Source organism: Lepeophtheirus salmonis, chromosome 7, assembly GCF_016086655.4.
Source record: "Lepeophtheirus salmonis chromosome 7, UVic_Lsal_1.4, whole genome shotgun sequence".
Taxonomy (NCBI): Eukaryota; Metazoa; Arthropoda; class Copepoda; order Siphonostomatoida; family Caligidae; genus Lepeophtheirus; species Lepeophtheirus salmonis.
In genome coordinates this window covers 19,661,519-19,805,697 of record NC_052137.2, presented here as the reverse complement: position 1 = coordinate 19,805,697, position 144,179 = coordinate 19,661,519, and the positions used below count along the sequence as shown (strand labels likewise).

General features: G+C 31.1%; 8 protein-coding genes and 10 long non-coding RNA genes across 42 annotated transcripts; 6 read left to right on the top strand and 12 right to left on the bottom strand.

The window, feature by feature from the left end:
• Positions 1-35,835: 35,835 nt before the first annotated feature.
• On the bottom strand, positions 35,836-36,686 carry LOC121121291 (uncharacterized). Its single transcript, XR_005865395.2, has 2 exons — positions 36,341-36,686; positions 35,836-36,278 (listed from the first exon to the last, which is right to left on the bottom strand). It is a non-coding gene; the product is annotated as an uncharacterized lncRNA (long non-coding RNA).
• An 814-nt stretch (positions 36,687-37,500) lies between these two features.
• LOC139905914 (uncharacterized) lies at positions 37,501-37,657 on the bottom strand. Its single transcript, XR_011781042.1, has 2 exons — positions 37,616-37,657; positions 37,501-37,549 (listed from the first exon to the last, which is right to left on the bottom strand). It is a non-coding gene; the product is annotated as an uncharacterized lncRNA (long non-coding RNA).
• A 3,198-nt stretch (positions 37,658-40,855) lies between these two features.
• On the bottom strand, positions 40,856-42,056 carry LOC121121290 (uncharacterized). The gene is made up of 2 exons (XR_011781041.1): positions 42,016-42,056; positions 40,856-41,951 (listed from the first exon to the last, which is right to left on the bottom strand). It is a non-coding gene; the product is annotated as an uncharacterized lncRNA (long non-coding RNA).
• Positions 42,057-42,618: 562 nt separating this feature from the next.
• On the bottom strand, positions 42,619-43,975 carry LOC121121289 (uncharacterized). The gene is made up of 3 exons (XR_005865385.2): positions 43,699-43,975; positions 43,124-43,620; positions 42,619-43,061 (listed from the first exon to the last, which is right to left on the bottom strand). It is a non-coding gene; the product is annotated as an uncharacterized lncRNA (long non-coding RNA).
• Positions 43,976-47,442: 3,467 nt separating this feature from the next.
• On the bottom strand, positions 47,443-47,722 carry LOC121121288 (uncharacterized). The gene is made up of 2 exons (XR_005865384.2): positions 47,558-47,722; positions 47,443-47,491 (listed from the first exon to the last, which is right to left on the bottom strand). It is a non-coding gene; the product is annotated as an uncharacterized lncRNA (long non-coding RNA).
• Positions 47,723-54,413: 6,691 nt separating this feature from the next.
• Positions 54,414-55,329, bottom strand: LOC139906051 (uncharacterized). Its single transcript, XR_011781251.1, has 3 exons — positions 55,215-55,329; positions 55,020-55,160; positions 54,414-54,958 (listed from the first exon to the last, which is right to left on the bottom strand). It is a non-coding gene; the product is annotated as an uncharacterized lncRNA (long non-coding RNA).
• A 638-nt stretch (positions 55,330-55,967) lies between these two features.
• LOC139905925 (uncharacterized) lies at positions 55,968-56,616 on the top strand. The gene is made up of 2 exons (XR_011781075.1): positions 55,968-56,207; positions 56,263-56,616. It is a non-coding gene; the product is annotated as an uncharacterized lncRNA (long non-coding RNA).
• Positions 56,617-57,039: 423 nt separating this feature from the next.
• pnut (septin 7-like protein pnut) lies at positions 57,040-75,963 on the bottom strand. Of its 23 annotated transcripts, XM_071889890.1 has the most exons (13): positions 75,473-75,766; positions 75,321-75,352; positions 72,051-72,175; positions 71,829-71,989; positions 71,013-71,082; positions 63,946-64,144; positions 62,264-62,305; positions 60,332-60,490; positions 60,122-60,272; positions 59,698-60,051; positions 59,374-59,568; positions 59,154-59,318; positions 57,040-59,082 (listed from the first exon to the last, which is right to left on the bottom strand). In XM_071889890.1, the coding sequence occupies exons 5-13, from the start codon at positions 71,068-71,070 to the stop codon at positions 58,735-58,737; spliced, it is 1,671 nt and encodes a 556-aa protein (XP_071745991.1). In that variant the 5' UTR covers positions 71,071-71,082; positions 71,829-71,989; positions 72,051-72,175; positions 75,321-75,352; positions 75,473-75,766; the 3' UTR covers positions 57,040-58,734. The 23 variants fall into 23 exon arrangements, with proteins under 23 accessions (XP_071745991.1, XP_071745981.1, XP_071745993.1 ...); XM_071889880.1 differs by lacking the exons at positions 71,013-71,082; positions 71,829-71,989 and adding an exon at positions 73,927-74,017; XM_071889892.1 differs by lacking the exon at positions 71,013-71,082.
• Positions 75,964-78,955: 2,992 nt separating this feature from the next.
• LOC121121369 (ectonucleoside triphosphate diphosphohydrolase 7) lies at positions 78,956-82,493 on the top strand. Its single transcript, XM_040716260.2, has 5 exons — positions 78,956-79,694; positions 79,771-80,542; positions 80,597-80,990; positions 81,050-81,288; positions 81,820-82,493. The coding sequence occupies exons 1-5, from the start codon at positions 79,556-79,558 to the stop codon at positions 82,091-82,093; spliced, it is 1,818 nt and encodes a 605-aa protein (XP_040572194.1). The 5' UTR covers positions 78,956-79,555; the 3' UTR covers positions 82,094-82,493.
• LOC121121370 (E3 ubiquitin-protein ligase TM129) lies at positions 82,154-83,972 on the bottom strand. Its single transcript, XM_040716261.2, has 4 exons — positions 83,750-83,972; positions 83,436-83,682; positions 82,975-83,371; positions 82,154-82,907 (listed from the first exon to the last, which is right to left on the bottom strand). The coding sequence occupies exons 1-4, from the start codon at positions 83,970-83,972 to the stop codon at positions 82,644-82,646; spliced, it is 1,131 nt and encodes a 376-aa protein (XP_040572195.1). The 3' UTR covers positions 82,154-82,643.
• Positions 82,797-84,639, top strand: LOC139905924 (uncharacterized). Its single transcript, XR_011781074.1, has 3 exons — positions 82,797-82,918; positions 83,729-84,021; positions 84,154-84,639. It is a non-coding gene; the product is annotated as an uncharacterized lncRNA (long non-coding RNA).
• Positions 84,640-90,496: 5,857 nt separating this feature from the next.
• On the bottom strand, positions 90,497-93,328 carry STUB1 (STIP1 homology and U-box containing protein 1). The gene is made up of 3 exons (XM_040716448.2): positions 92,875-93,328; positions 92,541-92,812; positions 90,497-92,292 (listed from the first exon to the last, which is right to left on the bottom strand). The coding sequence occupies exons 1-3, from the start codon at positions 93,125-93,127 to the stop codon at positions 91,969-91,971; spliced, it is 849 nt and encodes a 282-aa protein (XP_040572382.1). The 5' UTR covers positions 93,128-93,328; the 3' UTR covers positions 90,497-91,968.
• LOC139905923 (uncharacterized) lies at positions 93,078-93,777 on the top strand. The gene is made up of 2 exons (XR_011781073.1): positions 93,078-93,218; positions 93,323-93,777. It is a non-coding gene; the product is annotated as an uncharacterized lncRNA (long non-coding RNA).
• A 2,351-nt stretch (positions 93,778-96,128) lies between these two features.
• On the bottom strand, positions 96,129-96,509 carry LOC121122095 (uncharacterized). The gene is made up of 2 exons (XR_005865694.2): positions 96,367-96,509; positions 96,129-96,311 (listed from the first exon to the last, which is right to left on the bottom strand). It is a non-coding gene; the product is annotated as an uncharacterized lncRNA (long non-coding RNA).
• A 2,571-nt stretch (positions 96,510-99,080) lies between these two features.
• On the top strand, positions 99,081-104,620 carry Pak (serine/threonine-protein kinase PAK 3-like protein). 2 transcript variants are annotated; one of them, XM_040717127.2, is made up of 6 exons: positions 99,081-99,448; positions 101,239-103,763; positions 103,838-104,063; positions 104,126-104,254; positions 104,321-104,429; positions 104,488-104,620. In XM_040717127.2, exons 1-2 carry the CDS (start codon positions 99,372-99,374, stop codon positions 102,821-102,823), a joined length of 1,662 nt encoding a protein of 553 aa, XP_040573061.1. In that variant the 5' UTR covers positions 99,081-99,371; the 3' UTR covers positions 102,824-103,763; positions 103,838-104,063; positions 104,126-104,254; positions 104,321-104,429; positions 104,488-104,620. The 2 variants fall into 2 exon arrangements, with proteins under 2 accessions (XP_040573061.1, XP_071746251.1); XM_071890150.1 differs by lacking the exons at positions 103,838-104,063; positions 104,126-104,254; positions 104,321-104,429; positions 104,488-104,620 and having other exon boundaries at positions 99,152-99,336; positions 101,239-103,515.
• Positions 103,646-104,559, top strand: LOC121122122 (proteasome assembly chaperone 2). Its single transcript, XM_040717129.2, has 5 exons — positions 103,646-103,763; positions 103,838-104,063; positions 104,126-104,254; positions 104,321-104,429; positions 104,488-104,559. The coding sequence occupies exons 1-5, from the start codon at positions 103,646-103,648 to the stop codon at positions 104,557-104,559; spliced, it is 654 nt and encodes a 217-aa protein (XP_040573063.2).
• On the bottom strand, positions 104,617-106,483 carry LOC121122123 (Golgi apparatus membrane protein TVP23 homolog A). 2 transcript variants are annotated; one of them, XM_040717131.2, is made up of 3 exons: positions 106,350-106,483; positions 106,039-106,282; positions 104,617-105,331 (listed from the first exon to the last, which is right to left on the bottom strand). In XM_040717131.2, the coding sequence occupies exons 2-3, from the start codon at positions 106,264-106,266 to the stop codon at positions 104,939-104,941; spliced, it is 621 nt and encodes a 206-aa protein (XP_040573065.1). In that variant the 5' UTR covers positions 106,267-106,282; positions 106,350-106,483; the 3' UTR covers positions 104,617-104,938. The 2 variants fall into 2 exon arrangements, with proteins under 2 accessions (XP_040573065.1, XP_040573064.1); XM_040717130.2 differs by having other exon boundaries at positions 106,039-106,400.
• Positions 106,484-108,458: 1,975 nt separating this feature from the next.
• On the bottom strand, positions 108,459-112,878 carry LOC139906038 (zinc finger MYM-type protein 1-like). Its single transcript, XM_071890144.1, has 2 exons — positions 109,243-112,878; positions 108,459-109,186 (listed from the first exon to the last, which is right to left on the bottom strand). The coding sequence occupies exon 1, from the start codon at positions 110,826-110,828 to the stop codon at positions 109,482-109,484; it is 1,347 nt and encodes a 448-aa protein (XP_071746245.1). The 5' UTR covers positions 110,829-112,878; the 3' UTR covers positions 108,459-109,186; positions 109,243-109,481.
• Positions 112,879-144,179: the final 31,301 nt, after the last annotated feature.

The following is a 144,179-nucleotide window of genomic DNA, read 5'->3' as shown; positions in this document are numbered from 1 at the left end:
ATAAAGTTAATGCTGTCCAACACTCTATATTTTGTACACACTGGAAGAATTTTAAGCATTATAAAGCTGTATGCAAGTGTTTCAATACATTTATTAGAGCACTTTTTATATCATCTTCATTATAACTTAAATATTTCAATTTTGAATAGTACACATCATAAACAAGGAGTGATTCCACTTTTTCAAAATTGGAATATGACTTATAATTGATTCAAATTCATGATTTTGGAATTTTATAGTAGAAATTAATGTATTTTTTGGTCACGCAACCTATAGATATTAATTCGATAGAGCGGATTGATTTTATAGTAAATAAAATTTGTCGGTCCCTCGAGGTCTGGCTTGAAACAATTGTACCATTGTGATACCATTTTGCTTTAAATATGTCAATATTTTTTTTTTTTTTTGCTTGGAATGACCGGTATCAAATATTTACATTCACAAACGTGAAAAAAGTATTAATCTTCGTCTGTTAAGTAGAAGTTGTTTTTAGTTGCAACCAGAAGAGTGTTTTATATTTTCCAATGCTGTTCAATGAGCGACGTAGCTCAGTGAGTGGACAATCCACTCGGGATACATTATTCTTTTGACCTCGACCTCAATGTGCGTAGCTTCGATACTCCCTCGAACTATACATTATTATATACATCTGACCAATTAAAGGAACATTAAAAAATAAAAAAAAGACTGTTATAAACTTTTGGCTTTTGGATTACCATTCTCATTTACGGTTTATTTTTTTACATTCACACCGACAAGACGATATGAGAGTTAATGATGGAACACAAGAGCCCGACAAGCATATTTTTTAAGTGGTTTTTATGGGATAAATTGCTTTGACATACGAGCTCCGGCGAGGAACGAATCAAACGAATTTTGTCAAAGTATTACGGTATATTATTTTATCTCAGTACATAAGAGTGCATTATGGCGTAATTTCAACGTCAGCTACAGGAAAGAAATTGATTGATAAACTTTTTATGACACCATCAGAGATATAAGTTCTTAACTTGTGAATGTAAGAAAAACCAACTTAGGCAATCATTCATAAATTTTGTGGTCTTTGTATTTATTTGTCTATACGTGTTATCATATAATGATGTCACAAGGGCATGAAGTTGAAAATGTATATTAAGTGAAATCGTACTTAATATTGATAAAAAATGTATTAAAGTAAATATTATATTTTCGAAATTATTAATTAACAATATTAAAATCAAGTTTTTATCCGAATACAACAATAAATTTTGACAATTTCATATCCCAGTGATGTCATTATATAGTATTACAGTTAGGAATTTCTGTTTTATTTTCTACTTTTCTATTTTTTAAATTAAATAAAAATTTATGGAATTTAATCAAATATATATATAACATCGCTTTGATACTCCTTGTGTGTGTTGTAATTCAAATTATATGTGCCTCAATAAGCAGCAAGGAGGCTGGTGGATGTATTATTTAACTTCTTTTTTAAAACTTTTTTGGGTTCTTTCAAAAATCCATTTTTTTTAAATAAATGTAAATACTACATGTCCCAGGGAACTGTCAATGAAACTTTGGAAAGGTTTCATTGACTTAAAAAATAATTCAACATTTTTTTTTCCGAAAATAAACTGCTAGAGTAATAAAAACAAACAATTTTTGTAATTTCTTCATTAGACCAGGGACAACTGAGATAAAGACCAAAAAAATTGTATGTAAACAATTCTTTTTCTCTTGCATAATTTCCTTCTGAAAGGGACTAAGATTAAAAACTGATGGACATTACAAGAACCCTGAGAGGAAGCTACAGGGGGGGGGGGAATCATATGTTTAGTGAATAAAACTTGGCGAATTTCTGGTCCCCCGCCTTACCAAACTACAACCCTATTGACTATGTGATCTTTGTTGCATTCGGGAAAAAGGCATGTGACACCTCCTAAATATATATGTATGCCCCAAACACTGGCGTAGAGAAGGAGTGAGCAAAAATGTCGAAGTATTACGTGAAGAAGACATGCTATGTTTTAGGTCTATGATTGGGGCCAATTTGAAGCGTAGGGGTAGTCAGTTTGAGATTGAATTGTTCATATAAAGTATAATGTAAATGTCTTAATAACTTTTTGAGAAAATCTTCGCATTGTCTTAATATTTTTACTTTTTTGAAAATCTTAATATAAAATAAAGGTGTTACTAATACCCCACACATAAGTTAAAGATGGGGACCAGACATATTGTGTACTAAAATATGTTTATATTCAGCCTTTATCTTTCTCCAGGTAATTTTAAGTTAATATTATAAGTCCATAAAAGACATAAAAATCTAAAAATATCGTTTGAATATAAAAAGGGAAAATATTTATAATATAAACGTATAGTTATATAATACAAAATATAAAACACTTTTTATATATTATAAACTTGAAGAAATAAATTTTTATCTCTCAAAGTTTGTTTGATTTCCGCCTTTCTTATGAAATAGGGATGGCCCTTCAATACAAAAGCAAGTAAAACATATTTTTGTGTAAAATAATACAATAGACAATACTTTCAGAGACTGTAGCTTCCTGAAGTATATAATACAAAAAGTCAGCCAGGATATGAAATCTAACTTAGGTAAGAATGCCATCAAACCATAAACTCGGATGTTTAATATCAAGTAGACAATACAATTTTGTGCATTGTGGAAAATAATTTTTATCTGTCTGTATGCTAAAATAAAAGAAAGGGAAACTTATCGGGGTCACCCTTACAATTAGAGTAATGTTGTGGAGGAGATCAGCTTATTTATCATGACGTTTTATTTGATTAGCTAGATTATCACCGGTTTTATCGGTCCCGGTTCTTTTATTTAAACGGGCACGGTCTCGGTTCAGCTTAATTAGTCTCGTCTTTAGATCTTTTTTATACAGGCTCAGTTTGGTACCAGGCACTTAAAACAAGGGGCGTCACTAATAAAATTCGGCCCAAGAAATGATATAAGATACAAACAGGGCTGCAGGTACCTTATACGCAGAGTGTGTAATGCCCCAAGTTCCAACTGGGGACCTGAAAACTAAGGTTGCTTAGGACAATGATTTAAAAACAGGAGAGTGGGGAGGCAGGGGCGCAGGAAGGTGGAGAATTGAGGATTGCTTTCAGTCTACACACACATAGTACACATGTTTCGTATAAAGGGGTCCTATGAGAAATCCTATATTATTGATATTATTTAGACTGATTTTTTTTTACTTTTCCTAAATGAATTTCAACAGTAGAAATCGTAAAAAGTTTTGTATCATTCAAAATTATCTTAAGGGTCATTTTGACCCAATTATAATAAACGATATTTTATGTCATAAAAATTCAAGATACACTTAAAAATCTTTTGAAATGTATATAGATATTATTTTGTAGACTAAATATGACCATTTTATGTAAACATAGATCAAAAATAAGGGCACTGTAATTGAATAAACAATAGATTTAGAGCAACAAAGATATATCAAACGCAAAATTTGATTACTTAAAAGTTACCCAAACGTTAACAAAGACATCATAAGGATTAGTCCAAAGTTACATAATTGCAAAATAAGTAAATTTTTGAACAAAGAAATGATGACATATTTTGGTCTTAAATAAATAAGATTTTGTTATTGAGGTTACAAATTAAATTCAAAAGTAACTTTCAAAAATATTCCTGAATTATGGAATAATTCATCATCAAAAATTCGACAAAGATCTGTCTGAAGAAGATAATATCAAAAAATACTACTTTATTAGTTTTTCTTTTTATCTTGAAAGTTACTCTTTTTTTTGTCAAAAACTGTAAAAAGAATGGTCCTCTTTGACACAAAATTAAAACAAAATTAAGTGCCAATATTAAAAATACAATTATTCCTTGTCTCACATAGTCCCCCATAGCTTAATCCGACATCCATTCAACCTTTTTTTATTCACCAGTCGAAAGCATGAAAGTGACAAATTCAGAAGGTTTTCACGGATATGGTAAGATTTTGAAAACTTGTTATATGACTGACCGGCAAGCTACATTGAGCTATTAATAGTTGAAGAGAGACTTTGCGATGAAGCAACATCTAACCTACAGAAACATGGAGAGTTGATTTTATTCTTTATACTATTCATCGAATAAGTTATTTCTGTAACAAAAGTTTATAGCATTTCTTTCATTTGACTTCATTTAAATAATTATCAAAGCTTTATTCCTCCAGAATTTATTAATAATAGTTTTCTATATATTTAAGGCTCAGTAGAAAAGTAAAGGGGCCAATAACTATGATTACAACAAAAATTCCCTTTATATGATAAATATTAATTATCAAAAAGTCAAGGGGTCATGGCTCCCTACAACGCGGCTCACCTATATAATAATAATACATGTATTAAGCTTGTTGTTGTTTTGGACCGCTTTTCCTACATTTATTCTTGTGCTTTTCCCTGAAATTCCAACAACCTTTTTGTTTTAAGCACTGCATATACGTATACAAATCTAATAAAGTACATAAAATATCAATTGATTAATAGATGGATATATTATGTATAATTTATAATCAAGGCTTACTCAGAATACTTCTTATACGGTTTAATATCTAATTTATTACCAACCATTCTTTTTTTCTTTCGTTTTTGGAAGAGATTATAATCACGTTTGAAAAAAGAGATTGAATACTAAGTTGAAAAAAGAGCTTTATGTATAAATCATCCAAAATGTAAAAAAAAAAAAAAAAAAAAACCCTGCTTAAATATTTAAGATTATCTGTTACTTTCTATTTATGTTATACTATAATAAAAAAAGTGGATAAAATCTTTTGTCTTAATATTTTATCAAGATATTTTGTTAATGAATATTTGAATAAAAAATAAAAAAACTTTTTTCTTTTTAAATATTTTTTTTTTTGCTTCTTAACATAAAAAGAATTTATTAAATATTTTCAATAATTAAAAACATAAAATATTACAATTTTTCTTTTTGTACGAAGCTATATTTAACCTTCCCTTAGTTAACATCCTTTACGTACTTAATTTATTGGGTTTAAACGTTAACACAATTTTGAAGCGAATTTTATAACTTGATTCACTGTCAACATAGACTCAAAGTTACAATATTTAAGTTTTTAATATTATCCTTGGTATTTCATCCATTTTGTAGTTGTAGATATCAATTAAAAATTTTTAACTACTTGCTTGAGTTCCAGACAAAAAATAACAATAATACTAACAACCTTAGTTTGGAGCATCAACAAGATATAATTTGTGATTCTTTTAGTTTAAACATTATAACTTTATTTTTGAAAAAAAAAAAAAATCGAGGAAATATTAATTACTTTTAAAGAATTCTACAAACTAAAAATGTACTCATTATTTTTGATAATATTGGGTGATATATATAGAATAACAGCTGATATGAATTTTGGAACTACACTTATACATTAAATTAAAAAAGAAATATACCAAAGTCTGATAAAAAAGCAAAATTTACGAAAATTTCTAAGAAGATCATTTTCAAAACAATAAAAAGTTTTATTCAGGAGCATACCTAAATTTTTGGCGATAAAATCTATTTTGAACAGATTTGAAGCAATTTTATGAAATTTGGTGTTCAGAAAATCCCAGATCACTAACGATGGGTTAAACTCGTATTTGCCTATTGGGGCAATCCATATCAAGTGTGCTTTGAATTTGCTACTCATGTCTCAGTATGGGATAATTTTGTGTGTGCATCTTAAGTTAACTATAAAAATAAGTGTTCATCCACAAGGGAACGTGTTCTCTAGAAAATATTAAATATTTATCCGTTTTGGGCTTACATCCTATCACCAAAAACGTTATTGTTTGAAAACGACATCTAGAGTGGAGGAATCTGATCTTCCATTTACACATAAACTGACTTGCACCTTGTAAAGCGTAATGAACGTATAATGTACAATCTTTGTATTTGTACAAGTTCTAACTTGTATAAGCAAATTGCACATTCCTACCTCTAAGTATGAAATATAGGGACTTAAGATGTGAAAAGGGAAATTTCCCGACGAGTTCAAACCCACCTTGAATAAAATGTCATAAGAAATACTTTTACCCTTTTTGCTAATATATATTATAAAAGAATGGAATGTCATTCTGCAAAAAATAGACTATTTATATAATGATTGGGAAATAATTTAAATGTTGTTTATAAGAAAATGATATTTGATTCATAAAAAATGGTTTTTAAAATGTTGACCCAATTTGTTAAAAAGGACGAAAGAAGGTATTTTCTTTTTCTTCTAAAAATAAAATATATATCAATTTTCCTAAGATGATAGTTACAGAAATATTAATAAAAATTGTAATTAAAAAACTAAAATATTTTTTGGTAACAAAAAAAAAAATATTAATATAAATTTATTTGATATAAAAGAAAATACCGTATTAAAAAAAATTATAAATGGACAGGACGTTGAAAAACGATCTACATTTTAACATAAATTACTATTAAGTCCTTGTCACTAATACGCTTAAATGTTCATAATAAGAAGCAAAAATTAATAAAAACATAAATATATTGCGGGTTATCAAAATTTACTTTCTTTTTTTTATGAAAGCTTTTTTATATCTCTAATTAGCATCTTCTACGTCCTAAACTCATGGGTAGTTTATAATTTTAAGTTTTACAAATGTATCTTCATTTTTTATTTCATAAAGTTTATTAAACGTTGAAGTCAATAATTAATTCTGCTCTGAGTCAAACAAGAACTTGTAACCACCCAACAAATTTATCCGTTTTACTCTTCATTTTTTATGAGCACACTCATGGGTAGTTTATACTTAAATTTTATCTTTTCTAAAATTAAACGTTGAAAGGTCCGAATGGATAATTTGTAGAACCTGGAATAATTGTTTTTAAATCTGGCAGTCACTCTATTTCTTTTTCATTTAGTATCTTAAAGTTTTTGACAAATATTTTTCCAATAGAAGATAAAGTTGCAACTTTCTAAATAATTTTTGTCGAATTCTGGATCTGAAAATATTCCTTATTAAGGATATTTTAGTAGGTAATTTTTAAATTCAATTTTAACCTCAATCACTTTTTATTAATGTAATTTCTCTTAAAAATTTTTTAGTGTTTTGTTTTTCTTCTAAAATTTTAGTTAGTTTGAAATAATACAGCTTTAGATTAATCCTTATGCATTTTGTTTTTGTTTAAAAGTAATTTTGTGTAACGTGCATGTACATAAATATTGTGTTTAAAAATATATTTGTAGCTCTAAGTCTACATACAGTTTTTTTTTCTTTCATAAAGAATGAAGCACTTAATTTACATCTACATAATTGAAGATTCTTTAATGACCTTGATGTATCCTATTTATCTTTTTTTTGCAGTTTCGATTATTAATTAAATGAAGTGAGGATTTTTCGATTTTCAAAGAAAAAATTACTATAATTAGGATATTTAATCAAAATCTCGGAAAGTTTTATTAATATAGTGTATACGTCTATTAATGAATAGTAATCATTCAATGTTTGATAATGCAGTTCTCTTCCCTGGAGTTGAAGCTAGAACATACCTGATTTTTTTTTTTTTTTTTTGATTGATTAAATCCTACTCATGCTACATGAGGGCCTTGAATACGTCAATACATACCTTGCAGACTTAATAAACCTTCCAGTCCATTACGTCCCAAAAATAAGAAGTCAGACTGTAGATGAAGGAAAGGGAACTATCCTATTACCAAACATACCATCCATTTGGATAATTGTATAATATTTAGGATAAGAATAATTTCGTGAAGGACCCATTTGTTGAAATTGGAGTTCATTTTTGGGCCCATCCACCGTTTCAGCGTTTATCTAATCCAAATCATCCCTTCCGAGAGATCCCAAATTTTCTTTTCAACAAACGTTCTCCGTTATATCATTTTCCATCTCCTTGAGTAGATCATCAATGGCTTGAATTATTTTGAGCAAAGAATACTAAAAGCCTGTATGCAAACGCTCAAGCACTCGCGCTACGAAGGGGGTAGAAAAACTGACATTGATACAACATAAGTTCACAAGGTCCACATTTGTCAAATTTTTTTAACAAAAAAACAGCCATTTATTATATTTAAATAGTGGAACCTATACTTACGAGGCCTGTGATTGGCTTGACATCAGAATTAAATAATTTCATAAAAACTGTGATTTATGACTTTCCAGGCCTGATTCTATATACATATATAGCTAGAAATTTTAATATTCAATTCCGTCGATCTTCTCCAAAGATTTTAATGAAAAAACACTATCAAAGGCTCAATCTACCACTCAACGAAGACGTGATAAATATTCCCAATGTTATTATGGGAAACTTCTTCACTAATCTAAAGGATACGAAGTTTTTTAAATGAATGGTGGCTACGTTGACCCTATTTGTGAATTAATCAAAAAACAAAAAAGACGCCGGAAGAAAGACCAATTTACCAATATCCTTTTTTTAGAACTGCCTCGATCCTCTTTGGATCTACATGTACCTTCCCGTGTTTTTGTCTATTATCATATTTTTAGATGAGTTATGGTAATGATTAGTTATAGTTTATACTAAATTTATAGTATTTTAATGAAATTTTTACCTACTTAATAATTAAATATATATATATATATACTTAGATAGTGATTGTAATTAAATAAATAATAACATTGTTATTAGCCCTCAAAATTTAACTTCATTTTTAAAGTAATTAGCAAACTGGGTTTAAATTTTGTAATTGTAAATTGAAAATGCTAAAAAAAAAAAAAAAAAATCTCTAATTTTCATATCAAGATTAAATTAGTGATTATTATAGTTTAAAAAGGGTTGTATCTTTATGAAAACTTCAATATAATATAAAGTATTTTTAAACGAATCAAAGTACTTAAAATGTACTTATTAATTTTGATAAAGTTGAATTTTACATATAGAATAACAGCTGCGATTAAACTAATAAAAACGCATATACTTTAAAAATAGAAAATAGGATAAGCGATTAAAAAGCAAAGAAATCAAGTAAATCCACTTAAACTTTATTGAAACTTGCAAAACTTACAAATTCTTCCAAGAAATACATTTTTAAAACAATGAAAGGTTGAATTTATTTTTAAGGACGTTTCAGGAGCACGCTAAAAATTTTCAGCGACAATATCTATTTTAAAGAGATATAAAGCAATTTTTAATTGTATTTGTGGTACAGAAAGTCTCAGTTCACTAAGGAATGGTAACAAAAAAACTATCAAATAACATATGTGTGATAGTTATAAATGGTTCCAAAATATGGAAACTACAAAAAGAAAATTGTACAGGGCTTCAACTTGTACATATATCATGTCACAAAAAAAGGGATTGTGGCTTCCTTCCTTGATCTCTATCATTTTGTAACAAATTTTAAAAATATATATCCCCCTCTATTTTTATCATCAAAAGACCAGATTTAAGAATAAACCATATGATATCATATCCTGAACCCATTTGTCAAAAGACATATTTTGACAAATACAAATGTATATCTGTATTTTTTAAGGAAACGAAGCATATTTATTTTGAATCTATCCCATCTAATATATACTCGTATATTATATAGATGATCTATTTATAGAAAATATTCAATAAAAAATATTTTTCTTTGATCAAAATTTCAAAATGTTAGCGATTCTTGCGTAAAATGTATATTAGGGTGTTCCAAAAGAGTTATTTAGTTTAAATGCATACCTCCTGTTTGATCTCAACAACACAAACATGAAAAAAAGTTCTTCTATAACAAGGATAAGCAGGGTTGTCGGAATTGAGTTTGAACCGTAAATACAACATGAGTTTGAGGAGAACTGGGACATTTTCAACACAGATATAAACTGCAGAAAAAGTATCATAATTGTTTATAGAGTAAGATAGGTCAGTGAACAATTCATTCGGGATACATTGAACTTATTATGTGTAGACTCGATTCGTCCACATGGGGAAGGAAATATACATTATGTACCTATATTCACTAATTGTTATCACCTAGGTCAACTAAATTAAACTATAATGTTTTCGTTTATTCAAGGGTAGTATTTTTGTAGGGAAAATAAATATACAGGGTTGACCCTAAATACTTTTTATTTTTATTAGCAGATACCTAAAATTTTACATGAATACTATTGACTATCTGACTGACTTGGATGAGATTTCTATAATGTCAAAATGGACCAAATTCCAAAATCCATGGGGTTCAAAGCCTTACTGGATAGAAGCAAGTCAGGGGTCCAAAAAGCTGTTAATTTTGACTCCAGAGGTTTAAAAAACTTGGGGTTCCTTACTGGATCTGCTGACGGCTCCCAAGAGCATCACTGTCAGCTGTTTTTGAGTCCAATATATTCTAAGTGGCGTATAAGATCCTCTTATAGCCAAAACCTGGTCATTTTGTGAGTTCCATTTAGCAACAACAGAAAACACTTTTTCATCTCAAAAGATAACATTGAGGGGCATGCCTGACTTTAACAGACTGTAGGGTTTCTTGCTTCTGGTACTCTCTTTTCTTTGGTTTTGACCTAAAATAGCTATCTCTTCAGATGTCATGAAGGGAACATCTTCAGGTCCTATTTCACAAGTTTGTTAATTTTTGTGTGGTCCATGTCTTTTATGAAGGTTCCTCTTTGGATGTCACTGAATCGTCTACAACATGTTGTATATGTTCTTCGTTGTTCGTGATGCTCGTGGTCAATCTCTTCCAGGACGAATTTGACACTATTTTTCTTCTTGTATCCGTCTACAGTCGTTTTATGAAGGTTCTGTTAATCTTCATAACCTCTAAGGCCTTCTAAATTGCTGGGTTGCTCTTCCCCAAGAAGATAAGCTTGATGATAGCATCATGTTTGCCTTCCATCTATTTAAATGTAGGCTCACATAACAAATTTGTAATTACAACCTTTGTTAACAAAGTACCTAGAAATTTTTTATAATATTTCCTCTAAACTTGTATGAGATTACAATACAAGCTGTTGTGTCATTTAATAAACGTAACGCCTTTAAAATAACGAAAATATATTGAATTTATAATAAAATATAAATAATTATTATAATTATAAAATTGTTATAATATTTTAATAACATTAAATAAAAATAAAAAAATATTAAATATGTTTCTTTTCTAGTGAATTCATCATTTTTTTAAATGATAAAATTATATCTTTCAAAGGTAAATCAGGGAGTACTAAAGAAATGGAGAGCACAATGGTTTTTGTTTTGAATTATTTATATAAGTAGTTTGTATTCAAATAAATTTGTTTTTTTAGTCTTATAATGGTTGTTGTACTAAACTTGAAATCAAATTGAAATAATCTAACAAAAAAAAAATGATATAAATTAAACTTTAAAACTTTTACATAAATAAGATACCCAGACATGATACAATAATCAGAAATTAAAATGTCTATAATTTGTTTGATGTTACAGAAATAAATGACACGGAGTCCAGTTAAACTCTTCAATAATTGAAGAATGATTTGAAGAATAACGCATGCCTGCACACTGCTATGTTAATTCTGTCACAAATATTGACAAGTCTTTTTTATTATTAATCACTTGTGTTTTTTTCTTTTGTATAATAATTAAAATGGAATCGTGTTTTGCGCAAGCGTGCCCGTAAATACAAATTAATTATCTGGTTCCTCTGTTTTTTTTGGACATAAACAAACCTTTATTCATAAATAATACTTGATGTCCGATGGCGACGGGTAATTTCGAAAATACTTATAGGATACCTTAATTATAATTTTTTTTAAATTGCAACTAATCTGAAAATTTACTACATGTAACTAAGTTCTATTCAATAATAAAATAAAGAAAATGTCTCAATGTTAGTTATAACTTATTGTATGCTATAAATAAATTGTCAAAATATAAAAGTTAGGTTACGAATATCATTATACAAGGTGGATATAATTATTCTTATTGAAGGAATGATTCCATGATCATCATGGTGTCCCCGGACTGACGCCCCTTGAGTAACCTGGGATGCTTTCTTTTCTCTTCAAGACTTGATCAATCTTCATCCGTCATTACTTTGCCCAAATCGTTCACCAAAGGACGGACCTACTCAGTAGTTTGGACATGAAGTAACAAAATCGACTGATTAAACCAAAAACGTCTTCGTTAAAGACCTTTAAACTATCCTACTTAAAATTCTTGAAGACTCTTCCTTCCAATGTCTTCTCTATTTCGTCTCCTATTCTAAGAAAACATTGAAAAGCCTGAATTATTGCTGTGTTTCTAGTCAATTCAAGCCTTTCTTCCGACTACTTTATTTCTTGTGAGTCTCTTCTGTCATTTGAAAAAAAAAAAAAAAAAAAAATACAAAGACAATTCTAGACTATAAAAAATAATATGATAATCATTTCTAGATATCTTTATCAGTAAAAACCCCATATTCATCGCTCCTATTATATGCATAAATAGCTCATAGGAGCTCTTACGTGATGAAGTGAAATTAAATTATGATGATCTCATATCTTCAATATTGGAAAACGTGAATTTCGTTGTACATATTTTAAAAGTTATTGAGGCGGGATCAATTTACTGAATGGCTAAATTACTTGCAACCATATTTGAATATCACTCTCGTGAGGATTTTGGATCTCCACATCAATATTAAATTAAAAAAATTACCAATAAACCCTAAATAATTACCATAGCAATTTTTTATAGTTTACTATTTCTTATTTTATTGAAGAAAATAAATAAAATATTAGTAAACTGTATATTAAAACCAATTATTTTTAGTGTTCATTGGCACTAAGAATATACAATTTTCTGGGAAACCTTAGTCAGATCCCTCAAGAAGGATATATATATATATATATATGCTTTTGTGTTGACGGACTACATTTATACTAGTTTAAACCTGTAATTTCTCCATGAATGTTTAATTTATTTGAACTTTTGTTTTTGCTAAGGACGCCTATGATGATCGTCATAATTCCTTTTTATACATATTTTAGATATGAAGTACTTTCAATACAAATAATTGTAGCTATATTCATTAATAGTTAATGAAACGACAAAGTAGAGTATTTCGAAATATATTTTAAGTGAAAAAAGAAGGCTTTAATTAAATATAATCTACATACTAAAAAATATACCATCATACATTTATGTTAAATATACAAAATTAAACAATTGGAATCATATAACTAATAACAATAAATTATATATACAGAATATTGAAATAATAAATTGATCCAAATAATATTTTCTTGTTCTGACATCGGAACCCAGTTAAATATGTCATAACTTTAGGTTGCAAGACACAAGCGAGACGTGGAGTTTAATCAAAAGATAATCACTCCTCTTCTTCATGTGGAAGTTGCTATATTCAATTGTGCACAAGATAGAAATATCTCTACCGATGAGATCTAACTAATTATTAATAATAAAGTAAATGTCAAAATCATAAAATTAGACAATAAATATACTAATAAAAAAAAATGGTAGAAATAAATCCATCTTAAAGATTTAGTGCAAAAGCTAATTATGTAGTAATGTCCGGCGATATTACTCCTTATTAAGAGCATCAAAAAGATTTTCCCCCGTTATTTATGCTTATATAAAAACATACGATTATCATGAATTGCTAATTATAATGCTACACCCAATGTAACTACCCCCGTTGTTGTGATCATTTAAACAGTTGTTTTGCCTTTTATGAGTTTTCTGAACACCATTTCTTGGAGCCTATCAACCATAGCTAAGCCTTAAGTGATAAAAAAGTAATATTTATTGACTATGTAATATTGGAAAACCTAATGATTATACCCAAGTCTTTAAGCGAAGTATCATAATTTTTGATATGTTTAGCTAAAATAGAATCATATTTTATGGTTAGATTTAAAAAAAATTGAATACTTGCTGTGAGATAGTACAAAATTCAGAGTTCAATTTCGATATTAGTAAATACTTTTTACTGATAACTTGATCATCATTTGGTGTGGATGACTCAAAACATTTTTATATGTATTTCTTTCTATAAATGACATCAGTACCAACATCCTCCATTAATTTAATGATGGTTTCTCGGGAAGGGATAGGTTTACCCGTGTATTTTTCCATAAATTTTTTGAACGTAGATGATTAGCAATGGATAAGGTTATATTACATGTAATAAGCATTTTTGTGAGATCAGAGTTAAAGCCTGACTTGATGTATTCATCATTATTTTGATTTTTTAGATGAATATCCATGCTCTTGATATGAGATGAGGATAATGAGTGGCGTGTAATTCTAGACAGGGGACTAAAGGCACATTTATATCCACAAGTCCAACAAACCATCTGTTTCTCTTCCGGTAAGTATTTTCCAAATTCTTGGGCCTCCATTTTCATAAATCCAGACAGAAGGCAACGTTATTTTAGGCATTTTATTCAGTTCTCTATCGACTATCACCATCTAATACTATATTAATATTGAATAATAAAGGCAGGAATGATAACGTTCTTGATTGATAAAAGAAGATGTGTATTATTTAATCAATGATGCCATAAGTATTTCTTCTCTTCTCCTCGCACGCTTTTCTATTCTTACCAAAATTATCAGCCTTGTTTAATAAGTATTCATAAGAGTAAGTTCAGAAATGGAGCGCCTAACATTTTTGAACGACATTTTTTACTTTTTTTTTAGGCAAACTTTTTTTATACAATATATTAGAACAAGGGTATTCAATTAAAATTCGAAAGAAGTAGAGTTACAGACAATTTCCTAAACTAAAAATAAAATATATAAAAAGAGCTTTTGAAAAGTATTTTATTTGAAAAAAATATATATAATGAATTGCTATCTAAAGACATCTAGACCCACCATTTTGAGATCAGCACAGATAACTTATCATACTGAATTACTCCAAGAACATACTTTTAGAAAGACACATTTTAGACTATTCTTTGAGTAATCTATATATAACCTTAATTCATCGGGTAGATAAGCTGGAAGTCCTAATTCCTTAAACAAACCAGGAATGTTGTGGCAATAAACTTACTCCTCCTTACTTTGAAAGTATTCCAGAAAATTATTTTTAAGTATTGATTGTGATTTTAAATTATCTGTACTTTCAATATTTAAAATATTAGGATATAAAAGCTAGTATTAATATTTTTTCCCATGGAAAAAATAGTACATTTTATGACAAAATATTATTAGTTATTCAGTTTTTGATTTTACAATTGGTTATTATTTTTAAGATTTCTTATATATACTGCTTTTAATTAATCTATAGTCATTAAGAGTACTTTTGGCAGTTATATAGACAACAAATCAGCTATTGGTTCAGTGGAAATAATGCCTTTTTTGTTAAAAAAGAAAACTGTTGTTAGTAAGTGATAAAATATGTATGCTGAATTGGTTAATGCAGCATCATACATCCTTTTCCAGAAACTACAATTATAATTGAATAAAATACGACTGTATGTGACATAAATAAATTAAAATATTAGTTATTATCAAAACATGAATATTATTTATAAGCTGCAATTATAAAATTTAAATGTATTGAAAATGACGTGCAAAAATATTTGAGTAAATGGAGAGACAAATTATAAATCATCTAAAAGTGTTTTTTATTGCTTAGATTGATCTTTATTAATTAAAGACGGAAATTTCTTATGAATTAGGACAAAAGAATGGACCCGATATACTTTATCCTCAATAAGAGATGCTCTAATTCCAATATCTACGGGAGTGATAACAGGCTGCAAATTTCACCGAAGAAGAAAACCGAACACTGCCAAGCATCATAAAAGAGTAGAGTCGACTCTCCTTAGTGGGAATCTATCCCTCCATATCTACAATAATATATTCAACGGTTGAAACTATGACGGGATCCTTTTACATTCAGATGAAATGATCTACATGTCAAATATAATAATTTGTTAATTAGGTGCTACATCAATGAGAAGTTATAATAATATAAGTAAAATATACAACAATTTGAAATTTAACCTTTTAGTATCGGCTGATAGAAATAATGGATGTTTTTCGTTCAAACTTTGGAAATTAGTTTATCTATAAAGAAGGATCAAATATTTGTTGGAAAATATTTCCCAATATTGGAATTTTGTATGTTCCTAAAGTGGGAACGTCGGATTCTCCCAGGGACAGAGTATAGGACAAAAATTTAAAAACTGTATTTCCTTTGATATTCTTATATAGGGTATGGCAGCATAACATGGACTGTTAAATAATGTTTATTTTCTCATTATTATGAAATGGATTAGTGATTATTTTTTGATGTTCTGTTTCCGCCGCCCTCTTTACAAAAACAAACTATACTAATCATTTAACCATTTCATCATCATGAGCGAGCAACAAGCAAAAATAAAACGCTGGAGTTGATGTGATGAAGATTAGAGACATTGTTAAGTGTTCTAGGAACCTGGTTTTTAAGTGGGAAAGATGAAAAAAAAAAAAATGGAGAAGACTTCATCTTTTTTTTCTAAGACTGTAGAGTTTTTAATTAAAAATTCCAGTGTGACCATCGGACTTGATTCCACAACTCAAAAAGAGGTTCATATTAACTCCATTCACCTTTAAAAAATTGCAAAATGCATTTCCGCAGCGGTGGACGAGTTACCTGGTGACAAGGCTGAAGATTATGGAAATCATATTTTTGGAACTGTAAATGATAACTTTATTGTCAGTTTCATGAAAATACATCATATGTTGAAGTGCGGAAGATAATGATTAACAATATAAAGAATGTATTAACCCAATGACGCATTAATTCGAGAAATTAACTCAGACTGTGGGAAAATGTGGACCCCAAAAGATGGTTGCTTATAATTTGAGCAAAAGTTATGCCTTAAGGCATATAGATGGGTAATTTTATCTCCTCTAGAGACCCTTCTCCTAACTCGAACCTCCCATCCGAAAAAAGATGACAGATCCAGACGTTGAAACATCAGTATTAATTTCAAAATATGGATTGAATTCCCGGAGCATAGGAGAGCACGAGTCTCTTAAATTGATATTAATGAAAGTCCCTTTTATTAATATCAAATTGTAAGGCACACATTGTTCACAACGTAACTAAAATATTATCTGGCTTGGTAACAAAGAGCTCTTATACAGATTTAGATTAAAACCTAGAATGGTGTATAGTAATGCAATTACACATGAACAGAGGCCCGTAATATTAGGCCATCATTATGGATGCTGCCACTTCTATGAACTTCCCATTTAATGAAATTAACAACCCGCCTCCTTATTATTTTTATATAAGCATTTCAACATTAGGAATAACTTGATTTAACTGAACATAATAAAAACTGATTTCGTCTATCAATTTTTATATTTTTTTTCACTAATGAATAGAAAAATGTAACTGGCTCCTTAGGTTTAAAATCTGTATTAATTAGAAGGGTCATTTTTAGCCCCAAACGTCGAAGTTAATTTGAAGATAAAAAAATAATCCTATTGACCACTCATATCTGTCACACACACAACTATCAACCACATACATATATTCACACTCTCACACAGGGATTTTATTATTTGGTGATTCTTATTACTTTTTTTACTATCTTAAAAGCTAGCCCTAAAGCATATTGAATGCATACCATAGACATATTGAAAATATACAACATATATATGAACTTCAAAATTTATGGAACAAACAACAAACATGCGAATATTTGTAATGATAGTCAATTCACTCTCCCTTGAATGGTTCGGAGAAATGATATCTCCCTCTGTTGTTCCTGTGAGGACTTATATGTTTAACGATTTGATTAAAATTAATCCAGGACTTGTCCTCTATTGCAAGGAGCAAGAAAACTAAACTATAAATCTCATTTTTTGGTAGTATCTTAATTTCGGCCCCTTTGTGCAACCAATCCTACAAACTGCCAGTTTGTTTTGAAATTGACGAGTAGACAATTCCCTGCCTCATTCATCAGTACACATTTAAGTTTAATATTTTTCTTGACTTCTACAAGACTAAAGGTAGATCTGGACATAACTTGTTTTCCCATTTATACAGAGCATGATAATTTGGACTCGGAAGCAGGAGCATAAGGACTCGGAATTTACCTGAACACTGAAAAAGTGGACTCAAATACAGCTCTTATTCAAGTATCTATATATTAGAAAGTAGGTGTAAATATTATACCTAGTTCCTAAACTTCAATTACTTCTAGAAATTACTATTTTTTTTTAAAGTAAAATTGTAGAAGTATTTGAGAAAATGGAAGGAATGGAACCAGCTTTGAGACAACGCCGAGTAAGTGGAGATTTCATTTTTCTATTGGGGTTGGAATCGACACTCTCGAGTTTGTAATTTTGTTTCGTAATACCCTGAATAATCATTGGCTTCTAATTTTTCCCCGAAAATAGGTATACATAAATTTGGATCTTAAGTTATTTATCGTGGACTAACATTTTAAAATGTCGTTATTAATATGTATATACATGATTGTAGAACTGAAAATTTTGTACCTTCGTACCAGTATAGAAACATTACAGAAATAATTGGGATTCTGGAATGGTTATGGAAAATAAAAAATTTAAGAGGTGGAACTTAGTTAGTCTATTTCTGTGTTTCCTAATATATGAATTTTCATTCTTTATGCATAGAAAAGTTAAATTATGAGGAAAATACCAACATCAGTCATAGAAGGACCAATTCCTCACTATTGAAGGATATAAAAGGATGAAATGTTTTGGTTTAGTAATTTATATTTCAAAATAAAATATTAAAAATAAAGTGAATTTTTAAACTTGAAAAATATCACCCTTATTTTGAAAAAAAAGGTGTCTCCTCAACGTCAATATTTATAGATAAATAAATATTAATTAATTTAATAGCTCAGCATTTTTGCATATAAGTAAATAATGATAACTACAAGTAGCAATCCCAAGGTTTAATATCACATTGCCTGAAGATCCAGAATGATACTAATAAACGGAGAAGAAGATCGATCATATTACATTTAACCCGAAGAAGTTTTGGACTAGAGGGAAAACTCCGATTGATAATCAAGAATAGCCTGAGAGTGCTGTTAATGAGATACAATTCACTTTAAAAAATCAACTGATGATGAAATGTACACTCAAGAATAATAAATCCTCATTTGTGATAGTTATTTTAGTGTTTGGCTAAAGTGGATATGAATTACCTCACATCTTCATGGATACAATTAGTGACAACTGTTAATAACTATGGATTTTTTAATTGTTCCCCAAAAAATTTAATATTTGAAATTTAATTCTTTCAAATTATTTTCCCAAAAATTTATTGTTTTTCTGAACTGAAGAATTTTGAATTTGAGCGACTCATGAGTATACTTATATGGAATTGGTGGTCCTTAAAAGGACCTGGTATTTCATTTTAACTTAGGATATGAATCTCCAAGAATGGTGAATTTATTTGGAGGAGATGTATTTTGTCAGAGCCTTGGTGCCTTCAGAGACAGCGTGTTTGGCAACCCTCCAGGAAGGAGAAGACGGACAGCGGTTTAGATTTATCTGGACGTGATGGTGGATCTCATATTGCTTAGAGTGAGACGTGTGGACCCGGCGGCAATTCTCTACTTTTCTTTCCAGTAGGCTTGATGATGTCTTTTTGGGGTTTCCTTCCTTCTTTTCCGGTAGACTTGGGTGGCATTGTTGTAAAAAATTTGAAGAAATTCTTCATAACAGTTTGGTTTTTGCGGATCGCACATCGGCAAATAATCAGACATATGAATATGATAAGTTCATAAAGATGCAAATTATAGGTTATATATATTTTTTTAAATATATTTGAACGCACTCATCGAAATGATTTTCTAAGATGTAATCGTCCTATAATTGAAAAATGTTGAATATCATTTTCCTAATGACCTCATTGATTATAACTCATCAATAGTTAATATTCTACAAAATAAATTCGATAATTGCATTCACTTTTTTATAATGACCACATATTCTGATAGTATTTTGAAGAGAAAGAAACTGGCCACCAACCACCTTTTTAAACCAAAAATTACATTTTAAACCCGTAGTCAACGAGTAGTCGTTACATTCAATAAAAATTTCAATGATATTTTGTCCAAAAATAGCTTGATATTGGAATTTTTTTTAACCTTTTCTAAATAATTTATCAACTTTTTTTCATTAAACGTCAATATCCATCTTTATGAAGAAATGCTACAAAACTATGCTTTTTGAACTTCCTTTTCACTCATTTCCCATTCTCCTTGAGCACCCTGATGTTCCGGACTGTCCTCACGGTCACCCGACAATGTCTGAAATTCTTTTCGGATCAACATCTGCATTGATAAGGTCAGAAATCCTTTGCCCTTTTGATTCCTGTTCACTGACTTTTTGTCCGATTTTGATAAAATCAAACGATGCGCAAGAAAAACAACACTTGTATCAGAACATTGCTTGAACAGATGTCAATTGAAACCTTAATTAGCACAAAGAAAATTAATTTTAACGACGTGGAAAATTTTCTGGTACTACTCTGTATATTTCCTTCATCTCACAGAAGAATTAAGGAAGCTTCATCACAGTTAAGTTCACCCCTCCCCTCCAACATTCCTGAAATTGTCAAGATTAACATTCTATTTTTGGGTTTCCTTTTTTAACATACCGAAAATACTTACGATTTACAACCATTGTGATTATAATGTTATTTATTAATACATACTATTTTTGTTTGCTATCCATAAAAAGTCTCCCAAATGTTCAAGAATAAGTTGATGGTGCGTTAAAATGAACAATGTAATCATTGATTTATATAGAAGAGGTGACAATCCAAGACTACATACTTGAAGTTAAAACTCGATACTTATTCTGTAATATTTTGCTAGGACATTACTCTTCCTCAGGAAAATTTATATCGCAGTTCCACTTGATATGAAGATTTCCAATCATTTCATCCCCATGGAGCCCCGATTTGTATTTTTTTTTTTTTTTCAGAAGTTTTGGCTGAATATTTGGGTTAAGGATGAATTTATTTAAAAAACCTTTTTTAAAAGAAAAGAAAATTCTTGGTAATTTTTGATGCCTTTTAAAGAAATAAATCGTGATGACCTTTTTTTCAATACGGACATGTCCTCTTTTTAAACCTTGTCCGGGACTTTTTTATATATTGATGAAATATCCCGTTATATTTGTTTCATCAAGACCCAAGATATATTCTCTTTGAAAGAAAGAGGAATTAATATCGGTAAAGTCTTGAACTTGAACTCAAAAAAATTAATTTTTATAGGATATATATGCTTAAAATTATGGATTTAATATATATTTTAATTTATTTTTTACCAGTATCAAGACCCATACCACCAGATTGTAAGTTTTATTAATATATATTTTTAATGATTTTATTGGGAGGCTGAAAGTAACAAAGATTAACGTATATCTCCCGTGAATACAGCGTAAATCTCACATTAATGCAACGTAAATCTTACGTAAATTAAAACGTAAATCCAACGTTTAAATATCTTTCCTAGATAACGAATTATTAACCACGTATCAACGAAACTCAATGTAAATTAGACGTCAATACAACAAGACACATACTTAAATTCAACGTTAATAAGTTAAGACATTGCCTTGGTCACAGATAATGCCTCAAATATGGTTGCTGTTATAAGTCAGACGGGAGTACTTCCATATTGGATGCTTCGTGCATTCATTGAATATTTCCCCAAAATGTAATCAAACTGGGAGAAGTGGAGGAATTAATAGGCAAGCTTCGAAAAAGTTCTGTTTTTTTGCCTTTGAGTTGTCAAGCCTTATACATATTCGAAGAAAAGCAAAAACTGTTCATTCTTCCTAACCACAAATTAAAAACAGATGTTTCAACACGTTGGAAGCAGTTTAAAAGCTCAAAAAGAGAGCCAATAAGTACCTGTGAAAGATTTGCTGTTCACACAAAAATATCTTGCTAATCGTTCATTTCAGATTTTTATGAAATTATGATTAATGAATTATACATATAAATATTATTATATTTTAACCATAGGTTCATAATCGTGGATATACGGATTTTGGTCGTCATTGTAATGGAGGAGTTTTGAGGAACTCAGCATTGAGAAATGCCCCGCTCAATGAAACTTCCGCTTCTAAGGTTTTTACCAAATACTAATAGTTATGCCAAGGCATTAGTATTTGCAGGTGAATTTCCATTAGATATCTAGATAATAAAATTTACATAATACAAAAAATAAAATGCCTAAGCAAGCCTCATACAAGCAAAAGTTTAGGGGGACATCAAACTCATGGGTGAGCAATAAAGAAATGTGTGAAAAGTGCCTTGTGAGGTTGAAAAGTCTTCTTTTAACACCAGTGAGGATGTATCAAGGACTGCATTGTACAAATTCCTACTTATGAAAGAAATGCCAATTGCATATATTGCAAAGCAACACTATTTAGAAATGATTGAAGAAAACTTACACAAAAATTGGACTGTATTTTCGAAATTGTTGAAACTTTTTGCAAAAGGAAGGCTGTAAACTCGGAATTGATTTGGGAGATATCAGTGCATCAAATACCATTAACCCATAGAAAAAAAAGATGTTCAACAAAAGTAAAAAACTAAAATTTTGGGATGGTACGTTAATTATCTTTATTATCATGCCAGATAGAAAATTTGGAATATTAAAAATAAGAGAAGGAATTGATTTGGGAGATATCAGTGTTCACCTAAACTCCATTGGGATGGTACATCAATTACTAATATCCAGTTTTATCACGGCAGTCATTCCTCAAAGTCAACTAATTAGTTTTGTCTCTTCACCACTTCGATTTCCTAAAATACCATGCCACACACAAAGTTGTGAACGTGCAATAAAAGAAGTAACTAACGCCTCAGCTCCAGTTTATGGACAAGAGAGACGGAACAGATATATCAGAGCAAAATTAAAATCGCATTTGATTTTCCCAATTAATGAAACAAAAAAACAATTAGAAGCTATAATTCATTCATAGTGAATAATGAAAAATGTGAAACTTTTAGAATATAAAAATATGCCTAAATTAAACTAATCATCCCTAGATATTAAGGGAGGATAAATAAAATGTTCTATTTTTAAGAGTTTAATAGACCATTCTCGTAGTTCAAAATTATAAATTGGTACAATAAGGTGTTTTATTTGGCATAAATGAAGACTGAAAGTATATTTTGATAATAATATATTTGACATTTGGTATCAAAAAACGAGATTTGAGTTGTAAAAATGAAGAAAGACATCAAAATAAATGCGCGTAATACGCGATACCAAAAGACAATATTGCTAATAATCAGTATGTTTGGAACTAAAATACTCATATAATGAGGCAAATTAGAGAAAAATTCTTAAATTGATGTTCAAAAATACATGTTTTATATATTATACTAAACAAAATTAAAATCCTGTAACTTGATTCAAATCGATAATTTTAAAGAAACAACATCAAAATTTCCTTTTTTTCGACATCTTACAGATTAACAAATCAGAAGGACCATTTTTTCGGACGTTAGATGGTTATTTTCTTGTTTAGAGGGAAAAAATGCAAAATTAAAAATATCAGGTGATACCAAATTACCAACTTTTGTCATTTCGGTACAGTCTAATATACATACAGGGGCGTAATTTGGTGAGGGGGAATATGTCCGTTCCGGATATGTTGTTACCCTTTGGTGGTAATCCCTCACCGCTATAAAAAATAATTATTGCAGCCTTGATATATTTTTATATACATATATTCATGCATATGCAGAGGCAATAAATATTTTTTTAACATTTTACCCAATAAGTTGGAGTACCACTTGATGATTGTCAGGCAAAGTGGAAAAGCATAAGCGATAAAATTGTCAGATAATTAAAAAAATGTACGGGAGGATGGAGCAGGGATGCTGGGCCATTTTATAGTCTTGCATACCCCTGTTTCCGGTTATGAAGTTCTTGGGAGATTCTATTATCTATATACAGTAATTAATCATTACTTTTTTCCTTTATAAACTATCAAACGAAAAATTATATTTTGAATTTTTAGTAATTTCCCGGAAGAAAATACTCCTGCATTGAGAAACGAATCGTATATTGAAGAAAGTGAACACTTGGATTAAGTTAAAGAACACGAAATGGTAGAAGAATTCGTTTTGCCAGTGTAATAATTCATTCAAGTAGAAGATTCAGTTCCGGATTGGTACCTTGGGTCCCTTGTATTAAATCAGTGTGGAAGTCCTTGAACTTCTCCTGGATTAAAAGGATATTTACAAATGAAGATTTTTGGGAGATGGACATTAAAAACAGGGTTTTGAAAGATAAGGGCCGTTGTTTTTCTGAGCGGATTGCCAGGGGTCCGTTGGAACTATAAAAAACAATTTAAAAAATGTGGACATTATTTGAAAGAAATGGTATAATCTTGGAATTCGATATTGAATGTAGTCCTTCCTCTACTGGAAAATAATGAGCCCGTCAACTTAAATGCCATGATCAGTAGTAGGAACATGTTCCTCAATAAATATAATATTACCTCAGGTGGTCAGTTTCGGGTCCAGGGGGAAGTCAAAATTAAAAACTATATATTGTGTATGAGAGCCAGTAAGATACTCCTTGCAATAAAATGCGATGTGACTAAAAAGGGGCATTCTGTCCCTATTTAAATAGATTTAGAGAGTCTACAAAATAAGGATATCCGCAAAGGCTTGTGGAAGGTCCAGGAACACAAGCGGCCAACACGAATCGTAGAGAGAAAATTGATGAGACTTGGACTCAATATGAATCTGGCAAGGCTGGACCCTTTAGTCATTATTAGGAACCCGTTGACGGACTCACACCAAATCTCGAGGACACATCCATGTTATTTATTGACATGTAGTCGTGGGAATATTCAATTTTACCGATCCCACAAGAAGTTTATTCGATCATATTTGCTTTTTTGTAACTAAGCGCGCGTTTTATTCATCAAATTCTTTCAGGATCGTGTTCACCACTATCATATTGTAAAAATTGTTCTTCAATTTTGAAGAATCTATAGTCATGGGGAATTTAATATCCACATCCTCCAACAGGGATTGGAGGTGCTTGATTTACTTACTGTCTCCATTTTCGAGTACAACGAGCCAAATTCCATGAATTGGAGATTAATGATGGGTGTTTTTGTCCAAGTTCGATGACATTTGTCCAATTAATATGCACAAGGAAAATTGTACAATCATAATTAACTGTTTTGGAACTCTTAACAGGTGCTCATGCGAATATATCAAGTCTGACTGGAGGAACACGACAATTCCACTTAAAGCAATGTTGATTCTCAACGTGTGGAGTTGAATCTTGAACTCTCAGCAGTCATTAGTATCCTCCTCATCTATGTGTTGATTATTATAATATCAAATCAATGAGAAATTGGAGTTAGCAATAACGGAGTTGTAACTTTTAAGTTGTTAGTTCCTTAATCCTGGAGGTACTAAGCGTTTTGTATTCTTAAAAAATGATGAGTTATCGAAATGCGAGCCACTTATTCCAAAGAAAATGAATATACGGAGCAACAAATTGAATATATGTATATATTTTAGCCACCAACAAGGATGATAATTTTAATTAAACCCATAATCAAGAAAAAAAGGTGTAGTCATCTTTGGACAAAATAGTAAAAAGCTACTACCTCTTATGGAGAATAAGAAAATGAACGTCAAAATGAGCCCGTTCATCGCTCATTTTTTTCTCTTCGTCCTTAATTCGTTTAAAAAATTAACAGAAAAAGTGAACGCCATTCGTTATTCCGTTCAATGTCCACGCTTGGTCTTGTGTACCTAATAGAAGAGAGTGTTATGAATGCATACCCTCCATTCAGAGGAAAGTGATCCAAAAAGCTTGACTTCCTCTTAATAACTGAAGATATGGAAAAATTTAATTTTTATTTATTTTTTTCATTAAATTTCCTTTTCTACAAATTACAATTATAATTTTTTTCACTAGTTATTCTTTAATACTTATGTTAATATATAAGAATAGATATTATATTAGACATTTTTAAAGGATATCAAATTTATATAAATATATGATATAGTATCTACCAATGGTCCATGGCATATATAGCTATGTAAAATATGCGAGCGTTGGGCAAGTTAATGCAATTTAATGGAATTTTGGAATTTTTTGAAAAAAAAATTCAAAAATTATTTTTTTTTTTTAATTTTCATAAATCCATAGCTATTCACCAAAATTAGTTTTTTTGAAAAAATTTCAACAAGCTTTTTTTTTTTTTTTTTTTAAAAAGTTAAATTTTTTGGAAAAACAAATCAAAAAACCATAGCATAACATAAAATTTAATTTTTAGGATGAAAATTTTAAAAGTAAAACTTCAAATTTTTGAAAAATTTTTAAAAATCCATAGCTACACTGAGAGAATAATTTTTTTTTGGAAATATTAAATTTTTTGCTCTACTACATTATTTGCCAGAATAACGGAAACAAATTTCTAAAAAAAGACAAAAAAATCCTTAATTTGGGGAGGGCTACAGAGCCTCCAGCCCACCCCTTGCGGACGTAACTGTGACTGCCTTTCCAAACCCACTCAAATGGATCATATATTTAAAAAAATTGGTTATACTCTCAGTCATATAATAAAAAAGTGAATTGGCGTCGGGTTTTTATCCCACTAAGTGCACCGCTGGTATATTGTACAACTTGTGGGGAGAAAAAGTAAATCGAGTCTCAAATAAGGGTTTTCTTTGCCAATTACTATGATTTGGTAGCGGGTTATGAACCTACTTCGGGCCATATTGACATATTTTTTTGTACTTCAAAACCCTATTTTTCAAACATTATTTATTACTGGGAAAATATAAATCAAAATAGAAAAATTGTTTCAAATGCGGCGGAAACTCTGACGAAGATGAATATCTGAGAAAAATCATTACGAAGAGGAGATCAAAGCCGAAACTTTGACGAAGATGAAATAAAAGATAACTATGACGAAACAATGACGATGTATGACGAAGATAATATTATGACGAAAACAAGATATAGGGGGAATCGTCTGCATATTATATTACATATAGCCGGGAAATTAATTAAACATCCAAAAAAATGCAATGTTTTATTTAATAGAGGGAAAGCTTTTTCTGGTTTGAAGAGATCAATTTCAGATTACTTTCATAATGTGAAGTCATAAACCAACTACATGTCTTTTGGTTGATTGGGAAACTGTTTTCTGGTCCATGGATGAAATTTTTTTACACTTCAAATGAATAAGAAAGAAATACCTCATGTAGAAAGTATAAAATCAGTCACAATAATGATATTATCAAAATATGATCTGGATAATTGTGAAGATTTGGTTAAAAGAAAAATAATCTTCTTTGGTGAAAAACTCTCTATTTACTCAACGCAGGAGGCTCTCATCAAGCATAGTATGTATTTATAATTCTATCAAATATGTTATGTTTGAATCCATATTAGACAATGCTAGAACTCTTAATGCACATATGTCTGGTGGGGAAAAATAGCAACATACAAGAAGCTGAAAAATGTTGTTGTGATTTTTCAAAGGCGGATCTTTTTTTTTTTCGCAAATATTTGTTTCCTTGCTATTTATTAAAGATGAGTGAGAAAATGATAATATGCACTTCTAGTGTTTATTACACGTATTTTATAGAGTCAATCAACAAAAAGAAAAAAAACTTGGCTCTTACAAATCATATATTTAATGTGAAGGAAATCAGAAGTCGTGAAGCCTTTTGCCGAATTTCTGGAATTTGTTTGTTCAGGAGATTTCCGTCCATAAGGACCCCTAAAGAATACATGTGTTTGTGTGTTGTTGTTTTTGTTTTTTTTAGATAAGAAGGTCGAACAGATAAAGCTTGTGCCTGGGCAGTTCCATCCACCGAGGGAAATTGCTTCATCCAAAGGGCCAACAAGTTGATCAGTTACTAGGTATTCCAAATCCAACACCAATACCATTATTTAACCACCCAATGAAGAAAAAATGACTGAAATATGTTCGTCAGCTAGAAGAATTTGCTGGAAAAATTCAATTGATATATTATTGTTTAAATTTAAAATCCGATACCCTGCTTTTGTTTTCAAGTTATGAATATAATTTAATCAAAGTTTATATTGATAAAAACTTTGTTTAGGATGATATTCCCAAAATTGAAACCAATTTTCTTTAAGACATCATACCATCCTTAGCTAAAAAGTATCTAATTTAGAATAATCTGTAAAATAAAAATTTATCAATTAAATTTATTGAGGTGTTTTATTTCTTGATTAAGTCATTTAAATGATTACAAAAATAACCAATGTACAAAATAATTTTATCCATTGTAGGTACTAAAGTGTGATCGACAGACTTGAGTACTTTAAAAATTTCATACGTCTATATCATCTCTACGTGGATGCTGACACTTGCCATATAATAGCAGATATTGTTTTCTTGGTTAAAAAATTGCTTTTTACCCTACCTAAATGGTGGAATCACAAAAATGCACCTTTTTTGTAAGGTCAGGTAGAATTCGGGAAAACCCCTTATCTACCATGACTTCATCTCCTCTCATTAAAAAGTTTAATAAACCAGAGTCGTTTGTTAAATGAGTATCGGTGATACGTCCAGCATAATACTTACTCAAAAACATTATGAATCCACTAAATGTCTAAATTTGTTGGAGTTTCAATTTTGCTTTCACTAGCATCAATAATTACGGTAGCATTCGCATAATTTTCTTTAAATTGCTGTGGCATAGTAGCCCGAATTTTTTCTGCAAGCAGCCAAAAAATCATTTTTTTCCCCGCATAAAAAAACTACATCCAACATTATAAAAAAATAATTGATATGGTTATCCTATTAATGTCAAACATCATTGGCAAGAATGTAAACGACATGTTATCCTTTAATTTAACAAGGAAGAGAAGGAGGCGATCAACTAATGGCAAGCCTTCCATTTTTTTTAAATTTTTTAAGTTTGTATAACAAAAAAAAAAAAAAAAAAATAATTTGTAAAAGAAAATCAAAGTGAAAGTTCTGGGCCACCCAGGAATCTACTAGGGTACATTTATATTGCCTATAATTTAAAATTTAATTTTTCCAATTTTTTTTCCCAAAAATGTGTTGTTCTTGTGAATTGTGGACTTTTTATTTTTAGCGACTCATGAGCCATAAAGTATACTTAAATCAAGGAATTGGTGGTCCTTAAAAGGACCTGATATTTCATTTTTACTTAGCATATGAATCTCCAAGAATGGTGAATTTATTTGGAGGATATGTATTTGGTCAGAGCCTTGGTGCCTTCAGAGACAGGGTAGGATTTATCTGGACGTGATGGTGGATCTCATATTGTTTAGAGTGAGACGTGAGGACTCGGCGGCAATTCTCTCAAAGATGTCGTTCACGAAAGAATTCATGATGAGCATTGCCTTAGAGGAGACACCAGTAATGGGGTGGACCTTTTTCAAGGCCTTGTAGATTGCATAAAATTATTTCCTTTTGTGGAAACTTTTCTTTCAGCAGGCTTGGTGATGTCCTTTTGGGCTTTTCCTGCCTTCTTCTCTGGTAGACTTGGGTGGCATTGTTGCTACTAGTTCAGTGAATGAAAAGAAATTAGATGAAATTCTTCAAAACAAGCTGATATTTATATGAAAAAAGAGGGGATTGAAGATTTGAATCTCCCGCACACTCTCTCTAAACCAAAAATAACGCAGATCATAATTTTTAGATATACATATGGGTATATTGAAAATATTTTATCATTTTGACGTTTCAGCACAAATTCACACTGAAATAAATAAGAAGCAAATCAGATATATTAATTTTCTTTGGCCATCACTTCATGTTTATATTTATGTTAGTATGAAAAATGTTTGCGGATCGCACATTGGCAAATACTCAGACATATGAATATTACAAGTTGCGAAAGATGCAATTTATAGGTTATTTTTTTAACAAAATATATTTGAACGCACCCATCAAAACTAGTTTTAAATGTAATCGTCCTATAATTGAAAAATATTGAATATATTTTTCCTAATGACCTGATTGATTATAATTTATCAATAGTTAATACTCTACAAAATAAGTTGGATAATTGCATTCACTCTTTTATAACGACCACATATTCTGATAGTATTTTGAAGAGAAAGAAACCGGCCACCAATCCCCTTTCTCCACCAAAAATTACTTTTTCAACACTGAATGTTTTTTAAACATCTTTGCAAAGTAATATAACAAAAATTCCCAAATTTCATGATCATAAGTAAAATATTATCTAAGTTACAAAAAGAATTGTAGTGGATTTAAATTCAAGTAGGAATTCAATTTTTTTATTTCCTTTAGGATATGTATCCAAATTGCAGTTTTCTAGACTTAAATGAATACAAAGTTAATAGAAATACAGGGTTATACCATAACGCGTGTACGACTAATGTTTGACTTACACCACTCTTTTAATTTTGAAATCATAGTGAATGAGTGGTTGCGTGTTTCATCAAAATCTGTTTTTTATGCAGTAGTCGCTATGATACATTAAATTGAAAATTCTAGTAATAGTTACACCATAGACTATGGGTGGTTGCTTGTTTTGTCAAAATCTGCCTGTGTTCCAAGCAGTCAGTACGATACATCTAATTCAAAATTCTAGCAAGCCCGATTATATGATGGTCTAATTTATTTTTATTAAAATTGAATGAATCTAATGTCAATTTACTCTATAAAAATATAACCAAATCGTATTTGAGTTGGTAACGCAATGGGTTTTTTTAAAATTCATAATAATACATATCTTATAATGCTCGCCCCTACAGAAGGGGTCTAAACTTTAAGAAGTAATAATATTGACCATTGTTAAACCCGATTACTTTTTACTACACTCAGTTTTCTTATATATTTTTTAAACATCATCTAAAATAACGGAAAAAAAAATTTGGAGCCCCTGCAAAATTATTTTCTTAAAAAAACTAGTACGAATACGTTATCTTAAAGATAGCCAGAACATAAGTCTGCACTCCCGCTCAGTTACTAATTTTGTGAGTTTTTTAAGACAATGAGTGCGCTCCCGCTCAATGAAATATCAGCGGCGCTCATTTCATCCTTGTATTCGAACTTGACGAATCTTTATATAGATATGTTACAAAAAAATTCAAATTCAATTTCTTTCCATTTTAAACCTAATTTATCTAATAGATAATGGTAAAAAAGACATTTTAATACCAAAATCATGTCTCTAGCTTCAATATTAAGGAAGTTATGACCATTTATTATGGAAATTTCACGCCTTTTTTCATGGTTTTAAATCTGTTATGTTAACCTACACCAAAATCTGTGATCTAATAAAGTATGAACTAAATGGGTGAGTAATATAATTCAATAAATTTAAGAACAAAGAACGGCAAAAAACCGCCCTTGCTGGAGAGTTATTAATCACCAATTAATGTGTGACATAGTGGACAGGGATGAAGGCGTCTTTGACTGTATGAAGTAGAGGTACTGATAAATTGCTTCGAAGGTCAGGTCATTGCCTTGAATCATATAAAAAATGCAAGGAGGATCAAACAAGTGACCCGGAGATAAATAAAATATCTTCTTAATTTATTCGAAAGGTCTTTAAACTTTATAGGGAATAAAAAGTCGTGGAAGGTAAGCAAAATATAACCAGATAATAATCAAAATACACTATCAGCGAAAACCCCAAAATATGTTCGAAAGTTAACAAGAATATTTCTTTAATGTTGACACGTCAGAGGCCAAAGAAAATAATTAGTTATCCATAACGTTATAAAATTACTTACATAAATATGTTTAGTACAAGTTACGAAGTTTGTACGAGTTGAAATTGTAAAAGTTGGATTTTTTTCTTCTTAGAATGCATTGTTTAATTACAATATTGGTTGTTCTAATTAACATATATTAATTTTCATTTTGATTTATTCGAACTACACGGTTATTATGTAATTTATATGTCTTGATATGGGCAATTGAACTTTATAATATGCCACAGAATACTTATATTTTAGTCATTTTTATTAAAATAGTCAAAAATTAATACCATTAATATATCGATCATCCATGGAATATTCAATAATTGAAAATTGTAATTATAAACCCTTCATTAAAAGTTATTCATCTCATTTTTTTTTTTTTTTTTTGCAACTTTAAATGATTAAAAAATAACCAATGCACAAAAGTACACCCTATCTTTAAATATTTTCATCTAGTCCACTTAATGTCCTCAGTAGATAAAAATATACTTAAAAGCCCAACCACTGGGTCGTGAAGAACACTTGAATTTTCATTTTTTGATCTATCAGTTGAAATATATATATTTTTTTAAAGTGACTAAATGAATAAAAGAGTAATTGATACAGTTGTGCCCATTACATGAATGAGATTTGTGTTTCAGGGCCATTGTCTAGGTGTTTGATATGAAGAGCAAGAAGGCTTTATGCAACATTATATTATCCATTAACATTTTATTATAACATTATTATTATATTATTTATTGAGTTGTTTTATTTCTTGATTAAGTCATTTTGATTACAAAAATAACCAATGCAAAAATGAATTTTCAATGGAATAGTGGATTCGTAGATAAAATAAAGTATCAAGAAATTTGTTTAAAAATTCGTTTGCATATAACTTTGACACATAAAAATTTGTATCTGAAATTTTTTTTTAGATCTTTATCCGCATCGAGAAGATAAGAAACCCTTTGCCCTTTTGATTCCTGTTCACTCATTTTTTGTCCGATTTTGATCAAATCAAAACGATGCGCAAGAAAAACAACACATAACATATATTACATGTTTTTATCTTAAATGTATAGAAAAGCCCAACACACTTTGTCGACAAACACCGCTGAGGAGGTTACTCATCATGTACTTCACATCTATAGTGACAAGGGAGCACCACGGATGTTACAAAGTGACAATGGCAGGGAGTTAGCTAATAGAATAATTCACTCACAATCTCAGTGATCCGTTGAAAGAGCCAATCGAGACATCCAGGACATTGTTATGATGTGGCAGCTTTACAGTAGGACAAATAAGTGGGCTGACGGATTGTGGCTTGTGCAATATGCAAAGAATCGCCCCTTTCACTCTGGTATTGGGCAAACTCCATTCGAAGTAATGTATGGGCATCCAATACAGGTCAGACTTTAGGGATTGCATTTATTAAAGGAGTCTATACGGCCACAGAGGAACAACTGTTGGAAATAAGACACGGGATGAATTTAGTCGGAATGAAATCAACGGTCACTGTACCATAGATTGTATGACTTGGCGTCATATTTTCAAAAGCACGCAACCTCTTCAAATATTCAATGCTACTATCTCCATCAATAAAATTTTACTTTGTCCTAGGAGAGAATAGGATTGTAATCTCTCCTAGGACAATCAATGATTCTACTGGATTTCAATCTCTACTGTGACATTTTTTTATTTCTCTCCTTCCTCCCTTATCACACCTGATTGTAGCTGATCTAATGAAACGCCATGAGTGTTATTCCTTCTCTCCTTTAAACATTCTTCAAATTGTCTGGGTTACCATGTTGATTTTCTGTTTTTTTTAACATATCCATTATACACAGGATTTTCATCACTGGTTAATATCTTTCTAGCGAAAGAAAGAGCGCATGGAGAAGACGGGAACAAGACATATGGTACTAAATCAAATAAAAAACATAAGCTGTCATTATTATTTAACAAGTGGTAGTACCTAGCATTGCCTGGAGTAATTAGGCGTCGAAGAAATTACAACATCATGACAGCTAAGCTACTCCCCTTCAAAATATTCTACAAATTGGCAGAGTTACCATGTTTATTTTTGTGCATACTGCATATGCTTACCATCTAAAACTATAATAATCAAGCATAACATAGGTGCTACTCTACAAAGATTTATTTAGAAAGTGCAGTCACATAATACGTACATTATTAAAAGTAAATAAATAATATCCCCCACATAACATAGTCAACAAGTTTCCTTTGTTTAATGGTTCAGAGCAAGATTCCTATATAAAAAATCAAAATTGAGAGGAAGTAACTTACTGATATATTATCAATGATCCAATCCAAAAAGTGTGAAACATTCATATACAACGAACCAAAACCCAGCTCTCCACATTGATACCCCTGAGAAGTAACTCCTACTAATGTACAGAATCCTTCCACTTCCATTCTTAGTGGACCCCCTGAATCTCCGTTGCAAGTACAAGAAGAGGGATTATGAACGCACATGATTGAAGTTTTTGGGTCATAAGTTTGTAAATATTTTCTGCAACTTGGACTGTTATAACTGTCCATTTGTAAGTCGGTAAGTCGGCATACAAGGATTAAAGAGTGCTCTTGGACGGAGCTCTTCTCTCAAGTTCAAGGTCGTTGCTTAAAGATATGTCATTAAAGCCTCTGAAGCAGAAATAGTTTCAAATCTTGAATTGTTTGTTGAAAATGCAAAAGTTATCCGTCCGGTTAGATCCAAAAAAGCAAAGTAAAACATTATAGCTCATCCTGCATTCACAGCTGAAGGTAGGACATTCGGCTTGAGCAACCTGCTCATTGATGTCCTAGGTGACCCAAAAACCATTCATTTACTTCTTCCCATTAGAGAATATAATCAAACTCGAATTTGAGGGGGCGAGGAAACAGTGCTCTAAATGCTTCCGATTTGGTCAAACCATGTCAAAATATACGAACGAAAACAATAAAAACGATTCAAATTAGGATAAAACTGCGATCAAAGTTCCAACCCCTAACAACTTAAATCCAGATAAGCAGACAGTGCTTCAAGAAAACTTCCCCTTGATAGAAAATACAGAAACCCCCAAAGATGGCGGCTCTACAAATACTGCATCTGTTTTTCAGGACGTGAAGAAGAGTCGACGGAGATCAATCAGATAACGACAGGGCAAACATCATCCGTTCGTAAAATTAAACTCTCTGAATCAAGGACTCAGACATATGCTAAAGCCTCTTCATTAACTCATTAAGTCCGATGCCAATAACTCACAATAATAAACACAAAAGAGACCTAGGATAGGTGACAATCAAACATCTCCGATAGAAAGTAAAGATCTTGACATAAATCCCACCATAGAAATCTCCCTAACAGCTGTGTGGATGGAATCGATTACGCAGTTGTTCGGGACCTTTAAAATCCCACCATGTCTAACCAATCCCTATGACGGAGCACTTTGCTCGAGAAAAATTACACGTACACCTCTCAATATCACTGAAGTCCTTATGCAGATTAAAAAGACCTCTAACTAAAAAAACAGAAAAAAACCCAATAGAATTGCAGAAAATGTTTAAGAAAAAAATGATATAAATACTAATTTTTTTTAACTCCTCTGCCTTGACTCCAATTATATTATAAAATATTTATAGACCTATTAATTTATCAATATATGATGTAATGTCAAATATATGAGAAGGAAGTTTGGTTTTGTTACAAAAGTATAAAGAGAGCAGAAATATCTATCTATTCAAAAAATATATTATCCAATCTCTTATTGTTCCGTATTTGAATGTAATGTTAAGTAAAAGACTTGATCAATGATAACTATTTAAAAGCAAAAATTGCATTGACATATTATGAACTACTCCAAAATACATACATAAGTAATTACTCGAGAATTTTTTTACACTATCTATTTATTCAAACCACTTTTTGGTGAAACAAAAAGTTTTAATGAACTTTAGCAAAAAGGGATCAATTGAGAGCAGGATAGCCATGAAATGAGTTTGTTATTTAATGTTCCAATTTGCGTTGGAGTGAAATCAATGATAATCTCCTAGTAATAGGATGCATGTATCCACCGTTTTATTACCGTTTTTAAATCCAAAGAATGATTTGATAGAAAATGAAATTTTCTATAAAATAGAGCCCACCCTGAATCCATGTACTTTTGCCACATAAAAACTTTTTTTTCAATGGACAAATTATAATATAAATATTTGTATTTCAAACATATTTCTAAGAAACAAACAAAAACCAAAAATAGTGATATATATTAAAATTGAAAATAGGTGCTTTTTATTCATGGCCTCAAGAAGAAGATATTCATAAAGTTTAAAAATATCTCATTTAATAATTGAAAGTCATAACTTGTAACATAAAAATGCTCTTTATCTTACACAATTTGAAAGAAGGCTTGTAAATGTAGCCACTGCATGAGAGTCTGCAGGCGTTTTCCAAGATAGATTGGATGACAGTTATCCATTAATATTAATGCCTTGTCAGCTTACAAATTTACTATTAGTCAAATAATATGAAATATTCTTCCATTAATGTTGCATTAATAATGTAATTCATTCATTGGGATAACTATATTTGGTTCCGAAATAAGACGAATTGTAAACCTCATTGAGACTGTATCGATTTTCTATATTCCCATAGGCAAAAAAAAAAGGATGAAAATAATGTTTATTTTTATGAACTAGGTACGTTTAATTCCCATGAAGTTATAATTATGGCTGATGAGTGAGGCGGGAGTCTGCAGAGTCATATGTATTTACTCACGGAGTAGGTTTGAAGCACAGATGATATGTATATTTGTCTATGATTGGAAAATACAAATTTTAAAATAGCTGCAGATTAGGAAGGCAGGATCCAACCTGAAAAAACTATTGAAATCATACTTTCGAAATTAAATTTGAATTCTCAGTCCTTGTAATACTAAATAAATATAAACAATTTCATTATAACTACGCACATCTAAAAATAAATTATTCTTAATTAATAGTTTCAGTTTGGAATAATATATTGTGATCTTGGCTCTGAATCCAAACATTTATATATTATACGATCCAATCCATTTGACTCATTGCGCAAATACACTCGACTCTTCTGACTTTATGAATTAATGGCATTAGTATCCAAAGATTAATCGAAGAATAATATTTGATATGAATTAATTATTTGTATGAAACTTACTGTATAATGATTTGGTACAAACAGGAACTGAAGTTGATACTTAATTTTTGAAGAACGAATTCATCAGTTTGATAATATTCTGAACATTTAAGTTAGAAAAACCTTTAATAAATAATTTACTTTGATTTTGAAATGTATACATTTTTTCGGTTTTGAAATATGATACCGAAATGGAAGAGTTGCTTAAAAAAGCAAAGCACGTGATGTTGATATAAAATTACAACCACTAACAATTGTGCAAAGTTCATATGAGTTCACCAAGTTGAATTTATCATTAAAAATGATGTTTTTTACCACAACATGTTGCGTGATTGGAGCTTGTGCTCCTCCCGATAGTATGAGAACTCATTAGCTATGACTTGTAAATGTAGCCACTGCATGGGAGTCTGCAGACGTTCTAGCATTAAAAAGACAGTTCCTAGACTAATGCGAGATTTACATGGTAGATGTTTCAGTTGCAGAAGAGACAACCACCACCGCTCCGAGTGTAGATTCCGAAACAGCACATGTAACAAAATGTGTGAGAACAAGTTTTTTTGTTTTTGTAGATGATCAGAATTATGATTCAGAATCCAAATCTCACTCAAGGACAACGAGAAATTCTAGCCCTGTAGAAACAGCCTCAAGCATTGTTAATAGTACATCATCCATTAAGCACTCCACTCCCCGTCTTACAATATATGAGAGCACTCCCGAATACAGGTGCAAGTGAAAATATCCCTGAAATATGGAAGAAAGAAAATGAAATTAATTACGGCATTCATCACTCCAGATTTACAAGATCACTTTCGTGGCATGATTTAGCGTCACTTAACGTTATTCCAAAAACAATTATATGTAATTCTGTAACCAAAACTCTTTGAGGGACCCGCAAATTATGAATGTCGAGTCCATTTTTCCAGAGTTTCCTCATGTTTTGAATGAGTCAGAGAAACTTGATCCAATGAAAATCTATGTAAAAGAAGATGAGAAAATCAGACGAGTTCATCAACTTACTGCTAGGAAAGCCCTAAAGGATGAATTGGAGTTTATAGTAAAGTCGGAGATACCAACAGGACTCAATAAGTTCGTAGTTCTTCCCATCACAAGAATCTCCAGTAAAACTAAAAACAATCAAGACACTCCTCCAAAAAATCAAAAGCTGGGATCTGGGATGTATTGAAAAGATCACTACTCCATTCGCAAAACAACGGGCTAAGCCCAGCACAGTCTACCAACTGTGATATGGAGTTCCAGAATGTAAATTGAGGGGAGTTGTCTATTGATAGAAGAGCAGAAAATGAGAAATTATATAAATTGTAGAGATTTATCGAATCCCAAGAAGAAGCTATCCTGGGGAAGATTCTTAGATGTTCCTACTTTGTGAAGAACAGTGGAATGGGAGATAATTAAATATTCATACTCCTATTGATTGCATATGACTTATGAGTTCTACTCATTACAATTTCCTATCGTTTGTTGATGTACTTTTGTTTTAAAATTAATAATGAGATACAACGGCACCTATAGACTATACATCTGACGTCCTATATATAAGTGTGGGAACAGGGAAGGAATCACCGCTCAACTGCCACTGGCTTCTAGGATGTGGGTTTTCTGAGGATTTGCTTCAAGTATTCCCTTGAATTTCCATAGATTGTATAACGATGTAATAACATGATTTTAATCAATATTAGTGTCTGAAAATAATCAAACTAGGCATTAAAGGGATACATTGGTGGTAGACAGTAAGGTTTTAAGTCCTTTTATTTCAGGGTCCCATTTTGACGTCCAAATACATTGCAATAGATCACTACATGAAAAAGAGCTTTTCATTATTAGAAAAATGTTTTTTTTTTTAAATTTAGGCCTCCAAAATAGCTGACCTTAACAGTGTTGTTCTCCTCCAAACCATTCTTCAAATTGTCAGGATTGCCATGTTGATTTTCCGTTTCTTTTTTAATACCATGTTCAAATTATACACAATTTTCATCTCTACGTATATGTTCTATGATATCCATAACTTTTCCTCATGGAGTAAACCATTCTCGAGAATTGAAGGAAAATATATTGAGACATCATACTTCCTTCTTGGATAAATATTATCTAAAGTCTCAGGAAAAAGGTTTTACTCGGCAAAGCTAAAGTGTTGTTTCTCACTTTAAACAAACAATATAAGCTTGAGTTTAAATTTTGAAATAGTTTATTTTTGTAGGGTTTTATTGAAAATGGCATAATCTACCTATTTACATTATGCATACCTATGTATTGCTTGATTAAATCAATTGTATAACGTGTATTTCTTTTTTTACTTGAGATATAAGTTTAATTCTGCAAAATGTAATGGACTTACATACAAATTATCAAACTTGCTTTACAATCAACTTTATGATTACTTGTTTTGGTTAGTACAAGTACTTGGTTGGATCTATATATATATATATATATATATTAGTATATTGTACATAGCTATATATGCCATGGCCCATTGGTATATACTAAATCATATATTTATATAAATCTGATATCCTTTAAAAATATCTAATATAATATCCATTTTGATATAATGAATATAAATATTACAGAATAACTAGTGAAAAAAAAATTGAAATTATATTTTGTAGAAAAGGAAATTAAATGAAAAAAATCAATAAAAATTAAATTAAATCTTCAGTTGTTAAGAGGAAGTCAAGCTCTTTGGATCATTTTCCTCTGAATGGAGGGTGTGCTTCTGAAGACTTTTTCTTCAGGATTCTCTCTTTAGAGAGGTCTCTTAATAGACTCAAGTTCAATATAAGTAATTTTTTATTGGGCCTTCCTCAACTCCACTTTGTGAGTGAAGGAAGTGAGCTCCATATTAAACTTTTGGTTAATTTAGTTTATTTTCTGAAGTTTTATTTCTCCTTGGCCCTTCTATTTGGGGATTTGGATCTGGAGAGTGAGACACCTTCTTAATAGTAACTCAACAACAAAGTTATAAAAGCTACGGCGTTGTGTTTGGGGTTCACAACTCAATACGTCCCCCGTTGTATAAGAAAACTGTTATTTTGCGTGTTCTCATTCGAAGGCTTTAACTCTCTAGAATATGATTCGGCTCAAGAAGTTTTTTTTTTTTTCCCATAATAAACCTAATAAGAGAAGGAAAAATCTGTATAGTTTCAAGTAAAACTTTTCAATGATGTTAGCAAATTTAATTAATGACTTCAAGTGATGATAGGATCTGAAGTCATTTGTGTTTCTAAAGAAGTCTTTATTAATAATTTTATTGACATGAATACAAGATCACAACTCTAAACTTTAAACTTTAAAATGAGTAATTTTCACATTTTATGATTAATATGCTTAAGTATTTATCCCTTATCCTCTCATGAAAATATGTCCTTGAATTTCTTAGAAGGTTTTTATAACTTCGACAGACATGTTCGAGAAAAATGATATAGATACTAATTTTTTTTAACTCCTCTGCCTTGACTCCAATTATATTATAAAATATTTATAGACCTATTAATTTATCAATATATGATGTAATGTCGAATATATGAGAAGGAAGTTTGGTTTTGTTACAAAAGTATAAAGAGAGCAGAAATATCTATCTATTCAAAAAATATATTATCCAATCTCTAATTGTTCGGTATTTGAATGTAATGTTAAGTAAAAGACTTGATCAATGATAACTATTTAAAAGCAAAAATTGCATTGACATATTATGAACTACTCCAAAATACATACATAAGTAATTACTCGAGAATTTTTTTTTACACTATCTATTTATTCAAACCACTTTTTGGTGAAACAAAGAGCAAAAAGGGATCAATTGAGAGCAGGATAGCCATGAAATGAGTTTGTTATTTAATGTTCCAATTTGCGTTGGAGTGAAATCAATGATAATCTCCTAGTAATAGGTCAAGGGTGCATGTATCCACCGTTTTATTACCGTTTTTAAATCCAAAGAATGATTTGATTTAGAAAATGAAATTCCTATAAAATAGAGCCCACCCTGAATCCATGTACTTTTGCCACATAAAAACTTTTTTTTAAATGGACAAATTATAATATAAATATTTGTATTTCAAACATATTTCTAAGAAACAAACAAAAACCAAAAATAGTGATATATAATTAAAATTGAAAATAGGTGCTTTTTATTCATGGCCTCAAGAAGAAGATATTCATAAAGTTTAAAAATATCTCATTTAATAATTGAAAGTCATAACTTGTAACATAAAAATGCTCTTTATCTTACACAATTTGAAAGAAGGCTTGTAAATGTAGCCACTGCATGAGAGTCTGCAGGCGTTTTCCAAGATAGATTGGATGACAGTTATCCATTAATATTAATGCCTTGTCAGCCTACAAATTTACTATTAGTCAAATAATATGAAATATTCTTCCATTAATGTTGCATTAATAATGTAATTCATTCATTGGGATAACTATATTTGGTTCCGAAATAAGACGAATTGTAAACCTCATTGAGACTGTATCGATTTTCTATATTCCCATAGGAAAAAAAAAAGGATGAAAATAATGTTTATTTTTATGAACTAGGTACGTTTAATTCCCATGAAGTTATAATTATGGCTGATGAGTGAGGCGGGAGTCTGCAGAGTCATATGTATTTACTCACGGAGTAGGTTTGAAGCACAGATGATATGTATATTTGTCTATGATTGGAAAATACAAATTTTAAAATAGCTGCAGATTAGGAAGGCAGGATCCAACCTGAAAAAACTATTGAAATCATACTTTCGAAATTAAATTTGAATTCTCAGTCCTTGTAATACTAAAAAAAATATAAACAATTTCATTATAACTACGCACATCTAAAAATAAATTATTCTTAATTAATAGTTTCAGTTTGGAATAATATATTGTGATCTTGGCTCTGAATCCAAACATTTATATTATACGACTCCAATCCATTTGACTCATTGCGCAAATACACTCGACTCTTCTGACTTTATGAATTAATGGCATTAGTATCCAAAGATTAATCGAAGAATAATATTTGATATGAATTAATTATTTGTATGAAACTTACTGTATAATGATTTGGTACAAACAGGAACTGAAGTTGATACTTAATTTTTGAAGAACGAATTCATCAGTTTGATAATATTCTGAACATTTAAGTTAGAAAAACCTTTAATAAATAATTTACTTTGATTTTGAAATGTATACATTTTTTCGGTTTTGAAATATGATACCGAAATGGAAGAGTTGCAAAAAAGCAAAGCACGTGATGTTGATATAAAATTACAACCACTAACAATTGTGCAAAGTATGATTGTAAATGTAGCCACTGCATGGGAGTCTGCAGACGTTCTCCAAGATACATTGGTTTACATTAATATTAATGCCTTGTCAGCCTACAAGAAAGGACAAAAGGTCAATAGCATTAAAAAGACAGTTCCTAGACTAATGCGAGATTTACATGGTAGATGTTTCAGTTGCAGAAGAGACAACCACCACCGCTCCGAGTGTAGATTCCGAAACAGCACATGTAACAAAATGTGTGAGAACAAGTCATGTTTTTTTGTTTTTTGTAGATGATCAGAATTATGATTCAGAATCCAAATCTCACTCAAGGACAACGAGAAATTCTAGCCCTGTAGAAACAGCCTCAAGCATTGTTAATAGTACATCATCCATTAAGCACTCCACTCCCCGTCTTACAATATATGAGAGCACTCCCGAATATCCCTGAAATATGGAAGAAAGAAAATGAAATTAATTACGGCATTCATCACTCCAGATTTACAAGATCACTTTCGTGGCATGATTTAGCGTCACTTAACGTTATTCCAAAATATTTTCTAGAAACAATTATATGTAATTCTGTAACCAAAACTCTTTGAGGGACCCGCAAATTATGAATGTCGAGTCCATTTTTCCAGAGTTTCCTCATGTTTTGAATGAGTCAGAGAAACTTGATCCAATGAAAATCTATGTAAAAGAAGATGAGAAAATCAGACGAGTTCATCAACTTACTGCTAGGAAAGCCCTAAAGGATGAATTGGAGTTTATAGTAAAGTCGGAGATACCAACAGGACTCAATAAGTTCGTAGTTCTTCCCATCACAAGAATCTCCAGTAAAACTAAAAACAATCAAGACACTCCTCCAAAAAATCAAAAGCTGGGATCTGGGATGTATTGAAAAGATCACTACTCCATTCGCAAAAAAACGGGCTAAGCCCAGCACAGTCTACCAACTGTGATATGGAGTTCCAGAATGTAAATTGAGGGGAGTTGTCTATTGATAGAAGAGCAGAAAATGAGAAATTATATAAATTGTAGAGATTTATCGATACTTACCTCTTTCAGAATCCCAAGAAGAAGCTATCCTGGGGAAGATTCTTAGATGTTCCTACTTTGTGAAGAACAGTGGAATGGGAGATAATTAAATATTCATACTCCTATTGATTGCATATGACTTATGAGTTCTACTCATTACAATTTCCTATCGTTTGTTGATGTATTTTTGTTTTAAAATTAATAATGAGATACAACGGCACCTATAGACTATACATCTGACGTCCTATATATAAGTGTGGGAACAGGGAAGGAATCACCGCTCAACTGCCACTGGCTTCTAGGATGTGGGTTTTCTGAGGATTTGCTTCAAGTATTCCCTTGAATTTCCATAGATTGTATAACGATGTAATAACATGATTTTAATCAATATTAGTGTCTGAAAATAATCAAACTAGGCATTAAAGGGATACATTGGTGGTAGACAGTAAGGTTTTAAGTCCTTTTATTTCAGGGTCCCATTTTGACGTCCAAATACATTGCAATAGATCACTACTTTCCTTAATATTCATAAAAAGAGCTTTTCATTATTAGAAAAATGTTTCTTTTTTTAAATTTAGGCCTCCAAAATAGCTGACCTTAACAGTGTTGTTCTCCTCCAAACCATTCTTCAAATTGTCAGGATTGCCATGTTGATTTTCCGTTTTTTTTAATACCATGTTCAAATTATACACAATTTTCATCTCTACGTATATGTTCTATGATATCCATAACTTTTCCTCATGGAGTAAACCATTCTCGAGAATTGAAGGAAAATATATTGAGACATCATACTTCCTTCTTGGATAAATATTATCTAAAGTCTCAGGAAAAAGGTTTTACTCGGCAAAGCTAAAGTGTTGTTTCTCACTTTAAACAAACAATATAGCTTGAGTTTAAATTTTGAAATAGTTTATTTTTGTAGGGTTTTATTGAAAATGGCATAATCTACCTATTTACATTATGCATACCTATGTATTGCTTGATTAAATCAATTGTATAACGTGTATTTCTATTCTACTCAATCATTTATAATTTTTTTTTTTTTTTTTACATGAGATATAAGTTTAATTCTGTAAAATGTAATGGACTTACATACAAATTATCAAACTTGCTTTACAATCAACTTTATGATTACTTGTTTTGGTTAGTACAAGTACTTGGTTGGATCTATATATATATATATATATATATTAGTATATTGTACATAGCTATATATGCCATGGCCCATTGGTATATACTAAATCATATATTTATATAAATCTGATATCCTTTAAAAATATCTAATATAATATCCATTTTGATATAATGAATATAAATATTACAGAATAACTAGTGAAAAAAAAATTGAAATTATATTTTGTAGAAAAGGAAATTAAATGAAAAAAATCAATAAAAATTAAATTAAATCTTCAGTTGTTAAGAGGAAGTCAAGCTCTTTGGATCATTTTCCTCTGAATGGAGGGTGTGCTTCTGAAGACTTTTTCTTCAGGATTCTCTCTTTAGAGAGGTCTCTTAATAGACTCAAGTTCAATATAAGTAATTTTTTATTGGGCCTTCCTCAACTCCACTTTGTGAGTGAAGGAAGTGAGCTCCATATTAAACTTTTGGTTAATTTAGTTTATTTTCTGAAGTTTTATTTCTCCTTGGCCCTTCTATTTGGGGATTTGGATCTGGAGAGTGAGACACCTTCTTAATAGTAACTCAACAACAAAGTTATAAAAGCTACGGCGTTGTGTTTGGGGTTCACAACTCAATACGTCCCCGTTGTATAAGAAAACTGTTATTTTGCGTGTTCTCATTCGAAGGCTTTAACTCTCTAGAATATGATTCGGCTCAAGAAGTTTTCTTTTTTTTTTCCCATAATAAACCTAATAAGAGAAGGAAAAATCTGTATGTTTCAAGTAAAACTTTTCAATGATGTTAGCAAATTTAATTAATGACTTCAAGTGATGATAGGATCTGAAGTCATTTGTGTTTCTAAAGAAGTCTTTATTAATAATTTTATTGACATGAATACAAGATCCAAACTCTAAACTTTAAAATGAGTAATTTTCACATTTTATGATTAATATGCTTAAGTATTTATCCCTTATCCTCTCATGAAAATATGTCCTTGAATTTCTTAGAAGGTTTTTATAACTTCGACAGACATGTTCGAGAAAAAAATGATATAAATACTAATTTTTTTTAACTCCTCTGCCTTGACTCCAATTATATTATAAAATATTTATAGACCTATTAATTTATCAATATATGATGTAATGTCGAATATATGAGAAGGAAGTTTGGTTTTGTTACAAAAGTATAAAGAGAGCAGAAATATCTATCTATTCAAAAAATATATTATCCAATCTCTAATTGTTCGGTATTTGAATGTAATGTTAAGTAAAAGACTTGATCAATGATAACTATTTAAAAGCAAAAATTGCATTGACATATTATGAACTACTCCAAAATACATACATAAGTAATTACTCGAGAATTTTTTTTTTTACACTATCTATTTATTCAAACCACTTTTTGGTGAAACAAAAAGTTTTAATGAACTTTAGCAAAAAGGGATCAATTGAGAGCAGGATAGCCATGAAATGAGTTTGTTATTTAATGTTCCAATTTGCGTTGGAGTGAAATCAATGATAATCTCCTAGTAATAGGTCAAGGGTGCATGTATCCACTGTTTTATTATACTTTTTTAAATACAAAGAATGATTTGATAGAAAATGAAATTCCTATAAAATAGAGCCCACCCTGAATCCATGTACTTTTGCCACATTAAAAACTTTTTTTAAATGGACAAATTATAATATAAATATTTGTATTTCAAACATATTTCTAAGAAACAAACAAAAACCAAAAATAGTGATATATAATTAAAATTGAAAAATTCATAAAGTTTAAAAATATCTCATTTAATAATTGAAAGTCATAACTTGTAACATAAAAATGCTCTTTATCTTACACAATTTGAAAGAAGGCTTGTAAATGTAGCCACTGCATGAGAGTCTGCAGGCGTTTTCCAAGATAGATTGGATGACAGTTATCCATTAATATTAATGCCTTGTCAGCCTACAAATTTACTATTAGTCAAATAATATGAAATATTCTTCCATTAATGTTGCATTAATAATGTAATTCATTCATTGGGATAACTATATTTGGTTCCGAAATAAGACGAATTGTAAACCTCATTGAGACTGTATCGATTTTCTATATTCCCATAGGAAAAAAAAGGATGAAAATAATGTTTATTTTTATGAACTAGGTACGTTTAATTCCCATGAAGTTATAATTATGGCTGATGAGTGAGGCGGGAGTCTGCAGAGTCATATATGTATATTTGTCTATGATTGGAAAATACAAATTTTAAAATAGCTGCAGATTAGGAAGGCAGGATCCAACCTGAAAAAACTATTGAAATCATACTTTCGAAATTAAATTTGAATTCTCAGTCCTTGTAATACTAAATAAATATAAACAATTTCATTATAACTACGCACATCTAAAAATAAATTATTCTTAATTAATAGTTTCAGTTTGGAATAATATATTGTGATCTTGGCTCTGAATCCAAACATTTATATTATACGACTCCAATCCATTTGACTCATTGCGCAAATACACTCGACTCTTCTGACTTTATGAATTAATGGCATTAGTATCCAAAGATTAATCGAAGAATAATATTTGATATGAATTAATTATTTGTATGAAACTTACTGTATAATAATTTACTTTGATTTTGAAATGTATACATTTTTTCGGTTTTGAAATATGATACCGAAATGGAAGAGTTGCTTAAAAAAGCAAAGCACGTGATGTTGATATAAAATTACAACCACTAACAATTGTGCAAAGTTCATATGAGTTCACCAAGTTGAATTTATATTAAAAATGATGTTTTTTACCACAACATGCTGATTGACTTGTGCTCCTAAAGTATGAGAACTCATTAGCTATGACTTGTAAATGTAGCCACTGCATGGGAGTCTGCAGACGTTCTCCAAGATACATTGGTTTACATTAATATTAATGCCTTGTCAGCCTACAAGAAAGGACAAAAGGTCAATAGCATTAAAAAGACAGTTCCTAGACTAATGCGAGATTTACATGGTAGATGTTTCAGTTGCAGAAGAGACAACCACCACCGCTCCGAGTGTAGATTCCGAAACAGCACATGTAACAAAATGTGTGAGAACAAGTCATGTTTTTTTGTTTTTGTAGATGATCAGAATTATGATTCAGAATCCAAATCTCACTCAAGGACAACGAGAAATTCTATGTAGAAACAGCCTCAAGCATTGTTAATAGTACATCATCCATTAAGCACTCCACTCCCCGTCTTACAATATATGAGAGCACTCCCGAATACAGGTGCAAGTGAAAATATCCCTGAAATATGGAAGAAAGAAAATGAAATTAATTACGGCATTCATCACTCCAGATTTACAAGATCACTTTCGTGGCATGATTTAGCGTCACTTAACGTTATTCCAAAATATTTTCTAGAAACAATTATATGTAATTCTGTAACCAAAACTCTTTGAGGGACCCGCAAATTATGAATGTCGAGTCCATTTTTCCAGAGTTTCCTCATGTTTTTAATGAGTCAGAGAAACTTGATCCAATGAAAAATATCACTAATAAAATTGGAATGTTCGGAATTGGAATTAATTATGTAATTTGTATGCAATACCAAATTTATCATGTAAATTCGATTTTTAATTTGTTGTTCTAGCTTGAACGTCTTGAAGACTATAGATTCATAATTACAAGGACGTCATACAAAAAAAACTCCAATCCTCTTTGTAACTCCTTACATTTTTACCACTATTATTAGCGATCCAGGATTTAATAGCAATAGCCAATAATATATCTCGAACTTCATCACGATACAACTTGACATGTTTCTAAATTAATTAAAATAATAAATACGTAGTTAGTAGTTACAGGTTACTTATTTTTATATGATTATGAATTCTGATATGTTTACTCCTCAAGAATGAAATAATAATGATGACAGCTTATATTACTAGTTTTTTGTAATAAAGATTGCCAAATACGAAAAGCTACCTGCTGTAAAAGACATAAAATATTCCTGTTAGTGAATAAGTAAGGGTGATAATTTTGGTAAGAATAGAAAAGCGTGCGAGGAGAAGAGAAGAAATACTTATGGCATCATTGATTAAATAATATACATCTTCTTTTATCAATCAAGAACGTTATCATTCCCGCCATTATTATTCAATATTAATATAATATTAAATGGGGATAGTCGATAGAGAACTGAATAAAATGCCTAAAATAACGTCGCCTTCTGTCTGGATTTATGAAAATGGAGGCCCATGAATTTGGAAAATACTTATAGGATAAGAAACAGATAGTTTGTCGGATTTCTCGATATAAATGTGCCTTTAGTCCCCTGTCCAGAATTACACGCCACTCATTATCCTCATCTCATATCAAGAGCATGGATATTCATCTAAAAAATCAAGTTAATGATGAATACATCAAGTCAAACTTTAACTCTGATCTCACAAGGATGCTTATTGCATGTAATATAACCTTATCCATTGCTAATCATCTACGTTCAAAAAATTTATGGAGAAATACACGGGTAGACCTATCCCTTCCCGAGGAACAACCATTATTAAATTAATAGAGGATGTTGGTACTGATGTCATTTATAGAAATACATATAAATTTGTTTTGAGTCATCCACACGAAATGACGATCAAGTTATCAGTAAAAAGTATAAAATATTTACTAATTTCGAAATGGAACTCTGAATTTTGTACTATCGAACAGTAAGTATTGATTTTTTTTTTAAATCTAACCCTAAAAATATGATTCTATTTTAGCTAAACATATCAAGAATTATGATACACAACTCATTAAATAGCAAAAACAACTGCTTAAATGGTTACAACAACGGGGGTAGTAGCTTTGGATGGTTCGCAACTAGTTTGTCTGAGACTATTTTCTTCACTTAAAGACTTGGGTATGATAATTAGGTTTTCCAATATTACTTAGCCAATAAATATTACTTTTTTATCAGTTAAGGCTTAGTTATGGTTGATAGGCTCCAAGAAATGGTGTTCAGAAAACTCATAAAAGGAAAAACAACTGTTTAAATGGTCACAACAACGGGGGTAGTTACATTGGGTGTAGCATTATAATTAGTAATTGTGTATATCCTTCATGATAATAGTATGTTGTTATATAAGCATACCTTAATAACAGGGGAAAATATTTTTTGATGCTCTTAATAAGGAGTAATATCGCCAGACATTACTACATAATTAGCTTTTGCTCTAAATCTTTAAGATGAATTTATTTCTAACATTTTTTTATTAATATATTTATTGTCTAATTTTATGATTTTGACATTTACTTTATTATTAATAATTAGTTAGATCTCATCGGTAGAGATATATCTATCCTGTGCACAATTGTATATAGCAACTTCTACATGAAGAAGAGGGGTGATTATCTTTTTGATTAAACTCCACGTCTCGCTTGTGTATTGCAACCTAAAGTTATGACATATTTAACTGAATTCCGATGTTAGAACAAGAAAAAATTATCTGGATCAATCTATTATTTCAATATTCTTTATTTATAATTTATTATTATTAATAGTTATATGATTTTAATTGTTTAATTTTGTATATTTAACTTAAATGTTTAATGGTTTATTTTTTAGTATGTAGATTATATTTCATTAAAGCCTTATTTTTTAAACTTTGAGCTTCAAATATATTTCAAATACTCTACTTTGTCGTTTCATTAGCTATTATTCTGAGAATAAGGTTCATAATGAATTACAATTTCATGGAGTGTGACGTTTTCAAATCTACTGTAACGGATAAAAACGTCGAAGTCAATTATACGTAGTATATCTTCATTAAACATTTTGCTAATAAATACATTCGTTATACCCTCAAAAATCATAATAAAGCAGGCAGATGATAATCACATAAGTATTTTAAACAATGATACCATATGTCTTTTTTCCCCCTCCTCCTCGCACGCGTTTTTCTCTACAATATTATCAACTATAGTTATGACATATTTAAGTGGATTCCGATGTCAGAACAAGAAAATATTATTTGGATCAATCTATTATTTCAATATTCTGTATATATTGTTATTAGTTATATGATTCCAATTGTTTAATTTTGTATATTTAACATAAATGTATGATGGTATATTTTTTTATTATGTAGATTATATTTCATTAAAGCCTTCTTTTTTAAACTTGGAACTTCAAATATATTTCGAAATACTCTACTTTGTCGTTTCATTAGCTATTATTCTGAGAATAAGGATCATAATGAATTAGAATTTCTTTTATAAGATTGCAAAGAAGAAATGAAGGTTAATATAAATACAAGGTTACACCTAAGGTTGTTGGAATCGTTGAAACAGAGAGAATTTGATTGGTTGAAAGACATTATATAAAAAAAGGAATAAAACACGTTGTTACCCTTGCACCTTCTAAACAACTTTTCCTCAGTATTGTACTAATCATCAGCAAAGCAACTTCCCCAAACTGGTATCTCACGTGCATCACCATCATGCCATTTTTGCAGTTTCTTGTGCCCATCTCGTTTTTTTATGGGAAGTAATCCGCCACTCCAAAACCTCCCATCACATCAACAACTTAAAAGTCTTCAAGAAACACAAGATTCAAGGAATAGAATAAAAGAAGAGGTGGAAGAAAATTATATTTTTGTTGCGCTAGATGAGACAAGAGATCATCAAGGGAGGTCAATGAGGGCAATTTTGATTGGCCCTTTGGACAGACATTTCTGTGGGAGACCTTAACTTATTGTCATAGGGTTGTTGGAATCGTTGAAAAAAAAAGAACTTGATTGGTTGAAAGAGATTATATAAAAGAGGAATAAAACGCGTTGGTACGCTTGCATTTTCTGAAAAAATAATCCTAAGAATTGTACTAATCATCAGCAAAGCAACTTCCCCTTACTGCTCTCTCACGTGCATCATCATCATCCGGAAGAAAACTTGCCTTTTTTAATGGGTTTCTAACAACGGAGGTACTGATGTGTGGAATTATGATTTGGAAAATAAAAGTATATCTTGTCGTTGTGCGGTTTCTCGTGCCCCTCTTGTTCTTTTTTGGGAAGTAATCCGCCACTCCAAAACCTCTCATCACATCAACAACTTAAAAGTCTTCAAGAAACACGAGATTCAAGGAGACGAAGGAGAATTAAACAGTTTATAATTCCATTTGGATGTAGCAAAGTTATTTGTGTCGTGTAACATCCCTTTAAATGTTCTGGATCATCCAAAAGAGAGTATTTACTGCTTCCATGAAATTCCCCTCCCTCCATCACCAATTATAATAAGATAGGGAACTTGGTTAAAAGCAGTGGAGTACTACTACCATCACTTTGACGTCTTCAGAGAATATTTAAACAGCCTTGATGATGATTTGGCAGCCACCAGAAGAGCACAAGAAGTAATTAATAATGATTCCTTAAGAGAAGAAGTCGTATTGATACAGGAAAATTTTCGTCAAATACCTTTGGCAATAACTGTGCTTGAATAAAGATTGCCTCTTTATACCAGCCTAACCATAGTAGAAAATCTGACTCAAGATTGGAAGGAAGATCCACTCAAGACCAAGTTAAAAGAAGTACTTCAAAAGAAACCTGGCTACACAAAATTAAAAGACCTCTCAACAAGTGACAACCTTGTATACAAAAATATTGTCAATTGGGATGCTGAGAGAGTCTTTAATATGATGAATATCATCAATACGAAAAGGAAGTCCAAACGAAGTACTAAGAAATTGAGGGAATTATTGATCACCAAATGGAATGAATGTTTTGTTATCATTTAATTGTCAACACTTGTCAATCAGTATTAACAATATTTTTAAAATAATTAGTTACTTAATTGCCTCATTTCTATTATTAAGATTTCGTGTCAAAGTTATCTATTCATCGTTTGTGGCCACTAAGAAGTTATGACTGAGTACACTTCCAATAATGATTGGTTTGATGTTCTCTAACTAATAATATATTTTGTCTTGCATAAATTTACAGCATATAATATCCATTTATAAAGTTATTTATAGGGAAGTTATATATTAATAATATACAACAATATCTCTTCCTTCATGTGTAAATAAATGAATAATTTAAGTTAAAGATATATTCTAAACGATACCCTTTTAATTGGATTGGAATCGATATTTACTTTGAACTCTTGATCCAGCAACAGATACAATTGCACCGCTGGTATATGTAGCTATTATATTTTTGAAGTAACTTCCATGGACATTCAATGCATCGATAGGAAATTTATTCAGTTCAAATTTTTGAATAGAGTTGATGATCGAAATAGAGTTTTCTTTAAGACACCTGCATACTCTTGCATAGTGGCCTCTCTCACAACATCTTGTGCATTCGACGCTTTTGTAAGGCAAACTTTCCCCTTCTTATGAAAAAATTGGATACCACACGTGTCTACAAAATCTTTCTTGGCTCTTGTTCCAGGATCTCCTACAGCTTTGACTTCTTCTATATATATTGAATCCTCATGACTTTTTATTTGCGTTAACACCCTTTGATACTAAATAATTTAGACTATTTTGATTATTCTTTGCCGTTTCTACTATTCTCCATTAATATATACTTCACATATTTTATTTGCATCATCAAATAATCTTAATCGTGCTTCTCTATACATCGGGACTCTGGTCAATTTTTTCGACGTCATTCTTGAATGTTCTTTCAAATAGAAGTTATATGCTTGTATCTAAGGTCTAACGATGATTGTATATACTTTTTAAGCACTACCGAATACGCGATGTAATGATGGGTTTGATGATCTCTAATTATATTTGGTCTTACGAGTAATAAGGAAATTGGGAGTGAGGCTTGAAGTATTCAAGATGTATTATCGTCCATATTTACAGTACATCATGAATTCAAACTTATTAATGGAATTGATATTAGTGATAAAAACTATATATAGTAGCGATTCGTGCGTTATAGGCATTAAGGACACTAAAGGACTCTTAATAAGGAAAGGGTTTACTTAAAGTAGGACTTGACTTTAGAAGGATTGAACACGAAGAGTTTCAATGTACGATTTTTGGGTGGATAATATATTTTTTGTACAATATATTTTGTCTTACATAATTTTACTAAATATAATATGCATTTATATATAGTTATTTATACGGAAATTATATATTAATAATATACAAGACGTCCCTTAGGATGATTTCTATTCTAGGGGTTCACACATTACCGTTGCTTCATTGCATAATATGATACTTAACTTATTCATCGCGAAGTATAAGTATTTCGACCAAATTTAAGACTTTTTCCATAGACTTAGATTGTCGAGACCGATTTTTCTTCATCTAAGTGGTTTTACGTTCCCATGTAAGGAATGGACATCTAAATTTGCAATGCAAAAATTATTATAGTTTTCATTTAATTGACACACATGCTATTTACGATTCGTTATATCCACTTGTATATTGATATCCGTGACCAAAGTTTTATATTATGACAATTAATATTTAATACTATTTGTATCATAAATTATAACTAACATTAAGACATTTTATTGAAAATATTATTTCGATTTAATAGTATCAAGTAAAGCTATATTTTGGTGAAGGAAAGCTTCTATATATAGTAAATTTTCAGATAAGTTGTAGTGCTAAAAAAATCATAATTGAGATATCTTATAAGTATGTTCGAAATTACCCATAGGCCATCAAGTATGATTTATGAATAAAGGTTTGTTTATGTTGAAATAGTATTTGCGGGCGCGCTTGCGCAAAACATGATTCTCACAACCCTAGCTATACCTATAGTTGATAATATTGTAGAGAAAAACGCGTGCAAGGAGGAGGGGGGAAAAAGACATATGGTATCATTGTTTAAAATACTGATGTGATTATCATCTGCCTGCTTTATTATGATTTTTGAGGGTATAACGAATGTATTTATTAGCAAAATGTTTAATGAAGATATACTACGTATAATTGACTTCGACGTTTTTTATCTGTTACAGTAGATTTGAAAACGTCACACTCCATGAAATTGTAATTCATTATGAACCTTATTCTCAGAATAATAGCTAATGAAACGACAAAGTAGAGTATTTGAAATATATTTGAAGCTCAAAGTTTAAAAAAGAAGGGTTTAATTAAATATAATCCACATACTAAAAAATAAACCATTAAACATTTAAGTTAAATATACAAAATTAAACAATTAAAATCATACAACTATTAATAATAATAAAATTATATACAGAATATTGAAATAATAGATTGATCCAGATAATTTTTTCTTGTTCTAACATCGGAATTCAGTTAAATATGTCATAACTTTAGGTTGCAATACACAAGCGAGACGTGGAGTTTAATCAAAAAAATAATCACCCCTCTTCTTCATGTGGAAGTTGCTATATACAATTGTGCACAGGATAGATATATCTCTACCGATGAGATCTAACTAATTATTAATAATAAAGTAAATGTCAAAATCATAAAATTAGACAATAAATATATTAATAAAAAAATGTTAAAAATAAATTAATCGTAAAGATTTAGAGCAAAAGCTAATTATGTAGTAATGTCCGGCGATATTACTCCCTATTAAGAGCATCAAAAAAGATTTCCCCTCGTTATTTAGGTATGCTTATATAACAACATACTATTATCATGAAGGATATACACAATTGTTAATTATAATGCAACACCCAATGTAACTACCCTCGTTGTTGTGACCATTTAAACAGTTGTTTTGTCTTTTATGAGTTTTCTGAACACCACTTCTTGGAGCCCATCAACCATAGCTAAGCCTTAAGTGATAAAAAAGTAATATTTATTGACTATGTAATATTGGAAACCTAATTATCATACCCAAGTCTTAAAGCGAAGTAAGTAGTCTCAGACAAACTAGTTGCAAACCATCCAAAGCTACTACCCCCCGTTGTTGTGACCATTTAAGCAGTTGTTTTTGCCCTTTACTGAGTTGTGTATCATAATTCTTGATATGTTTAGCTAAAATAGAATCATATTTTATGGTTAGATTTTTTAAAAAAATTGAATACTTACTGTGAGATAGTACAAAATTCAGAGTTCCATTTCGATATTCGTAAATACTTTTTACTGATAACTTGATCGTCATTTGGTGTGGATGACTCAAAACATTTTTATATGTATTTCTATAAATGACCTCCATTAATTTAATGATGGTTCCTCGGGAAGGGATATGTTTACCCTTGTATTTCTCCATAAATTTTTTGAACGTAGATGATTAGCAATGGATAAGGTTATATTACATGCAATAAGCATCGTTGTGAGATCAGAGTTAAAGTCTGACTTGATGTATTCATCGTGTTAAATTGATTTTATAGATGAATATCCATGCTCTTGATATGAAATGAGAATAATGAGTGGCGTGTAATTCTAGACAGGGTACTAAAGGCACATTTATATCGACAAATCCGACAAACCATCTGTTTCTCATCCAGCAAGTATTTTCCAAATTCCTAGGCCTCCATTTTCAGAAATCCAGACAGAAGGCGACTTTATTTTTAACATTTTATTCAGTTCTCTATCGACTATCCCCATCTAATATTATTATATTAATATTGAATAATAAAGGCGGGAATGATAACGTTCATGATTGATAGAAGATGTATATTATTTAATCAATGATGCCATAAGTATTTCTTCTCTTCTCCTCGCACGCTTTTGTATTCTTACCAAAATTATCACCCTTAGCTATACCATAACACGTGTATGACTGATGTTTGACTTCCACCACGCTTTTATTATTGACATCATAGTAAATGAGGGGTTGCGTCTATTTTTCTTGCCGATCATTCGGTACAATGAGCCACAACAGTCTGGTGTTAGGATCCATCTGTGGCCAAACAAAGAGAGAACCCCCGGACTTGATACTGCCTGGCTGAAATCCATTCCAAGAGAAACAGATCTGAAGAAGACAGATTAGACACCATCCAAAAGTACAAAGCTGTGTTCCCTGCATTTCATCTGTGAGTCTAAAAGAAGTCAGACCCTTGGCAAGGTTCTAAAGAAGAGGTAAGACAGCTGTTCACTTTTGATGCGTATGCTAATAACTGTCCTTCTTTTACAGGTACCTCAAACCAGATGTAGTACCATTCCTATGGCCAAACTGCCCCAACTAACTCTCAACTTCAAAAGCATCATCAAGGCCAACTCAAGCTGCGACCACATCACGTAGAGCTCAACAGTTCAATGACCTACTACAGCATATGGAATTTGAACTCTTGAATGAGGAGTCAGTCCTCTTTGTTGAAGAACTTGGTGACAAATTGGCGTAAGAAGATGGTTGACTTATCTAGCTAACTACCAGATGATTTCGTGCCTTTTTTTTTAAATTCTTTTTGGATGAAAGGTTGTGTTATGCAATAAAGGTAACGATGTGTTTCATTTAAATAAAATTATGCAGATAAAAGATAAATTTTAATTCTTGGCAGAAATTTCGTGTCCCATAGTGTCATTATTCTTACATTCTTGAGGAGAGAACACATCATGCGAATAGATTTAGGTATTGAGTAGCTACGTGACTGTAAACCCGACGATTCATCTTCAACCATATATTATTAAAGCAAATTTGTCTCTTAGTCATCGCCTAATAACTCCGTGCATTGCAGGGTACTGCCCCTAGTTTATTTATATTTTGAGGCTAAATATCATTGAGGAAAATTTATTTAAGGCGAAAGTACCTAGCACCTAGGATATTAATCCACAATCCCAGAAGAATTCATTCAACACAAGAAGAGGTAGCATATTATTATGTATTGTATATTTGATATGACTGATTCAAATGAGAAACCCCACTTATTGTCACAGAGGTATTAAAAACTTATTAGCTCAGAAAAAAGAAACATAGACTTGAAAATTATATTTTAAATAATCATAATGATGATAGGTAATAATTATTATAATAAATGAATGAAGTTGTAGTAGTATAGAAATAGTAGTAACAACATTGAATATCCCAATTCTCAAAAAACGAAATACGATAACAAAATATGTGTAATTAAGAAATAAAAGTAATATGGCTTATGGCACAAACCAAAATACAATTGAAAGTTTAGGTGACTATCATTACAAAAAGGATGAGGGGGGTAGCAAACTGATTCACCTTAGACAAATAAATAAATGCGATTTTCACATCATGGTGATAAATTATAATTATAAAACTTTAGAAATGTGTGTGGGGGGGGATAGATGTGGAATAGGTTTAGAGAAGAAAATTTCAAAATGGCGCTGGTAGAAGAACCATGAAGGAAAAAAATGGTAGGGAGGACGTTAAGGCAAAATTTATATATAAATAAAAGTTGTTAACTTCTGCAATTTTAAGTATCTCTTATAATATTTTTGGTCTTCAATTATATTTATTAGCAGCTCTAAGTAGAGGAACAGGAAGTGGTGGTTCTAAGATGTTCGCTTGCTTTAGACAGAAGGAAGGCAGCAAAATCTCTTATTAAATGTATCTTCAATATTCCAATTTATCAGAAAAATAACTCGTGAAATCCCAGTGTTAATTCATTATATATATCGACATTCTGTCCTGCGAGTACAATACATATAATCAAAAAATACATTATTTATAAATGAATCATTTAAAAATGACTTTAATCGATGAAGCTGACGACAAACGGGATGGGAATCAACGGTACAGAAAGCGTTGCTGCTTTCCCCACAATTGGGAATATATATATGGATCTTTGCTGAATTATCTATTATTATTTTTGTTCAATAACAATGTACAAAAGGGGGAAAAAAAAGTGATGAAATTAATCGTAACTATATTTTAAAATAGTAAACCTTTTTCCAGTTTTCAAGCAATTTACGCAAGGGGGATAGCGAGAGAGAAAGGGGGAAAACAACGAAACTTGACATAAAAAAATAAAACAATCTAATTTTTTTTTAATTTTCAAATAAGTAATAGAAAAACCTTACATTTTCATAAATCAATCAAACTTACTTGGAATGCAATTTTCATTCGTGGTCAAAATATTTAATGGGCAATTAAATGGGAGGGAGGAAGCATACATCATTACATCAAGTAGGGACAGCAGCAATATAAAAAAGATTTTGTACAACAGATCTCTTAAGCGGCACAATACACATTATTCTAATTTGTGAAGAAGTTTACTTAATGATGGCATAGATTTCTACCGGAATATAAGAAAGATAAAGAAGAAAAAATGTAATACAAGTTCCGTGAGCACACTTTGAGAATATATAAATGAGGAATATTAAAAAAATGTGGCATGAAATACTTATGATATAAAGACGACTCATTATTTCTGCAATTTTGATTCAATGACTTACTATAATTTATAGTACTATATGGTACAATCTTTATCAAAACGACAAATACAAATTCCAATAGGAGAAAAAATATTTAAAAAAATGAAAATATAGTTGTTTCGCGATAAGTGCTTGACTGTGCTTCATGAAATTATTCGCAAAACAAATGAGCCAAATAAAGATCAGCATTAAATACCGATGAGCTGTTTCTTTTTGAAAAAAAAAAATTGTAATTTTAAAAATCGATGGATTTTATTCTTCTTTATCTTCCCATTCTGAATGAGACACCAGAGAGCCCCTTTTTCTTTTTACCACCATCAAGGGACTCTAATGATAATCGTTTTAAGTCATTTATAGTTACACCATTGAGAGTTTCCCATGTAGACTTTTCAGATTCAAAAGCTGCACGCTGCTTTTCAAGCTCATTCTTCTGTAGTTCCAGCTTCTCCTTCGACTCACGATGTCGTACTTCCAAATCCGCTTCAGAATCAGAAAGTTTTTGCTTCTTTTCTCGTACTTTTCTCTCAAATACTTCTTCCATTTCGCATTCCATCTTGGCTAGTTTATTTTGATGTTCCCTTCTTTCCTCCTCTATTCGAGCAAGTGGGTTCTAATAATGAGAATCAATTTAATTATTGTGCATCTTTCATTTTCAACACACTCAAAAAATTAAAATTTTACTTTATTGGGTATTGTTTCAACACTCCCTCCACTGACACCAGCTAATTTCTTGCATCGATAATTTTCATAGTGAACAATATTGGTGACTTCCTTTAAATCATGTAGGTGTGATCTTATCAACATATTTCTCAGAGGCATGAAGTCGCAATGGTCCATATTTTCGATCTATATAATGTATAAAATTAGAATTGCGTGTATTAATACAAAATAAAATGCTTACATTAACTATCCCCCATGGATACTTTCTTCCGCGAATTTTTTTTCCCTCGGGAGTTTCAATAACAGTATTAGAACCCACAACTGCAAAAGGTACGCGCTCTTTGAGTATTACATTTTCCTTTTTTTCCTTTTCTTCTCCATCACAATCAGGGAACTCATATATTTTTATTTTCGATTGTTGAATTTGATGCATTATCTAAAAATATATATACTCATAGTTTAAAATGTGACTTTTACTATTTATGATGGTTATAGAAACATATATATAATGTTATTTAATATTTTAATAGCAATAATCATTTAATAATAATCTAAGTAGAATTACTTGTTTTTTGAAATGCTCAATTTCTTCTGGAACCATAGTATCAGCTTTGGCAATGACAGGGATAATATTAACTTTATCATGAAGTCTCTTCATAAACTCAACATCCAAAGGTTTAAGACCGTGTCCCGTGGGAGCAATGAAATATAAGCATGAATGCACACGGGTGTCTGGTAAAGCAACACGATTAACTCTTGTTTCAGCGTTTAAGAATGCCTCATATTGCGATTCGACATATGTGATGACTGAGTCCCAACAATCGGAATTGTTGACTGCATCTCCAAAACCTGGAGTATCGACAATAGTAAGTGTTAGGTTTACTCCACATTCCGACAAAACTACTTTATTTGTTTCGACCTAAGAATACAGAGGAATAAAATACTCCATACAAATCCATAGAATGTTATTACTTTTTTCATTAACTTACCTGAACAGTTTTTTTAATCCTTTTGGATGGACCAGGATGTTCTTCTGAGTAAACATCCGTTAAGAACATGGAATTGATCAGAGTTGACTTGCCTAAGCCTGACTCACCCACTACCATTAGCGTAAATTCGAATCCCTTTTTTACAGCTTTCCTGAAGAAGAAAAACATTATCGAAATTGAGTCTCATAGTAGACATGCTCTTGAATATACCTGTACACTTGATTTGGGAGATTAGCAAACCCTACGTAGCCATCAAGCTGTTGTGTTTTTTTAGGAGAAGGGGTGTTATTTGATTGACCAACACTGCTGCCAAGATTATGCGATACATTACTTCCGTGTGTAGCAGAGGAGGATGGTGAAGAGCTATATCTGTAAAACAAAGTGTAGAACAATCAATATCTATGAGAAACGCCTTAAGAACATCATTATGTACATACAACTACATAAAAGTAAATGATAGACAACAATAACTTGAAGAATAAAATAGATTTGAATGATGATATATATGTATATGGTGCGTCAACATTAAAATAATCTTTAACAAAATCAAGAAAAGAAAAAAATCCCATTTTATTACTTTACTAAGTATGTATATACATACAGCCCAATATTTAACAGACAGATTTGAGTCAATTATAGTCTTTATATTCCAATTTGTGGGATGAGAATAGATACCCAAGATTAGCTATAGTTGAAAATTTTATTTTATTTATATAATTAATTTGGTCTCAACATACTCCCTTTTCAAACAAAATCATCAATTTCTCTTATTTTTATTGTGACGATCAGTTTTGGTTACTTTAAGTGGAATGTGAGGGTTAATAAGAATAACTGAGAAAAAGCATTCTATCTTGGGTTCATGTTGACGGGCCATATATATATATATTATAAAAACAGACAATTTACTTAATATGATCAAAAGGAACATCAGAAAGAAGGTGTCATTATACAGCAATTAATCAAATTAATTTATATTCTACGCCATTATGTAATAACGGCGTTAATAGTATTTCCAAGAGATACTTCAAGTTAAAAAAAAATATTTTATTAGAGTAGATTTAATTATCTCGGAGATAGCTAATTGCTTTCAAAATGTATATGTTGGGCAAGTTAACGAATAACTTATAAGAAGGGAAACTTGGTTTTGCAAACATTTCGTAAGTATATACCTACGTATAAGTGTTGGATTCGTGAATTTGGAAGAAATTTGAACTTAATTGAACTCGAATAATCAATAGTCATATTTTTAGACTCACTTAAAAGGACAGTAAAAACTTCCTAGTAAAGGAAAAGAGTTGATGCATTAAAAAGGATAACAAACATTACATATAATGTGAAAAATTGATTTTCAGTCAAATCCGGATATAAGAAAATACGCTTGTATTCAACGTTCTCACAGATACTAACTTTTGAATACATTAAATATTCAGTTCACATTGCATTTCAATCAATACAGATGCATTTCATAAGAGCCCCTGAAAAAGAATTTCCATGAAAGATAAGTTAAAAACCAACGATGATCTGTCGAAAAAACGATTTAATCAAACTCGAAATAGGGAGTTTCAAAATTACTTATTTACATAAATATCCAAAAATTGTGGGTTTTTTTTAATATATGTACTTTGGGTATAAGAAAAATCCAAATGTAGTCTAATTTTCATATGACCAATAGCAGTTGTATTTTTCCGGATTTGACTGAATTATTGACGCAACACAGAATTCAAAACTCCAAATCAAATTTTGACTCGAACCAACACTACTACATATTATTCTAATAATTAATAAATATATAAAAAGTAGAAAAATATAATTTAAAAGGCAAAGTTAACAAAAAAATTACCTTACGAAAATTAAATTAAAATTTATTTTTATTCTAAGTAAAAACCTTCCCTTCACAATTTTTACAAATAAGAAATCAAAGAATACTGGAATTCGGAGTATTTAAATAATATTTTAAATGAATGACTAATTGAAGCTGTATATAACTTAAGTATAAAAGCAGAAAATAATATTTAGAAGCAAAATCCACAACACATACAGTAGAGAAAAATACTAAGCTATTTTTATTTTAAGGAAAAAAAATAAACGAAACAAAATTGATATGAATTTCAAACGGTCACAGATATTTTTTAGTAATAATACCTGGTTGCAACTGGCGGTTTTGCTGGAACCGTGGGCTTAACGCTATAAAAAAATCAAATTTGGAGGAAAAAAAAATTGAATAATCGTTAGTAGTTATACAATAGAATAGATAATAAACTTAAAATGCATTTAAATGAAAGAAAAGAAAAGTAATTTCTCGAGTACAAATATGTGAAAAAATTCTTAATATGCTTCTATGTAAATATGACAAATTCAAGTAGAAAGTTATAACTGCTATCCAGGTTTTCAAATTATCATCATCTACATATTATATATATATATGTTCACTTTTATTGAGATAATAAGTATGATACATTAAGTATTAGGGTTGTATATCGTAAGCATAAAAAATATACCGAAAATGAAATTAAGTGCGAGCAACTGGGAGAAGAATGAAATCAACGCAAATCCCACTCCGTATCTAGTAAAGGCAATAACACGTACTCACCGTTACTTTATACTTGGATGATATCTCCTCGAGAATGAAGAAAAATGATGAAAGAGCTTTAGAAAATTAAATAAAAACCTGTTCATGTTGTCAAATACAACAACTTAAAACTCGCACACTAAAATGATTAACTATATGTAGTTCCAAAACATTTTTACTGAGGAAGTCTTTTAATTTTCTAAAGTTAATATGATTATTCATTCATTCTTAGGAGAAAATATAAAAGCATCAAGTGTAACCACGTGTGCCTGTACTCATGAATAACGGAATATAACTAAGATGATTGGTTTGGAAGTGATAAGTGTAAGTCAAGGTTGGACTCAGAGTAGAATTGAGGATTTACATTAGAGTAATTCCTCCTAATATATATCTTTGCTAGATTCAAAGTTGGGTTTGTGTTTTTCCTTCCTGTCATAACTGTTTGTAGCTGATCTAATCAAGGCATAATGGTTAAGCTGCTCATTTCCCAGGGGCGTCCGCAAAAGCCCTCCCCAAATTAAGGATTTTTTTCCTTTTTATTAGAAAATTTAATATTTCGAGAATAGCTATGGATTTTTTTCTAAAAAATTTAATTTTTTATGAACAGATTAGTGAATTTTTTTTCCCAAAAAAAAATTAATATTTGAAATATAATTTATTATGAGCAGCTCTGGATTTATGAAATTTTTTCGTATAAATCAAGGTTAGTAGAAATACAAGGTTAGACCATCATGTAGTCGGGCTTTCTAGAATTTTCAATGTACCGACTGCTGGGCTGGACAGGCAGATTTTGACAAAACACGCAATCACTCATAGACTATAACGTCAATATTAAAAGCGTGGGGGAAGTCCAACATATGTCGTACATGCGTTATGGTATAACCTTGGAATAATTTTATTTTTTTGTGAATAGCTGTGGATTTTTAATTTTTTTTTGGAAACAATTTAACTTTTGAAATTGTTTTCCAAAAAATATAATTTTTCAAATTAAAAAAAAAAAAAAAAAAAACTGTTTCTCCAACATTATTCAAATTTTTCAGGGTTACTTGGTTAGTTTTTCGTTTTTTTTTTTTTTTTTTTTTACATACCAAAAATGCTTACAACTTACTACCCCAACTATATGGATCATATAGAAGTGCAGGGTGTACTTATCTAGAATGAATTTTGATAGATAGACAATATTAAGGTTTTCACTAAAATGCAGAGTGCTACTCGATCAAATACATAAGTAAAATTGAAAGGTGGTACTACTTACTTGGATGCATCGGAAGAATATTTACGATGAGAGTCGATATGATTGGAAGAGTCATTGTTGCTCGTCTTTAAGTTATCCTTGTGATTACTTAGAACTGAATGAGTATCCTTGATAGAACTTCGAGGAGCAGTAGCTGGAGGTATTGGGTTGGTTAAACTTGAAAGAGAAGACGTGTTTGAGGACGCACTTCCTGTTGAACCTGTAAAAGACACGTTAAATGATTACTTATATACTAACCCAAATGGTGTAAAATGCCCCCAATACAACAAAATATTGTTAAATATTTCTAATGCAGCATCAAAAACACATTATTATAAAATTTGTAATACATAAATTAATGTTATAACAGACCTTCTGGAGTGAAATACGAAGTGTTCATTACTAACACAATGAAAATATGATATAATAAACACTATTTTGTTACACATAGAGCAACAGATATCAAGAAGAATTATAAATCTAACCGACAATGAAGAGAGGAATTTATAAAAGAAAAAAAAATCTTAGGGAATATTATTACCCTAGGGTGGCTGGGAAGGGAAAAAAATATATTCGTAAATAACAAATAATACAGTATTTTGAGGATAAGAATATAATATTCATACAATAAATATAAAATGTAGCTACCTAATTTTAAGATGTAGTAAAAACAAAGAGCAAGTACCTAAATTCTAATACTTTATTAGAAAACGCAACAACTATGTATGTACTATTCAATTTGACCTTCTTAAATAGAGCCGGAAAATCTAGCTATACCCGGAAATATTTTTATAGACCAGAAAGATAGATGTTTCGTACATAACATTTATTTATTTATACACCAGCCATATATATCACAAAAAACAATCAACACTTTCATTATATAAGCATAACATTCTAAAATAGAATACTTATATATTTATATAGCGGCAGTACCTGGCATTGCTTGAATTTATTAGGCGCGGACGAACAGACAAACTTTGTTTTAATAGATAGATGACAACTCCCCAACAAAGCATCAGTGTTACTCTACGTTTTTCGTGAACACACACTCGTGGTTAGACTTAATGATCAAATGTTATCTCCTTAATATCGAAATAACTGATTACAGCTTTAGAAAATAAAAAGACATGGTTCAGATTTCCAACAACAACAAAAACTGGCACGCTAAAGACCTTTGATATGTACTCCCCTTTTCTTTTTTTTAAAAAGACGCACTCAGCTATATGCTCAAAAATGAGGTGTCGACAAACATCCATACAAACTTTACTTTATTAATATAGGAGAAGATGAGTAATTTTCATCAGAAAAGGCAAAAATTACATCATTACATTGGAAGAGCTAATTGAGTTTCAATTATTGCCCTATATTAAGAAATAGTGCAGTGTTTATTTCATTTTTTCCATTGCAACATATACAATCTATGAGAAAAAGTTACAACTTGTACTAAATATACATGTGCTCCGTCAACAAAAAAACCAAGCTAGAGTGTTTTGTCTCAAAATTGAGTCAAGATTTAATTTTGTGTTCTTGCACTAATTAGTGTTGAAACCCGGTTCAATACCTTTTTTTTTTCTTTTTTTTTTTGATGGTTCAGTCTCAATCTAATGACCGATTTTCTTCCCTATCCTGATGTATTAGTTATACATCTATTATTTATGCAAAACCTTGAACTTCTTATGAAGCTATTGTGACGATGTTCACAATTTTGAAAGGCACATGACTTAATTAACAATTCATCTATAGAATAAACCAAGATCAAACATTAAATTAGGCCAATTGAGACAGACTTTTTCTTTAAAACACGGATTAAGGGGAAATAAACAGAAAAATCGACAGCTGACAACAAATACAGTGCTTTTTTGTTTGTATTTATTGAGGTAACGACGTGATCTAGAGCAAATTTTTATTTGAGACAGATTCAGACCTAACTTATTTAAAGGGCCAGTTTAGTTCGATCCTCTAAAAATCTTAACGGTCTAGGATTTTTCGAAAGAACCCAAACACAAATAAATTTGTCCATAAAACATTGGGATGTATGTGTGTAGAGGGTGGGAACTTAGACATAAGGATCCTATTCGAGGCCGTCTAGCTTCAGTTCATCTAATACAAGGATGAAAAAAATAGATAGTAATTATATATCCGTTTGAATTCTAATTAATGTGTAGACGCATTGATATATATGTATTGATTTTGTTTTAATTGTAGGGGTTTCAATTTTAATGATAGTAATAAATTGCACTATCTTTTTAATAATTAGAATATATCTTTGATGTAAGAGATCAGCGACAATTGAGCATGATTATAAAAGCAATATTATTATTATTTACTTCCCCAATTAATCATGCATTTACATAATGTTATAATTACTTAAACATGTTAATAGAAAAATATATTTACAAATCCACAACAGGGTGTATCAAATGTACTTATGATCTTTTAATTTCTTAATTATTCTCTCAAATGAAACACTTGACGATAGAAACATGTATGCAAAAAATTAACGAAATCGGAGGTGGTCCTGGGTGGCCACCCAGCCCTTATATATGTGTTATTGATAGTGTTCTTTAGGATTTTTAGTGTGTAGCGAACTAATTCGGTCGGTCACTTAAAGAAGTTCGGTCTTATATGGTCCCCAAGAAAAATTCGATCAAGACCCATTCTATAGATGAATTTTTGATGACGTCATGTGTTTTTCAAACTAGTGAAATTCGTTTAAAAAACGTCACATGAAGTTAAATGTGTTCGATAAATCATATTTATACAACTTATAAATAGAAACTGATTGGAGTGACAAGATGACTCATCATTAATAGTGCCGATAAATAATACTGCTGAAAACATAACTGAGACCCAAGGCCCACCTGTGATTACTTCCCTGACTAGACTACAGGAGTAGAAGCATTATTGTAGCTTTCATTATTTGGGGGAGGGGGAGACTAGCCCCAAAAATTATCAATTGTTGTGTACAAGTAGCGATGTCTGTACAAGGTACAATGTCTGTCTTAAAATGCACAATTGAATTCCAGTATTGATCGTTCCAATTACAATATATTATTTCATACTATCATTTCATTTTCACCTATTAAAATTACATGATTACGTATTTAATCGTAATATAACTATGGGCATTTGAACTTTAAACTATCCCACAGAATAATTATATTTTAGCAATTTTTATTAAAAGTCATAAGTTACACCTTTTAATATATGAATCATGCATTATTGCATGATCCTCATTCCAAGTATAGTGAAATATAGTGAAGTATAGTGGACCTTTATTTAAAATGGTCCATCTCCTTTTTTGGTTGTAATTTGTACAATTTGCTTATTCGTGTTACAACTTGTACAAAATCGCAACTTGTACACAAATGAATAAAAAGGGGGGGGGGTCGGGCTAGCGACGCCATAGAGTAGCAGAGATAATAAGTAGCCAATATACAGATAATAGAGCTAATTGATAAGGATTGTAAAAAAGCCAATTCAGCAAAAAGTACCTAATTGCGTTATTTCCGTCCGTTATTATAAGCGTAATAAGAAAAATATGTAATATTCAACTCAAAAATAGAAAATACTAAAAGGACTTACTTAAACGATGTTGCTTAATACGATGAGCATCAGTCAAATTTTGAAACTTTTTAATACTACTCAACACTGAAAAGGGCTCAGATGACATTGTTGTAGACGACATATTAAAAATTACATTATTATTATTATCAAGAGTGGCTTCTTGAATCACTTTACATAGTATGTACGATGAAAATCAAATCATATCGAGGATAATATATTCGATAATTACTTATATTATTAGTCAACAGCACAAAATGAAACGCCTTATGCGGTCAAAGTTCAAAGCACAAATAAGAAAATTTTCTCTTCTTTCATTTGAGGGCCTGTTACTACATACATACATACATATAATACCTACAATAGAGAAACTATGTATGCTGCTGTTACAGGTAACAGTATTTAATCTCAAGTTTTCTTTCAGGATGGGCGCTTATAAATATACACAAAAACGCATGCATACAATATATACATGGGAAATGACTTATTTTCACATTTTTCCTTCTTTATAGTTCACTGTTCTAAGAATGTCCTCCTTTTTGTTTTTTTCTTATGTATGGTTGGTTGTAACTTGCAGAGCTTACTACTATCAATCAACCACAACTACCGAAAATTAAACACCTACTCAAAGTCCCTCCTTTATCAGTCTTCTCACTTCATTAGCTACATACATGTAAAACATTAACTATCTACTGATAAAAAGATTCATAGCAATGTAAATTGATAAAAACTGTTCCTTAGTAGTAGAGAAATTAGCAACAGAGACCCTGTGGCTGAAAAAGTAGGCGTTTCAGTCTTTTCTACCTTTGATTAAACAAATATTTAAAGAAGTCTTCTAATATGCATACATACATATATGTAGAGGAGAGGTATTAAAATCAATCAACATGCACCAAAAAACCTACCGAGGAATTCTTGTCTTGTATACAGCCAAACAAGTATCAAGATGGTCAAATTTCACCTAACGAAATAAATAAGAAGAGTCTCCAACAAAATGGCATGGCAAAAATCTTTATAGCCTCGGAAATCAACTCAAATTATAATCATTATTCCATCATCGAGTTGCATAATAAACATGCAGTTACATTATTGTATCACGCAACCTTTGATCTGAAAAGAAACGGGGGGCTCAAATCTGGTAGTTGGGCAATTCATCAGATATAGAATTATTATTCAAGAATTGAAGGGAATTTGTTCATAACTTAAAGGAGCTAATTATAATTCAAACAATCTACCTTTAAAAAACTGATTAGGAGAAAAAAAAGTAGGGAGATTGACAGCTGACGACAAAAGAGGCAAAACTTTGTAAAAAGACATAAATTCAAATTACAAACATGGAATGCATCATATTTCTTTGTAACTGTGACTCACATTAAATTTAATATGATGATTATTATTCCATCATTAAAATATAAATAAAATATATTTTGCACGGAATTCGTTTTCAATCAGACTAAACGTTTTCTTCAATTTCATATGTACAACACGTCGTTACCTTTATTGAACATCACAACCTTTAGTTCAAACAGAATCAGAAAAAAAGGCCCAAATAAATTGTTAAATGTCTAACCATATAAATGTTATTCAATAATTGTTAAGAATGGTTCACAGCTAAACAATAGCCCATTCTAATTCAACCAATCAACGTTCATAATCCTGATTAAGGAACACAATTTTCTTAAAAAATCGATAACTGACAATAAGCACAGTGAGATTTTTTTAGGTAGAGAGGTAATGCTGTGAAAAGTAAACATGAAACTAAGTCGAACATCCGTAATTAAATCAAAATAACAATTAGCCACTAATTTTTAATTAATTTTTATCAAAACACATAAATAAATTAATAAAGTTTAAAAATTGGTGCAAGACAGATTCAAAGATGAAAAATAAGCCTCTAATGAACTGATTATGACAAGTTTAGTCTCATATAGAGATTGGAATGTATCTGGCTGTGAAAAGGAGTTGTAAATAAAACTTTCCATTACTTGTGGTTTTCTAAGATATCACATGCCCTAAACATTTTCCTCATTGAAAGACACACTTTTTTAAAGTAAGGATAGTTAAGTATTGTTCTAATATTACTAGCTTTCGTGTGTATAAGAATTTTGAAGAACTATTAGTTCATACATAAATACATAGGTATAATTACTAACAAATAGAACAATTATAGCATACAAAAATCGGGTAGTAATACACCACATTTTGAGATAAATTAAAATACTCTCAATCTATGTATTATTTAAAAGAATGTCAATTCTTATCAGCTTCCTATATATTTTTTCTTTGTTTTACTTTAACACACGAATAAATTTATAATACCATTTACTATAAAGACATATTTTACAACCTATTACTACTGCTAAGCACAATATAAAGATGTTGAGATTGATATGCCTGTAAAATATTATCAAAAAAGGTGCGCGAATGAGGTAATACTAAAAATAATTAATACATTTGGTAATTTAAAAAAAACTTTTCAGTTGTACTATAGTATAGACATATAATTAATTAGTCACATAGCATCGTTCGTGAGATTGAATAAGAACTAAACATAAATAAGTTAATAATGTAGACTACAATTATAATCACATGAGATCATTAAAGGATTTATTTGATCAATAACCTCACCAAATTGGGATATTTAATATTATTATAAAAAATAATTTAGGGATCTAAGTTGACTTATTGTTCTGGTTTGATGCGAAAATATTTATTCGCATTCAATATGTAATTATCTCCAGCAGGTGATAATATGTCAAAGAAATCCATTAAGATTACAAATATAATCATACTACTCCTTATGAACTTTCTTAATTCAATGGCAAACAAAATTAGAACAAACACTTGAGATGATGAATAAATAACACTTTGTAAATAAAGATGAGTTACGCCTACAGAACACGAAAAGTCTATAATCACACTTTACAAGTCAATGATTTCTTTCATTCCTACTTCATTCTTTTGTTGTTTGTGAAGCACTAGAAAATTTATCTTAATTATATTAATATGTGGATTCATTCCATGGTACAATAACCACATAGCGATCGAAGACAACTTCTCAAGAAAAAATATAATCTCTATGAGAGATAGATAAAGTAATTTAGTAATAAGGGAAAAAATATCTGTAACAAAACTCATCTCAAAATCGATAATGTATAGATTTTTTTATTTTAAAAAGTTGCACATTACATATTTTAGTCATGTCACACTTTTATTAAGTATATACATTGCTTTACATATTGTAAGACTAAAATACTCTACATTAATCATTTTGAAAAACACAATGAACTGACAATACAGGGAATAATCTTTCCGTGAAAATTGGTATTCAAATAAATTTCAAAAGTTCTCACGATGCTTTACCAATCAATTATAATATATCCTTTGGACACTAAATCCAATTACATTGAAGGAAGAAGTATCTTTGGCCTTTGAATACTGGCAGAATAAAAATGTATATGTATATAGTTTTTAGAGGATTGAATAGATATAAGTTACGCAGCTCTATGAAAAAAGCTTACCATAAACGCTAACATAAGTTTTGCTGCTCCTTCTTCTAATTTGACGAAACTCCATCATACGGAGTAAAACCTCGGAAGAAAATTATACAAAAATAATTTATCAACTTTTTAGTTCAAGGATAGCTTAAAAAAAAGAAAATATTTCGAAAAAAGTCATCTAAGAGATATTTGAATAGATATTTTTAAATGTCGGTGTAATTAGTCAAAAATGTGTTTAAAAATAATAAAAATCTTGAAATGACACACAACATAAGCAAGGATTATACGTCTCCGATATAAAATGAAATTTGGTAGATATTCAAAAGTATTTGAGTAAACTGCCTATCTCACTCAAAAAAGCAACCTATGAAATAGAAGAAAATATTAATTGAGTTGTATCACTAAAAAAAACTATTTATAACACAAGATTCGTAAATATTTTTTATATTAATAGTTGTATCACTCTTCACTAACCAAAGCAACAATAAGTAATGAAAATAACACTACAGCTAAAAAAACGTATATGGAAAAAAGGCTGTACGAAGTAATAATATGTGATACATATTTGTCGCACGCATTTATGTAAAACAAAATAAAAATGGATACATTGCCGTTCTAACATTGAATGAACATTTCCGAATAAATGGAACAAAAGAATGCAAGCACAAATATTTATTGTTTTTTGGATTTTGTATGACAACACTTCTTCACTAGCATGGTTAAAATGATTGACAACTAACTGGATCCCATACAATCACTAAGAAAAAAAAAGCAAAGCAAGCACTTGAATAAATGGACGGAAGATACAGCTATAATTATTAAGACCATCTTCATTACCTTCAACTCTTATCGTAGCGTCTTTTCGAGGCATTCCAACGTTGTACTCATCAATTAAATGATTTTAAAATGAACAACAGAGTTACATGTAAATTAAAAAATGAAATTGCTGCATCAATTGTATCCCTGGTATAGGCAAGCTAATTCATTTAACACTCATGCTACAAAAGGGGGTGGGATAGGAAGGGTTTAAGATGTAAAAGATGACTAATCGTTTAATACCTATAATGCCTCTGGGTGTGTATGGAGGAGGTGGAGTCGGACTCGCAGATTGAGAGTCCGAATTCTTGAAAAATTCTCTTCTTTGCATTAGTCTTTGTTGTAATGCTGAGGTTCTTTGTTCCATTCTAGAAGGAAGAAATATATTAGTTAATTTATTATTTTAACCATGGAGACTTATGCACATGGCATTGCGTTATTAGTCTAACTACATAATTTGAATTTAGATATGGAAAAGCAAGCAAATATAATTATGTAAATCCAACATTATGACTCATGCTTAGCTTTTCGTAAAAAGTAATTTCAGAGCTGCATTTTATATCAGAGTTGTTAATTGGTCAACTGTAGATAATGTATGTCAAAGATTGAGAACAATTTATCAACAGTAAGCAATAGGCTGGCTCTTATTGTTTACTTAAATAATCAATGTTTATACTTTCATTCTCTTACCCTCTGAATCGGTTCTGAAAGTGAAAATATATTCTACTGCCAAAAATTGTAAAATTTGAGCAACATTTATAGGCCCTTGGCTCTTCAGTTTTTGACTAAAATGCTCTGTCAACAAGAATGAAATGTAGAATAAATGATAATAACTTATCCGCTTCAGAAAAGAGAAGAGTGAACCAAGATTTATAGATTAAGTATTTTGAAATACATTAAATATTAAATTATCTATTTGATTTTAACAAGGATAGAATATTAAAATTACAAAAACTAGTAAAGGGATTGGCATAAAATTAATTTATGCTTACAGAAAAAGTTGACATTCTACATAATTTTAAGTTATAAGAGAAAATTGGAGATATCAATTTATTTTTTTTAGCTATTTTTTCAATATAGGGCAAATATTACGATAGCTACTCTACAGTTAAAGGATCAAAAATTTATTATTGTTATAAAAAATTCACATATTAATATAACTATAATTTTGACAGTATTGTCATTACAAACATATATTTGGTAAGTATTATATGAAGATGACTAATGAGCAACGACTAATTTCCTTAGTATTAAATTCAACCCATTATTATAATTTGATTAGGTAGCAAGTTAACAATTATGTTAAGATTTTTATCGTCCATGAAATAAAGTTAATCATTATTATTGTTTATTTTTTCAATCTCTGTAAAGTTAGATTTTCCTTCAATAGTATGAATAATCGTCGTCTAGATTTTCTGTGAATATATTTGTTATACTTAAAAAAAAAATGCGGTCAACACAAAAGCAAACCTGAAATTATTTTCTCAAAATTAAATGTGGATTACATTTGTACTCTTCGGCGAATGATCGTCAATTACTATGAACAAATGATTATGAATAGCCCTTTGGAAGCCCCGCAAATTCACTTTAATAAGACAAAATTGATTGTCAAAATAAAATAATGAAAAATTGACAGATTTGATTTGAAAGGCCATATGGGGGACAATATAATTATTTAATTACAAATAAAGGTTTCATACTATATGCACAATTTTTGAGTATCTTAACTCATCCCACAAATTTGAATACAAAGCCTATAATTAACTCAAATATGTATGTTAAATGTATGTATATAAAAAAAATTGGGATTTTTTTTATTTTTGTTCAAGATTGTTGGTATCATGATGCACCAGAAATCTTGTTCTTTATCTAAATAAAAGTTTGCTTTATCCTCCCTCTCAAATTCTTTTCCAAGAACCCTTCAATTAGCATTGAATGAAATCCCAGAAATATTATCACTAAATCCATTCTTTAGCGAAAAAATAATAATATTAAGATAGAAAATTTGGTATTAAAGGGATATAAGTACAGATAAAGAAATAAAATTGACACTTATAAGGTGTTTTCTAAAACATTGATTTACGATAAATGAATAAAATACATTAACATTTATTTTTACCTTATTGTTATAAATACAGAACCAAGTTCTCCAAGAAATAAGCTTTAGTTCCAACTAATGTTTGTTTTTTCAATAAATTTAATTACTTTTTCTAGAGAATAAATAAATGTGCTAAAAATAAATGAATTTGTTACACTAAGACATACACAAACACTTGTCTGGGAGGAAAAATAGCAGATCCTAAAAGGAATTATATACTCACAATACACTTTTAAGTAAGTAAATAACTGAAATTGAAACCCAATATTTACACACTCGTATACACCTATTGAACTATATTCTAATATAAATATTCAATTGGTTAAAGGGCTACATATTTTATTTATCAGAGTGCTAACTTTTCAATACGTCTGAAAAGATACATATATGCTACAATTTTTATAAGGAGGCAAGTGTTATAGCTAGAAATAGCATTCGACAACAAATAATACAAAAGTACAAACATTTATTGTGAAATAGAGTTATGTAACGGATTTCACAGATGAATATGAATTACGTCCATGCAGTTCATGCAACTAAGAATAATATGTACATACTGCAATTGTCCTGACGTCTATGCAATGCATTCATTTTATATGGAAATTATGAGGGGGGAAAGGGGGTTGTTTTAAGGACAAATAAATACTATTTACTCATAGAGCGTTTTCACGTGACGTCAACATTGATCATGTCGGCCCCTTTGGGGGGCTAAACAAGCCAGTTGTGTAACAATTTTAATATTTTTTTTCATTATTATGAATTATAATGGTAAAATATTGGATGTCAAATTGAGAACTACAAATAAAAGGGCATAGACCTAAATCTCTATTACAATCTCTCTCTCTCTCTCTTGCCTAGTTTGATTATATATCAGACCTTAATAGATCATATGTAATAAGAATAAACATCGCTATTACATCGTTCTATAATCATATTTCCATAGTGTTTAAAATAAAAATGTATTATGAAAATGGAAAGAATAGGATATTGGTCTCTAATTTCCTACTTTTCTCGTCCCTAATCGATAGATCTAAGAATATAAATAATAATTGTAAAAATCTAGCCATTTGAACGGGATTTCGGTACATATTAATTCTATAATCAGTGTCTACTATTGGCATCAAGTAGTAGGCAGTCTTTTTATTATTCTTTAAGGCATGTGATGGATTTTTTCATTTATTCTGGTAAAATGAAAAAAAACTTTAAAACTTGGTGGAAATGTATGACGTGAGTAAAAACGCAATATAAGGGAAAGGGTCTTATCAAGGATCATCATGTGGGCAAATCTACTGTTAAAGAAGAGAGTAAGAAAGGTGTGAGAAGATCAACTTTATTGAGTGGATAAGCCCTGAAGGTTCTCCAAAATGCGGGAATAATAATTGTAATTGATGAATTTGAATAATTAGAATAATTACCACTAGAACTGGAACTCCAAAAGACGAAATCTCTAAAAAGAAGAAAAAGGAGCTCAGAAACGGGGAAGAATTAAGAATGACTAATTAGCACAGATAATGGAAAAGACATTACAAGGACCCGTGGGGCTACTAAAGGAAAGCAAGGAACTTACTCAAATCACTGGATAGTTGATAGAATAATCACATCCAAGCTCCAAGCTGAAGAAGCACTCCCAGTCCAAGTCATTCACTCTTACTTCCTCACGTCAACAAAATATCAGATACACCTTTCAATCAGTTGCCTAGAGCATAGAAATCTCACTCCGCACTTACGAGACTCAAATATAGCTTCCCAATGTCTGATTGGATTCCTTTTGGGATGAACTCCACTCTACATTAGCATACACGACCCAAAGCGTTTCTTTCCTTCATTCCTCATTCTCTTTTTCTTCTTTTTTTTCCTTTTTTTTTCTTTTTCTTTCTTGTCACTGATATTATTTCAAATTTTCTTTTCTCCTTAGACAGCTAGTAGCTTCACTTCTTTAACTTACCGGCCCCACCCGCCTGCCTTCAAAACGCGCTCTTTTCTTTTATTATTTCCACAAACATACACAACAAAGGCGTAACTCCTGCTCATCCCACCGTCCATCCACTCCTCAAGAATGTAGAAATCCTCATACAGTGTGTGTAAAGCTTTAAATAATACGTAAAACAAAGTAGCGAAACACGCAAGTTAGCTTGAGAACCTCGCATCATCATGGACATTGTGGTGATTCCTCTTTTTCCACGCAAGATGTCGCTTTTTATGAGACCACAAATGACGTATTTTTATTGTTTTATGACATTAAATGTATTGCCATATGCAACCTTTTTTCCTTTACAGAATTTACCTTATTTATTTAGTTAAAAGGCTGAATTCATGAAGGCTGCATAGTTAGTAAGAGCCCTATAGAGAGTAATATACAACGCTCCTCCAAGCGGACACAAAAAGTATCGCCAGGACTACTATCTTATACATATATTAATCACGTGGTCTTCTTCTCGTTATTTTGTTGTAAAGTTTTAGTTAGGGTATACTGACACTAACTCCCTCTACATATCATATACAATAGAGCGGGAAAAGTATGTTACTAGCAAGTATTAGAAACGAGTTTTATATATTTTTATTATCAATACATTATTTTACAGGATGACACTATTAGCATTTACCAGAATTAATAAAAAACAAATTAGCTATTCCCGAATATAAAAATTTATACCAGCTTTTCTAAAGAACTAATGGTATTTTAATTAATAAGAAAAATTTCTCATAAGAAGGAGTTCCTTCCAATAGCTTTAAATAAAGTAGTATAAAACATAATACGTTAAAATAATATTTCTATAATTATATTTAAGACGGAAGTTAAGGATTTCAATGTAGATTTAACTGAATTAGATTACAATGTCCTATTTGTTTAGATCGCTCTCATATATGTATTTTCTACTAGTCAATGTTTTCTAAGAATGTTCGAGGTCAATGTAAACTATCCTTGTTCTCTCCTATTTAAATTTTTACAAAAATTTAATGAATTTATTGATATCTACGATTTTTCATTTTCTTTAAATATTATTTTCTAAATCAGTGGTTCTAAATCTTTCAAATAACCATTTTAGAAAAAGCAATCAGAAAATGACCCCAATTCTTAAATTATCTTTTTATTTTTTGTACAAAAAAACTGCAAAATATTACATCTATGAATTAGAGATAATTTATATATCAAGTAACTATACAATCCCTAAATTCTTCATCGGAGAAGAAAATCTTCCGGTCGCCAAGATGCTTGAGGTACTTGATAAGACTCCTAGAACGTTTCATACGGAATTGTTGATGTTTTTGAGTCAAGAATGGCCTATGAAGCAAATCTATTTGATTCCCCAGCAGGAGCCTTGACCACCATTGACACGGAGTTTTTTCTTTCTTACAAAAAAATCTAACCACTGAGGAAAAAAAATCGGCCCTCAAATTTTGCTAATCAAAATCGACTAATTTTTCTATACTAATGGAAGGAACACCAGTGGTGGCGCGACCAAAACAAAACAGAAACCAAATATCTTCAATACTGGCTCAGACGTTGTGTTGAGTTTATATTTAGTTCTATTGTATCAATTTATATTACTGTCTTAATATCTTTCACCGTGTTTTATATAATATAGACGGTGACAGGCAGCTTTGCTTCAAACATGTTCGCCTCGCACTCTTTTGCCTCCTGCACCCTCGCCGTCAATTTTTTTTTGCTACCATACATGTATACCTCCAACATGTTTGCCGTGCTACAGACTTGCTGCCCTGCATTTTCGCCCTCAAAAGATATGTAATATATCTTATACAGTCTGAATCGTCAAATAGATCCGAAATTCACATCACTAGTAAGAATTTTAAAACTATACACGTGAGCGTTCTGCATGGTGCTAAGCCACTCGTGGATGTCTTTGTTCGAATGCATCTTCAAGTATCATCGAAGAATGATGGAACGGTGAAAAAGAAAAAAGAAATTTCAAGCTTATATAGATATTTATTTATTTTATAGGTATTATGGAAGTCAATTCGTTATTACATATCCAAGCCCTGACTTCAATTTAGAACTCAAAAGTATTAATTATTTCTTAAAATAGCAATGAAATGTCAATATTTACTGTATAAGATATATTTTATAACTTTTGATGGCGAAAGCGATGGGCAGCAAGTATGTAGCACGGCAAATATGTTGGAGGCAAGCATGTATGACGGCAAGTGCACAAGAGGCAAAAGAGAGTGTGGTGAAGGTGCTTAAGGCAAATTCTCCGAGAACAAATATACACATTCTGCTCAAAATCAATTATGACACCATGGCATAGGATCGAAACCCACTGGTTGGGAAACACTGTTTTATATTAATCTTATTATAAGAGATGTGTAATATAACTTATTTAATATAGATGTACTTACAAGAACTACTTAACTTCTAATTATATTTAAATAGACTACTGTCACTAAAAACTATGATTGAGAGGAAGAAGAGTTCTTCCGGTCAAACATTGATTCAATGAATGATCCTGTTTGAAGTGGGATTACACGATGAGATCATGGCTACACAGCTATTAAGTAGTCTGGTGAGTGGATTTATCTCTATATTGGTTAAAGTATAGGGTAAATATAAGCACTCTTTCTCTTAGTAGTATTTACAACCAAGACTCATGAGGAGAGGATCTGTTTTTCTGTGACAGGGAATAAGATACCACAAGAATTTTTTTTAATATGAATGTTGTGAGAAAAGTAAAATATGAGACCATTTGATCATAGTGATAGATGCTCGATGGGAAACATAAAATATATTTAAGAGTAAAGAGTTTCTGTTATATTTATACAAGCCCAGAAGGGGAATTAATTAATTTTATAATTACCAAATTGCAGAGTATTTTATGTAAAACTAGATGTACCCAAACCCCTTTGTTCGATAATTTAATTTTAACATGTGTTGTTAGATTTTGTTAATAATATGAATTAAGTAATTATGTGATTGTACGCGTGTATAAAAGAAAAAAAAAAGGAATAACAAATGAAATGGATCAAAATCCATTAATTTTTTCCCCATTATCTATTACTGATACATTCATAAGTTTCTGAAAATATTTTATGTACTCGTAACCGAGGAACTACAGTACAAACACCTCTCACTGCAACGTTACTCTTTACTCTGATGCTATTGACTAATTGCCAAACTAAGTAATGATTAATGAAGTAACATGGCTAGTGGTTATGTTCCACCCAACATAATAATTTATACTTTAGAGATATTCGGGAATTGTGATTTTATAGACTATAGAGCACGTTTGAAATTTGTGAAGTAAACTTATGAGTGAGTTAACTTTCAAATTTCATAAATTTATAGTACTTATAATTTAATAAGTGCTTACAATGTAATCCTTCGATTATAAATAAATTTTATTTACATAAATATAAGAATTTTTGTAGCCGGAGTCAAATTTTCCTACCCCACAGTCCTGATTGGGACGGATTTTTTTTTGTATCAGCCCATGTTTAGTGAGAGTATTACTAGTTACTCAAGTCAACTCATCTTATTTGTTGTTGCCCCGAGTAGGTTCATTGATGACGTCATTATCGAATTGGAGTGAATCAAATGTCAAAGTCTGTAAGTGTAACGTGGAAATATTACATTAAAATGTAATAACAATATGGCTTGAACTACACTCAGAAGGGATCCCTCAAGGCTTAAATCATGAATTGGAGTGTGCTATGCTGTAAAGAGCGATATTCTTTATGGCAAATTTCCTTACTATTTTTTGCCACCCTACTCTTGGCCTTTATCTTCTTCTTTACATTTGTGGCGGATAATTCTTCGATCATTTCCTATTCAGGTTTGTTTGACGTCCTTCATTTATTATCTTTTGAATATTTAATTAATCGATCAATTATGTTTATTATTCATAACAGATGAGGAATTTGCTGACTTGGATAAGAATTCCAATTACGCTGTAGTAATTGACGCTGGAAGTAGTGGAAGTCGAGTGTACCTCTATGTTTGGCCAAGTCACTCAGGAAATCCTCATGAGCTCCTCAAGATCAGTCCATTGAGAAACTTTGAAAACCAACCCTATGTGAAAAAGATTACACCGGGTCTATCAAGTTTAAGTGAAACGCCAGAAAGATCGTATATATACATTAAGCCTTTGTTAGATTTTGCTCAAGAACATATTCCCTCCTCCAAGCACAAGGAAACTCCGTTATTCATCCTTGCTACTGCTGGAATGCGACTTCTTGGTAGAGACAAACAGTTGAATATTATGAAGCACCTTAGGATAACAGTGAATGAAAATTCAAATTTTATTTTCCCTGAGAATAACCTTGAAATTATTACTGGGAAACAAGAAGGGATCTATCAATGGCTTGCCATCAACTACGTTCTTGGAAAGTTTACTAATCACTATACTGCATATGAAAATGGTCGGCCTTTGCTTCATAAAAGACCAACAACTGTTGGGGTTATGGATATGGGTGGAGCATCCATGCAAATTGCTTTAGAGGTTGCAGATTCAGTTAAGAATTATCCTCATGTTGTAGAGATTAATTTGGGGTGCAAAGAGCATGATTCAGAACATACATATAGAGTTTATATTATGACATATTTGGGATATGGTGCTAATGAGGCTCTTTCTCGAATGGAGCGGCAGTTCCTGGTTTCACAAAATTTCAACAATAGTACGGGGTATGTGTGCAATGATTAATTATTTTATTTACTTATTTTTATAATTTCTAATAGGAATTCTACAATTAAAGGAATTGATAGTACGTCAAAGTTAGAGAATCCTTGCTATCCTAATGGATTGGAATATGAAAGTTCCCTAAAAATAGACATTGATAAACTAACCAACGTTAGTCCAAGTATCAAAAGTCAATTAAATCAAGATCAAAAAATATACTTTATAGGAACTGGAAATTGGAATAAGTGTTACGAAGCTATAGCTAAATTTACTGAAAAAAGAGACTCATATGTAGAATGTGATACTGTTTGTCCTGATGATGGTATTCAACTTCCTAGTTTCAAATTTGAACGTACAAAATTTTATGGAATGTCTGAATTTTGGTATTCTATGAATGATGTTTTCCAAATGGGTGGTCACTACAATTATAACAAATTTGCTGACGCCTCTAAGGTTGTATATAAATTAATTATTCATACTATAAGAGTACATAATATACTCGATTTTTGTAGGCCTTTTGCAATGAATCTTGGAAGAAAACCCTTGAAGTGCACTCTAGTGAACATTTAGAAGACATGAGAATGGAAACGCAGTGTTTCAAAAGTGCATGGATTTGTGCTGTTCTTCATGAAGGCTACAAATTCCCCAAATCTTACACTAAGTTAACGTCTTCTCCTAGTACTATCAATGGTGAAGTTGTGCATTGGACTCTTGGAGCAATTTTATACCGAACAAGATATTTTCCACTAAGGTAAGCTTGTGTTTATATCAAAGTAATATTATATGTATTGGATATTCGAAAACTGTGTAGCTTATTCCAATTCTAATCTCTGAATTATTCAGTGTTTGAACCTATTTAACCTAAATACAATTGGGTGATTTACCATTTGAAAGCAATTAAGGAGATAAATTAAACTTTTGAAATATATTTTTTGAATAATTTATTCATTAAATGCTCTACCAAGAAAATTATGGATAATTTTTCTTTTTTTAGTTTTTTATGAAAAGTCATTCCCCACGATGTTCAAAATCATTATGTTGCTTAACTTGTTTTTCAACATGTATTTTTTAGAAATTAAATATGTTATTTGCACGAAAAAATATTTACTGATAGATCGACTTAAGTAATACCGGTATCAAGCATAGGGATCCTAATTTTTTTGAGCTCTTAAAATATATTATTGGTTTTAATGCAGATATGAATATTTCGTCACTTTTGAAAATATTTTCCCTTAAGAAACCATTTTAATTAATTTAATTTCATTTTTTTAAATCAATATAGAGCCATTGAAATGCAAATGAAGAACAAATCCCGTCGATATTCCCATCATCCAACTTTGAGTATTTTAAGTTCTCAATATATGGTCCTTCTTTGTTTGCTTTTGGTGATAGTTGTGATATGTGTATATCTACGTAGACTAAAGCAATATGTTAACCCAAGTAGGACACTTCGAAGAGTACCTTCCGCATTATCGGTTTGGTTGAACGATTACAAAGAGGATTCAACCCACTTATTAGGGAATAATACACTTAAATCCATATTCATACAGAAATAACTAATCTTTATATTTTATAATAATATATCATCATTAACATTTCCATCCTTGGCTGTGATATTTTTAATTTTTTTGTTTGTAATGATTTAATGACATTTTTTGGTTTATAAATCACATTGTTGTTAAAAATATTACAATCTATGTATATCTGTAGATAAATAAACTATTAATTAGCTATGTATTAACGTTGGTAAGCCTTTTTACAGACGATAATTAACCCTTTACTGCCTACATTTTTTAAATAGGGGGGGGGATTTAATTTGAAGACTTGATGTAAATAAAATAAATTGATAAAAATTTAAGGAGAGCATATGGTCCATTTAGACATAGCACATATAATTTATAATATATAACCGTGTTGTTTAAAGACTAGAAAGATAATAAAGACATTTATCATTCATATCATTAATTAGAAAACATGTTCTTGACCTGTATATTCCTAATTGGCATATCATAAACTATTAAAGGCGCATTTTTTTAAAACTGATCGTAAGGTCAACTTGGGCGTTAAAGGGTTAATTAAGTAATGAAGCGGTCAAATTTAAAAAATCTACATTGGAGCAATCATGCTCACATCGAGGATACAGAATTTTGATCGACATGTTGGACAAGGGCATTTAGAGCCAAGCCACGTTTCTGTATCATTCTGATTTTGTCTAGAGGCAAACCATCTTGCCATACATCCAACACACCACATCGGTCTACAATAACATGTAACACAGGGATCTCCTGAGTCACCATTTTGATCTCCACAACGTCTTTGGAGGCGAACATTTGCATTTTGAACCATACAACCGATACAAGCCTCCAATTCCTTTACAATCAGTGAGCATAAAATGTATTTTGTAAATTTATCAAATAATTAGGTACAAAATTATTACCGAATCTTCGTAAGGCATTGTTGGATTAAGTTTAACTTGTTCTTCAAAGACTTCAACAAATCTTTCACTCACTGATTTAAATATTCTTATATTTCCTTCGTTGATAATAGATGTAGTTATTTTACTTTGGAGATTCTGGTATTCGAATGAATTAATTCTGAAGGTAAAAGGGTGAGCACCGGGTCTTCTATTTGAAGCTTTGATGGTAATAAATTGAGTACCACCAGGTGTTCCGTCTCGGGAAAGCTGATGATGATCACTTTGAACAATATTAAGTGACAGATCAGACTGATGGATAACTTTAAAGCTCCATGGTAACTGTCCAATGTACAGAAACCAATTGTCAGTTATTATGATTTGAGTTATTGGACTAACATCCACCACAATTTTGTCCATTCTGAAAACACAACAGTTCAATGTGTCATCTACATAGATAGATATGTATGAATCAACTATTAAACCTTCTAGATTCAACATCTATGTCATCACAGACATTTTTCCATGTTTGAGATCCTCTAGCGTAGCGTGACAGTTCCTTTATCATAGGATGATTATTATTTGTCATATAATAAAAAGCGATTGTAGTCCCTAAAATTAATAATGCTAGGGCAAATTGGACAAAGACATAATTTATTTTCGAATCTTGAAAGTATCTCAGAATTGATCCATCATAATTTTGATCAATAAATGACGAAAAGTAGGAATGACCTATAAATAATAGAAAAACACCAATAATTAATTCGCTTCAATTAAGGTAAGACGTAGTTCTATTCACCAATGGAAAATCCAATTGGAAGAGCTGAATGGAGAAATAATGTTCCGATTGAGAGTTTCAAGTGAAAGGTTAAAAAGGAGTGTTCCTTGGGCGGAAGAAACCAAGAATCTAAAATGGCCTCAGGAGAAACTCCAGCTCCTTTAAACTCAATACCCTGGGTTATAAATCCGAGGCAAAATGTTCCATAGATGAGCAAAAAAACTAAACTCGACGAACCTTCCATTAGGATGAATTGATTGTTATGAATGAAAAGATGACGTCATTATCAAAACGTAAGAAATAATTTAACTCGCCAGTTGCTAGATGAAATGTGAAAACATTTTCTTAGTAGGGAAGAGCGAGACAGGTTATCAGTTATCACACCATATTTTCAATACAGTCTAAATGATTTATTGTCGTTCCAGGATAGTTTGTCGAATGGACATATTCTCAATAGTGTTGGATCGGTCTAAAAAAACTAAAAATACTGCAGTCCAATAATTCCGGTCATAATAAAATTTGTCAGTCCTAGGAGCGGTCCTTATCGGTCTTTTATAGAAACTAAACCGCAGTCTCATTGACGTTAGCTAACAACTTTTTGATAACGTCACAACGGACCCAAGTTCATTGTTAAGAACTATTAAGTGATTATGTGTTAAAAAATATAAGGAACTTCTTAAATTATGTAGATTTTTTTGGAATATTTGAATGTCGTTGTAATTTCCAAACTTATTTACTCAGGAATCCTCTTCTAAGCAGCTAAATTGCTTGTAAGCATATTGGAATATTACCCTCTCTAAAATCTGGTATCTTTACAAAAATAAATAAATTACTAATGTGTGCCATAAGAGCTAAATATAAGTTGTTTGATTGAAGACAATATTGAAATTGTGTCAAAATTATATTACGATTATTTGATTCATTTGGTTTTATTTTGTACTTGCAAATGCTATTTCGTTATTGAAATTTTTGTCAGGCGAGAAGATACATCAAAATCATTCCGATTATTAGTTAAATAACTATTATTGGTCTGTATTACTATTCCAAGCTATATAAATATATTTGGAAAACTTGATTTCTCTAGTATTATTAAAGAAATATAAATATATATTGAGAAAAGAGTCAAAATCACAACGCAGAATGGGCTTATGGGATTCAGTTATGTTAGCACTTAGTATGATTAATGTTAGCTTTGAACTCTATTTTTATTATATTCAAAATAAATGATCTTATTGTAAGTTTATATTTTTTAAATGTATATATGTTAAATGTTTTTATATCTTTTTTTTTTTCATATTTAGAGAATAATATCCACTTATTATTAATATTTTCTTGATTCCTTCGCTATAATATATTTAGCTGAAAATATTTGTTCTGAACTATTTTTTTTTTATTCAAAACAACTTTTAATCTATTTTTTTAAATTAATTTTAGTAGCGTAATCGTTGGAGGTTAATAATAGACAGTACAATTATAAACAAAAGCAAATAAATATCTTATCGACACACCTTATATATAGTCTCCTAGGTAATACTAAAGGAATCCTTCAGTAAATAATAATTAGTATGCAACTTCAGTGACTCCATTGATTCGCTGAAGTTTCATCATGATTCATAAGTTTCAAAGAGAGAAAATATACTTGAAGTTAATTAAAAGTAGGAAGTGTGTGACTAAAACGTATTTTTAGACGTTGTTTTGTGTGCCAGCACGACTAACAAACGGTTTGGAACCTAGTTCCAATTTATGTAATATAATCAGAAACAGCATCTACTTTAGTTCCATTTGATATCACAACCCACGGGTTGTTTTGCGTGCCAATGCGACTAAAAAATGGTTGGAACCCATATTATTCGGGATTAAAAAATGTTTATAATAATTATTATAACGACGACATTGGATTCCAGGGTGACTCAGAGGGTGGCAATTTCATCTTTGAGCCCTGTATTGCAAAAAATGTATTAATTATAAGATTATTATAATACATATTGTATTTATATTGAAATCCTTATGGCAAATTTTCCTAAAGGCGAGTTTTCCTGACATAATTTAAAGGCAAGGGAGACCACGGATATTAAAAAAAGCTAGATCTATCAAGTTAAAAACAAAATTGTATAATATAATGGGGATTATTGTGAAAGTAATATATAATTTTATGGAACTTTTCTTCGAGATATTCAATAAAAACTGTTTTCGAAGAGTTAAAGTAGTTTTTTTAGTAGAGGATCATTATTTTTTTAATAATGCAGTCAATTTTCCATTGATTTTGCTGTGAATTATATCATTTGAGTTATTGATTATTTTGCCACTAGTTCATATAATTTAATCAAAATTCAATACTCATTCTGTGAGGAGAAATTTGAGATATTATTGTAACGCTCAGTCATGGAATTCTAAACATATATTTAACATTCCATGGCTCAGTATAATAGGAAACCTATGCAACAAATGTTGTTATTTCCCTCGAATCGATTATTTTACAAGCAGTTGCACCCGAATAAAAGACAAATTTTGCTTTAATAATATAGAAGATAACTCCTCAGGAAATCCTCAGTAATATTCTGTTTTTCATGAGCACACTCACACGTAACTACTCAATATTTATATTATGTTCTGTCCTCAAGAAGGAAATAATCATAATTAGAGTTTGATGGAATGACTGATGAGTACTTAAGTCCCTCGAGGGGTCACTAATAAAGACTAATGAACCAGTGCTTCCCGTATGCCTAATACAAAACGCATGCGAATATTAATTCATTTTTACATACCAACGTTTATATTTAATTCAAATCTAAACATATCGTGAAAATGCATATGAAATACATCAAGGAGTACTATATATAGTGCACTCTGTCTACACTTCGATTCTACACCTGTCATATTTAAGAAAATTAAACTTCACACCAAGCCTCTTGTTTAGCTAGAAACGGGCCCTCAAGAGATTTTAAAGAGTGAATTTCTCCGATCCAAGGTTAGACTATCATGTAATCGGGCTTGCTAGAATTTTCAATTTGATGTACCCTACCGACTGATGGTCTAGACAGACAGATTCTGACAAAAGCCACAACCAATCAATGTCTATGATGTAATTATTGCCCTAATTTTCAATTTGATGTATCGTACCAAATGATGGGCAAGAAAGACAGACTTTGCAAAACACGCAACCATTCATACACTATGACGTAAATATTAAAAAGCGTGGTGGAAGTCCTTGGACACCTTTTACCCGCCCCTTTTAGTCTTTTTTTTTTATCAGTCCAATCTTTTTTAACATTCAACTGTCCTATGTACTGATACATTGGTCTTTCAGTCCCTAACTATCTTGATTTTCTTTACTCATAGCTAGGATGGAAGAATAGAATAGCTAAGAAAAAAATGAATGATATCTAGAACGTATAATAATACGTTCTAGTCACATATCTCCTACAGGTATCTTGTCTCTTAGAAGGAGGTTGTGCATAATGATTAATGATGTAACTTAAGGGACTCAAATTTAACTACGTCATTTTAGCTATTGTAGTTTCTACAAAAGACCAATAAGGAACAGTCCTAGGACTGAAAATTTTTATTAGGACCGGACTCATAGGACTGTACCTTTTTCGTTTTTTTAGACCAATCCAACACTACTGATGTAATGAATAATAAATATGTAATGTAATAAACCAAAATCATTATAGTCTAATTATTTATTCTTCAAAAAAAATTTATACTTTTTTGTTTTTCAAACATAATTTGAATTTAAATATTATCATCATTAATTAAAGTTGTGTCCAGTTCAGATTCAGCAGTTCTATCGATCCCGATCTCGGTTCTTTCATTCTAACGGTTTCGGTCTCAGTTCAGCTTTATTGGTCTCGGTGTTTGTTCCCAGTTCTTTATTATACAGGTTCAGTTTGGCACTTAAAACAAGAGGCGTCGCTAGAGAATTCGGGCCCAGGAAATAATATTAGATACAAACAGGGACGTATCTACCTTAAACGCAGACTGCATAGTGCCCCAACCTATAACAGGGTCCACGAAAACTAAGGTTGCGTAAGACAATGGTTTTCAAAGTAGGGTCATGAGGGGAGGCTAGGGGGTGGGAAAGCTCAGGAAGATGGTTGACTTATTTGGCTAACTACCAGATGATTTCGAGCCTTTTTCCCCCAATTTCTTTTTGAGGAAAGGTTGCGTCATACAATGAAAGTACCGACGTGTTTCATTTACATAAAATTTTGCAGATGGAATATTAAAAGGTTAAAAATATAACAAAAAATAAAACAAACGAAAATAAGCTCAAGAACCGAGACCGATAAGCAATATATTGCAGTCTCGGTTCGACTTTGTCGGTTCCGGTTCAAGTGGTTCAAGAACTGGAACCGCTTGACCGATAAAGGCACAACCTTGAACCTTGTTAGTAATAACTAATAACCATAAAATGTGAGGTTTTTTCAAGATGGTTGACGAACAAAATACCCCGTACATCCCAAAAGACAGGGGCTAAAACCTTATGATCTGATAATATGTGCGTCTTTGGTATTTTGGAGGATATTTACTAGCAACTCATAACATAGCTTTTGAAGTCTCATATTTGTGCAAATACTTCTTTATGTTTATTTTGATAAGTTATCCGACTATTTTTAAAATATCAATTTTTATATTTCAATAGATCTCAGATTATGTACATTAAATATATGTATAATGTTTCAAATTACAGATTCTCACTAAGTACTGGACTGTTTGTAAAACTTGCCTGTCTGTTCTGTGCAGTAAAGAGACTCATATTATTTCATTTGAATCGATGTTAGAGCTAAATATTTAAAGTAAATATCCTAGATATTTAAAATGTATTCTGCATTAACATATAAATATTTGTCAATTTGTTTTTAAATAAATGAGAAAAAATGTTTTAGTACTTAAATAATTCTTTTAATGGGAAAAAAAATCATTGTAACACTAGATTTTTTTAAATAATTTTTTATTTAATTACAGATTTGAAATACAGCTTCTAATATAATTTTATACAGATTGATTTAAAACAAAAAAGAGATGAAGAACGTCCATTAAGCAAAATTTAAATACTGAGTAATTATATATTGAAAAGAAACAATTAAATCCCAATTAGTATTGTATTTCAGAGTTAACTATCTACGAACTTTATTTTCTGATAAATATCAAGTTCTACATATGAATAAAACAAACAAGTAATTCGATATCACCAATAATATATGTATATATATATTACAAGCTGAAAGGATTTAATATTTATAACAAAATTTACCTTTTCCGTGGGCTTTTAATCAGCTAACCCAGGGAAGGATAACAAACGGCGCTGAGCTCTTAGTGGGTAGCTACAAAAATAATTTTATAATTATAATAATTAATATGCAATAATATTAATAATTTTCCCAGTTATTCCTGGCTTTGTTGTAAAGTAGTAGAATATATTAACATGATTAATCTATTTTATATAAATTGATCCACTTCAATTACCAATCAAAAAATATTGATGAAGCTTGGGGCCAGGGCCGGTGCACAGGTAGTGTGACCCCCCCCAATGGAATATAAGAATCGGGGAAAATGGGATATACGCATTGAACTTTTAGAAGTATAACTTAGAATAAAAAAAATCTTGACACAGTGTAGGAAAAGGGCTCCAAAAAAAGGGTTCCCAATTTTTCAAAGAAAGATCATTAAAAAAATGTTGCTAAATAATGCAAAGTGCAATAATGCTTTTTTCAGATTACGTGGTTTGAAGACACCAATTTATAATTAATTTAATAACTTGAATGAGTACTATGACGCTAGGTACGTAAGTATTAAACCCATTTTGCCTCAAGAATATTTCATCTTAATATATATAAATAAAAGTGGTTTATTACGTCACTATTGCTTATTTTTGGTTGAAATCGTTAATTCTTTAATAGGCTGAAGTCATAAAAGTATATATAAAAAAAGACGAAATAAAATTATGAAATACAAATTTTGGGACATGATTCCATCATTATACCAACGAAAAACAGACATTGAATAGTTTTTATAATAATAAGCAATACATATTTTGATTAAAATATCTATTTCAACTAAAAATAAACAATAAAAACGTATAAACTTTATTTATGTATATATTAAGGCAAAATTTTCTTGAATAAAAATGGCATTAAGGGCAAGTCTCAGGAGGCAAAATGGCTTAAAGCGAAAGAGACGGAATACTACATAGGAGCATAGGGGGATTCTGATGTTGCAAATGATATCCCAATGTACATCTAAGGAACATTATTACAAAAATAAAAGGTGGAGGTCATAAGTGTTATTTAATATTAATAATTAAAATTGGAGGTATTTTGAAGAATTAGAAAAACAGCTCTTAAAAAGATTTCATCCAAGAAAGTTTAAAAATTAATGTACGATTTAATATTACAACACTACATCTGCACATGATCAAGGGCGTCCGCAGGATGATATTTTTTTTTTTTTGGGGGAGGAGGGGGTTAATTTTTTGGGGAAAAAATCCAAAAATTAAAATTTTTAGGGGAAAAAATTTAACATCCACAGCTGTTCACAAAAAATTTCAAAAAATCTAGAGTTTTCACAGAAAATCAAACTCCAAATATTACATTTTCTTGGAAAAAGAATATTCTTTGAGGGGGGTTACAGCCCCTTTCACCCACCTCCTGCTGATGTCCATGATGATACAATACCAAAGAGGTCTATCTGTAATTGGCTTGTATGCGGTACCAAAGACAAAAATACATGTGCAGAGTCTTTTTTTACATTTGAATTTAATTTCGATTTTTTTAGAAAATAAATTTGGAAGTTTTTACTTAAAGAAATTAACTTTGATTTTATTTTTTTGTAGAAAATAAAATGTAGGGCTCTTTTTAATATTTAGATATACTCTTTGCTGGTTCCATATTCTTTTATAATCAAACACAAGGTCGGAAAAATGACTTCAATGTACCTTTCCCTATAAAACAGGCACTGATTATAGGGGCAGAGCTTATTCTAGCATATGTCGTGCGTCATGATAAAAACAATCTTAAATAAAAATCAAGAAAAGGAGAAAACCCCAATATATTTTTTTACTTCGTATACAGCCCAATATTCTATGGCCCTATTTCGGTAAATGCTAGGCTACGTATTCCAATATGTAGCATGAGTTAGGAAGCACAAATTTTTTAACTATAGTTTGAAACTTTTATTTGATAAAGATACTTATTTTGGCCCCGATTTATCCTTTCAAATAGAATCTATCAATTTATTATTACTATGACGATCATTTTTTGTTACTTAAAGTGCAACTTGCAGCCCTTTCATAGACATTGACGATAATTTATCGAAAGACACAAATGTAATCCACTGTCAGTTTTGAGAAAATACATTCTCGCTTTCTTTTTGTTGATAGGTCATATCCGGGTTTGTAACTGTGTTTTGAAGAAAATTAATATTTAAAAAAAGAAAGAAAAACAACTTAAATAACGCCATTCTCTAAAACTAGCATTGTATAGGGCTACTACAATATTTTATTGCACATAATTTCGTATTATCAAATTGAACAATATCTAAGTTGAAAATTTTCTTGAATTAAACAAAAAATCACTTTATGTTTCTTTAATACTCTATCGTTATCGTGACTCTCCATATACTTAAATAATCGTGTCGTAAAAAAAATGATATCGTGACACCCCCTAATTTATCAGGATCAGACAGTAATAAAAAATAAACATTGTTAAGATATGACGAGTTAAGTTTCTTTAACTTAATCATAAAGTAAGAAATTTAATTACGCATTGACATCTTTAATATAAGGACCAAATCCTTCTTGAAGCATAATTTTTGATGGAAGAAAATTAAAAAATTAAACTTTTTTATTCTGCCATATATTAACTAATATATTATTCTTTAATATCTAGTGAACCTATTTACAAATTTCCTAACACTTATTTACAAGTTTAATGTACTTATAAAGTTGGAAAAACAATAGGTAAATTGAATAAAATTAACTCTTATCGACTCTATGATATTAATTATCTTCTGATGTACACGGATAATCTCATTTTAAATGGCTTTCAATTCCCCACGCCTGGACTAATTATAATGAATGAAAATGATATTCAATTATAGAGGCTTATATATTTTTTATCTTTTAAAAAGAAGCACTTAACTGTAATATAATTGTTAAGTGTAAATTAAATTGTTGTTGAACTAGAAAAATACGGGGAAACGCTTCATAGCTTAAATTAAAAGGTCTTTAAATGTTTTCTTTAATAGTCTAATGCCCATTCGTTATCAGTTAAAAAACCATCGACCACTTCTTTCATTGCAAAATTAGGAATAAGTTGATCTTGACTAAGTTTTTTTCGAGTCACGGGATCGAAATGACCTACCCGTTGAAGATGTTCTTCAATATCTTTTCTGTCGTAAGTAATTCCACTCGGAGTGATGACGGGTTCTTTAAGGATTTCAAAACTAATCTTTCCACAGAGGTGATCAGGTACTTCTCTCTTTTGTCTCTTCTCGTCAACCTTAGCAAAAAGGGTGTTCACTTGGCCAATTATATCATTTGCTTCGTGTTCAAGCTTTTCAGCCTACGATAATATTATGTAATATAAGTTAAAAGTTAATTATTGACCGATGAAATTAGACATTTATATCAGAGAAACTTCATAAGAATGGGATATTTTAACAAAAGATTAGTATTACAATCATTCACGTCTAATAAAATGAATTTAAAAAGGTCGTCTCATAATAAGTAAGACTAATTTAAAGCCAAGTTCATAATATTATGATGTAACTTAAAATTATTACAAGTATTGCAATATATGTAAAACACAACCTGTAAGTCGGCATTTCCTCCTCCTTCTAAGCGTAATTTCTCAATTTGTCTGTCTTTGTCATCTAGTATAAGCTTATTTAAGAAGGTTTGAAGTTCTATTTCTTGCTGAACACGCTTTTCCTCCTGAACATTCCATCTTTTTTTACGGGCTATTCTAAGTTGAACTGCAATGTCATCACCAAAGTTGAGTTTTTGCTCTTTAGAAAGATCCAAAGCTCTCTGTAAATGTTTAATTGATTCATCGTAGCTGTCTTTCTCTAACAACGCCTTGCCTTCAATAACAATATAATAATCATTCATTGATATAATACATTTAAGTGCACAAAGAAGTTACCTAAATAAAAATGTCCTTTGACTAAATTCGGATCCTTTTCCAAAGCTCTTTTGGCGTCTGTAACAGCTGCATTCCATCGCTTGAGATTTAAGTAGCAAAGAGAACGATTTGTGTAGTAATAGGAAACATTGGAATTTTTAAGAATGGCTTTTGTATAAGAGTCAATAGCGGAGTCAAAGTTCCTAGCAGCAAAATACTTGTTCCCAATCTCCTTCAGTTCTTTGTCTGTGTAATTCTTCACTGCACTTCCCATCCCTCCAAAATTGTGTTGTTGAAATCACAAATCTAGTTAAAACTTTAAAGTTTTTAACTAACTTCTCGTACTCTATATTGTTATAGCTAAAGTAAGTAATATAAATTAGTTTGACATCAGTTAGACTTTGTCTTCTCTTGTGTACAGTGTAATTATTCAGATATTAGTTTATTCCTTTCAATCTTTTTTTCACAGAGGGCACCACTTTGAAGCACTGATTTTACATCACATCATAAATGGTGAAGTTTATGATTACGGGAATTCAACCACTTAAAAATCACTCAACCTCTTAAAATTATTTATTTATTTATTATTACATGAATATGAACAAATAAGCTTGCTTCCAAAAAACTTTCGTAATAGTACGATAATATTCCGACGTAATACTTAATAAAATGGAAAGAGTCTATAACAGGGGTGGAAACAAATCCAAGTCTTTGCTCACAAGTATAGCTCATTGAATATTTTCTTGAAGACCTCAGAGAATAAAATATACTTACTTAGAATTTTATATCCAGTGAAAATTTTCCTGTGGGAAATATATTCAAAGTATTTACAGTATCAATGTAAAATATCACAGTATTGTAAAGAGTTCGCTGTAGTATAGTATATATAATAATTAATAATTTAATAAACTATCAATCAATTGGCACGCATGCATAATATATTCCTTTTCTATATAGATTAAATTGAAATTTTAAAAAACAAAATCAAACTAAAAGATGATTCCTTTGAATGTAACAATCCATTAATGAGAATGTTTATTAAAGGTATAATTAAATGAATACATACAAATAAATATATTAGTTGATCTTGTCACCACCAATTTTGGGCAAGGCTACCAGTACTTGGGGGCCCCTACCAGCTATTGGGTTTTAAATCATCTTCTTGGATTCTTAGGTCTTAAGAAAATTTATTGAATCTTCCTTTTTTCGTATATAGTCAAACGTCTATGTTTTAAAATGTTTTAATCAATAAAACATTTTCAAACTAGAGTGACGATATGGCCACAGTGTCGCCACAGGTTTCAGACATTTAATGTTTGAACTAATGTTAATATTAAATATTTTTGGATGTTTCTAAACATGTCTGAAAAAAAAAATACAGTAAAATTTGATTTAATAAGAAAATTAAAACTTCAGGGTTCTATAATCCATAGAATATGCTCTTGTAACCGAAAATTATGGCTAAAAGTGAATATAAATTTCATTAAGAGAGAATTAAGAAACAGTATTTTTGATTTGAGCTTTATTTTAAGTCGAATGAAAATCTATTAAAATATATAATTTGCTATAAATCATTTAAAAAGTTTAATGTTTTTAATAACATTGTATATATATCTGGCAATGCATAAAATACCTACTGCATAAAATCATCACACCAAGTTTAGTTCGTTAAATAATAAAAATAAACTGCAGCTTAGGATTGAGTTTAAAATAAGTGATAAATTATATGGGTATCGACTTAGTTTGATAGTTTCTTTCCCGATTATTCCTAGTTTTTTACTTAATAATATGTATGTACTGTTCAACATATTATTTATGGGACATAATGACTTTTTTTTAAAAGATACAAGTATATAATAATGCTGATAGAAGATATTGATGCCTATCTTCTTATAATAAATAATGAAAATGTTATTTAATTACAAGGCTTATAAGATACAAATTTACTATAAAAAAGTCTTGGAAATCGTTCCACTAAACTTGAAAAATTACGATATTCTATTTTTACATGGAGATTGGAGAATTTAACATATTATTTAATCACATGGGGAAAAAATGAATATTCGTTTCCCCCTTTAATTTTTATATAATTTATAGGATTGTAAATCTTTAATCTTTTTTTGGCATGAGTGTTTGTTGTTGTAGGCAACCTGAAGAGTCTTTTATTTTATATTTTCTAGTTAAAGCTGTTATCAATATAATTGAGGATCGAAAACGGAGTAATTCCTGCTTATGTTCTTGCTTGATACGGAGTAGGACTTGTGTTTACTTCCTTCATCTAACAGCTGCTTTAATAAAACGTTATGATAGCTTAGTTCAGGGTTTCTCAACATTTTTTGGGTTTTAGAGAAAGGGAAATGAAGATAATCATCTCGAAGGCTACGCAAATGAAATTTATTTGTACCGTAAATGACATAAAAATGATAAAAAGCATTGTCGTCTGAATGCCAAAAAATGTGCATTTTTTACATTAATTGTAAAACACAATCCATTAAGAATAGAATATCCCACTTCCAGAACATTTTATTACATAATTTTTGCAATAATTGCAAAAATGAACCAGTCACCACTTTTTTGGTTTTGCAAGTACGAAAATAATTTTGGTAGATTTGTGTACTTCTTTAAAATGCCAATAAATCTTATTAATTACTTTTGTTGGAAAATTTTTGCGAAACAGTTTTTTGCAATTTTCTTCGTGAATTTCGATTTGGCTATTTTTGACAGAAATAAAAGATGGACTTCTCATTTAGAGAAATTTTTTCATTCATGAATTTTTGTATGTTATTTGAAGTTTACAACACATTTTTTATTTATAGACAATAGAATTGAGTTCCACCTTGCGTCAACCTTATTTAACTACAATTGAGGCCTGAAAAAAGATAAATTCATTACATTGAAAGTAGAAAAAACCTAATAATAGCATTATTAAATGATAACATTATGTTTTTTTTTCAACATAATACGTTCATTTTAGTTTAAACAACTAGTTCAAACTAGATAACATTAAGAGTAAGACATAAGATTAGATGACTTTTTCTATTATAGATATGAACAATAAATATGAAAACTAACATTTACAGAAAATCTTTGCTTGCAATTATAAATGATCAAAAATATAAATTAAATAAAGGTTTTATGGTAATAAGGGATTGCTTTTTTCATTAATTATTTATTCTTATAGACTTCCAATTTTCGATTAGATTTGACAATTATTTTATACAATATTTTTAAATTTATGTTGCTTTATAAACTTTTCGTTCTAAATTTAATTTTAATTTTTGATTTTTTCGTGTCAGAGGAGTAACTGGAACTATAGTTATATTGTAAAATAATTTTGGAAAATTGAAAAGATCCTTCAATTAATTCCTTTTATTAACTGATGCAGAGTCTTCCAAATGAGGATCAGTAGTACTATATACATGTATGATCATGGGAACATAATTCCATGTTGCCTAGCTCTAATAACCCAAAAAAAAAAGTATTAAAAAAACAATTTTTTTAATGTTAATATACCTCTCCTTCCTCATCTGATTTTCTAGAATTCCGTATTTCCACAATATGCTTCACGTGTCGGAATAGGGTAGGTATAGCCCCAAAACAAAGTTTTTTATCTGTTTTAAGTAGTCCAATCTTTAGAATTGGCTTATTTCGAAGTGCTTTGAGCACAACTGAGAATGAGTGGAAGGCTTCCCATTGGCCCTCTTCATTTGAAGTATTCATTTCTCTGAGATACTCTTATCCTTTGGAAAGGAAAAAAGCGTGGCATCTTTGTCTCCAGATTTGTTCGAGCATTTAACAGTGGCACACGAAGGTATTTCTATCCTAATTTTTGGATTTTAGCTCGATGTATTGGAAAAATTACTTTGTCTTCACAGTTAATAAGATTTGAATAAGGCCACAAATTTATTAAAGTTGATTGTCAGCTGACGCCAGGGAGTTTTCTTGATGTCGTAACTTTTCTTATAGGGTTCTGATTAAATAAGACCCAAAAGCTTGCCCGCGCCGAAGGGGTCTAAACATTAAGAAAATTGCATATATATATATACAATTAGATGTGTACATGCAAGATAAATATGGTAACCTCCTTAAGTCCTTACTTTGTTGGGCCTTCATTATTATAAAACTTGGTTGTTTAGGGGCCCACAATACATGACATTAAAATTGTAATATTGCATGAAAACTCTCTAATAATTATTATATTACCTAGCACCGGTATAAACAATTGGTAGCTATTGATTTTCCCCCTCCAGAGATTATTGGGTAGTGCTTAAATTATACTAGGATGATCAGATGTCCTCTTTTTCTCAGACATGTCCTCTTTTCGATACCTAAAAATTGCATTCGACAGGGATTCCAAAAACGTCCGTTATTTTGCCTCGTCATAAAAAGATATTATAATAATATATATATAGGGTCTGTAGACTATAGTTCGTGTCTTGGTTACTTAGAGAGATGGATGGCACCCATGGAGGAGTTCTCTACTTTAATGTGGATGGATCTGAGTGAGATACATAACTGACTGGAATTATGTTGAGGGCTGTAATTATGAAAAGAGGGTGTCAATTGATGATACTAAGTGCTTCTATCAGGTCACCAATCTTAAGAAATTCATTGAGAGAAGTAACAGTGATAAAGAATTTAGTAAACTTTAAGCACACCAGAGGTGGACCCAATTCTTGGAAAAATCATTAAGTGTAGATTTTTATGCAGAGCTGCTCATGTAAACTCCTTAAAATTTCAAAAATATGACCTGCAAGGACTTTCATACCTACATATTTGATAGGCAATCCCTTACTACTGGATAAGATTAAGACTTTGGAGGTACATGACCAACTACATGAGGAGGACTGAAAAATTTCTTAATTTTCTGTAATGTTCTACGAACACCACCAACAGACGGAAGCAACGGACCGGGGTAAAGTCAATAAGAAGAACACCTTTGGATTGGGGGTACACTCATACACTAAAACATATATTCTATAAGAGATTACATTTAAAAGGATGTACATATATATGACTATTAAAATATACCAACTCGTAAAAACACAAAGTACATTACTATCTACTTAAAACAAATCCCTACGTCATGATCTAAAAGTAAATAAAAGACAATACATAACATTTGCCCATTTTAATGTGACCATATGTATAAAGAAGTTATTTAGTCATAGCGCAGCATTCTATACACTACACCTCCCCCCCCCACCCCCGACGAAGTGTCCTCTTTTTAACAAACACAAATCCGGTCACCCCCTAAATTTTACACAATCAAATGCTTTACTTTTATACTTTTCGTTGGCCATATGAAGCTGACTCGCATGTCGCCTCTTGAAAATCCCTGCTTTAGTTGCTCTCCTCTCAAGCATTCTTTTAATTGTCAGGGTTAACATGTTAATTTTTTTGTTTTTTTACGTACAAAAAATGCTTAGGATTTACAACTCTAACAATGTACCTAGTTACTTCAATTACAAGTACAGCTAAGAATCTATAGGGGAGGGATTATGTTTGCTTCACATTACATGAATAATAATAATTTATAAAACAATCCATGGGTCTTTGTTTAACTAAAAGTTTGGAAAAAAAAACATTAATGCATGCTTTTTTTGACAAGTCGTTTAATAAGCAAGAAATTCGTGTTAGAAAAAAAAATTGGACAGTGATGTTGTTATCAAATCAATTGTTTTTTTTTTCACAAGTTTTTGTTGTATAATAATATTATCGCAACAGGAAATTACACTGACTCATAAGTCATAATAATTTATTTAATTAATCATTTAGGGTTTTTATCATTTAAACGTGTCTTGATAATTACATTATAAGAAATTGATTACGTTTATCATCAACTTCTATTTTCAATGATTTCGGCTTAGTATACAATCTACTATTTTGTTTAGTATTGCCCCCCCCCCTTCTCCGTGACGCAATGAAACTGCTCCGCCCTTCTAAATGAATAATAATTAATAGCAAACGCAAAATTGCAGTCTAATTTGCGAGGGTTTGCAATCAAGAAGAAAGTATATGTAATCATAGTACATAATTTGATGTAGGGGAAATTTAGGATATTTGGATTATCGGAGGCGGACTCAATAACAGATTGAATAATAATAATACCAATGATTACTACTAAAATATATATCATCCGAAATAAAATAAGACATATGAACGCCCTCTAATGGATATGTTGCCCCCACTCACGTATTATTATAATTCGTAGCTAGACAACAAAAAATAACGTACTCACTCGAGTACTTTTCCCAGCCCCCTCGTAGAGCTAGAGAAAGAAAGAAAAAAGCTGAATAAGGAAAGAAAGATAGACAGAGCTGATAAGCGCGCTGGAAGGCTGAAAGATAGCTTCAAGGAAAGAAAGAGAGAGAGAGAGAGAAGAAAAAGAAAAAAAGGGCGATTCATGTAAAGATAAATTGAATGGAAGCTACTGGGAGGATCGATCCGGCTTTGTTTGAAGAAGATTCCATCCTTGTGCTAGTAAGTCTTTTATAATCAATCCTCACGCTTAAACAATGACAGTGGAGTCACCGTATTCCGAGGGAGAGGAAGAAGAATCCGAAGAAGAGAAACCTCCAGCACCTCCTCTTAGGTCAAAGTCAAATGCATCTCTTTTATCCGGGCCTCTCATTTATATATTTGATACTTCCGTCCGGAGGACATCCTCTCCAGGCGTTTACTTTTATCTAAGAATCACAAAGGATCAAGTTACTATCTTAAAAAGTCTGCATTTTTATTTGTAACTTTAAAAGTGCCTAATTTGAATGTGGTTAATTTAGTCAATTCATCTGAATTTTGGGTTTTTCTGTATAGAGCGGTTTCACGTGACGTCAGCTTTGTTGAGTTCAGCCAATTTGGGGGCCCTAACAACCAAGTTACATAATTAGGAAAACTATTTCCTCTTTAATGTTGAGGAACTGAGTCCCAACCATTTATTGGATGTCAAAATGAGACCAACAAATAATAGGACTTAAACCTTTACCCCGATCAAAAATATAGCCTAGTTTTATACATACTAAAACTGACTCTTAAATTTATAAAAAATAGGAATAGATATTTGTCTCTGAACTATTCTACTTTTCTTGTCTGTAATCGATCCAAAAAAATCATAATTATACAAATTTAAACATTTCATAAGGATTTCCAGTACATATTGCATTGATTATATTCAAATATCATTATTTATCCTCGGCATCATGTAGGATTCAATGCAAGTGCTTTTTTTAATTCTTGAAGCCATTTGATGGGAGTTGAATAAAGATACATTGACTGGAAGTTTGTACATGTTATGTAGCAATAAAATTGAATTGAAGCCCCCAAAATGGAGTCTCCTTTAATTATGATGCAATTTATGACGTCAAAGAAAACTCTATTGAGTGTTGTATTTACATTATTGGATTTTTCGAAAGTGATGCTAGTCGTCATAATCCTTATTTGTGATGAAAGTCTTCATAGCATATCACTATATCTCGTATGTTTAGGAACAATTACCATGTTATTATTCTCTTTAAAGTGATACCCATTTCTTTTACGTCATTGGGTGTCATTTTAATCTAAAATGTGTATGGTATTATATCTTCATAGTTAGATTACAACTGGAGGTTTCCCCCCCAACCCCAACTAACCATATCTTAAATCTAACAAACCGTGTGTATTTATTAAAAGTTCCTTTGTAACTCAGTAACTCCTTGATACTAACTTAAAAACCGAACTTTCTGGTAAATGTACTATGTAGTTTACTTCACTAACTTAGTTGCTATTGGTATCCCTAAGAAATACAGGTTTTATATCCGCACACTCTAATGATTGCACAAAGTATTTCTTTGGAATTTTCATTATTTGTTATATTTATACAAACTTTCCCCCATTGATAACCATGTTTCTTAATATTTGATTTATTAAAAGGAAGCACCCGTAGCATACTTTATCTATGAAATAAGTTTCAATGAAACAAGTCATTTTTGACTTTGATTTCTTCAATTGTCTTTCTCATTTTTGATAAATTTACAGTTGTTTTAAATTCAAGATATGTGAATATGTCTAATTCTTCATATTACTATGTTTACACGCCCGAAATATGGAATTAAATATGAAGTGAATGATAAACACGGTTTGATTTTTGTATTTATTTTTAGTTTAGAATATTTAGGGTGCACCTTCAGTGTTAAATATTTATTTATACGATTTATTTTCTATTCTGTTACGTTTGATTAGATTTTCTAGTTCAACAATAGAACAAGCACATTTTTTATTTACATTATTCATGTCGAATAGCTCAAAATACTAATTAATTAATTATCTAAGGAAATTTTAAAACGCAAACATTAAAAAAACATTTATAGAGAAGGCCCGTCTAAAAGTGAGATTTGTTACACAATCTAGGCTAACATCTAATCGTCAAGATCACGTAACTCTACTTCCCGTTGAAATGAGGCCATTACCAAAGGAGCCATCTCCTGAAAAGCCACCTGCTCCTTTAAAAAAGGCTGGCAAACTTAATATAAGTTATCCTACTAAATTTACTCATGTTGTACACGTTGGTTTTGACCCCGATTCCGGGGAATTTACGGGTATGCCTGAGTCATGGGCATCTCTTCTTGTGGCATCAAATATTTCCAAAGAGATGCAAAGGAAAAATCCGCAAGCCGTACTTGATGTTCTCAACTATTATGAGATATCTAATAATCAACAAAAAACGAACAAATACATGACACAGAGAACACCCTCTACCACAGAACCTTCTCCGCGTCCCTCGTATTCTTCTCCAACGCCGCCTCCTGCTCCAGTTCCTCCGGTAGCAATCGAACCTTCTACTAAAAAGACTAGCTCAACTCCCAGAACACCGTCTTCAAATTCAGAGAAACAAGATGAAGTTATGCCTCTACCACCCCCGCCAATTGCTACACGTCCAGAGAAGACCAAGTCAATATATACGAAGCCTGTTGATGAGGATGAGGACGAAGGAGCTCTTAAAGTGCCAAAGGAAGTTATTGAATCAGTTAAATCTTCTGGTGCCTCGTCTACGAAGAAACCATCATCAGGCACAAAGGAAAGAAGTTCTAGTAAAAAGAAGATGTCGGATGAGGAAATATTGGATCGTTTAAAACAAATCGTAACAGTTGGAGATCCAAATCGAAAATATACGAAGATGGAAAAAATTGGCCAAGGTGCTTCTGGTACTGTGTATACAGCCATTGAAACTGCGACAGGAATGGAAGTTGCCATCAAACAGATGAATCTTCAACAACAACCCAAAAAAGAATTAATTATCAACGAAATAGTAGTCATGAAAGCAAACAAACATCCGAATGTAGTCAATTTTTTGGATGCATATCTCGTGGGAGAGGAGCTTTGGGTAACTATGGAGTATTTACCTGGTGGATCTCTTACGGATGTGGTTACAGAAACTTGTATGGATGAGGGCCAAATTGCTGCAGTTTGTCGGGAGGTTTTACAGGCTCTTGATTTTCTTCACAGGGGCCATGTTATTCATCGTGATATAAAATCTGATAACATTCTTCTTGGAATGGACGGTGAAGTCAAATTAACGGATTTTGGCTTTTGTGCTCAAATTTCAAGTGAACAAAATAAACGAACCACAATGGTTGGTACTCCTTATTGGATGGCCCCTGAAGTTGTTACAAGGAAACAGTACGGTCCTAAAGTAGATATGTGGTCTCTAGGAATTATGGCTATTGAGATGATTGAGGGAGAACCTCCATATTTAAACGAGAATCCATTGAGAGCACTTTATTTGATTGCCACGAATGGCAAACCTGAAATTAAAGAGAGAGATAAATTGTCTCCAGTTTTCCAAGATTTTTTGGATAAATGTTTGGAAACTAATGTTGATAAACGTCCCTCTGCTGACGATTTACTTCGCCATCCTTTTCTCAAATTATCCAGACCACTCATATCCTTGAATCCACTCATTCTTGCGGCCAAAGAAGCTGCTAAATCAAATTAGAAGGGGTGGAGGATTTTGAGCTGCAATAGTGTATAAAAATTAAATAAAAGTTCTTACTACCAATTATAATAACTTCATTCTTTTTTTGTTGCCATTAATATTATACATTAACGCTAAATGATATGATGAATATCCTATTTTTTCTAAAGTATTAAGTCAGCTTTTTTTTTTATAATGAAAAAATAAATTATAATTATTTTGTTCTTTCGTTATTGTCATAACATCATTATAATAAAATTGAGTGCCTTTAGTTGTTTATTTGTCTCCCAGTCCTACATCATATTAATAGGTCTCTGTTCGACACACTAAGTCAAGAAATATTATGCGTCTTAATTATTTCATTTTGTTTAGTTTAACTCTAATCATTGCAAGCTCTCACTCAATTTGCTTTATCCACCAATCATCATTCATAATTATGTAATGTGTGTGCAAACATTGGTTTGAATTTATTGTTCAAAAATAGTGATGTACTTATTCATTGTGTTTGTGTACCTCTCCGACACAAATTATAATTATTAATAATATATTATAATGTCTTTATAGAAGCTATTTTTCCATAAAATTTATTGCCCGCTACTACTATAACATACCAATATTTCCCTGACAAAAATAATACCTTGTCGTAGTTATATATTTATTTTATTTTTCCATCTTTAACGCGAATAAAAGGATGCATTTCATTTATGAACACACACTTATTGTTGTTATTTCTTTTCTCACTTAACTTTATCGGCTTTTTAAGGGGAGAGGTTCTAATTTTTCATTCTTCTTATCATTTTAAAGCCTGCACTCGTTTCCATCGGAAATGTTGGTCAGTTGGCAATGGATCTTCTTCTATCAAGTATTAAACCACTCAAGGTGGGAGCCTTATATAACGATGCCCTTGTTCCTATAGTCGGTCCAGATATGGCGAACAATTCATTAATGACTGCGGCTGAAGGTGAATTGATATCTTATTATCTGACAATTTTTCAATCATAGTAAACGATATCTTTTTCAAAAAATAATAATTAGTATTCGTAAAGAATAAGTTCGTGTTTCTTCAACTGAGATCGGCTATTGTTAAGGGCTATCGGAAACAATGGGTTCATGACATAATTGACTGGGTCAAACGAATGGGTAAATTCAAGGAAATAATTTGTCTCTCTAGCATTGATGCACATGAGCGATCCGATGATCAAATTAAACAGGAAAATTTTCGATATCTTTCAACCCAAGGCGATGATGTTGACTTTTTTCAGTAAAATCCTTTATATATATATGATGCACACAAATGATTAATTATATAAATACTCTTTCTAGAGCAAAGAGTTGGAAATCTCTGGAATTAAAGGAGAATTTTCCATCCCTTCCTCAACACAAAACCCTGACTGAATTCGATAAGCTACATATTCCTGGAGGAGGTTTTTCCAAGGAGCTATACAAACAATGGTAATTTTTATCAATTGAAATGTAATATCACTTTTTTAATATTTGACTTTTATTTCCATTGAGCAGTAAGGAGGAGGGACTGATACTTCATATTTTGTTCACCTTCTCTTCTGAAGGTGACAATGTTCCAGATGCAATGAGACTCTATGAATACTTTAATTCCTGGAAACAGCAGGTACGTTCTCTGCGAACTCTTTTAAAGATTTCTTACTCATTAATTTGAATATTATTAGGCGGAAAAAGTGGTCATTCCCTCTTCTTGGAGCCATCTCTACGGTAATCGTGTTACTGCAAGTGTTTTTTAAATTCTGAATAGAGATTATGTTTAACTATATTTTTGAATAAACGATAAACGTAGAAAATTAATTAATTATCTATATTTATTTTCATTGACAATTTTAATTTATATAAAGTAATGAGAAAAGGAACAGCATATCACAGTTATTAATAAGTATCGCTGAGCCGATGTAAATACATATATCCAGTCAGAAAAAGAAGAAAAAAAAAAGAATGGACTTGAATTGGTGGAAAAATATGTCAATTAAAGGTTATTTCATTATTTTATTACCATATCTCATGGATCTTCATGACCAAAAATGAATATAACAAACAAATGAATACAAATTTCAAACAATAATGACAAATAAAATTAAAACTTTTTGTACAGCTGCCCAATTATAATGATTAAACAGTTTGAAAATTACCAGAAGAGGATGGCTTTGGTTTCATTGACATGAGCCCTGATACAAAATTGGATATGACTTTCCTCTGCAAATAGGATTGAGGATTTTTCCCTAAGGGTGTATCACCGTTCTGGAATTTGCATCGGAGATATCCTAGGAAATTTGTACCTGTAAATAAAATACCAATGAACGGTAAGACGATCCATTGAAAGTTTAATCTCCAAAAGGACGTGAATATAAACAAAATCCACACAAGTGGAGTTAGGACCAATGTTCCCCAAAATATTTTAATCTCCGTAGACGAATGAACATGCTCCGAATCTTTTCCTCGGGACTCAAATATCCAACGTGCTTCTCCATTTTCATCCACGTAGTTCCACCATCGAAGTCCCGCCTGAAATCAAAAAATTAAAATAATGAATCAATTACATTTTCTTGGAGATAAAAATAATGAGAAATCAATGTGTGAATAAAACAGATGCTAGAGATATTTCACGAAGATCATAATTAAACCATTATTGAGGGAGACAGATTATTTTGGGGCTTCAACTTGATATTTTTAATAAATAAAATGGACAATTTTCAAATAAATCTTGATGCAACTCCATCAAATGTCTAACAAAAAAAAAGACTTAACACTTGCCTTGAATACTACTTGATATCAATGATAAACAGTGATATTTGAATTAAATCAAAGTAATATCTACTAAAAATCCTTAAAAATGGCTCAATTTGTTGAATAATTATTTTTTTGATCGATTAGGGACGAGAAAAGTAGGATAATTTGGGACAAGTATCTTACTATTTCAATTGTAATAAATAGTTTTTAACTACAACCAGGAAAGATGACATAATAAGATATTTTTAATACATATTAGGGTCAGATGTGATAAAACTAAGGAATAGACGGATAGATTATTAATAGTCCAGAAGGTCTAAGTCCTTTTATTTGTTAGTCCCATTTATTGGACACCCAATAAATCGTTTCCTTAATATTAATGAGAAGAGGGGTTTCATTGTTTTACAACTTGGTTGTTTATGCCCCCAAAATGGCTGACATCAGCAATGATGACGTGACTCTCTATTAATTAAATAATATACCATGATCCGTCCAGTCACATTCTTCACCACCCAAAAGTCCATGCTCATGAGAAGAAGCAGAAACACGAATGCAGAAGTAAAAGAGTATAAGTAATTAGCAAAAACGTAGAGGAATATGGAGAAAAATCGGAAAAAGAGGTGGAAGAACGTTGTGGTTGGATTGAGAATGACTCGAGTCCCAGCGCTCCCACTACCGCCAAAGTCATTCGGAGGGTCAAAGCTATTCATTCTTCGTAACTAGCAACTAATAGACAGTAATAACTGAGAGTGAGTTTCAAAGATTTAACATAATTATTATTAATTATAGTTACTAAATAGAAAAACACAAAGATAGACTAAACCGATAATGAAATGAAGGAGAAGAATAGTCCAATAGATGACGTCGCCGATGAGAAGCTACAACTAGCGCCTCCTAACTCATAATGTTGGAAACACACAACGTCACTTTCTATGTTGTAGAGCAGCTAGACATGATTCATGAACATGACAAGGACATATACATTTTCTATTAAATTATTTAATTATAGATAGCTCTTTCACACTTGCTCCTGGTTCACTGGAAATTACATGATTTCACACGAATGAATGGAGTGTGGGTATATATATTTAATATTAACGGGAGTACCCAACACTACTCCGAGTTATTTGGCGACGATTAACTTTAATTCCAATATATATATTCTTTTTTTAATATGACCTGAGGTGCATAAAATATGTCCTAGAAAGCGGAAGTGGGATTTTCTAGTTGGCAATCGGAAAAAAACATTTTTATTTTGCAAGGCTGTTATCACTATTATTTAATTCTTGAAATCAGAACATATAAGTAAAAAGTAATCACTAGTGTTGAAAGACGGAGAAGACTAATGAGGGTTTGCTCGGGGGTTATAAGTGTAGACCTTGTTGGACTCAGAGTAGAATTGAGGATTCACATTGGAGTAATTCCTGCCTATATCATTGCTGGATACTGGAATTATTAAATGAACAAATAGACGCGTTTCACTCCTCTAATCAATATATATAGGGGACCTTGTTTATAAGTGCTATATTCGTAGTAAAATTATATGCTGATTTTTAAATTGATTGAATTAATACCTTAGAAACGTCTAATTTCATAGTTAAAAGCTATGGTCCCTCTGTTACTGTGCAAGAAAATAGGAAACGCAAGAGACATAGTAATCCTGCAGCCAATAAACGTATCTTAAATTCATAGTATATGTCTAAATCCAAAAATTATGTTATTTTATTATATATTTATATCTATAATATTGTAGCAAGTAAATGTGCATTTCATATCTGTATTCAGAGTGAAATATTACTTATACTGCGCTAATTTTGTTTCTGTGAGGGCATTTAAAAAAATCATATGCATATTTATATTTAAACTGGAGTCTTGAATGTATTATTATTATAGGGTTTCATTGGCTTGTATAATGCTAATAAATTGTTTTCTACATTATAGATGTTATTTTATTGGAGTCCTATACTTGTTCTATGAACATAATCTCCATGTATATTAAGATACTTCTCTTTGTTCCTTGTCTTGTCTCCAAATCATATTAAAGATTTATTTATTGAAGGTTCCCCTCAGCAAAAACGAGGTTGTGCGATTTTAATCTCCGTCCTTCATCCCTCGTCATTATATCCTAGAATATATATATATATTGACCATTTTATTATTTCTATAAATAAATTGTGGCTATCATATGGGAATACAAATTTATAGTTATTTTATAGTTCTTTATTACTAAGGAATATTATAATACAGTATAGAATAATATACTATGTATATTTTAATATTGCGAAATATATACGTCCCAAGAATATTAGCGCCATGAAGCAGATTGTTAACCGTCAATGGCGGATCATGAGTAATATGTATTTTTTTCATACATTAAATAGAGGTCGTTATTGAGGCCAAAGGAGGATACGTTGAATAATAAAGTTATTCTACATACTATGTCTCAGCTTTCATTTAAAAAATAAAAGATTCAATATCCGTCAATAAATTGAAAAGTTATAAGTAGGCATGTGATTTTTGTAAAGAAAAAAAACACAGCTTAACCAATAAGGAAAGGAAAACAGGGCGTGTGCCTTTTTTGTTCATTATTTAATAGATATTCGTGGTGTGAACGCCTCTATCTAAAGAAGAATTCTCCCCTATATTTGGTATAAATTATTTTACTCAATAATTAATATATATGAATTTAATATTTTCACTGCACTAATACTATTTTAAATGTAGGAGGTTCTTTTCTTTATAGCAATTATTCCTTTTCTGCCTCTAAATGCCTACAACAGGCAATTGATGTTAACAAGGGTCTTAATTCAGTAATATGATAAGTCTCACTCCCCTACTCTATTTGCTCTCATTTCTACTTTACTAAAATGACATCCTTAGATATAGGCAAAAATTACTCCGATGTCGATACTTAGATGTTAGATAAGTCTTGCTCCCGCCTTCTTATTGCACTCTTCCAAAAATCCCATCACTATTTACAGTGCCGTATGTCAGGAAGATTTTTCGGTCCGCTTTACAAGGGTGAACGGTTGATTTTCAGTGGTGAACGTGGGATATTTAAACAGGGCAAATGCTACAGTATAGATTAAATCTTGCAAGAATATCGTCCAATGGACTGTCTGACCATTATTTTCTTCAGGCAAACATTGGGAAAAATAAAATGAGATTATAATATACCATGAAACGGTTACATCGACAGAAAATAAATTATGTTCACAAGTCTTGATGTTCTTAACTCGCATGTATACGTGGTGATGTGTTTGAAAAAAATTAAGAAAAAAATGCATGTGTTCTTTATCATGATTAGAAGAAGAAGTTTTTCCTCTCTTTCCTTGACGCAAAGGTGTCAATCAAACTGTCCATGTCTTCATGGAGCACCTTGTCCACCATCACCCTGTCCATATTCAAGAGGGTGAGGGAGGAGAGCCTCTCCTGGTCCATGGGGGTCCTCATGTGGTTCTTGAGCCTTCTGAGACAGGAGAATGACCGCTCCACCTCACAGCTGATGATGGGCATTGAGGCCAGGATAAAGATCACCTTGTATAGCTCCGGCATCAGGCGGAACACTCCCGAGCTTATTAACTCCGCAGCAATTTGTGACGAAACCATGTCTTCTGTGTCAATATCTGCCTAGAGAAACATAAATTTTAAACATATAATGCAAAATGAAACATTATAATATTAACCTTGAATTGCTGGAAGATTGCATGGTCTGACTGGAGCTGCTCGAGTTCAAGTCTGTAGTGCTTGGTGACACGCTCAATGACACAGGTCTCCACTTCACTGTCATTGACGATTGCAATGAGATCCATTGTGATGTTTGTATCGTTGGTGGCAAATCTGCTCTCAAGCTCTAATACAATCTTATTGATTGCAACATCGAAATGTGTTTCACGGAAGTAGGATTCAGTTGTTCCTTTCCACTTTATTCTCCTTGGAATCTTCGCCTCCTTGAATTCCAAATCAATGAGTCCTCCTGGTCAAATACTGATTTAATCTCAGACGACTTCAACTCAGCAAGTTTCCAGATTGATTCAAAGATTTTCTCATTCTTATGATCTTCAAGAGTCCTAATCACTAGGTTGACGTGTTTCCGGGCCTTTGTTAGGTCAACCTTTCTGCCTTGAAGTTCATCTGACAAGCTAGATGTGTGTCTGAGGAGTGTCTTCAACAGTTCAATGCCGAAAACAAATTCGTGACTAAAGATGCTGTTGAGCAGAGAAATTGCTGTTGAACTCGACAATGTATCTTTATTTTTTCTCATTATTATGAGGGTCTTCATGATTCTGACCATCCCTAGAGATACAGCGTGTAGAGCATCGTAGCGGAGACTCCAGCGGGTAGCAGACTGGTTCTTCAGGGTCATCACCTTGGCATGCTCCTCATCTTTACTTGTTATCTTCACCGACTTGTAGATTGCTGACCTCTTTGGTGACCCTTCAATGAAGTTGTATAAAATTTGTACTGTCCCCATTGTATTTCTCAACAGGGTTATATCTGAGAGAAGATCCTTCACTACAAGATTGAGGACATGGGCGTAGCAGTGGATGTAGACACACAGTGGGGCTACTTCCTTCCACCTGGCGGCAAGACCCTTCTTGATGCCGGATATGTTGGAGGCACCGTCTGCGGCCAGGGAGACAGTGCGGGCGGGGTTAAGGCCGAGATCCTTGACAGCCTCGTGAAGCTTCTCAAACAAATATTTGCTGTCAGTCTGGGTAACTTTTACAAACTTGAGGATGCTCTCTTTCTTGATGCCTTCACTCGTCAGATATCCCAGTGACAGACTGAATTGCTCCGTGTTTGACATATCTGATGTCTCATCAACAATCACAGAGAACCAGTAGTCATCATCGCTGGCACAAGTCTTGACATCTTCAATTATATTTTCCGTCACTTTGGATGCTATAATCTCTATCAGCTCATTTTGGATGTCAGGTGAAGTCCATTTGGCAAAACCTGCCCCAGCTGAACCAAATTTTTTGACTTCGGCCTCCAGTTTATCTTTGAGAATATGATTGTCGTGTGAACGCAGGGACAAAAGCTCCAAGAAGTTTCCTCGATTGTTTTCATTAGATTCAGTCAACTTTTCTCTTGTTTCGGAATCGCCCCTAAAAGCCAATCCTTGCTTTGCGATGAACCCAACAGTTTGGAAAAGATACCTCAAATAAGCTCGCCACTTCACGACTTCCTCAGTATGTTGAGACTGAATATGGCCGAGAACCGAGGTGTTCTTTCTCTTTGATGCGAGGAAATTGATCCACTTTTCCATCGACAGTTTGTGTTTTTTTGTTGTTAGAATGAACTTTCAACGAGGAACTGTTTTTCCATGATTTGAACTCAAATTTCCCAAGGTTGGAAATGGAAAATTTGGAACAGGCGAAACGCTTGGCTGACTTTTCAACCTCGTCATATTCTAGCCACGGGAACTTACGGAACCAATCATATTGAAAGTCTCTGGAGTATTTGTCATCTATCTGAGGACTGTATGCTTGTAACTTGGGCTGTAGAGGATGATCTCTCTCGACTTTAGGCACAGTTTCCTGCTCAGTCTCCACTCTGGTTCTGATCTGAATGTCCTTCCGCTTTGGCTCCCGCCCGGTAAGTAGTACGGTAAATTACAGGATTTGAATTCAAATTTCTGCGATGAATTGAGATACCCGAGAGTGTTAACTGTAGTTTAAAACCTCCGTTTTATCTATCTGACTTAATTTGGCCCCAATATTGTCTTAGAGATATAATTTATTAATTTACTAATTCTATAAATGTGCCAGTGAATTTTGGCTACTTTAAGTACAATTTGTGGTGCCTCCAAAGGATTAATCAGAATCATTTTTTCATTTAAATGAACTATAATTTGTTGGAAAATGTATTCCATGTTCAATTTTGAGAAAAATTATCTAGCTTCCTTTTGGGTGGACGTGCTACAAATATGTAATTTTATTATAAAGACTCAGTACTATTATGAGTTGGTCATAAGTTACATATATATAATAGATTTTAATAATTAATTATGACTTAATTCATCTATATTCACATACCTATATGATTGGTGGACGGTTGAGTAAGGTTGTTTTTTTTTGGTCCGCTGAAGCGGACAAAGCGCAATACTGACGTACGGCCCTGACTATTTATAAAGTTAAGTTGCAAGTGTATACTTTTTTTTTTTGAAACACCCATAATACATTTTTTTTATTGTACAAAATACCATTTATCAAACATTTATGTTATTTTTACACCTGGACAATTTTTTTTTGTCTGGAGATCACATTAAAAATTAATAAAATATATTGTTAAGCATAAACATTTAGAAAGCCGACGCGAATGTGCTGTTTTAGTATCATATAATTTGAATTATGTATCTATATTTCAAATAAGGACACAAACCTCCTCGTTTTGAAAAAAATATATTAGCTTCAGTATTAGCTAAATCCTGCCAATGGGAGGGGTATGCTTGGTGTAGGGATATTAGTTTATCTACATCAGGTAGAAACTTACTAAGAAGCAGAGGTAGATCCCTATGTTCGGTAATACTAAGTTTGTTTCTTTGCTTGGAAAGAAGCATAGTAACTACACTGAAGGCCCGTTCTACCAGATATGATGTTGGAGAAGCAATCAAATATATCTTGATATATAATACCGGATAGAGGTCAGAGTTTTTTTTTTGATGATATCTTGAACTTAATTCAATATCATTTTGATTGAAACTAATTCTTCTTCTACCTCTTTTGTTTTCTCACTGCTGACTTCTAGGAATAGATGAATAACCAAGTCTGGTACTTTAAGCTATAATAGATCCTGATATCGTTCAGTCTTTGCAACTCTTCCAGGTGAGCACTATACACTTGTAGGTCTTCATCTGATATTTTCTTGTCTTTATCCGATTCAAAAAGGCTCAGAAATTGGGAATCTCGTTTGAATAACTCATACTTAGAGAGGAAAGTGGATATAAGAGATTGGCCTTTTATTAGATTGGCATCACTTTCTTGCAATTGCATCCTTGATGTTTTTAAAATCATGTCATAGCCCAATATTAGATTCTTGGAAAAATTCAACAACTGTATTGAACAAAGAACAGAAAAGTTTGAGGTAGTTTCCCTTTTGAATGCCATCTAACTTCTATGTGTAGCAATAAACGATCCAACTCTTTATCATTATCAATGCAGAGCTGTCGAAACAGTCTGGAATTGAGGGAATGTGGCTTGATCTTATTTACTGATGTGATAACAGTATTAATTGATTTGTGTCGACCACAAAGGTGTTTTGCTACGAGATGCTGCCTGTGAATTACACAGTGGGCTCACTATAAGTACACTAGGTACGTAGACATTAAAGCAACTGATGAAGCCACGATGACGACCTATCATTACATTACCATCTGTTGCACATGCAAGAATATTAGCAAGTGGGATATTTTTCTCTTGGAGACAATTATCAACAATGTCAAATACCGACTCTCATTTAGTGTTTGTTATAAGTTGCCTATCAAATAACAGTTCTTGAAGCAGCTTTTCATCTTTGACAAAACAAACATAAACAAGAAGCAATGTTTCATTTCCTGGTAAAGTAGACTAATCTAATTGCAAACTAAATTCGATTGCAGCAAGAATATTGCACAGTTTATCTTCCATGTTTTTGAGGGATTTTTCCCATAAGGAAAAACTAAAACTTTTGTAGATCAATTTGTTTGTTTTATGTAATCACCTTTTTATTTTGCTCTACCGCCCTAGATCAAAGTACCACTACAGGGGGCGGTACCTCCCAGTTTGGGAATCGCTGCTTTAGAGGGAATAAAGAGCACAATGAAAAACAGTTTTTCCTTTTCTAATCATCGATCTTAGTTTCTCTTTACACGGATCCTTTTTAAATAGTTATATATTCTTTAACAATCAAGAAAAAACAGAAATATGGCGTTTTAAAAAAAAATACTCTCAACAACCCTGAGGCGTATAAACACAGCTACAAAAATGTGTTATTGTAGCTATTATTCCGTATAATACACGCAACCTCTTCGAAACTGATTTGTAATGATTTAAATTCGAAAATTCGCATAGAGCAATGAATATTTCATAAAGTTTTTTATCAAAAATAAAATGTTTATGTTTTTACATTAAAAATAACAAACGATATAATGTTGAAACCTCAAACTCATGTTGTTAGGATTATTTTAAAGTAAGCATTTATTGTTTCTCGCTGTCTTATGTTCGTACAAGTATTTTTAGCATCTTAGTTGATATCTACGAGTGTATGAATAAATATTTAAAAAATGATACAAAATAAAACGGATGTAATTATTATAACCATTCAACTTTTTATCATGTCATTTTTTAATAATGTTTTTGGTTTTTTAAATTAAGCATGAGTTTTGTTGTTGATTTTTTTTCCTGAAAAATGACATAATTTGTTCAAAGAGTAGTTGATTTAAATAGATTTGATTAATCATTATCTCTCATGCATCTGAATAGTTTGCATTTTTTTATTATCTAGGTATATCTATAAACTGGAAACAAGTTGTTTTTTATTTGTTCAATAATAAGAAAAAACAATTTTTTATTGTTTAACAATAATAGGAAAAACAAGGGATAAGTAACTTTGCATCAAGTTAACTTTCTTTCTTATGGGGTTTCTTAAAAAAGAATTAAATATAAGTATAAATAGCAAGTCTAAGATTTTGTAGCAAGGGATATATCTACAAGTCATTTTTAATACAATTCTTTGCACAAATCTTTATTTAGAACAAACAGATGTACCCAGAATATTTTGGCGTCGAATAACAGAAACACGTTGATTTTATAATATGGAGCAGAGGTCGGTAACTTTTTTTAGCTTTACCCTAATAGAACTTTAATTAAAAATTGAAAAATTAAATTTTTTGGAATAAAATTGAAAAATTACTTTATTTAGAAATAAAATTCAAATACTATTTTATTTAGAAATAAAATTCAAATATTAAATTTTTAAAAAATTTAAAAAATCCAGAGCTTTTCACAAGAAATTCAATTTTTAACTCTAATTTCTCGTTCAAATTTTTCATCCTGACCAAAAAAGTTTCGAGTAAAAAACAAAATTCCTTCATTTGTGGGATGGGGGGGGCTACAGACACCCCTGGAGTGGCAATGTTGTTTATTTCATTTCATACTAGGTAGTAGAATAGAGCTCGTTACCCCCCCTCTCCAAAAAAAATAAAATAATATTAATTACTGCTTTTTTCCGACCACTGATATAGAGGATAACTCTGGAACCAAAAAAATGATCTAATCAATAATTTTGAATCATGCCTGAAGTGTTTTATTTTATGAAATTGTTAATATTGAGCGATTTACTTATATTATGGCTTTTAATAATGTTTATTTTAGTCTCGTCCATTCTCATTCAAAAACTTTTCATACAATAATTTATATGATTCATTAATATTTATTTTTTATTGTAAAAATGTTTTCCATATTAATTAACGCAAAAACATAAAGCCTTCTGTTTCTTATACATATTTTGGTCAATTATAGGCTTTGCATTCAAACTTCTGTGATGAGCTGAGATGGAAGATAGTGTCAACTATAGTTTAGAACCTTCATGTGATTTATGGGTAGGGATGAAAATCATGTGTATAATGGGCATGTTAAAAAACCGAAAATCAAGATGGTGTATTTTTTAGCTCGCCTGTATTTTTTTGGAATAGGTAATTTGAAGAATGAATTTTCTTTTCCTTAGCAGTCGTCATTATTATTTAATTCCTGAGTAGTGAACATCCTTTCCTACCTAAATAGATTCAATTATACTCGAACACTGATTGAACATTCATATGTGACCATAAAGGATGGAGTGTAACCCTCAGGATTGTTGCGGAGTTATAATTGGAACTCCTTCTTGAGCTTGGAATAGAATTGAGGATCGACATTAAAGTAATTCTTGCTAATGTCCTTATTTATTTTCTTCTCCCCCTCTCCCCTGGTCACAGCTAACTGTAGCTGATGTGATGAAACGTCATGAGTATCATTCTTTCTCTCTTCTAAAACATCCTCAAAATTTTCAGAGTTACCATATTGATTTTTGCTTTTATTTTGTTTAACATGCCCAAAATACACTCGATTTTAATCAATATTCATAAGATATGATCATGTTATTTTTTACAGGCCATTATGTACCCTTATATCAGCAAAATATTATTTATCAATTGGGGTTAGACTTTGAGTTTATTAATGATAAATATTATTTACACATATCGAATGTAGTATCTCCATTTATCTTTATTAGTGCTTGGAACAACTGCCTCCTGTGGTTATTCTAATGTTAAACTAACAACAATTCTAATTAACTAATAATTATTTTCCAATTTAAATCATATTGTGTAATCAGTAATCAGTAAAAATATAACCTTAACCAGTATCCTTTTTTATTTATGTCCGAACTTTGGATAACATTTTCATGTACAAGTATGCGTTTTTTTTGGGTATCGGATCTGGATTCAAAAGTTTTAATCAAATATTTACGTCTAAAGATCTGACCCGACCCAGATCCGAGAAAATATGCATCTGTCTTATTTTACTTATAGTTGTGGGTTTAAGCCAAAACCTATGTTTAACGTTGCATATTATATTTTGGTCACAGATTATAAAGTAGTTAATCCGTAGGTCATGGAAAACGCGCTCAGGAGAAATAATTCTCTTTAACTCAATTTGCATAGATTCGTGCCCTTCGTGATTGCTGGAGAAATAAATATATGGGTGTCAAAAAAGTACTGAGACCTGCCTCTAAGGAAGTAATTAAAATACTCATAATTGATCAGGATTATGTTGTACATAGAAAATTTTATATATAACATTTATTACTATGACAACGCACATTACTTTGATAATCTGGTCACCATTATCCTCAATGACAGCCTCCAACAGCCTTCCGAAACCCCTTGCACACATTGGCAATGTAGGCCTTTTTCATGATCCTCCACTGATGTTTAACAGAGGTCTTCAGGGCATCAATATTCGGGTGGTAGACTTTGCTGTCCTTCTTCTCAATTTTCGACCAAATTGAATAATCCAGTGGATTCAGATCTTGGCTCTGAAGAGGTTAAAGGTTTTCGGACCAGAAGTTCATGTTACTACATATCCACTCTTGTACAATATTAGCATTCATGATGTCCGATGTGGATTAAATTGTCTTATGATCGCTCTTCTTGACTCCAACGTGATATATACATAATTTTTGTTTACAATATATACAATAATCAAAGGCTTCGAATTTAAGTTATTAAAAAGGAATCGAAACTTTAAGATTTAATCAACAACACCTATTCAAAATTGTAATTTTAGAAGGTTTCATTATTTTTTCTACAGCTGGTATATGGACTTCAAACAAAATTCCTAGGTTTGTTGGAGTAATTGCAATATTATAATGTTTACTTATATTCCATCTTACAAATTAAAGGAATATTAAAAAAAAGTAGATAAAAATAGCGGCTTCCTAAGCTTATTGATCGATTTAAAAAAAACCCAAACAATTCCGGCCACCTTTTATGTTGACCCGTCACATACATATATAAGGTAGAAGTTGTTGATTTCAATATTGATATGTATTTTTTGGAAGTCAAATATGACTTATTTTATGAAATTATGAATCTATTAAGAATTATGATTATTACTCTTGTTTAAATTACAATTTAGAAAAATATTGGAACTTATGTAAATACTCAAAATATGTATTTGGTATTAGCAAATTATACCAATTATATATTAACATAATTATTTGCATATTTAGTAGTTATTAGCGTCCAAAATTGATTAAAGGTTAATTACTATTAAGACGTGTGTTTATTCATGAATATTAAAAAAAAAAAAAGAAGATGTTTATAAAGATTTCACCATGATCTAAGATCTGAGTAGTTCTAAAATTCGCACTTATTCACGTTCCATTAACTTTTTAAATTTACAAAAAAATAAAATGGAAAGCAAAAGTTATGGAGATGAAATTTTTAGGTGCTTCAAATCAATGGGGATATTTACGACTGATTTGGGCCAATATTTCTTTCGAGATCACGGGATACGACTGTGGACGTAAATATAATTGTCTTCAAATCGAGGTTCAATATTTTCCGTCTCACTCTATGGACCGATTTCCTATTCATCTCTGTTATCGCATCGTTACCTTTATTATACACATATTGCAACATTTCTTCCAAAGAGAAGCAGAAAAAAGGCCCAAAGTCAGTTGGTAGTTAGCCAATTCTGCGCTAATTCTTCCCAACTACAGAATTATTACTCCATAATTGTTAAGAATTGTTCACAGCTGAACAAAAACTAATCTAAAGGATCTTGCAGACAATTTTGGACCAAGCTTAAGACCACCAAGATCCATAAATAATGGTTCTGGAGAATACTTTATTTAACAAAAAATGAGGATGAGACAATTCTCCTTCTGCTTCAAGAACAGCTTCCACACGGGACCTGAAAGCTTTGACAGACTTTGAGACATCCACAGCATCTATGGAGCTAGCCATGGACCTGATGGACGACTTCAAGGGCTCCAAGAGTTATAGAAGGTTGTACAGGTCTCTCTCTCCAGCTTTCCCTACGTAAAAAATCACAAGGATTAAGATCAGGAGAGTTGGAGAGTCAGGTCCCAAAAGTCCCAAAAATGAGGCACATTGTCCTTCAGCCATTCCTGTTAATTGTAGTTAACAATTTTTCAGAGCTTAATAACTACTAAATTGTATACAGTCAATCAATGGTAGGAATATTGGCTAAAAATAAGAAACTTCGACAGCTGATGACGAAATAAAGTGCATGTTTTTGTGTTCTTGAGCGAGAACATTACCTCACTAAAACAAAAACTATTTTTGTTTTTTTGTCAGCTATCGATGCTTTTTGTTTAACAACGTTGATTGAATTATAATTCTGAACAATTATTGAATAATACTTGGCAAGAATTTGCTAACTACCAACTGATTTTGGTCTTTTTCTCTCTTTTTTCAGAAGGAAGGCTGTGTGATACAATAAAGGGAACAACATCCTGTGTAAAAACACACAATTTAACTGTTTATGTAAATGTACTACTCTAGGCATTGATCAAGATAAATAGAGCGTATGTTCAATATAGATGTTATCTTTTTTTATAACTAGGATTAAGTATTGAGCAGTACCATAAGCTTTTTTAGATCCGTAAAATCTTTTTTGATTCGTAAAAGGTCGAGTACCCGGAGCCAGTTTGTGTCTCGGATCTTTTTAGATAATACAAGTTTAATCATACCGTACCTGGGTACTTCGGATTCGGGCTACGGACCTATCCTGTTTCTAGTGTTGACTTACTCCTCTGCTACTCGTTGACGTCAAAACACAAATATTTCACTTGCTACTTAACTGATGAATGCTATTCAACTCTCAAATTGAGCTTTAATAATTATATTTTCATTGAATAAAAAGGGTTCAATCCGAGGTTGCAAAATCAGAAAATGAGTCGTAGCTTCGAATTAAGAGGCAAAGCTAATGTAAGATTTATAAATAGTTATTCCACAAAAGTGTTGAAGATCAACAAGAAGAATTAACTTAATAGAAAATTGAAATGTAGTCAGCACAAGTTAGAATGCTTTTTCTCAAAATTGAATATGGTTCATTTTTGTATTCTTTTATAGATAATTGTCAATTTTTATTAAAAATAATATTCTTATTAACCCATTGGAGGCACTGGAAATTGAAATCAATCTAGCCAAAATTGATCTTCACAATAAAAGAATGGTAAATTGATATATTTTATTTGAAAGAGACCATATTGGGGGAAATATAGGTCTCTTAAATCAAATATAGATTCTAAACTATATCCATATTTTTTTGGAGGTATCTTAATTAATCCCACAAATTTAAATACAAAGCCTATAATTGACTCAAATGTCTCTATGAAATATTGAACAGTATGTATCTAAGAAGTAAAAAAAATATATATTCCCCAAAATTGTTTTGTGTTGACACACCCGCGTGTCAACAAGCCCCTCTTTTCCTTTTACAAAAAGAGATGAGAAAAACCAATCTTGGAGTCGATTAATAATAAAAACGACTCCAAATAAAAATTTTTATCGATTAAATTATCTTAAATTATGTTTTTAAGAAAAAAGAAAAATATATATTTCCAATTTATTGACAAAATATCTCTTAAGTAAATATCCTTAATGATATCAAATGTTTTTGTCAAATAACTTAATTTCAAAACATCTTAATTTAAAAGTGGGATGATTAAAATGCCAATTTTTTTTTGTACTTACTATAAAATAATAAACCAAAAAAAGAAAAAAAAAGAATAAGAGATTATTTTATTTAAATTTTGCAATAGCAAATATCACTCCATTTTGAATTATAAGAAAAACAAAAAATGCCCCGGATTTCAAATGGAATTTTTTAAATTGAGAAACAAAGGAATGAGTTGTAAGTTTTGAAACTACAAAAGTAGAATAAATGCCCATTAACGTAATAGATAAATATATGTTGGTACATTTTTAGAGCATAAAATTAATGATTATATTCTCCTTACTTAAACAATTCAAAATATGTAACATGTAATTTGAATATCTAGGACTTTATTGCAGAGAGTGAATGTAAACAAAAAAGTGATTGTATCGTTCAATGACACCTCAAGATACGAATATACTTACTAGTGTTGAGACTTTGTCTGAGACCGAAAATTTTCTCAGTTCGGTCTTAAGGCAAGATTGGACCTTTGAAAAGTTGTATTTTCTCCAAAAATCATTTTTGAGATTTTGACATGTTTACAAACTTCAAATTTTCATCTTTAAGTATCCGAAACTCATAATCGAAATTGTTCGGATTAGCTTCCAAATTCAGGATTGTGTGCAAATTGTGCGACTACAGCCCAGAGAAAAATGGGGATTTTTTCATAGTCAATATATAAATTTACATCCTTTAGGTATGGTACTGATGAATAAAAAATTGTTTTTCTCAAAACCTTATTTTCACAGTTGACTTGTCATGTTTAGGTCAGTGTTTCTCAGCATCTCGTGGTTCGATTCACTCAATTTTTGGCCTAGCTATAGCACAAATATTGTTCTATGTGCTAAATCTCCATAAATTGATATTGAAGACTAAGTATTTATACTAGGCTCTTGTAAGGGTGTCGTCAGATGTTAAGATGAATTTGTCATTTTTGTACTACTAATCGATAAAGTACAAATGATGTCAATTTATATGAAAAAATGGAAATTGGTGGTTTAGCAACTTTAGTTTGACCTAAAGTAAGAGCTTGCATAGTTGTGAGAAGTTATGTTTCTTCAGTACTTTGAGTAATTTAGTTTCAAAAATGTACCCTCCAATGATTACTTGCCCAATGGTAGCCAGTTTGAATATTCAATTAGTAATATTTCTGAATATTATGGAATATAAAATCAGTTGACTATGACTCCGCATGAACCCTTCTCACCTTATGGTGAATCTTATTCATGATATTCAAACACCTGAGAGTGTGGTGGCCTGTCAAAAATGGCAATGTTTTCTCTCTTCCAAGTGTCCAGTCTTGCCTTCAGAGATTTTTTCTATAACAATTTCGAATGCAATCTCAGAGCACTGACAGAAACTTAATCGTTTTCAAAATGTGAAACAATCAATGGGTCTCAATATATAGATCTATTTTTTCCGTCTCAATCTATGAACCGAGTATCCTCATTTATGCTACACATTCTTATATGATGTTATTGTACAAATTTCCCCATTTTAAAACTCAACTGCCGTCATCAATAAACTCATCTACAGAATCGCCCTAGACCAAATCTTAAATGAGATCAATTTTTTCCTTGAACCCGATTTAGACTGAGTTTTTCTTTGAGAGTAGTTTTCAAACCAACCGAACTTCTTCAAAGGACCAAATTAGTTAGGCCACTAAAAATCATGAAGTTCTCAGACTGAAACCCAAAATAAGTATGTGCCATAGATAGATGTAGACAAAATATCTAGGTAAGCAAAACCACACCTGTAACTTAAGGGTTGAGGGAAGATTAAAACTTGATTTAAAAAATAAATTCCTGCTCGATTTTATATAATATTTTCTAGACCAACATTTCAATCCAGACAAAATATTATCACGGGCCGAAATTAAATCGTGTATAAATTTGATTTATGCAACACATTTAAATTCATATGACGCTATTTTGACACTCACATGGCGTCATCAACAATTTATCTGTAGAATCGGTCCAGACCGAATTTTAAATGGGACCAATCTAAAATGAATTTTTCTTTGAGACTGCCCCATAGTAATCTTCTTTAAAAGACTGAATTAGTTCAGTCCGCTGAAAATTATAATAATATCCAGTGTTTTTTGTAAACCTAACTTATGATGTCTTTCAAGTTATCTACAAATCCATTCTTTGCTCTTTATTATAAATTTAATATTTATATGTTGTGAAATTCGTTTTGGATTTTAATATCTACTAGTGTTAAGACTCGGTCTAGCACCGGATTTTTTTTCAGTTCTGTCTTAAGGGATATTTTCTAGACCGATTTGGACTCGGTCCATTTTTCGGTCCAGACCGTGGTCTCAGACCGATTTTTTCGATATCACTTTTGTACACCGATTTTGAATCAGTATCCCTTTAAGGACCGATTTTTTTTCGGTCTCAATTTGTGGGCCGATTTTTTTAGGGTTTCATATATTATGCGAGGCCATTTTTTTCTAGGTCAACTGTTATTCATTTTTTTCCAAAAAAATCTCAAAAGAACACGATAAATTATGTAACAAATACTGTTTACATATAAGAAACGTCGGTATCAAAATTAATCTGACTTGTCTCTGTTTAAACTTCGTATAACGCCATTGTACTTAAAAAACATATGATATCATGTTATTAACAATTCATCTGGAAAATCGGTCTAACTGTATTTTTTTTTCGCAGACCGAACTAAACCAATTTTTTGTTTGGACCGTTCTATATCGAACTTTTCAATTGGGCCGATCTAGACCAAATTTTTATATGAGACTGGTCCAGAATGAGCTTTTTTGTTGGATCGAACAAATTCGGGGCAACAAAAAATTTACCGTATCAGACCGGTCTAGGATTTCCAGACCGAAAACCAACACTAATGTCTACATATATTCTATTATTATAGTTTAATGTTATTTCATACGCTGTAAACAAAATGTTATCCATTTATTCAATTAATTGATGTTTTATTATTTATATTGCCTTAAACACCCAATTACTAGTCTAGAAATTTAGTGAAGCTGCTATTTTTTTCCGGTTCGGGTTTAAGTGGTTTATTCTAGACCAATTTGGACTGATAATTCAGTCCTAACCACAATCACATAAAGAATAAATAAATTACATTTTGTTCAAATCGTTGATCCATTCTTTGGGTCTTAATCTATGGACTCTTTCTATCCCCATCCTGATTGATAAGTTAAATAAATATGACTTATGGAACGCCTTTAACCTCAAATGACGTTATTGTAGGTTGATGTTCACAATTTTGAAAAACACGACTGACGTCATCAAAAAATTCATATATATGAATCAGTCTAAACCGAATGTTAAATGAGATTGATTTTTCGTACCTACCGATACAGACCAAATTTATCTTTCGAACGGTCCAAATCAAACTTCCTTAAAAACCGGCATCCTTAAAATGTTTATGATCTCAGACCGGTCTAGGATTTTCAGACCCAAACCCAACTCTACTATTTACAGGCAAGAAAACTAGTCATCATGGTGTAAACACCATTACTCATAATGACATAAAGTTCGAACCTCTTTTACAAAACATGTATTTTCTTCTTTTATTATGCATAGGTCCATAAATTATTTATTAGCTTAATCTTTTGATATAAATCACAGTGTAAGTGTATTGTATCTTGCAACCTCTCATCCAATAAGAAATAGAAAAAAACTTAACATGAGTTCAGTACTATATAAAACCCAACTATAAAATTAATATTCAATAATTGTTGGAAATTGTTAACATCTTAAAAAGAGCTAATTCTAATTCCTCCCATCAACATTCAGAACACCGATAAGAGTAAAATAAGTAATTGTCGAAACAGTAACATTTTTAAAACGATTTACTCTTTTCCCTGGAAATAAATTTCAAAAATCCACAGCTGTTCAGAAAAAATTAAATTTTTTGCAAAAAAATTTTCCAAAATTAAATTTATTTCTCTGCTGCATAATTTGCCGGAATGATAAAAAAAATCTAATAAAAGGCAAAAATTGCTTAATTTGGGGGGGGGGAGGAAGGGAGCTACAACCCCTACAGCCCACCCCCTGTGGACGCCCCTGTTAAGGTATATTTTCCCCCTTCTGTTATAATAATGAGTATTAACTTTCGAAGAACTCATGGATACAGACTAAAGAGATATCAAAATATTGCCATTAAACTCAATAATAGCAAATAAAAAATATATTTAAAAGTTAAAAATCCCTCTTAGACTAATGTACACAACTCCTTAAAATCTTTTACTACTTAATTATTATTAATACTGTAAATATCTGTCAAATTGTATAACTAATCCTTTCAATTAGTGTATCCTAATCTGATACAAAAAGAATAAATTAATTTGTAATATTAATTATAAGACAGATCCCCCCCGGTTCAGTTTAAAGTTATTTTTTAGATCAATTTGGACAAATATTTTTGATCCAGTTCAGTTCCAGACCGCAATCTCAGACTGTAGAGTAAAATTTAATGGTTTTTTTTCGGTGTCAATCTATGGTCCAATTTTCTAACCTGTCCTGATTGATAAGTTGTACAAATATGATGAATGCAACACATTTAACGTCATATTTTGATGTTCACGATTTAGAAACTCAACTAATGCCATCAACAATTCATATTAACAAAATCGTTCTAGACCGAATTTTAAATGAAACCAACTCAGGCCAATTTTTTTAAAAGACAGATCTATATATAAATTTTTCTTGAGATCGGTCCAAACCGAACTTCCTTAAAGGACTAAAAATACATCCGTTCTCAACCATAAAGGTCTACCTAAACGTTTATTTTTTTGTATCCAAAAATAATCTTTTAGTTCCTGAAGTTTCTCTGCTGAGGGTTCAGCACTTTGCTCGTCAACCAGCTCCTTAACGTCATTAATACTGGACTCCAAGCCTATTGACTCTGCCACATAAGCAATTTTCTTTCACATATAATACGTAAAAGCTTGGAACATAGTCTCACAATGAGTTTAAGCCTTCCAAACGCCAACTAGCAAAATGTTAGCGAAACACGACCTGTTTTTGTTTTCAAAAGTCATGGGATTAAGATTCCACTAAGTAGATAAAATAAAATAATTTTAATCTTTTCATATACAAGATAATACCTATAAAATGAGGATTTTTGTAAGACAGATTTGGATGGATATTTCGGTCTGGACGTAACCTCAACCGGTATACACATTTTTTTTTTTTTTTCAAATCGTAGACCCATTTTTTAGACAATATATAGACTGATTTTTTGGATCTTAATCTGTGGACCGATTTTCTTCCCAATGCAAATTTATGAGTTGTACAAATATGATTTATGCAACCATTTTAACGTCATATCACTTTTTTGTAGGTCGATGTTCACTATTATGACACACAACTGACGTCCTCAACAATAGAATCGCTGTAGACCGAATTTTAAATAAGACCGATCCGGAATGTTTTTTATTTTTGTAAGACCCATCTAGATCGAATTTTACTTTGAGACTGGTAAAGACACAATTTCTTTAAAGGACCGAATTAATTCGGTACATAAAATATCCTAACTGTCTTAGAAAGGCCTAAGATTTTCAGACCGAAACGCAACACTAATTTTTTAGTTTCATTCATGAATTAGTCTTTAGTGAAAAGTTTTTGCTAATTTTAGATATACATACTAATATTGAATTAAAGGGATTTTACTTGCTTCATACAAAATAGTGTGTATAAACGGCATAAAAAATTTATGTTCATATGATCTAAAAAGTATTTAATCTTAATTACATCATTGTTTGACATTCTGAGTCAATTTACCAACACTATAATCATTAAATACAAAGAAAAAGGATATGTTTGCCTAAATAATAAATTAGATTAAGAAAGATATTGTTGTTTCTTTAAATTGGAAGGAGTTAATGTGGTAAAAATATATTGGTAGTTTAGTTTCATTCATGAATCTCTAATGAGTTTTGAATGAAATTATTCTTAATATTAATCCGTTAAAGTTTTAAATTTAGTTATTTTTGAGTAGAGTAGAATAATTGCATATCAGTCCTAAAACTGATAAAGTTCTATCCTTCATGATGCCCTAAGACTGGACTGTACCAAATAAATAAGGACAGAGACAACACTATCCAAATGTGACAGACCAATAAAAGGACTCTACTGTCTATCAAAGGTATCTTTCCCACAAACACATAGTTTTATTATATATCAGAGAGTATGGTATAACTATTAAATAGCTATACCACATATCAAGTTGTAGAAAATATGATCTTAAGTGAAGGCTAAACTTTTTGTAATTGCCAACTGAAGAGTGTTTTTTATTTTTCAAGCGGTTACTGTTTTTTCATAAAGAGATAACATCTAAGCATAAATTCATGCATAGTGTGTGTGTTTAAGAAATGCAGAGAGTAACGCTGAGGATTTTGTTTGGGGAGTTATGTCGTCTCTAATATATAAGTCCAGACAAAGGTTGACTTATTCAAGATTAATAAAGAGATTAACATGGTGCCCTTTTTTATTTAACAATATAAGCATACTAATAACATTTTATACAATTTGGCCATCACACGCTCGATTGTGTACCTCAAGCTGGTTCAAGCGTTTCTAGCGTTAGCACTACTTACACACGATGCTGGCTTTAAAGACCTTCACACATGCCTTGATTTCTAACTTCTTTTATACTTTTAATTTAAAACCTATATTTAATGCCATTCAATAATTTATAGTTAAATCTGCTTTCTTGATAACTTTGACCACACTTTTAGTTTACATTCCCTGGATTGATGGAGTAGCGTAGGGAAGAAAGGACCACAAGGTCAAAAGAATGCAGGAAGTCTTGGCGACAAAATGTCATCACTTTTGGAGACTGGGGTTTTGACCCTCAAACAGCCTGCACCCATGCAATTTCTATATATGGAGAAAAGTTGAACACAAGGCCTGTACCAAGTATCTTTCTTCTTAGGATACCCTGAAAAAATCAATTACCAGTACAATGGCAAAGCTGGGTCCACACAAGGTCGCCCTGTCCTGCCAAAGCTTCCAGCTATGGTTGGCTGAGGTTATCAAGAAAGGCAGATTTCATGATAAATAATTGAATATCACTAAATGGAGTTTTCAAATAATAATAAAAAATATGGTCCTATCACATCTAGTTCGGTCGTTATAAGCCTTTAAATATTTTCCCAATTTATCAATAAACACCCTGTACGATAAGAAAAACAATAATAATAAGCAAGCACGACAGCGATTCAAATGGAAGGGGTGCTAGTCAATTTTTTTACTTACCCCCAAAACATTATTCAAATTGCCAGGATTACCCGATTAATTTCAGTTTACTTTTTTTTATTATACCGGCAAGGTCAACTATATTGATATAGGACATATATTAAAATAACGTTTTATAATTTCGGTCCACGGTTTCAGACCCTAATTTGAACTAAAATATAAGTCCAAATCGTTTTAGAAAAGATAAATTAACACCAACGGAAGAAAAGCTTAGGTTTCTTACCAAGTAGAAAACTAATATTAAATATATGAACTCACACCTAATACCTATGTTGCATTTTTTTTTGTGTCAAGGTATGATAAATGTACCTATATAATATCTACTTATTTTTATAAAAATATATTTGTTATTGTCGTATACATAAATACAATTATTATTGCAGGTACACAACTTCATGTTTATTACGATAAAATACAGCATTCTATTTTATAAGTAGGGCAAATTAAATATATTATGTAGAACGTTGGTAAATAGGAAATTAAAGTTCATTGAATAGGCTAAAGAACTTTAATAATGTGTTAATACTAGAAAGAGAAAAATCAAATCACGAATATATCAACATAGGTAGAGATGTATGAAATATGATCAGCCAGTATGTAAAAAACAAACAAACTGTAAATTAAAAGTGATTTTCGAATTATAATGAAATTTTTCTATACGTATTTTTTTCATATAAGACACCTCATGGATTCGAACTTGAACATTAATTTGTATGTAACTAGTATGAGCGGACGCATAGGAAAGGGGGACGCATTTGGACACAAAATGCTTAGAAGACACACCAACAAATGGCAAAGATACCAAATAATCAGTATATTGCACGACTTGTGTGTTGATTACATACATATTTTAGGGGCAATGTGGAAAATTGGGCATTTTGAAAAATGAAGTTAGAGCGAGAAATCGGAAGAATCCCCAGGCAATATGCAAAATTCCCGGGGAATCTATGAAATTCCTAATAGAGTGGCCATTTTACGTTTATTTACATTGTCAGCTAAAATGATTGTGGGTAATTTGATTATAAAACAAATCATTGTAAGTAATTTGATTATTAAGGATTAGATTCAGATACAATTTCATAGCAAACAATTTGGTAATCCATTGAAGGGATGTCCAACCTGCAGATTGCGGCCTGCATTGCGGCCCACTTAATGTTGAATGTTTTTAAGTGTGGTCCACTATGTAATGTATTCGTGGCTCCTTTCCTTCCCTCTTATTCTCTTATTCTTTTTCATACTTCTCTAGTGCTGTCGTGTATATATATATATGTCTTTGTAAAGTAGTATAAATAGCCGTGTAGTATGTAAGAATATACGTGTTCCTATTAAACAATCCTTGCCTTATTCCTCCACGTCTCTTTTCCTCTCCTAATTTCTCTCGGTCGTCCTGGATTCCTTTATTCAATAGTTTGTACCTCGTCAACCTTCATCAATACACAACATAGTACTTATTCTTACTTCAAATATTATTTTTTAGCCAAATTGTCACAATATCATCAAAACACGTAGAACACTCATAATACGTACAAAGTTGAAAAATATTTGACAGTTTCTTATGTTTTCTGAGACTCTAACAGGGTTGCCAGATTGGCCTTTTAAAGCAGTTTGTCCCTGAAAAATTACAATTGTCCTTTTTTACATTTTTTCCCAAATATAAATAAATTCGTATTTGATGGTCTTTTTTTATATGCACATTTTTCTAGAAATTTAACTTAATAGGCTCTGAGGTCCATTAAAATATTTCAAGTGGCAATGTGGCCCATTATATTAAAAGGTTAAACATCCCTGATATAGTGCATTTATAACATCAAACTATTGTATGAATAGTAAATTGTCCCGAGAGACTCAATCCAGGGAAAAGGAATGGAATCGCCATAGTTCAAGGACAGCACGCTCGGGAGTTATTCTCTTGAACTTAATGGGTGTACGTTCGCACCCAGGTGATTCCTAGAGAAACAATTATACAACAAAAGATTCTAGGTTAGATGGAGTAATTGTAATACTATAATGTTTACTTATACTTATTCAGTGCAACTCTATCTAACCAATTAAAGGAACATTTAAAAAAAAGGATTTAAGGGTTATAAATTAGGCAATTAGACGATACCACTGGCAAATGATGCAGTCCTGGTAGAAGAGGATACTAAAAAAAGCCTTTATTTTTATTGACCAACTCCAAAACAAACAAGCTTTCTATCGATGGAGGCTCCTAACTAGAGCCCTTCTAGCCCTTTGTGAGTGAACTGGGGGCTTCTGCTTCCATGTTTTTGTTAAATTGCTTTAAATCTGATTAAAATGCTGTACATTTTTAGTTTGCTCCTGAAACATCTTTTTGTTTTTCACAAAAGTGTATTTTCTTGCAAATTATACAATTATTAATCAGGAATTTTTGTAAATCTGATTAATTTGTTCATTTTCAAGTCCTTCTTGGGTTTTGTCTATATCACTTTTTTCAATTAAAGGTATACATGTTGCTAACAATGTAATATCAGCTGTTATGGAGCATATATTATACTCAATTTTATCAAAGTAAATGAGTATATTTTTAGTACACAAAGTTAATAATATATTCAATAGTAGTTTTTATTGAAAATTAAATTATAATGTTTCAACTATAATAATTACAAAATATATCTTTTTGATGCCCTAATCTAATGATGTTAAGGTTCATTAGTGTAATTTTGAGCTATGTCAAATTTGTGTCACGTAATAAAATTTGCTTAATATTTGGGCTAGGGTTTAACCCAAGTTCACTAACTACGAAAAAAAGAAAGAAAAAAGAAAAGGATATTGACTAACGGACGGTTAAGGATGTAAGAATGGTATAAATCCTTTTTTTTAAATGTTCCTTTAATTGGTTAGATGGAGTTGCACTGATTAAGAATAAGCAAACATTATAGTATTACAATTACTCAATCTAACATAGGAATCTTTTGGTGAAATCCATTTACAAGAAGTATATATCTTTCTCTAGGAATCCCCGGGGCGCGAACGTACACACATCAAGTTCAAGAAAATGAGTTCCTACCGTCCTGTCTATGAGCTATGACATTCCAGTGTCGTAGTGCGTGTAAATAAAGAGCAAAATATCTGTTGGCTATTTTGATGAACAAATCACTAAAGTATTATCCACCGGTATGCTAAAAAAGATGACAATTAACTTGGTCACACTATCAATTTGAAGAATGTTTGGGAAGAGATCCGCTTAGCGCTAACGTTTCGTTAAATTAGCTGCAAATATTCACAAGCACTAATACTTAGTTGTTCTCTCTTCCAGAATTAAACAATTATGTGAACACACGCAACTCTAAACAGGAGTATCCGCAGTATCAAGTATGTTGTTAGTAGCTAATTATTTAAAATAATACCATTTGATTACCAAATGCCATAGAGTTGCTAATTCTAAGCACCACCGGTATGTGAGAAAAAAAGGAAGCCTGACAATTTGAAGAGTGTTAAGGTGGACAGCAGTTTAGCTGTCATGCTATTTTATTACATAAGCTTGAAGTTTGAATTGTTTAAGGAGGGGGGTGTAGAGGGCATTTGCCACAGGCCCTGCCCAGAATAGATTCTTTAAAAATTCCATTAAATACTCTGAGGAGAAATTGTTTAAAAAGATGCTATAAAAATAATAGAAAAAACGGACCATTTCTAAAAGAAAGGTCATTCACAAAAAAAAAAAAAAAAAATAACATATCCTTTAAATAAAAATATCATTGAATCAAATATACATACCATTAATTAAAAAAAGTACTTTGAGAAATTGAAATTTATATCTTTTTGTAGAAAAGAAAGAAAGGGCTCCGCATTTTTTTAAGTAGAATAATTTAAAAGATTATATTTAAAAAAAATCCAATTGAAAAACCGGAAAGAAAAAGAACCCCTTGCGTGTATCTTTGCTTCAGGCCCTACCCACTCTAAGACTATCTTACACCCAGGGAGATCATTTAAACACAAATTCCACCGCATATCTAGGATGGATATAGGTAGATATTACACATATGTCATACACACTTTATGCTTAGATGTTCCAAATTACCAACTCCTCATTGAGAGTTGTAACAACATGAATTATGCAACACATTTAAATCCATATGACAATATTGTAGGTCGAAGTTCAAAATATCGAAATACACATGACGTGATCAACAACTCATTTTTAAAATAGGTCAAAACCGAACTTCTTTAAAGGACAAATAAGTTCGGCTACTAAAAATCATTACAGTTTTAGATCAGTCTAGGATTTTCAGACAACAAACTTACTCTATTTGAAATATCTTCTAATACACATTTAGCTTAAAATTTCAAGTAACTTGTTAGATGTTTTTTTTTGTATACCCTTGGCGAGCTGTAACTATTATCTCATAAAAAAACCTTTAGTTTTTCCCGTAACAATAATTATTAATAAAATAAATTAGAGTTATTAAACAAAATAAAAAATTACCAGAGAATCAAATGCTGTTTCATTAAAAAAATAAAGCTATAATTAACTTAGTTATCCTGACAATTTGATAAATGTTATGAGTGAAAGCAGCTTAACTAATTTAATAAAACGATTAATTAAATTAGCTGTGATCAGCTATGAGATGAAGGTAATAAACACAAAGCAAATGAAAATGAAAATTACCTATGCAAACTTGCATTGCCCTACGAGGTAATCTTTAGGTCCCACATCTCGATCATATTATGAAAAAGACAGAAACTCTTTACTTAGTCAATATAGGTTGTAATATGACCTTTTTAGTTATTTCGTATAAAATGCTTTTTATATACATTTTTTAACCACTTATATGTAAGTGTCAAAAAAGTTTTTTTCTTCCTAATCTTATCTTATGGAACAAAAAAAGAGAAAAACTTAGAAAAATATTCAAAATGAGAAGATCAAAATTATTTTTTCTATAGAGTTGCTTTAGAAAGTAAATTGATCAATGTTTTTTATAGGTTAGAATAATGTCTCTCATAGTTAATAAATAGAAAATAATAATTAATGTGGTATTTTAATCTTTATTGAGAAAAATAAATAACTTTTGTCTTCTTTCAAACTTTGAAATAGATGTGCCAACTAAAAAGGACATCTTAAGAAATTGAAATTTTGCATAGGTGTATATCTTAACATATAACAACTTTTTTGAATCAGCTGTAATCAAAATTCGAAAAAAAGTTGAAAAACAAACTACACTCATGCGCAATGCTCTTAGTGTGTACATATCTCATATGTATAGCTTATTTGACTTTTTTTTTAAGGAAAAATTCATATAACCGAGAGTTAAGAACCGGTCCTAATAGTGGATTGGACCAAATAAATAAGGACCCACACTTCACTAATTAGAAACCGATTGAGAGTGTGAGAGAATGGAAATGAAAACATGGTTTTTTTGAAGTACACAAACAGAGTAACCCTATACCACAATTTATAATAATCCGGTAAAATTTCTTTAAATGAATGGTGTGTATACAATATTGAATAGTTTATATATCAGATGTTCTCAATACATACCAACCCGATGACAGAGAAGCAATTAAGAAAGGAATAAGGCCACCCATAAACAAAGGCAGGTTCTATTTCTGCCGAAAGAGAAACATTTTATTGGCATAAAAACTCACACATTGACGGCTATGCAAATGGGGGAAAAAAGTACATTTGAGGTCATATTTTACATTTTATTCCACTTTCAATATTAAGTTCTAAATATTGAGCTAAATTAATACTGCAGTACTATTAAATATTTAAAGGCATTCATTTTTATCTTTGTATATTTATGGCACTAGGACTGAATGATGTGTTTTTCTTTATTGTTTTCAAGGTAACTCTTGCTGGTGAAATTATGATAATCCGTCATCCCAAACATAGGACAATGGGAAGTCTTTAATATTTATGTATTATGTAGGGAGATCAGCAACAGTTTCCTTACCATTGCAAGACAACATTATCGTGTACAATTCCGTTGCAATTTAAAGGGTTTTTCATTAAGAGCACTTCAACTTTTTTTACTAATGAAGTTTCTAAATGTCAAGTGAAGAAAATAAATATGGTGTATTGTTTTCTCTACCTGAACAAAAATATTAAAGTGTTCTTAATGCAAAACCAGTTGCAAACAAATTTAAGCTGCCTCGGAGCCCAGCAGTTCAGCTTCACAACCCGAGTGCCGCAGAGTATTATAGCATATTAGAAGGAGACCGTGATGCTTTTTTTATCTTTCTATAGATTTATCGTCCGAATATAATATATATTTTTAATGATATTACACGCAATAATATTATCTTGCAATGAAATTACTCACAATGAAATTGCTTCACGATGACAGTACCCACAACAATTTTGTTTTACAACGATAATATACGCAAAGATTGCAATACAAAGACATTACCCCAACCTTTTTTTACCAGACACCATTTGAACTACTTGATGAAACGTATCGTCAGATGGTATATAGAGTCCCCCTTGGTTTATTTATAATCTCCAATGATTCATCGAAAATGACAGAGGGATACCTTTTGAATTATCCACAAGCTGATCATAATAGTATGACTGTAATTTGGATACATATTCCAGAAACAATGAATAAAATTGAATTTTCACTTGAATCCAAAGCCATCCACAACGATTCTTTTTGTAAGTTAGATGATATTTAACGTATAGTGGCAATCTCTTCTGGATAGTGTTGGATCGGTCCTAGGACTGATTTCCTAATCCGTCTCTTTAAGTTTTCAAAAAAAAAAAAGCTTAAAGATACGATCTTTTTTTTGCCATTCAACGGTCCTAAAGACTGACTTGTCGGTCCTTCAATCCTACGATCCTATCTATATTTTTATTTTCTTAACTCCTAGCTAAGATTGAACAATATAAAAACGAAGAAAATAATAAATGATAGCTTGAACGTATAATAATAAGTTCTAGTCACATAACTCCAACTTCAAACTTCAGGTATCTTGTCTCTTTGAAAGAGTTTTATGTTGAAGAGATGAAAGGATTTTCTAACTACTTCATTTCAGCTGTAGTATTTAGTATAAAAAACTGATAAGGATCGGTCCTAGGACCAACAAAGTTTATTATTCGAATTGAAAATTAAACTTTGTTTAAAAATAATTTCAATTATTTTTTTATAAAGTATAATGTAGAGTCCTTTCTTTTTTTTCCAAATGACCTTTAAAATAAATATTTTTCCTCAAAAGTCTCTATTTAAAAAAATTATGTGTATATTTTATCGTATTACATTTTTAGAAAGGAGCTTATATTTTAAAAAAACGAGGTCAATCGTTTTATTATTTTATAGCTTTTTTAAAAAACAAAAATACCGTGTGTATAAAAAGTAGTGAGACCTTCTAAAATACATTTTTGGATAGGGGTTGTTGATAATAAATTAAAGTTCCGATAATTTTTGAATATCTTAGATTCTATGCCTTTGATTGATATTGTAAACAAAAAATTAGTATATGTTACGATGGAGGCAAGAAAAATCATAATAACAATATAATTTGCGGCGGGAAGACCAACTTGGATATTATGAAGGCCTTAAACGTCAACAAGAGTACAGTCTGTTGGATCAGAAATCATTTGGCTGATGGGAACAACCTTAATAGCAACTCCAAGAGTGAAAGATCCACCAAATTGAAGCCTGAAGACATCATGAAGCCCTTTAAGGTCAATCAATTCAACTAAGAAGATGACAGAGTACGCAAGAAAGTGAATCGGCCTACTGTGGGCAAGGCCATTCAAAGACTGGAGGAAGGTCGCTTATAAGAATTGAGAGGCCACTCGTGTCCCAACGTAAAAAAAAACAACTCCTTCTTTAGCGATGTCAACAACTCTTGAATGATCTGAAGAACAACATCAAACGGGTAATTTTTCCTCTGATAAAAATACCTTTAACCGTTGACCTCATCTACAACATGCAAAATGATCAGCTGGTATGGTTAGGCAAGGCTAACAACAGCATCAGGACAATTACCAAGACCAAACATCCGGCCTCTGTGGTGATGTTGGGGGTTGTGGCATCAACTGGAGAAAAAATGTTTCTAATTGAGTTTCCTTTAGGATACTGGGTACCCGCAGCCGACTACTTGTTGGTGTTGAAGGAAAATGTGGTCCCATAGATTACCAAGACTATGAAGAAGTCTAACAAGGCCACGCAGGTATTTTAACAGGACGGGCTCCGGCCCATTCTGCTAATATTTTACAATAGTGGATGTGTAGCAACATGAACTTCTGGTCCAAGAACCTTTTACCCCCTTGGAGCCTAGATCAGAATCCACTGGACTATTTTATTTTGTTTGCAAATTGAGAGAAGACCCGCAAAGTCCGCCACCCGAATATAAATACCCCAAAGACCTCTGTTAACCAGCAGTGGAGGATCATGAAAAATGACTACGTTGCTAATGTGTGCAAGTGATTCTGGTGGTAGTTGAAGGCTGCTATTGAAGGTGATGGTGACCAGATTCATATTTAATGTGCATTGTTATTGTAAAAAATATTATGAAATAAAATTTTCTATGTAAAACGTCATCTTGATAATTTATAAGTATTTTAATGACTCCTTAGAGGAAGGTCTTTTTCTACCCATGGTAAATCATGCCTTTTTTTTGGAATTGGTAATCTGAAGAATAAATTTTCTTTTCATTAGCAGTTATTGTTTAATTTCAGAGTCGTTAGTAACCTTTTCTAAATAGATTAAATCATATTAAAAATTTGATTGAACATTCTTGTGCGCTCAAAAATACGGAGCGTAACCCTGAGGATTTATTGCGGAGTTAATATTAAGTCCATGTTGGCCTCAGAGTAGAATGGGGCATCGATATCGGAGTAATTATTGTCAATGCCCTTGTTTGTTTCCATCTCCCCCTCCCTTGTCACAGCTGATTGTAACTGCTCTTTTCCAAAACATTCCTCCAATTGTCAGGGTTACCATACTGATTTTCAGTTTCTTTTTTAAAACATACCCATTATACACATGATTTTCATGTGTATAATACATAGATATAGGTATTTTAACAACATAGAGGGCGCTTCAAATATTTATCCTCTTGACAGAGGGGGACAATTTTAATAATATTAGGTATAATTTCTTATAAATTTTTAAAGATTTTTTTTTATACTTATCACATACTTAAAAGTTTCTACTATCCTTTCAAAAAATTTAATGAAGCTGACATGAACCATCTTTATAATATTGCATATCAAAAAATTGATATAGAATTAAAGAGCCAAAGAAAATGAAGTATTTTTTTCTGTTGAAAAATTCAAATTACTCCGTCGCTGTCGAATAAATATAGGAAATATTGACATCACTGAAATCAGAAGAAAAGGATAAATCAAATAAAGTTTGCCTCCAAATCTAATTTTTAAACCCGTTTAGCATAGCTACATTTATAATTCTGTTTAAAAAAGGATATACAGGGTGAGGACTCAAAAATTAGAAAGTTTTAAAATCCGTTTTCACTTCTACATATTTTTATTTTGTGCTATTTCTTTGAAGACTTATATTGAGTATATTTAAAGTTATTTTCTAAATGATTATAAAATAATGGTGCTATTAATTTATTTTTTGTCATTTTTATGGAAAACATTTGAAGCAAAAGTAGGTAATTCAACAATTTTCTACACATTTTATTCAACAATGTACCCTTCCATTCTGAATGATGGCTTCAATACGGGGACAAACAGAAGTACGTCTGGCCATGATGAAGTCCGAGGACAAGTTGTTCCACTCCTACGTGATCACAGCCTTTAGGGCATCGACATCGGGTGAGAAGTCTTTTTCTTCTTGGCCTCCAAGGCGAAATCCAGTAGTCTGCCGTCTAGAAGGCAGCTATGTTTCTCCTGCAGAAATGCTGCACCTTCTTGGACATGTGTGCCGGGCGCCGTCTTTGGTAAGCCTCAAGTTGTCCCTGGGAAACGTGCTCGTCAACCATGGCAAGACATGATACCTGAGAACCTTGTATTACACGTTCGTGTTGATTTTTTCGTTGGCTTTGAAGAAGTAGGGAGGCATCTTACTGCTGTCAGACGCCACAACGTCGAGGATCCATAGCTGGATGTTTTGTCCTCAAGCTTCCCTCGACCTGAGCTCTTGATTCAGCCAACAAGCTATCATTTCTCCTCTTCAGAAGAGCGTCCACTGTGAAGATATTCTTGTTGGAGATAAACTAATGCACGGTGGATATTGCTTGCACACTCTCTGCCATTTTTCTAGTTGTTCGGACATTTTTGATCCTGCAAAAACAAAATAAAATCTATAATTTATTTTAATCTATATTAATCCTTTTTTTTTTAAAGCTTTTTTGTCAGCTTTTTCGAATAGCACCAAGTATAAAATTGTTAGATTTTTAGAACTAAGGTTTAGAGTCACCAGCTACATGAGAGGCAAACTCGTCAACCGAAGACAGCAGAGAGCCATAGATACATCATGAAAAAAAGATTCTAGCTTTTCTTGAAACATAACTTTAACCGTCATTTCTTGTAATCTTTCAAATTATTCTTTAACTCTCAAATTTTTCAATGTTATCTCATAAGATGTAGAAAACTGAAAACGTAATGCAAATTTATATAAATGAGCAAAAATTCGAGCGATTTTTCGCTCTTCTAAAATGGTGAGCGCGCTCCCGCTCGTTATTCGAAACAATGAGCGCGCTCCCGCTTTCACTCGAGAATTTTGAGTAGCGCTCAAAAGAGCGGCACTTACTAATGCTTTGGGTATAACCTTGTACTTCAATGAACCTTGCAGTGCACCCTGTAATACGTTCGATCCTATATGCACATGCCTGCAATATTTCATTAATAAAACTATATTGTTATTTCATGGATCAAAATATGTTTATGATAATATATATTTAATGGAGTATTATATTCAGTACACGCTGTGACTCCTTGTGATATATTCAGACAGACAGAAAGCGAAACTTTGCTTTATTAATATAGATAATAAAATAAAAAAATCACTCATTTGGTAAAAGGAAATTCCATATATTTATAATTCCATGGCTGAAGGAACACCTTTCTTTTTGTGCTTTCAAATTTTTTGGATAATTTAATCTTTTTTCTTTTAAATGATTTTTATACAAGGAATTTTGTATTGTTGGCTCTTATAAATCAATATATTAATTGAAATTGGTATAAATTATCGTAACAGGGGATAATAGTTAGGAGGGGAACAAGACACATGGAAGAAATGCCTCGGATTCACAAATTAAAGGGCCCCATTTTGACAACAATTTGGACAACTATAGAGTTTTAAACATTTGATTATTTCCTTAAATTTGTTAGATAAAACAAACTTGTTATTCGCTTGCCCGCTTGATAAGACAGAGCTCCTTTCTAAACTCAAAATACAGCTTTTTTATTTTTGTAATATACAATGATGAAAATGAAAAGAGTAGAATGGGCGTGTTAAATAAAAAGAAACCGAAAATCAACATTGTAACCCATACAATTTGAAGAATGTTTTGAAAGAGAGAAAGAATTATGCTCATAACATTTCATTAGATCAGCTACAGTCAGCTGTGATAAGAGAAGAAGGAGAAAAGGATATAAAAAATGACATTTGCTAGAGTTATTCCGATGTCGATCCACATTTCTACTCTTCTACTCCAACAAGGACTAACAATTATAACTCGTAACAAATCCTTAGGGTTTCACTCCGTCTTTTATTAGCACACACGAACGTTCAATCAGGTTTGGAACATAATTGAATCTATTTAGGAAAGGAAATTTACTACTCAAGAATTAAATAATAATGCCAGCTGCAGAGGAAAAGAAAATTCCTTCTTTATACTACCAATTACAAATTAACGGGCCAGCTAAAAAATACACCAGATTTACATCATTGGTAATATAGAATCTATTAAATACAACCCATATTAGTATTGATTGAGCAAGGGTTGGACTTGTTATAAATTTTGATACAAATAATTTACGAGTTGATATAGAAAGTAAAATCACTTACAAATCACTGGATTTTTTTAACATATTAAATTTCTACTTAAAAACTATCTTTACAGTAATATAATCGGACTTTGAAAGGTATATTACAACCTCCGAGTCAATTGGAGGAAAAAAATCAAGGAAATTATTACGTTTTTATCTCTGTCAAAAGAATACTGAAAGATGAAATCCTTCGTAGGATTGATCCATCTCCCATGTCAGATAAATTTAACGGATCAAAAATGTAATAGATACAATATCAAAGTTTAGTCAACACAGGTCATGAAAGCAAAAAATGAGCCAATCCCATTTGAAATTTGAGTCCTAGAAGTTAAGGGGACGATAGCACTATACCCAGTCAAGCACTGGGTTGATTTATTTGCAAAAATTAAGACATACTCAAAAGCAACTTAAAGATTTGAAGATAGATTTGAAGCATCAAGAGTTTACATGGCCATATATTGAGGAAAATAGATAAGGAATAAAGTCACAACCTCTAGGTCTCATACTTCTGTATGGGCTGTGGATAGCCCTTAATTTTTTTTCTGGTTCCCTTAATTGATTTAAAAATTATATATTTTACTGGAAGAACAAATCAGTGTTGCAGATGCTTTAACTTCGGTCATATTGCAAAGGAATGTAATAAAAATCTAAAACTACATTCGAATAAAGTAGATGGTTGGGGAGAAGCTCAATAGAGAAGGTGATAATGGAAAACAGATGCCAAAAAAATGTATCAAAATTTGTCAGTCTCCAAGAAGCTTGGTAAAGGTCAAGAAAAGAAAATCACATGAAATTACGTTTGTAAGGCATCGTATTGCGATGTGAACTAGAAGATCTAATAGAATAAAGGAACAAAAGTTATATTAATCAACAAATATGTACATTCAAATAATTAAATTCTTCTCAAATATATCGATAAAAACTACGGAAGAAAAGAATGAATTAGATTTGAATAGACGTGAAAAAAAATCATATCAAGATTTTTATCAATTGCAAAAACCATTGTTATAGGATAATCCTGAGATAAGAATTGCATATCAGGAAAGGAGCGGAAAGGTTTGACAAGGGTTTTTACGAGAGAAGAAGTTGAACTTTACGTATACAAAAGGTTGAAAAGGGATAAGGCTCCAAGAACCTCAGGTATAAACTAGTATATTCAAAAAATAGTTTTACGGAAACGGGCCTGAACGACGAGCAAAGATATTTACAATAACTCTATTCTCAAAGAAAGGCAGACCGAGGATGAAGCCATACCGATATAATCTATAATAGAAGATTCAAAACGAAGGAAAAATGACATCTTTCTTTTCTTAATGGATTTCGCTAAGGCCTTAGATTGCTTGGAGCATTCTTTCGTTATGAAATAAATAAAAAAACATGGGATTTATGAGAGTATTCAATGACACCATTCTTAAAGGAAGTGTAATAATTAAATGTAAGATTTATTTTTCTCAAAAATTTCTCGTAGGTGTAGAACCCTGAATATCCATGGAAAAAAAGGCTTCCAATAAATGAATATAAATGTTTTCCTTACGCAATAAATCTTCACTTCAAGGGTTAGTTTGTCTCCTTCACATGAAGAAGAAATTGTCCTTTCTATTCACCAACCTATTTAATGAAAAACCTCTCTAGAAAACAAATAATTCATGTGAAGAAATCAAAATGAAAAAAGAAAATTCATTGCGTAGATAAAAAATTTATAAATACACATGAGATAGAGCTTGAGTTGAACGAAAGTGAAGACCTACAGAAGGTAGAAGTACAAGAAGTATCATGCAAATACACATCATGTAATACGTGAAAGGACGGTTTAATTCTAAGAACTTTGTATACTATGTGTATATATATAAAATATATATTTGTATCTTTTATGTGCGTCCCCACCGGTGGACCTAGGAGGCTGAAACTTTTCATGGGTTCCTCTTTTGAACCTGGTCAGGCTATTTTAGGAAGGGTGTCATACTATAAGGGGAACTTTATATATAAAAGAGACTAAATAAGGAGTTGAGTTGTAAATCAAAAAATGACTGGGGTCTCATAAAACAACTAAAAGATTAAAGACGTTTTTTAAATTTATTCAAAATCAATCAAGTCATGGGCAAAATTAGAAATCGGTGTAAATTGCAATTTTTTTTTTTTTTTTCAGGTACAAAAAATGTAAAAAGACGGTGGAATATTAGACTTTTAGATGAATTTAGAAGATATTTGTCTGGAAATGTGTTTGTATATAAATTTGACATATAAAATTTGCTATTTAATTGAAATATCTGTCATTTGTTGAATAAGGTTGTAATTTTTTTCATTTTTTACCTTTTCTTCCTCAATCTTCCATTTTCAATTTTTAAGAAGAAATGCCACAAACAATGCATTTTGAGCATAAATTTTTTAACCTAAAAAATATATAATTTTCATTTCCTAGAAAATTTTATGACACCATTTTTGCAATATTTACAAAAATGAACCAGTTATCGAGGATTACCAATTTTTGGGCATTAATAAAAGATGGACTGTACATTTAAAATTTTTTTTCGTGCATATGTTATTTGAAGTTTTTAACATATAAAAAAAAATTAATACAACTTGTGTTGTTCCTTGGTCTGAGCAACGCCGGATTGCTTTACTAGTATTATTATAATTTTTAAACTCCAATAACTCTCTCTGTCAAAAAAAGAAGTTCTTTGACTTTAAAAAATCTTATTTAAGAAGAGAATTCGACAATAGTAATTTTCGTTCTAATAATATATTCTGCTATTTTCCATTAAAAAAAAAATCACATTTTAAATTACAAAACCTCTTCATTTTGAAAGGGAGAGTTGTTGAGGTTTGATGATTAAAAATACGCTTAGTTCTTGTGAATATATTGTCGATACTCGTAGTATTAGCTGTACGGGCCATTCCATGACAAATCAGCCAGGGCATGTCAGACCTCTCAGAATTGGATAGTTTTTGGCACCCCAGTACCCCCCTGATTATTGAAGAAAGCATACTAGGAGATTTCATTGAAAGTTATCCAGCTCGCGGAGTTGAACACCATATCGAAACGAAAGGTCCTCCTTGCTTTGAGAAATCACACAAGTTAGATTGTGAGAAGTTAAATTTTGTACGAGACAAAATCAATTAATTGTTGAAGAAAGGAATCCTACGATCGTGTTCTTCTAATTTTCCTTCCGCTATTCACGTAGTTCCAAACCCCAAAGGAAGCTGGCGAATGTACGGAGACTATTGTCAATTAAATAGGATGACGGACCTTGATCGGTATCCCCTCCCAAATCTAAGAGATTTGGTGGCTAATCTAAAAAGTATGACTGTTTTTAGTAAAATGGATTTACAGAGAGCGTATAACCAAATACCTATGAATAACACTTTTATTACATAAAACTGCCATCATTACGCCATTTGGTTTCTATGAATATCTGAGGATGCCTTTAGGTTTTAAAAATGCTGCTCAGACATTCGTAAGACTCATCGATTCCATTCTACGAGAAGTTCCAAATGTGCTTGTGTACCTTGATGATATCCCTGTTGATTCGGAGTCGATGGATAAGCATTGGAAAACGTTTAACGTGGTTTTATCAAGACTTAAAACATTTGGTATGATCCTCTCCCCTGAAAAATGTGGGTTTTTCATGAAATCGGTAGACTTCCTTGGACATTCTATTTCATCCAAAGGTTTTAGGGCTCTAGAATGTGTGGTAAATGGAATCCATAAAGTATCAACTCCAAAATCAAAAGATGAACTACAAAGATTTTTGGGCATGGCACAATATTATTCTCAGTTCATCGAAAGAGTATTTTCGGTTTCTTTTTTTAGCATAATAGTAGATATCATTATTTTCCACACTGGATAAATTGGAGGTTGAAAAGGGGAGGCCAAGGAGTCAAAGGAGGCCAAAAACACGCATACAAATGATAAATCATGTAGTATAGATCTTAAAAAAACTTCCTATTTGATCACAAGAACAATAAAATAATAATAATAGTATTAAATGCAAATCAAGATCTTTCTGGATGTAAAGATGTGTTTATATATATATGTATCTAAATTTTTTGTCGTATGTGTATACCAATATAAAACCTTATAATAATAATTTAAAAAAATAGTCAAAAGTGGACTTTGAAAAATAATTTTAACTATTTTATGGGTTTTAGTACTAAAAATTTACGGATTTTTCTTGTTCCCAAAAACTGCAATAAGCGTGTCCCCCTTGTATATATATAATAAACATATCTTATTTACATAAATAATTATAATAAAGTATTTAATAAAATTGGGGTTAAGCACGCTCAAATGATGAAAGCTAGTACCGCCCCTGTTGTGAAAAACTATTAGAATTGAATACGTAATATGAAACATAACTTTTAATTTTTTTACCTGTATTATTTAGTCTGGCAATGTACCAAAGGTATGAGCATAATTTTATTAATTTTTTTCTTGGTTTAAAGTTCTACTCTTTTTTTTCTATGTTAGAGAAGAGGTAAAAAATTTTCACAAATATGACCTGGATGTATAAAATCAAAAAAAATGTATTCCAGATGTATGTATTTATATATTTAAGTATGTAGATATTGATATTTTTATCAATAAAAAAGTACTTATAATGCTATAAATAAACAAATACACGGTATAATGCCATCGACATGCCCTCAAAACAAGTAACAAAGTTAAAAAAAGAGTTAATAACGAGTTAATTGATTTTCACTCTCAATTGAACTAAATAATAAACATATATTTATTTATTTGTTGTATTCTGTTTGAATAAGTTAATTAAATTGAGGACTTCATATACGTGATGTAGGTCACTATTTGCTTGTACATACATATAAATATGTAGGTATAATTAGAGTTGTACAAAATATGACATTGAACACAACACGTGTGAGACTTTTTGTAGTCGCAACTTGAAGATATTTTCTTATTTTTCAAAGCTGTTATCAGTATTGTTTTATTCTTGAAGAGAGAACATCTAAGTTTAAAGTAAGCACTAGTGCATATGTTCATGAAAAACAGATGTATATTTGCTCTAGAATAGTTGTTAGTAATGAAAATCGTCTGTATTTTAGGGATGTTCAAAAAACAAAACCGAAAATCAATATGGTAACTCTGACAATTTGAAGAATGTATTGAAGGAGAGGAGCTTAACTGTCTTAACACTTCATAAAATCAGCTGCAATCAGCTATGACAAGAAAAAAAGGAGAAAAGGATATAGAGAAGGACACTTTTTTAGGAACACATACGATAGTTCAATCA

Bases quoted from the DNA above. Each gene is read 5' to 3' on its own strand.
- STUB1 (XM_040716448.2), bottom strand. From the start codon at position 93,127: ATGGGAAGTGCAGTGAAGAATTACACAGACAAAGAACTGAAGGAGATT. The intron at 92,813-92,874 runs GTAACTTCTTTG...TTGTTATTGAAG, and splicing joins CAAAGGACATTTTTATTTAG to GCAAGGCGTTGTTAGAGAAA. The intron at 92,293-92,540 runs GTTGTGTTTTAC...ATATTATCGTAG, and splicing joins GAGGAAATGCCGACTTACAG to GCTGAAAAGCTTGAACACGA.
- LOC121121370 (XM_040716261.2), bottom strand. From the start codon at position 83,972: ATGGAAGGTTCGTCGAGTTTAGTTTTTTTGCTCATCTATGGAACATTT. The intron at 83,372-83,435 runs GTTTAATAGTTG...TTGTGTTTTCAG, and splicing joins ATAGATGTTGAATCTAGAAG to AATGGACAAAATTGTGGTGG. The intron at 82,908-82,974 runs GTAATAATTTTG...CTGATTGTAAAG, and splicing joins CAATGCCTTACGAAGATTCG to GAATTGGAGGCTTGTATCGG.
- pnut (XM_071889879.1), bottom strand. From the start codon at position 72,174: ATGGAACAAAGAACCTCAGCATTACAACAAAGACTAATGCAAAGAAGA. The intron at 60,273-60,331 runs GTATATTCAAGA...TTTCTTCTTCAG, and splicing joins CTCCCAAATCAAGTGTACAG to GAAAGCTGTAAAAAAGGGAT. The intron at 59,319-59,373 runs GTAAGCATTTTA...TACATTATATAG, and splicing joins ATCCATGGGGGATAGTTAAT to ATCGAAAATATGGACCATTG.
- LOC121122122 (XM_040717129.2), top strand. From the start codon at position 103,646: ATGGATCTTCTTCTATCAAGTATTAAACCACTCAAGGTGGGAGCCTTA. The intron at 104,255-104,320 runs GTAATTTTTATC...TCCATTGAGCAG, and splicing joins AAGGAGCTATACAAACAATG to TAAGGAGGAGGGACTGATAC. The intron at 104,430-104,487 runs GTACGTTCTCTG...GAATATTATTAG, and splicing joins TTAATTCCTGGAAACAGCAG to GCGGAAAAAGTGGTCATTCC.
- Pak (XM_040717127.2), top strand. From the start codon at position 99,372: ATGACAGTGGAGTCACCGTATTCCGAGGGAGAGGAAGAAGAATCCGAA. The intron at 99,449-101,238 runs GTCAAAGTCAAA...TACACAATCTAG, and splicing joins CCTCCAGCACCTCCTCTTAG to GCTAACATCTAATCGTCAAG.
- LOC121121369 (XM_040716260.2), top strand. From the start codon at position 79,556: ATGAATTGGAGTGTGCTATGCTGTAAAGAGCGATATTCTTTATGGCAA. The intron at 80,543-80,596 runs GTATGTGTGCAA...AATTTCTAATAG, and splicing joins AATTTCAACAATAGTACGGG to GAATTCTACAATTAAAGGAA. The intron at 80,991-81,049 runs GTTGTATATAAA...CGATTTTTGTAG, and splicing joins AATTTGCTGACGCCTCTAAG to GCCTTTTGCAATGAATCTTG.
- LOC121122123 (XM_040717131.2), bottom strand. From the start codon at position 106,266: ATGAATAGCTTTGACCCTCCGAATGACTTTGGCGGTAGTGGGAGCGCT. The intron at 105,332-106,038 runs GTATATTATTTA...TTTTGATTTCAG, and splicing joins ATGTGACTGGACGGATCATG to GCGGGACTTCGATGGTGGAA.
- LOC139906038 (XM_071890144.1), bottom strand. From the start codon at position 110,828: ATGGAAAAGTGGATCAATTTCCTCGCATCAAAGAGAAAGAACACCTCG.